Source organism: Lepisosteus platostomus, chromosome 1, assembly GCF_059453375.1.
Source record: "Lepisosteus platostomus isolate fLepPlt1 chromosome 1, fLepPlt1.hap1, whole genome shotgun sequence".
Lineage (NCBI taxonomy): Eukaryota > Metazoa > Chordata > Actinopteri > Semionotiformes > Lepisosteidae > Lepisosteus > Lepisosteus platostomus.
The window spans coordinates 21361148-21505326 of record NC_142611.1 but is presented as its reverse complement, the minus strand read 5'-3'; the positions used below and the strand labels follow the sequence as shown (position 1 = coordinate 21505326).

General features: G+C 35.2%; 1 protein-coding gene and 1 non-coding gene across 5 annotated transcripts; both read left to right on the top strand.

Annotated features, from left to right (window-relative positions):
• The first annotated feature begins 43234 nt into the window (after positions 1-43234).
• On the top strand, positions 43235-141784 carry pitx2 (paired-like homeodomain 2). 4 transcript variants are annotated; one of them, XM_088627242.1, is made up of 5 exons: positions 43235-43301; positions 131561-131622; positions 131800-131931; positions 138878-139077; positions 140617-141784. In XM_088627242.1, exons 2-5 carry the CDS (start codon positions 131577-131579, stop codon positions 141178-141180), a joined length of 942 nt encoding a protein of 313 aa, XP_088483368.1. In that variant the 5' UTR covers positions 43235-43301; positions 131561-131576; the 3' UTR covers positions 141181-141784. The 4 variants fall into 4 exon arrangements, with proteins under 4 accessions (XP_088483368.1, XP_088483367.1, XP_088483365.1 ...); XM_088627241.1 differs by lacking the exon at positions 43235-43301 and adding an exon at positions 126633-126747; XM_088627239.1 differs by lacking the exon at positions 43235-43301 and adding an exon at positions 128817-129124.
• On the top strand, positions 107036-107199 carry LOC148677847 (U1 spliceosomal RNA). The gene has a single exon (XR_015940207.1). It is a non-coding gene; the product is annotated as a U1 spliceosomal RNA (small nuclear RNA).
• Positions 141785-144179: the final 2395 nt, after the last annotated feature.

The window sequence follows — 144179 nt, the reverse complement described above, 5'->3', positions numbered from 1 at the left end:
TAAAAGAGAAACCATTTCTCCTCAATAGTCCAAGTGGGGAAAAAGAAACAACAACAGCAAAAAAAAAAACTTCCGAACAGTCTGATCTCTCCAGTCTCTGCAATTGCAGGGATGTAGAGAAAATTCTTCTACAGGCCCTACTTGTTCTGTTCCTGCTTTGTCTGTTCTCTCAGTACCAAGGCCTTTCCTTTTTTCCTTTCTGTCAGGAAATAAGAAGTCTGGCTGTCTTCAAAAGAGAAACCTATGAGAAACAGAGCAGACTGTATCTGCCCAGGCCAAGGTTTTTATGTCTTTTTCAGCCAATTACACTCTGTGGGGGCTTGCTATTGTCTCAGCCAGAGACAGGTGTGTCCATTTCTGGCAGAAGCTTGGCGAAAAAGATATGGGTTGTTTGAGAACGATCAATATGCAGATTTCCAGCTGTCATGGAGCCCTATCCCTCTTTTGTTACTTTTCCCAAGCCCAAAGTCTGGCTCTCCACTGTCACACACCTATTGGTATTTGTGTTATGTCTGAGCAAACAGTTTGTTCTTCAATCCTTATTAGCGGTCTCTTTCCCCACTGTCTGCATTTGAAGACTTTGATTAGAGGGAGGATGCAGGCACATAGGAGAAAGATAAACACACCTATACTGACAAAATCACTGATCACTATATGCAAACTCAATTAATCAAAGCCCATAAACCTTTTACCTTCTTCAACTGTTGTCACTCTGGGACACTTATTCTTTCATTCTGTTTCTCCAATCTGCCTAAATATTTTGAATTCTCTTTGGAGGGTTGCTTCTGGCACTAATGTGTGCATTATTATTTCCACTCCTTTCCTCAGAATATTCTTGTTTGACTTAATTTTCTAAGGTTTTATGGACATATTACAATTGCTGCAGTTGAAGGTATTTCTCTTTTAAATCATTCATCTCAGTAAGGTCATCTTGTGGTGGTCTGCTTAAGACACTTTTCTTTATTCCCCCAGTGAATGACAGATTTTTAAGACAGTGATAAATATCATTTTCCTTCCACCTATCCTCAAGATCCTCTATGGATATAGTTTTCAAGAGGAAATCTCCATTATCTTTAAATACTGACAGAGATGAACCTTCTTTAGCTGCAGTCATCCATTTCATCTTGCAGTAGCTCCATTTTCAAATTTGCTCAAAGTTGGATCTTTTAAAACAGGTTTCATATTGATTTCTAAATTAATCTGTATAAAAACAAGTGATTTGCTCAGTTTATTTTAATTTATTTTTCCTGGCTGGCTCATCAGAATATATTGTATTTATAAAATCAAAAGGTGTATTCATTCTCGGACACCCCAGTGTCCTGGCCAAATTTCCAATTGGTCCTTACCAATCATGGCCTCCTAATAATCCCCCTCTATGAATTGGCTACATTATTCTGCTCTCCTCCCCATTGATAGCTGACGTGTGGTGAGCGTTCTGGCGCACTATGGCTGCCGTCGCATCATCCAGGTGGATGCTGCACATTGGTGGTGGTGGAGGGGAGTCCCCATTACCTGTAAAGCGCTTTGAGTGGAGTGTCCAGAAAAGCGCTATATAAGTGAAAGCAATTATTATTATTATTATTATTATTATTATTATTATTATTATTATTATTATTATTATTATTATTCCGGTGCACCACATTTATTCAGGTTTCTATAAACACAAAAAACTGACTTAATATTGGAGTAGTATTCTTCATCATAAGATGGCAATTTGTTAGTGTCTCTGACACTCTAATGCTAGAATGAAATGCAGAGTTGCTTGATTCCCCTACAAGCAGAAATCTAAAGTGGTGGTTGATACTGAAAGGTGTAACATTCAAGGGCTATGTTTTGAAGGTGTGTTGTTTAATTACGTTACTTTACATTCCTTTTGGCAGTTACATTATGAAGATTTTGAGTTTCTGTCCTCTCGTTCTGCCTGGCAATTCATCATTTGATTATTACAAGCGCCATTGTATCTGACAGGAGACCTACTGTATAGGAGGAATAGTGCATTTTTTCTCACAAATGTCTCTTTAAGCCTGTACACACCTGGAAGGTCAGAGGAGTTTTTATTTACCAAAACAAGGAGATCTGTTTTATTAATCCCAATCTACCCCAGTATTGTTCTACCAGTTATGTACCACTGTTTAGGGAATCCTAGTCAAAGTTGGGAAAGATATGACTCAGACTTGATGTCTGGATTATAGAGCTCAAACTGCATTCTGAGTGAGCACCTTTGCTGGCTGAACCACTTGGGAGATTCTTTGATTTTTGCTAGAGTCTGTGATTTTAACAGAGCATTTTCAAGTCTTAATGTAAGCTTTTATTGAAATTCTGTCTTAAAGTCGAACTTATCAATCCAAACTTAAATCCTACAATGAACAAAAACACAGTATTGCAACAGTTATGATATTGTATTTTAGACCTACAAACACCACTGTTAGTTACAATATAAAGATAAAATATTTTACTCATTCATTTCATAATTTCATAATTTGATACTTATTCGGGTCTATATTCCAATCCAGTCTCACTTTAGTAGGGTAGGCACTGACATTTTCTTTTATCTCACTTGAACTATCCTCTTGTTCCAGTGCGCACTAACACTTTTGTTTATAATTTTCTCCCTTTCTGACTCCTCCACTCCTTTCTAGAGACGGTCAAGAGGATGTACAGTATATCGCAGACTTCTCAGTGGTAACATAGGGTGTGCTGCTTAATTCTGTGGTAACTCTAGTAGGACCACCTGTGACAGATCCTCCTCTTTCCCCTCCCCCTAGCCTACAACAAGATCAGTATTAAGGTCAGTATATTTGTTTATTCCTTTCAGGCTTTTTAAGACTTGGTACCTAGTGGAGGACAAAGATGTCAATATTTCAGACCCTTTTGCAGGAATGTCCCCTCTATTCTGTAAGTTGTCACAAGCACTATACACAGTACAGTATGTGACAATCCAGTACAAAAATCTTGAGAATAATCTTCCTGCAAGTATAGGACTTTAAGTTTATTCAAGAACAATAAGATACAGTACACAAAAATGGATACTAATGAAATGAAGACATTCGGCCAGTCTACAGTAGCTCATTTTGTAGTAGCTAATCTTTTTGATGATCTCCATTTTTAGAAAGAAACCAGGCTTCATATTCAATAAAATGCCTTTGTCGCTTCTCCTATACTTCTACAACCGTTTTTGTAAATGAGTGCCTTCTGGTCTCAGATTTACTGTAAATGCAATTTCACATAGTTTCCACTTGTGACCTTAGGTTCATATTTCACTTTTGATACAGAAGATGCCTATGGGCTTGATATTGTTGATGACTTTGAAGGTTTAAATACTTGGAATAAATCCCATCATGGTCTTCTGTGTTTAAGACTAAAAAGGTTAAACTCTTTTAGCCTGTCACTGTACAACACTTACTTAAACCCAGGAATGTAACTGATTGATCTTCTCTGGATTGAATCCAGAGCAGCAATGTTTTATGTAGCACTGTACTGAAAATTGTATTGTGAATACATTCTTACTAGTGTGTTCTAAAATGTTATTATATATCCTAACATTTGAGTTTTTATTGTTTCCTTATATTGTCTAGAAGATGTAAATGATGTGTCAATATAAATACCTACTGTATGGCTTTTTCATTAAAATAGCCTCTTCAAGCTCAACACTTAGTATTTTGTATCTATACTTAACATTTTTTGCTTCCTGCATGTAACATTCTGCACTTGTCTATATTAAACATCAACTCCCAGGTGTTAACCCAGTCTTGAATTTTATTTAGATGTTTTTAATTTTCATTTGCTGCTAATATAGTGTTTGCTGTTCTTGATATTTTGGTGTCATCTGAAAGCTTGACTACTTTACTTACTACGCAAACCATCCAGGGTTATGGACAGTGTTCTGTAAGTCAAATCTTGATGAAATCATATGTCAATTTTGACTCAGAATGGAATGTCATCCAAGAAGGAAGTGACAGCATTGATGAACATACATGTGTGGTCACTTCCTACATCAGCTTTTTTGAGGACACTTGCATTTTAACAAAATCTTTTGTCAGATGAAGTAACTATAAGCCATTATTTACTAAAGAACTAAGAATTCTGTGTGCAATAAAAAAAAGAGATTTACAGTATAGGAATGGAGACAGTGAGAACAACAGAAGATCTAAACATCAACTCAACAAAGCAAATAAACATGTAAAAGTCTGATATAGGAATATTTAAAAATGACTGGAGGATCCATCAGATAATCACAAATTATAAAAAGCAACCTCCCAATGTTAATGCCAACTCATCTCTGCCAGAGATTGAATGAGTTTAATTGTAGGTTTGAAAAACAGAGGCTCCTTAATGAAGATACCTTCTTTTGACCTCTTCAAATTGAGCTGCCTTATTGCCCCCATTGCTTTTCTCTTCCCTTCAGCCACAACTAGAACTAGAAAATGAGTTATCAATTTACTCCTCTCTTCTTCAGCCTCCTCTAATTATCAAAGATAGGGAGGTTCAGAAGTTCTTTGCAAGGGTGCTTTGCAACCCTGGACTTGACTTGGTCTCCCCTGTTACATTGAAGTACTGTGCAGAACAGTTAGCCCTAGTGTTCCCTACTATATTTACATCTTGATCCTCTACATTTTGCATATAGATCAGTGGATGATGCTGTAAACATGAGACCACATTTCGCAACTTCTAGAATACTCACGTGTACAGTATATGCGAGAATTACTTTTGTGGATTTGAGTTCTGCATTTAATACTACATCATAGATCTCCATTACAATAAAGTGGAATTTTCCATGTTCCATCTTCCAGTGGATTTTCAACTTTCTCACATATAGAAGGCAAAGAGTACAGCCAGGTACGTATCTGTTGTCCATTTGTGAATATTGGTATACCTAAAGGATGTGTGCTTTCCTCATTACTGTATTCCTTGTACATTAACAACTGCACCTCCAATGACTTTTACGTGAAATTAATTAAGTTTGCGGCTGACATTAGCCTCGTACGTCTCATCTCTCTCTAATGATGATGAGACCATGTACATGAGAGGAGTGAGTCAGTTGGTATCATGGTGTGCTAACAACCTCCTTTAGCTTAATACCATTAAAACAGTGGAAATGGTTGTTGATTTCCAGAAACATTGCTTTGAGTGTGGTATATTTTTGGGAATTATGATCTCTGTTACCCTTAAATGTGAATATTACCAGTATGATAAAAAAAAGCACGGCACAAAATGTACTTTTTTCTTCTGCTGAAAAACTTGGTGTCTCTCAACCAATTCTAAAACAGTTTTATAGAACCATTATCAAGAGCAATTTAACTACCTCTATAATTGTTTGGTTTGACAATGTGTCTGCCTGTTCCAAAGGCAAACTACAGTGTGCCACATACTCTGTGGAGAAGATCATTGGTAGTCATCTGCCCTCCATTGATGATTTGTACAATGACAGAGCAAAGAAGCAGGCAAGAAACCCTCCCACCCAGGTCACTAACTGTTTCATAAACTTCCCACAGGAAGACGCTGCCTCTTAAAACCAGAATCACCTGGTATTCGAACAGCTTGTTTCCAAGTGCTATCTTTTTGCTTATTCAGAAATCTTAGTTATTTGTACACTATCTAGCTATTTTCACTAATTAGCCTACCAATATGTCTTTGGAGTATGGGAGTTGGAGGAAACCAGAGCATCGAGAGGAAACCCATGTGAACTCGGGGAGAACATGCATATGCCATGAGGCAGCAATCCTAACCAATGTACTGTAACCAATGCCACTCAGCACATATATCAGGAATATCTTCTTTAAAATCTGCTTTTTTAAATAGGTTATGATTATTTTAGATTACATAATTTCATGTATGTGAAAATGTGTAGCTTGGGGAAGGTCCAGACATGAATGTAGATTATACATTGAAATTAGATCGTGCACTTGTCCTACTACAGAGGCATGTTGTACGTCACTGATTAAACCATCCCTTTTTGATCAGTCTCCCTTGTTTCTACTCTGTTTTCTCTCCATTAACCAAAGCTTAACTACTGTAATACGCTAGTACATGTGAGAGAGAGGTACTCTCACACTTATTAGTACACGTAAGAGAAAATGGAGATTCTTGTCTGAAACACATTTCCAGAATAATGTGGAAAATAAGTTTCTGTCTTCAATCATCTGATCAGCTGGGAGGCAAATGGTCAAGTGAGAGTTTAAAACCCAAAAATCAGAGGTTTTCGGGGTCTATTTGCCATCTGAAGACTGAAGGGGTGCACCGGAGGGTATTAGGATAAGGGTCCACAGATTGACTGAATGAGTGAGCAAATAGATATAAATGAGTTATTTGAAAGAGTTTTAGTGAAGTGTCTCAGAGTGAAATAGTAGTTTTGTGAAGAATTTCAGGGAGACAGTGTACTTCAAGAGTTGTTTGTTTTGAGGCTGGTAAGCAGTTTAGCTGCACAGTGCAATAGAGAGGGACTGGATTGGATTTGAAGAACCTAAGAGACAATGTGAGCAGTATTGAAGTCTGCTTTTCAAAAGTGAAGCAACACTGATGAATCTTCAGGAAACTGCAACAAGAGCTGCTAGTGTAGAGAGTCAAGTTGGCTGACTTTCAAAACCTACTACATTAACAAGCAAGGAGCCCAGAAACAGAATGAGGAGCTGGCTTTGTTACAACAGCAGCTGAGCATAGCACAAGAACATAGCACAAGAGAAGCAACTGAGACTTGAATAGAGCTGTAATTCAGTCAATCACTGTCTCAACAGACATGAAGGCCACCTGAGAAAAGCAGACCCAGGAGAGAGAAATTGTCAAGAAAATGAAAGAGGAAAGATTAAAACTGACTATTTTTGAAGAGATGCCAGTTCAAAAGGGTGAGTGTTGGCCAGTGAACAAAGCAGATGTTGCCTACAAGTCAAGAAACCCGGATTTGAAACAGTTCCTGTTTGTCAGGGCCAGTGAAGGATGAGGATGTCCCTTGGCCTGACCTGCCAGGAGATGAGAGTAATGTGCTTGGCCTTGAGAAGGACTGTGAGAAAGAAGAAGTCTGGCTGCTGCTGCCTTGGCCACAACTTGAAGAAAGGCGTCCAAGGAGAGGAGAAGCGGAGCTGCCAGAACTTCCCACAAATCATGCACCTGGGGAAGAGGGGGGAAAGCTTCCTGATAGGACTCTGATGGTGATAAAAGCAGAGGAGAAGCCCTGTTCCCTATCTGAGATGGGGAAAGAGTGAGTTCTGTATTGGGAAAAGGAGGCATTGTTGAAGACTCCCCAATGACCAGAAGGGGAACCACCAGCAGAGCAGCGGAGTGGAAGATGGTGTTCTAAGTGCACAAGAAGGACAAATGAATGCCACAGAGTACGAAACCAAGAAATATGCTGAGTGCATTATCCAAGTAGAAGGGATTTGACAGTTTTGGTACCACCCTCCCCAGTTTTGCTGTTTTTTCCCTCTTGGGAGAGGTGGCCTTGGTAGAGCACGCATTCAGTCAACGTTGACCTCCTTCATTGAGAGGGCAGTAAGTCCAGACAAAGTGAAGATTGTTGTCTGGAACACATTCCTCAGGACATTGAGAAGAATGGGCTGCGGTCCTTAGACATCTGACCAGTTGCTGGAAGATGTCATGTTCTGTATGAAAATTTTAAAAAATAACCAATAAAACCTCCAGAAATACATTAGTTTTTAAATACTTTGAATATGGTCAAATGAATTAGAAGTGCCTGAACAAAGAAAGCTTTCTGTAAAAAAAAATGTTCTATATAAATTTGTAATAAAATATATACTGTATACTGTATATTTATAACAAATATAAATTAACATAAGAACCAATAATATTGATAATACTAGCAATAAAAACAAATATGTTGGAATTAGGGAAAAAATTAATTTCAACAGCTTGTCTTCAATCTGTGCAGTGAAAATAAGACACCACAGAATATACCTGCTGTTAATTCTGAATTTGCTCGCTATGTCTCAGAATTCATTTTGTTGTGGTGTGTCTTCCTACTGTATGACTTTCTGTGTAATATAGGAATTGTTCAAGCTCAAGCTATAGAGTAGAAAGCCCATACAGCTTTTCTGTTTTGGCTTGTTGGTAGATTTATACAACAATTAATGGTCATATTTAATAAATGTAATTTTAACTTTCTACAAAAGAAATGCTATATTTCAATGTGCTGTACAATTTACACAAACCTTCAAAAAAGTCCAGGCTCACTAACTTACACAGCTGCAAGCCTTACTTGTCTACTGGGAAAACACTCCTTGAGATACGAGCAATTATTTTTTTCTATTTTTTTCACCCCTTCTTCTTCGCTACAACCACCAGCACTAGAGTCACTTTGTGATTATGAGGGTCTTAATGTAGAAAGAAAGAGTGTGTGAGTGAAATCTACACCAAGGTGACCTCTAGGGATGTGTCTGCTTTCAAACATAATGAAATTGTATCATTCTGCAGTGAGCAAGGTTGGACAAAGTTATCCTTACTTACCAAGGCTAAGAAAATATAAACAAGCAAAACTGAAGACTCTTTCTGGTGTTAACTCTTTAGCGGTTAAAGTCAATATAATGAAAACTTTTTATTGTTACATTTTGTAACTTCCAGTGGAAGTCCTGTGCAACAGATAATTGATTTCTTATGATAATAAAAATAAAGAAATTTCCTTTAACTAAAATCCAGCAATTAAAAAAAAATCCAAACCTTTCATGAGAATTGTGAATTGGATTTAGTTATTTAATTATTATAACAGATTGGAAAATAAATATTACATTTATAAACTGTAAAAGAGCACACATAATTAACAAATTATTCTAAGGCAAAATTTTAAGATTGGATTAGGAAGATGGTGAAGACAGGAATTGTCACATAAGACAAATGTGGAATGCTACGGAAGAAAACATTTTAACACAGAAGTAATGCTGAAGTATCAAAACTCTTTGGTACTGTATATCAAGCAACATTGCACATTAAGTAACAAAAAATATGAAACACTACTCAAACACATACAGCATGCCAATCTTATGATAAAAAAAATAAAAATTAAGAAAAATATTTTACTATTGTCAATATATGACTAACTCTGTTCTTTTAGAGCTAGTCATATATTTTATTTCAGACCTGTTTTAGACCTGTGTGATGATTAAAGGAAATCTTGTACAACAGTGATTAAACAATATCAAAGATTAAAAGTACAACTGGCAGAATGATTTGTCTTTACACTGCCATAACTCACTGTGATAACACAACATTTAAGAATGCATTTTTTAAATGAATATTGTGGTTTTTACTCTTGTTTTTAAGATGAGATTTGACACTATGCAGCTCATACCCTGTAACAATAGCATGTTTGAAGATCACTCCAAAAATGGCCTGGTAAGCCATTGTCTTTGAAAACAATATGTTATTTGACTAGCATACTATAAAACATTGAAGGATCAAACAAAAAATAGATTTCTTTAGATCATAAATGACAGATGTTTTCTTCAGGTCATATTTACAGTAGTTGCTACTGAAATAAATGTCAGTACGATTTGAAACTTCACAAAGGCTTTTCCTGCAAGGTTGTATGCTTGTTTCCAGGGTGCTCTTAGAGTGGATTATGTCATGTGGCTAGAAAATTAGATAACTTTAGATAGTTTGAGATTTATTCTATGATTAATTATTATTCATAAGTTTGTTGCATAGCCAGTCAATAGAGTGTATCTTGTTTTTATTACTAGTAATTGTGCCAGGGCTGAGAGAACTCAAACACACTGAGAGTTTGCCTTGCTCAAGTTGTCAAGGTAAGAATAAAATAGTAAAATGGTTCCCTTATCAGCTGTCATGTCACTTTTGTTTAATATACTAAATTAAATTAAATTGGCTTTAAGTTCCAAGAATATTTTGAAAGCAGGAACTTCAGTATTCAAGCAGATATTATGGCATCATATTGGTAAATATGTTTTGGGTATCATTCCTTTATGAAATCTTACAGTAGAAAAATGTACAAAAAACATGAGGTTACCAGAGATAAACTTGAATGAAAAAACAATACACATTCAGCAAAAACAAACTGTGGATTCATTTAGCTATAACAAAACCATCTACCTAATGAGAAGCATTATTTTTTTAGAAATTTTGTTTCTAACAAAAAGAAAAAAAATGGTTTTGTCTCCCCCATTACAAAGAGGATATGACCCATTTCTACCTAAGAATAAAATACAGCATATCTAGGAACTGCAATGACAAATAAGAAAGAGACAGCAGAGAACCAAGCTTTGTGCTGCACTGGAGACTGAACTGCAGGAGAAATGGCACAATATTCCTTAGGTCAATCTACACAAAGGAAGTAAAAAGGCCCTCCTAACACTGCAACAGTTGCAAAAGATTGGTTTACACCATATTAAGAACATTGTGAACAGCTGTATTTTGATATTGTGTCTCTTTTCCCAATGCTATTGGTAATAGAGTTACATGGGCCAGAAATGCAAAACATTCTGAAAAAAAGGACTGGATAGCACTTTCCAATAATGGACACACATTCCTGTTAATTTTCTGACAGAATAAACCATAATGATGCAATTCAATGTGAAATCAGAATGTATGGTGCTGGAAAGTGATACAAATCAAAATGTTATAAGCATATTTTGGGTGATATTTGAAAATGGATATATTGTACTTTTCCTAACATATTTATTTCTTTAAATTAATTAAGGCTTTAAACTATCAATATCTTTACAAACATAATAAATCTCTTTCAATGTATTGTTTTCTGATGAAAGGAAGTAATTTGTCTTAATCTAAAATTACATTTCATGATTAGTCTTAAAACTTTGTTGTTACATTATGATATCATCTGATGTACAGTAAGAACAAAACCTATAATTTATCATAATTTTAGACTTAGAATAGAAGAATAATAGAATAATCATATCAAAGCAGTTTCTCTTTACCAGTGCCAACTATCTGGGTGTACTAAGGTGCAGTATTCACCAACCTCAGTAATTATGGTTATTGGTTGCGACCAAAATTATCCAGAGGAAAGAATATTTTACAAATAATTTCTGAGAGTAGGAGGAAAGTGATCTAGAACACACTTTAGCCTGCAGAGCTTTTATATTTTAATTTTCCAAAGCTGTTTTTGAATGAATATACTATAATATCAATTAAATTTCTGTTCCTCCACATCTGTGTTGCATTTCTGACTTTTCATATTTTCCTATACAGTACGTCAGTACATCAATCAGTATACAGCATGTTCTGTACAGTAAATTCAACAGAAAATCTCACCATCCCCATCTAAGCATGTGTTTTTTAATGAGGTCAAATCAATCAAATTGAAAATTATCCTCACCTCTGGACTGGAACTGATTGTAATTTGTACTGATTTAGTATTGTCCTTGCTCGTCCACAACTTAAATATCAAAGGCCACCAGAATTGGCCTATTAGATATCCTAACTCATTTCAGACAACAAAGTCTAGGTTAAAAGAAAGCAAATCTAAGACTTTTACACTCTATCAATAAATGTTGTTACATTTTTAAATATTTTATAAGCGATATTAATAATAGCGCTGTTTTAAATATTTAGATGATTTTGTTTATAAAATATGTTAAGGACTTAAGGAAAAAAATAATATGTCAAATGGCACTGAAGAACAAAACTACTAAATTGAATCTAATTTAATTTCAGATTTATAGTTTTGAGGCTATATGTAAAGGATATACTGTATGTAAACCAGAATCATATTTAATTCTATATTGTCACACTGTACCAATTAGGCAAAAGCAGTCCTTGATTTCAAAATGTGGTACTGAATCCCTGCAAATGTATTCAGCATAGAGAATTTTAATAACATACAGTACAAAGTTTTCAAATGAGAGGAGACATTTTAGGCCCTCTAGGTTCTTTGGCTTTTATCAGCTAAGTGATCTGAGGACCTCGTACTGCGATTTCATGAAAGAAATAGGTATTGGTTTTGATAATGTGACCGGTAACTTGTTCCTGACTCCCATGGCTGTTAAACATGATCTGAAACTCTTTTGAACTTTATCTGATTTTTTTCATTCCATGCACAATAATAAAGGTTTCATAATGTATTTTATTTGCATTAAAAAAAACTGCTTTCCAATCATATAATAATAATATAATTAAGAATAATATATTGATACTTTAGGATGGATCTTTATTCTATATAGTTCTACTGGAGACTTGTTGGCTATTGCCATAGGTAAGAAAATGTATAGCAAAAATAAATCAGTTATATCATATATAAAATATAAACATTGAAGAATTGTTTCTTCTTCCTTGATAAACTGTATCTTATTAAATTAAATTAAATTAGGATTTTTTTTCCATTTTTGATGTTTCTTTTTGTTAGACAATTTTTGTACTTGTAAAGAATTAATATCTATTTATTTTTCAAATTTGATTTGTTTGCTGATTTAAACATTAATAAAAATAATTTCATTTGCAAATAAGAAGGTGCAAACACAAATTTAAAAAAATGTAAAAATAAACATGCTTTAGAACTTGAAATTCCTTACTTTGAGTTTGTTAGTGGAGACATCCTGGTTATTAATTCTATCTTCCAGTCCTCAAGTCCTCAGGGTAGTTCCACAATAGGACACTTTCTGTCTCAAGTTTGCATGTTCTTCCTGTGTCAGGTGCACTGGTTTACCCCCACCTTACCACAGTTATGCTGGCTGGATTAATTGGTGTCTATACATTGTTTGTGTGTGTTTGCCCTGATATGGGCTCGCTCCCTTTCCACACTTCTGGGATTGGTTTTGCATTGCTGTGACCCCTACAAGGAACAAGAAGCATTCTGATCATGGATGTGCATTCTTAATAACAGCAGATGAGTATATTAGCATGACAGAGAAAATGCATTTACATTAGAGTTGGCTTTTCTTTAAATGATAACATTATTGTTGTTTTTATCTCTTTTTCCAAAAAGAGCAATATTTACAGTTAGTATTATACATATTAACAATTCTTAAAAAAAGTTGTGATGTACTCAGTTTTTTACTACAATAATTAGACTTCTAATAAAGTGTATATCAAGTATATACATTAAATATATCTGTAGATCTTTAAACTGTCACTATACTGTAGCTCTTGTTTGGATTGATTGGACTAAAGCTTTATAAGTATATAAAGTAATTTTATACATTTTTAGCATTTTCTCTATAGTTCCATACCCTGCAACAGAAGGCAAAACAGAAATTAGCAGAGTAACTAAATCAATTAAACAATTCCTTTTTATCACTTCAGATGCTTTTAAAATGTTATTTATATAAGCCACACATATACTGCTACAAATCTTAGAATTAGACAATGTAGACACAATGAAGACCATTTTTAGTAGTCATCTGTAAACTCGCAAAGTTTAAATGAAAACGTCTTTAAAAATACAATTTTGTTGCAGTTTCATTATCTCTATATGAAATAATTTGAAGAAAACATTTTGAACTTTCATATATATTGATCTTAATTATATTAGCCCTAGAGGTTAAACTAATTCTAAAGTGGAAACAGAAGTGTATGTTTCTTTTGCTTTACTGGGATTTTACTCCATTGGTATGGAGGTATTCAAGAAAATGGAGGGAAAAAATAGCCCCAGGCAACTTGCAGAGGATTTGACCTGTTCCAGGCAACCTAAGTGATATAAAAAATTTTCCCACACTGTTGTACCATTTCATTAGTATCACGGCATGAAAAAACTCCTGTAGGTGCTAGATCTTTTGACAGAAAGTACTTGAGATGCTAAGAAAAAAGTCTAGTATTTTCACATACGTTTTTTTCTTTGTTTCCTTTGTTCCTGCACAAAACAATTCATTTTATGTTCATTTTACTGCACCTAAATAAAACAGACAATGTGGGCATATTTTTGTTGCTGAATTTTGATTTTGATTAGGAAAATTGAGCTCTGTATTGTAAAACCTAGAGAATCAGTGTATTAATTTAAACAAAAGAAAAATGTTAGCATAACTAATAGTTATTTATTTACAGTAAATTTAGAAATGTATTCTAAATCCAGGAATATGCTTTACTACAGGCATATAAAATAATTTCAATTTTTTAAACTCAAAATAGATCCATACAGTATGTTAATACTTTGCTTGCAAAATTGTATTGAAATGTTCACTATGCAATGACCAGCAGAAGGCAGTGTTACAGTATAGTATAAAACACTATAAAAACAATATTTATTTTCCTTTACAGAAATTAGGTAATTCTATAAAAATAATACTAAAAGAAATATTGAAGAATCGACAGCAATTGCCATTATTTGCAGTAGCTGCTTGTGCTAATGATTTCTGCCTCTGCTAACACGAGATAGGAGCTCTCCTGGTGCAAAAGATCTCTCTTGAGATCTTTTCATTATCAAACATTCCATCAGACATGCATTCCCTCAATATTCATAAATAGTTATTTTGGTTAAACCCTCTGTATATGCTATAGTACTTTTTTTCTATTTTTCTAGCAATTCACAATTATCTTCTGTTACATTGCCTGCCAAATAATTTTGACCACATTCATTTCATAAATCTAGTGCCTGAGGCGGCTTTCTTGTTCTTTATGAACTTTTAAAAAGGGCAGCAACATTTTTAATTTGCTTAGGGATAGCTCTACCCTACCACCCCCTCCCTCAGTCTCACCCTTGTTTGTTTTCCCTTCCAAAGACTACATGAAAATTGAAAAAGCAAGCAACTACTCACAAATATGTAGCATGCATGTAAAGGTCCTTGATAATAAGGAGCAGCCTAGCACAAAAAGGTAGATGCACCATTTTTGGACTTTACAATAGAAATATGCTGACGGTTTTAGCTGTGCTGCAGTTTTAGAGAAGGGTTATGCATGATGGTTATGATAATTTGATCTGTAAAGACATTGAGATTTGAACTTAGAGACAGGAAGACACAAATCCCTTTGAAAATCCCTTTTCTATACTGCCTCCAGCTGCTATTGCAGTTTAATATCTAAGAGAATGATTAAAATGAAAAGGTGAAACTCCCACTGTAATAACGATAAATAAGATTTTTTGAAAATCCAGAATATTTTCTTAACATAAGATCAACCATTAATGCATTTCTTTATACTATAAATGTTAATACATATGATTAACCTTTTCTAATATGTCATGGGTATTTTAGATTAGCAAGCAGGAATCCTTTTACAAACTTCTCACACATCCTTGGTTTCAAAAGGGAGTATTCCCCTTGTGTTATGCATCTGTCACTGAGCTTTGTGAGTGAAACCACTAAAATGAAAAGGATACAAATAAAAAAAGTGTGATTCTTTACTTAATTGCAGGGAATGGAAATTATTACACTTTGTGTTTCCTGAGTATAAATAAATAAATTAGGCCCTATGGCATAAATGCCAGAAATATGACCAGATGCTGCAATATGATCATGCAGGAGTTAATAACCAGCAGAGTACAGTCACAAATCCTATGATTCTGTAATTTTCCATCCTGTGGCTTTTATGAAACACAACCTTTCACTTTTTTAACTTGTCAATAATTTGTTATGAAATCAAAGGGATATGCCTTCACAATTGTGATGCACTGTGTCATCTAAGCAACAAATACTATATATGATAGTGTGATTTGCTGCAAGGAATTTGATTTTTTCCCATATATACAGTACAGTATATTACCTTAATTGTCTATAACATTATATGTGTCCATTACAAATATGCAATACAAATATGTTTTCCCCTTTCTCCTTTTGGGGTGATCATTTCTGTCTTATCTGAATATTAAATACTGGTCCAGGAATACAACACTGACTATCAAGGGCTAAAAAATAAAATATCTCAACTTTAAATGACCCACCCTATGCCAAACATTAAAATCTAAATAGTTTGAGACATTGCTATACTACTGTTTTTTTTCCGGTTTAGTTTTAAACTGTAGACTGAAAGCAGATGAATGTTCTCAGATCTTACCACCAAATCAAGCCCTCTTTTCACCCAGTGAACCTAATCCAATAATGAGCTACATAAGCCTGTAGAACAAGGGATTTGCCAGTCTTATTCTGGCCTCACTGGGCACCTGCTCACTGAAGGAACTAAAGGACACTGATGCAGATCAACTGCAGACATGTTTTGCTCTTAAATTAGCTATATATAGCTAAAATATATTTTTTCCCTCTTGTTTTTTTCACATATTCTTTTGTCTGTGTTGAGTCTTTACTTTTTCTTTCATTTTGAAAACAATTATAATAAACAGATATGTTTGGGTTTTTTTCAGTTTACCAATTTGGCTTAACAGTTGTTTATCAACTATGAGAAACCTTACATAAGCACAAAAGTGACGGTAACAGCATATGTGTTTGGAATGTCAGTCCATTCAGTCCTTTTGGAATTGAAGACACTGTACACTTCAAGTTCATCCAGTATGTGCCTACCAAGCCTGATATTGTAGCACAATGCTACAATAAGGGGATGCTACTGAGCAAAAAACCTTAGAAACATGATACTGAACCCAACCCACTCTATACAGTATATAGCCAATTGTGTGCTACACCCTTGATAATCATAGTTAGAATCTAATAATGAAGTTGTACAATTTCAAACGTGCAATCTCAATCCTATGGGGTACATACAGGACTCCAATCTCAAGTCTTTAATAGTCTCAAGGACAGTTTTGTCTATGAAGATCACTAACTAAATACACACAGGTCCAGCTGGAAACATAAGGTTGTACAGTATGATAGAAATCCAAAAGCTTAAAAATCTGCAATCTATTTCTCTTTTTTAATAGTAAAAATATAACATCTCTGGCATCCCAAAGTGATCAGACCACCTATGTTAAAGAATTAAAAATTAACTGGCAGTATGGGATTGGATCTAAGAGTAGTAACCTGTAGATAGATAGTTACTTTATTGAGGGAAATTGCAGTGCAATAGCAGCCTGGCACAGTCAACACAGCACAGTGTAACAAAATGATACAGTCAGTGAGAAGTGCAGTAAAAAAGTAAATAATGGAGTATACAGAATTGCACACAGTACAGAAGATACAAAACAAACCAGTACAGTACACAAGATGGGGTGTTGCACATTATAAATTAATTGTATCGCACAGATTCCCAGCATATATTGCACATCAGTTGTAAACAGGAAAGCCAGCTGTAAATAGAGAATTCATGTTTAGTCCAAAAACAGGTCAACGTTGCCCCTGCCCAGACACACAGTTGTAAAGTCTTATGGCAGAAGACAAGAATGACCTTCTTAAGTACTCCCTGTTGCACCGTGGTTGGATCAGCCTGTTGTTGAATGTGCGCTTCATTCTCACATCCATGTCATGAGCTACACAGTTTATTGAGCCTAACTGAGTGAAGCTAACATATTCAGGTTGAATGTAGAAAAAATAGTTCAATTATGATATTGAAAGATATGACAGATATCTGCTCATAAATCCACTCAATGTTAGTGGAAAAAACACTTTTGTTTAGTTTGTACAACTTGCTATCCTGCAAAATTAAAACAGCTTTCTGCATGGAAAAAGAAAATCCTGGCATCCTGTCATGAAGAGAATGACAGAGACAGCTTGAACAACAGCTTCCACCAGCAGCAATCCACATCATCTGTGTTTGCACTTTATGCCAGCAAACTTATTAGAAATACAATCTTCTGAGTTTCAGTAAAGCAGAATTCCTACAGTTGTAAAGCAGCAAGTCTCAATGTTGTGCAATAAGTGGTCTATAGTCAATAAATACTATTGAGTATCTCTATCAAAAAAGCACCTATTTTATTGGCATAACAATAATATAATTTCATAATATTAATTATTTTTATTATTCAACATTTCATGTTAATAAAGATATTTGAGTAGAGGAATAAAACAAATATTGGGGTCTTATGGCATGTAAAACATCATTCAGGTCTGGAAGTAGTTTCAGTAAACAGTCCTAATTTTCTTTTATTGGGTTTTTGTTGCTTTTTTCTTTTATTGGTATGTGTTAAGCTGTGATTGTCATTTGAAATGGAATGGCATTTTACCTCAGACAAAATAAAAAGATAAATTGAATTTTTAATGTCAAAATGCTTGTGCTTTAGGCAATGGCAGTGGTTTTAACTGCTGAAATGGAAAAGGACAAAGAAATGTTTAAGTACAAAGTTTCTATTTTGTTCAAGTTGGTTGGTTTTTTTAAAGCAAGGTGTTAATATGTATTGTCATTTCCTCACAATTACATTTTTTTTACAAGTTTGTAAAAAGTTTGAATCTGTCAATAATATTTTATGAAAGAAAGACATACATCTGGAATATTTTATCATTGAGGTAAAATATAAAAAATACGTTTTACTGAATTGTAATTACTGTACCTCACAAATGTATTCGGACCCTTGCACAGTTTTCACATTTTGTTGCTTTGAAGCATGACATCATGACACTTTGAAGTGGTAATTATTTTTTATTAAATATACACCCTACTCCACACATTCAAAACAAAATTACAAAAGAAGGAAGTAAATACATAATATGAAAGAAATATTTTAAGAAACATAATAATTTGCTTTATTATACAGTACAATCCCTTTTGGGGAACATAATTACCTTAGCAAGATACACAATTAGTTGAGAGGCCTCTATTAGTGTGCAGTAATAGGGTTGCACAAGATTTTAAAAATATATCCAAAGTATCTCTGTAAGTTCTTTAAATCATTGTTAATTTCAAACAAAGATTCAACCATGAAGATCAAGGAGAATTTAACAATAACTCAGGAATAACATTGTATCACAGGACAGATCAGAAGAGGAGTTTAAAAACATAGAAAAAAAATCTTTATATCTCTTTGAGTATGATGAAGTTTATCGAAGAGGAAGGTACCCAGACACTGCCTAGATTGTGCTGTCTATCAAACTGAGCAGCAGGGCAAAGAGGAAACAAGTTAAGAATGCCATAATGAAGGCAATGGTGACATTGAAAGGTTACAGAGTTTGGTGGCTAACATGGAAGAATTAGTCAATAGGTCAATAATATCCCAGTCACTCCCCTAAGCTGGCCTGTACAGCAGAGTGGATACCCCTCTCTAATCCCTGATGGAATGGCAACAAAGCATACTGCAAATATGTGGCAAAAGGTTTTGTGGACAGACGAAAAAAATTGAGATTTTTGGTTAATGCAGTGTTAGATCCGATACCAACTCAACATACTGCATCAGTCAGTCAACACCAACTCCCTATTGTAAAACATAGTGGTGGTGTCAGCATTATATTATAGTTCTGCTTGAGAAAAAAATAGATGGAGCAAAGCATTAGAAAATCTAAGAGGGAAACATGCTTTGCACTGTGAGAGCAACTGCCCTTTCTATAGGACAGTGATGCAAAATATGGGTCCAGACTTCTTACTACTGAGAATTTGTAGAAGATCTGATGCTTACAATCTCCATTAGCAATCCCTTAGCAAAATGAGAAAGCTTGAGCAATACAGCCAAGAAAAACTGGCAAAAATTGTAACAAAATAGTGTGCTACACTGGTAAAGACTTTGACCCCATAAATGTTCTGGCTCTAATTGCTTCCAAAAGTCCTTTTTTATCAAATATTGAGGTCAGGGGTCCGAATATTTATGCATTCACTATTTATTTATTTTTTTTGGTTTTGGCTGACATTTGCCGCAACATATTTTATCCTTAGAAGTCATCAGTTTAATCACAGAGTTTCTGAAATTAAATATTTAGTTAAAAAAATTGTTCAAGCATCATTTTGTAATTTCACAAAATCAAGCACCATAGGAAAGGTCTGAACCAATCATAATTTTAGTGGAAAATACCACTCATTTCCCTATCCAAAACATATTTAGAAACAGGAAAGCATTATTATTTCAAAATTAAATACATTCTTTGGTATCCTCTTAAAAAGTAGACATTAATTTATATACAGCAAAATGCAAGATATTGTAGATAGTAAACTTGAAAAAAACAGTTAATGAATCACATTGCAATATTATAAATCTTAATAGTAATCATGTTTAGTAAGATTTAATGCTTTGAAAGTAATACAAGGAGATTAAGATTAAGAACCCACTGCAGAATATATCTATGCAGATTCTCTAGGGTTTAAGTATATATGGTTTATGCAGAACCCATAAAAATGCATAACGACTTGAGTTAAGTGTGTTGTTATGCATTAAACTAGAAGTGGCTCATTAACCATCACAGGTAAGAGGATTCTGGTGTAGTCAAGAAAAAAATAAAGAAACCATGGAAATTATTAAGTACACTTATTTTACCAAACCCTTTCTTGAACTTAACAGACAAACTAACCCCAGCTAAAGATCTGACATATAACTGCAGCAGTGATACATAAGGTCAATAGAGAATTCCAGAAGTGTCGGCCTGTTACCACGGGAAAGTGAATTGGATAGGTCAGTACATTGAAGACAAGAGAAAAACAGAGAGTGATGGCAATTGTAAAAGGTCAGAGGGCAAAGCATTTTACAATCTGAGCCTTTGGAATTAGATTTTAAATGAGAGTCTATCAGTCACCCGCCAGATTTGGCCTGAATAGAAATTAGTTTGTATTTCACATTAGAAGTCTTTCTCAGGTACACAATGAAAAATCAGATCAGAGAAGCAAACATTATTTTTATCCCATTGACTTAGTAAATCTGGTTATAATACATTCCAGTTAGACCAGAATTCAAAAACATACTTTTCACATATATTTCAGAGCTCTCTCGTGGACTCGGAGAGACAATGGTTATATACCAAATATAAACCAAATCCATATGAAGTATATATTTTTTAAGAATTGCAAGTGTAAGTGTTTTGACTCACAGTGTATGATTCTATGTTTTTTTGTTAAATATAATAATATAATTTATTTTTCTGTGCGTTGGGTAGTATATTTGCCATGGTTGATGTTAAAGGACAAATTATGTTTTTTGAGCTTTGTTTTAAGGAATTTTGAATGTAAAATTGTTTGGCTCTATTATTAAATATATTTTATAATTCAAATTGATAAATTTAGCTATTTTTTACATTTATGCTTTACAGTTGAATGACAGGCCATTTTTTTTCTTTCCAGTCCAATATAAAAGACCCAGTGTCCTACTGTATGTACTGTAGGGAAGGGAAAAAAACACAGATGTATGTTAGTTTGAAAAATCTGCTGAATGAAGACTTTTTGGAAATTCCTCTTGAATGAAATACTGTTAATTAAATTGTGAAAATGTATTTATCTAAAGAAAAACAAAATTATACATTCAGTGAGAAGTGAATTTGAATAGTATGCTGTATTGTCCTTCCAGTACTTTCACTTTACACCATGCATACTTTGCACATGTTATTGTTTTCCCCATTACAATGTTCTTAGGATGTATTTCCTGTACCACTCATATTATCCTGATTACAGTAGCAAACATACACATACTAAATAAGTGCCATGTACCAAGTCTGAGGATGAGAAGATTTGTGGCTTCCCAGTTCAGTCTGTGAGATGATGAATCTCATATGTCACATGTCAGGTTCCAGAATGTGTTTGAACGTTTCAATAATTAATGCTCCAGTGGTGAAATTCAAATGAAGATGTGATAACTCTAAACTTTAAGCACTTGCAGTGATCAGTGAAAGCTTATCCTGAATTTTAATCAAAAGAAAAAAAATCAAGCGAGGTTTCAAGCCACAAGGTGCTATGATAAGCAGACACCATTTCCAGGTTTTCCAGTATGGCACATGGGAGGGGGAATGCAAGCAGTCAATGCAAAACAAGAGACTCTATTTTTATGTATTTTTTGCCTGTCATAACTACACGATGTTGCTTCTCCCTTTAACAACAGGGTGGTTTGTCAAAGAGGCTATGTTTAGCTTAGCTGCGGATGACTATCATTCCATGCCTTAACAACACGAGCTGAAAACAAAACAAATATGAAACTAGAGTTTCAAAGTGGCATGCTTACATAATTCATCCAGTTCATCACTGAGCAGTTTAGTACTCAGCACTGAAGGAAAAAAAACTTTATTGCTGAATTAGTGAGGATAACCTTAAAGCATGATTAAGGTGAGTGCTTTATATTGGGTTTTTTTTTCCTAGTCTGATAATTTGCACCTTGATGTTAGTAAAAACTGTTTAGACACAGTATATTGTATATAAAGTGAGGGGAGGGCTATAACTGATTTAAAGTGAGTTTTTAGCTGACAATATTGGAACATATTGGAAAATACATCCAAAGTAAGAAAAGCCTACTTTTGGGGTAATACAATAAGAAAGCTTTAGCTAAATATACAGAGCAACCAGAGGAAAGAAAACAAGATTGTTTCAATACTACATAAAGGAAAAAAACATGATTCTAATTTTGATTAGCACAGTGAATAAAGGAAAGGGCTCATTTGGTTTCAATTTAGATTTTGTCCAGTCAAGGTCTTGTCACAAGCTGACTGTAACAGGGATTTTCCAAGATCCTGCAAACTTTTGGCAGAGTGCAGCAAAGGGTAGGGTTGGGACTAGTCAATCAAGCTTCTCTAAGCTATTGGTGAACAAGTGACTTTTATAACTTACGGTCAGATCTGCAGTTGCACAAAAGTGACAACAGTGTGGCATGAAGCTGTCCTCTAATTGTCAGTCACTCTCCTGTTAGTCGCTGGAGAGCTTGTTGCATTTCAAAAGATAAATGGCATGATGGGTGTGTTGGCTGAAATAGGTTGTTGCTGTTTCTCATTCACAGGGGTGTTAGGTGATAGCTGAGACAGAAAAAAACATTTGACAGTTACAAACTGGGTATTCATATCATAATTGATAATTCTGATAAAAACAATATTTAGAAAAAAGGGATTACTAATTCTTTATCTACTAGTAAAGTTTAAAACTGCCCCTTGGGACGACTGCATGACAGAGTGCTTTGCATTGATATAAGCTTTCTGGTTTAGGATCCTTTCATCAAAGTTAACTATTCCTCTTTAGAAATAACTCTCATGAGCAGTTTTATCTGATTTTTAACTAAAATATAGGTAATCATAACTTATGAAATGCATTTAGCATTGTCTTACAAAACTACATCACTGACATTAATGATCCCTTATCATCAGAAGTGAGAGGCAGGGGTAAACAACCGTGCTTGTCATGAATTGTTAATTTTAACTAGATGTCAGGTATTGAAAAAATGCATTGTTTTCACAGGCTTTGAAATTAAAACATGACCAATGTGAAGTTTGTTTTAGCACCAATCTCATTATATCCTGTCAAGATGGCACTAGTGTCAAGGAATGACAGGGCAACAACTGTTTTTTTATTTGATTCAAGTCCTAGAGTTTTAACTAATCAGAAGACAGTGGATTGGCAGTCCAGATAGAATATTTAGACTTCTGTATCTTATATACAGTATATATATAAGACATGGGGCTTGGGCTCTCTCTCCTCCTCTGTCCATTTGTATTGCATATGCCCAGGGTAGGGGAGGCATAGAAGCAAAGAAAATTCTTAAAAGACAACTGTTTTTCTTCTTCTTGGTACTGTAGTAGGAAGTATGCAATGATAACTGGACTGAGCAAAGTAAGTACTTTTTGGAATATGGCAAGGAATGGAAAAAAAAATAATAATCCCTTACACTTATACATTATAGTGCTTTTCTGGACACTCAAACCAATTTTTAGGTACTGTAATGGGGACTCCCCTCCACCACCACCAATGTACTGTACAGCCCCCACCAGGATGATGTGATGGCAGCCATACTGCACCAGTACACTCACCAGGCATCAGCTGTAAGTGGGGAGCAGAACAGAGTGATGAAGCCAATTCATAGATGGGGATTATTAGGAGGCCAATGGGAATTTGGCCAGGACATAAGATAAGGTTTTTGAGAAACATCCTGGTACTTTTAATGACAAGCCAGGACTTTGGTTTCATGTATTGTCTGAAGGACAGTGTCTTTTTACAGAATAGTGTCCCTGTCACTTTAGTAGTGCGTTAGGATGCATAGAGACTGCAGGGTGAGAACCCCCTATTGGCCCTCCTAATACCTCTTCCAGCAGCAACCTTAGTTTTTCCCAGGAGGTCCCCCATCCAGGTACTGACCAGGCTCACACCCGCTAACTTCATTGGACTTCCAGTGGGGGTTGAATGGTGATATAGCTGCCAGCTAAAAGATGGATAGGACAGGAAATTGTTATTTCATGGAACTGGTGCAAATGCCTATACCAGTATTAAAACTGCATTTTTATTCTCATGTTTTTATTTAACACAACAGATGTCTACAGTGTACAATCCCTTCTGGAGTATGGTACAAAAGGCATTAATATAAACTACATTGTTATAATGTTGTTTTAGGCCCAAAGCTATGAATATGTGAAAATTATTTTATTTCAATTCCAATGGCAGGTGAAAATATGGTGTGGATTAGGATCACTGTACTTTGTGTAATTAGTAGTCAACTCCCACAGCTGTGAACTTTCATCATATGGGAAACTTTGTGAAAATAATGAAATGATTAAAAAGGACAAAATTTACTCTCCTCATACTGCCAATCAGGTGGTTAATCCGTATATTTAGTGCCTTATGAATGCCCTTGGCAAAGAAAATTGGATCACTGTTTCTACTACTTTCATGATGTTATCTAGTAGTAAAGTTAGAAATATATGACCATATGTTCCGTTCCTTTTTATTTGAGAAAAAATGCATGTATGGTTTATTACCTTCTTCACAAAGTAACAAGGTCACCAACTAAATACTTTTTCTCTTTCTTGCTCCTTCTACAAACACAGATACTACAAGTCTCCAGTGGCTAAACTGTTTAATAAAAATGGGTTAAGGGAATATGATACCTGAAATCACAACCATTCACCATTACAAATGTCCTATCGTGTTTTTCGAGAGTATATATTGCTGAGTGATACAAATAAAAACACAATATCAGTCTGTCTGGCTCTACTTCTACTACAGCCTGACAAGAAATAAAAAAATTGCTTAACCCAACTACATGTATGTGATTAAAGCTTGGAATTTATTGTACCTAAATCTTCATACCATATAGTCAAAAACTTGCTCCAAAATTGTCAATCTATATTAACAATTATATTATGACTTATTCAAGATACTTAATACAGGCATTACATTTTCATTTCCCTGAGTTACCACATATGCATCCACCCATTCTCTAAACACTTTATCCAATATAGGGTTATGGGGGAGCTAGAGCCTATCTTGGCAAGCAACAGGCACAGGGCAGGATACACCCCGGACAGGACGCCAGTCCATCACAAGACACACACAGACACAAACAAAGTCAGACCAGAGCAATTGTTCCCAAAAGCCAATTAGCTAGCATGTTTTTGACTGGGAGATGAAAGCAGCACACCCAGAGGAAATTTACACAAAAAAGCAGAAAACAAACTCCAAGCAGATAGGCCCCAGCACTGCAGGGCAGCACTCCTAAACACTTTGCTGCCCCTTTTTACCACATATCTAAATGGTAAACGCTGGGATCCCTTTTATTCTGCATACTACATTACTATTCATTTTTAATGTTCATATTTTTTACTCCAAATCACATAAGCCTCATGTTGAAAAATTATACTGGGTAAAATGTCCTTATTGCTGATAATCCAAGAGGTGACTTGGTTATGAATTAAAATTTTATTGTCAAACTATTTCATAATTTATATATATATATTAAAAAAATATATAATACATCCTCTACCTTGGTTATGTAATGCTTATGTGTAAATGTACTAGGCTAGGCGAGTTTAAATTATTTTGTAAAGAGCAAGTAATGCTTCCACTAATGAATAATGAATGAATCAGGGCTCTGTTTTACAATTTATTGTCACATTGTCTTTGAGCACATGTGTTAAGTTCTGCATATTATCTTGTGCTTTTCATTTTAAATTGTGAGTAACCTGTATTGCAATCATGTCAGGATTTTATTATTTACCATGCATTTTATTTTGTGTTTAATTACTTAGTCATTTAGTACTGTACAGTGCAAGTTAATGAAACGTACAGTTTTTAATTAATTCTTTAACAGGTCATTCTATTTTAACTGCTGCACTGTATATTTTTCAGTCTGCTCTATATTTGGTGTTTAATTACTCTATAGTTTCTCTATATTCTCTTTTATTCACTGTTATTTCATTTCTCTCCATTCTGTATAAACAGGGAAGTTTCTTTTCTCTGCTTTAATAGACTACTAGATACTTCTACATTCTCTCTCTTGCTGCCTTTTCCTTCCAATTCTGCTTTCCTGTCCCTCCTTCCTCACTTGCAGACACAGCTAGGGCGAAGTGAGGAGAATCATTGCAATATCATGAATGGTAATTCTCTATGTGTATTGACACAAAAGCTAAGAAAGAGTTGCTTCTGACGTACGTAAAAACTTGGGCAGTAGGCAACCCTGGAAGTGGGTGTGATATACTGTACAATATAATATATAATATATAAAATAAAGTATAATTTATTTTATATTGTTACAAATAGGAGAATATGTAAATGGAGAAAAGCAGTGGATACATTTATAAGTAAAATAAATAATCAAAACCAACAATTTGTAAAGACTTTTCCAAGAATATTACAAGAAGATACCCATTTAGGTGGTATAGTTAGAGACACAAAAAATTAGGGCACACCTGGTTAAACAAATATTTATTATCAATGACAATACACATACTATACTACACAACACATAGACATACAACACTCAAGTTTCTCTGTGTACAGTACACGTTTACAGACAATGCGTTCCAGAGGGATGTTAGAATGTGTCTGCCGTTGGGTGAGATACTGTAGAGTTAAGTATAAAGCCAGAAAAAAAGATAAGAAGCCTTCTTATCTAAATAGAATACAACCTGTGGTTAAATCTCTCTGTCTGCAAAGCTTAATAACACAAAAAAAATGGGAGCCTACAGTATCTCCCTATTCCAAAATACACGCATGAACCAGGAAAGGCCATTTCTAAATGAGGAATACTTCCCTTGGGAAATCAGAGTTCCCTAAAAACTACAGAATAGCAAGCTGTCTTAGCAAGGTTCAAATACGTAGCTCAAATCTTGTCTTTTTAGACTGCAGCCAACTGTCTCAACAAGGACCTTTCACCTGCCACACCTTTTACTGTGTGTCTCCTAGTCCCTCCATGGATCCTTACATACAGTATGTATGTCAAAGTTTAGAGGCTTCATAGCAACTCCTGAGGTTTTTGTGTTGTGTCTGCTATAGGGTGAGACACTGTAGAGTTTATGCTGATTGTGCTGTAAGTTGAACACATTAAATTTGTTATAAGCTTGGTAGGTATCAATCATCCAAAGGCATTTAAACGTGGTGACTGGAATTCTCCTCATGAATGGTGGACATTGCATTAATTCAGAAATGGCCAGAGCAGTGTTCGGCACTGAAGCTTTTGGCAACTGGGAATATGAGCGGAATGATGAATCAAAACCTTGGAAGGGTGTCTCAGTAGGTGTAATATACTGTATGTATGTAAAGAGTATTCTTTATTTACAAAGTGTACTGCTGAAGTATTATCTGAGTGGATAATTATGTTCCTTTAGACTTTAGGCTTTGTATTTTTGGAAGGGGAATGAACAGGAGGCAACTGACAAGAAAAAACTAAGGAATTAGAGAAATTGCATTGCAGAGTGGTGTGGGAATGGAGTTAAAGACAAAGCACAAGGTGATGGTGCACAAGCCAACAAAGCAATGGCAATTGAACATCATGTCTAGTGCTTCCCCCAGGTAGATGCAAAGATCATTTTGCTGCAGCCAGGTGTCGACTCAAGTTGAAAAATAAATCAATTATAATTATTTTTTTTCTCGTAAAGACCAGATAAACTGACTTATTTTACAATACGAAAATTACCACCTATACAATAGTTTGTGACAAGAAGATCCCTTTGCGCCTAAAATCCAAAGTGGTCAGACCAGTGGTCCTATACGGAACTGAATGCTGGCCAATGACAAAGAAACATGAACAGGCACTCCATACGATGGAAATGAAGATGCTGTGATGGACCCTCGGCTTGACAAGACTAGACCATGTCATGAATGAAGAGTTGTGAAAAACACTCAAAGTCGCCCCAGTCACTGAGAAAATGAGGGAATCGAGCCTGTGATTGTATGGACACGTGCTCTGCATGAATGACACATCAATGGCAAAGACCGCCCTCAAATTTAATGTGGAAGGCCCCCGGCCCCATGGACGACCATTTACGCGCTGACTGGATCGCCTGAAAGGTGACATGAGCCGACAAAAGTCACCTGTCGAGATGCCGGAGACTGTAAGAAGTGGAAAAATCGGTGCAAACAAGCAGACCCCACATAAGTGGGAAAATGCGAAGAAGAAGAAGACAGTAGTTTGCAAAAGATGGAACAATAATTCTATAGAAGGTTTTTCATTTTATTGCCATTCCTGTACATAAAACAATTTACATGGCACATCAACATCCCACAATTAAGATTCTACATACAGACAACTTTTAAAATAACACTCTCTCTATGAAAATATTTCATAATATCTCTCTAGCTGGTCTTGTGTTTCTCTAAATCATATTCATGGGTTAGATTACCTATACTTATTGACATTTCCTTTTAGATATAGTTACCTTACTGACTTTAGCCTCACCTACTCTCAGCATCTCTGGATTCCTTTGCTTTTTTTTCCTTCACATTTACCACAGCACTCATCACAAATTAAGCAAAGTGATGGTTCAGCAAGGGACTCACTTTAATCCATCACAATCAGTCATATTGACACCATATTAAACTTTTCCTTACTACATGCATTATTACAGGATACACATTCAATACTTAATAAAAATATCATCCAGTGAATGACAGCAGGGGGATTTTAGAAGTTTACTCTTGCTACGTATCTGAATTTTCTTCCATCTCTGGCCACCACCAGATTCTTTAGCTTCATCTGACAGGAAGAGTGACAGCAGGCTGCTTCTTATGAAAAGGATTTGCTGCTGATCAGGTGAGTGAGGCATTGACATTGACAAATTGTTTGTCTAGTAGGGGTTCTTTGCAAGGCTAGCACATTGAATCACAGGTGGGATACAGTGTTCATTGAACCAAACAAACAAGATGAGATGAAGAACCCTCTCTTGTTTGTAACTTATCTTATGTTCTAATATTGATCTATTGTCTGTATTCTCTAATAAATCTAAATAATATATAATTGTACAAACTTTCCTGACAGAACAATTAAACCCAGTTCCTCCTTGATGTTAGCATCATGGCACCATGGCACGTGCAGCTTATCAGAATCTGATCACACATTTATCAGAATATTCCCAGCCTAGAGAATTTACCTTCCCCAAACAACAATAAATTCTGCTATGCCAAAAAACTGATTACTTGTTATGGAAGAATTGAATGCTATTGGATATTACTGGGGTTATATCACCATTATAGGCTTACAGCATATTACCAAAATATATCACTAACACTTTTAATGTTAAACTATACATTTATGCACTAAATGATTGATACACAGGATGCCTTTATTATTGTTTATTGTTATTTCTCTTTTTGGAAACCAGTTTAAGTTTTAAGTTTAAGTTTATTCAATTGTCAAGTACGACGGTCCAAGTGAAGAAAACCATTTCTGCACACGCCACTCAAAGCATTTTACAGGTAATGGGGACTCCCTCCATCACCACCAGTGTGCAGTACCCACCTGGATGATGCAACGGCGGCCATAGTGTGCCAGTACGCTCACCACACATCAGCTATCAGTGGGGAGGAGTACAGAGTGACAGAGTCGAGCTGTGCCTTTTTACGGCTTAGGTCCCCGTCACTATACTGGGGCATTTGGATCCACAAAGACCACAGGGTGAGCGGCCTCTACTGGCCCCACTAACATTTCTTCCAACAGCAACCTTAGCTTTCCCATGAGGTCTCCCATCAAGGTACACCTGCTTAGCTTAAGTGGGTTGGCAGTTGTGAGTCTCAAGGTGACATGGCTGCTGGCCATTTTTTTTAGGCAGGCCTATAGGCATAACTGGATTGAAGCTGTCCAGGTTTGAAGAACCCTACAGAGTATACTGTATACTGTATGTGTTTACTTTGAAACTTCTGAAGTGCTAATGAAATGTGACACAGCCTAATTAATATGATGCTTTGGGACAATGGGTGTTGACTAACAACTCCCCAAGAGACTGATTTTTGAACTGGTGTTATTCTTGCAATTACAGGCTTCTGAGATTACAGCCTTCTATAGGCAATTGTAAACTTCAAAGCAAAACTTTGCTGGGCAAAATGCCACCTGCATTAGCGCTTTTGTAAACGACACTTGGTAGAGTTAAGAAAAAAAACAAATGTATGTCCTTGGAAAGATTCTGAATTATTTTGTGTATAATTCAGTGAGCCAATATATAAATATTTCAATTCCATTTCCATAAATAAATATTAAAAAAGAAAGATATTTCCAGTAAATTACATTCCTTATATCCAATGCTGCCAAATAACAGAGTAGTATATCAGAAGGGTGCTGGACACATAGTCCAGAGGTTAATGGATCAAAACCATTCTCAAGGGTTGTGGGACTATGGAACATGTTGCCTAACTGTTCTTGAAGATGATGCCTAGGTGTCTTTCAAGAAATGGATGAATAAGATCCTTGAATCAATTTGTTACTAAGTACCACACCCACTATATGGGTCCAAACGAACATCCCCCTCTCATTTGTAATCTTTTTTTCTATTCAACTGAATTCCTTCTCTCTAATTGAATTCCTTTAAATTTAATTTTTTTGAAAAAAAATCCAGATGTTTTGTCTCAAGACTATGATATCAAGAATGGATTTATAATCTTGCAAACAACTACAATATATTAAACATTGAGAACCGCAGTAAACCAAACTGTCGAATATGCATTCACAAAACCTGACTGCACTGAAGACTTTCCTTCTAAACTACTTTGGCTCTTTCTCTATGTACAATAAGGCATCACAATCAAACATCAAACAGCATATAAAAATGATAAAAAATAATCACTACTTGATAACAGGACTCTGATAGATAAGGAAAAGATTATTAGATCCTCTAACCAATAGAATGGGCAATACACTAACCTCAGAGCAAAGGGAGTGATCGACAAAGCCAGCTCAGGATTTTTTTCTTATTCTGTTCATTTCTCAATCATGTAAAAAACACACACACACACAAAATAAATTTATATCGCTGCCACATAAAGAAAATCCAGTGCAAGAGGAAATTATTGTGTTTGGAGCTTAATCCAGCCACCGAGTACTGCGCATGGTTGTCTCTCCGCAGGCTTTTCCCATCTGGGAGGATCCAAATTACCTGCTGTGCAGTAAGCGCCTGCTCAGGGCTCAGGAGCTTTCTCATCAGGCCTCTTCCAGGGGGTCCATCTAAACAAGACTGCAGGGTGTTTGTTTAAAAGTAACAAGCTGCCCGTGGAGAGAAAACACTGGGGCAATCTATACCAGAGTAAATCTACTGAACTGTACTTTTAATGCTTTATTAGTAACCAATATAAATAGAGAAAGACTATGTTAGTCTATTACAGTGAAGGAGGGTGTTAAAACAAATAATTCAATAAAGAACACTCTCCACTTAAAAAAGACATTACAATTTTTGCAGTGCTAATGCAAACTACTGTAGATGAGTAGATGAGTAGTTCCAAACTAATTTGAAATTACCATCTGTTTTAGTTACTGGATTCAAATATGCCAAAAAAAATAGGTAAAAAAATAATATAAAGGTTTCAGTACAAACAATGAAATGTAAACAGTTCCTCAGTGATATTAACATTTCACAATATTTTCAGTTTTCACTTTCAACAGCTGAAATACAAGTCTAAAGTACTTGGGTCCCCTGTCACATGGCATAAATGTGATTCATACCATCATACACTTGTAGGACCATCTGTCCTTGATTCTTTGCCTAGTGACATCTACTTTATATTTGGAAATGTCTTGTGTCATTCTACAGTAAATGTGTTGTCTCAAGAATATATTTAAAATAAGCAACAAAAGTGATTGCCTCCTACATGGACCCCTACATTTTTATAGGAAGTAAGTAGGATGGCTGTCTTATTTAAATGTTTTTTTCTCAGTTATCACTGATTGTGTGTTGTAAAACATGACAACACCATGACTAGATGTTTCACAAAACACAATACTCAAATATCGGGCTGTTAAAATCAAAGTCTGTTTTATTAGTATCACATAGTTGCCCTTAACTCTGCCAAATAAAAATTGGCCCATTTCCTTTGTATATAAGTTTGGCCCCCTCAAATGTTTGTTTCACTTCTTATCAGCACGTTTCCATATTAAATGGGATATAGTGAACTGTTTCTTAGAAAGATGTTTTATCAAAGAAGACCTGTTTGTATTGAATTCATATTGTCGCAATAATAGAACATAGTGTATGTGCTTTTCAAAAATATATGACATCAGTGAGAATTGATGCGAAACCTGTGTGATTTATGATTTATGACAAATTATCCAAGATCATAAGAGTGGGAGTTTAATCTTATGTACAGAATGTACAACAGAGTAGACCTAACATATGTGTAAATGGTTACAATTAAGGAAACATGAAATGGTTTTCATTACTTTTACTTAAAAAGAAACACAAGAACTCCCCAGGAGGCAATTACTTTTCAGCATGCAATTTCAGAATCAAGAAACAGACTTAAACACTTTTTGACAAGACAACAAGGTAAAAAAACATGATACAATACATATTATGTTTATGCACAGATTAAATGTCATGCTGTACTGTTGCTACTGAACACATTCTCACTGAGAATTCAAAGAGTACACCACAACCAGTATGCATTCAGAAATTTCAAAAATTACAAATAAGTAAAAAATGAAAAGCACAAGAAAGCCGTCTTTTACTCCAAGATGTGAGGCATAGAGTACTTAACCAAACTAAGAAGTTTCTAACGCCTCAAAAATGTGCTTTCAACATGCCTCTTTTTTTTAATGCAATTAAATTAGTAAAATGCCTCAGTTAAAAAGTATATGGGTGCCTATGGTTAGTAATCAACAAGAAAAATGCATGCATCAGAAAGTTCCAAAGATTAATAATTGCTGTGGATGAGCCACATGTACTCATGTTGGCTCTCTGTACCCTCAGTGTAATGCTGTGGATTGTCTGGGTCTGACATCAGTAACAAATTAAAGAGAAGTTTATTTTCAGTCCCTCGGAAAGACATATTATCACAGCCCTTTTATTCTTTTATTAATTTATAACAACTGGATGTTTATGATGGTTGAAAATCCTTTGTTAAAAATATTATGCTGTGTTTATTTAATTTATTTCCTTTTTCTAAAAACATGGATCTTGTGTATATAGTAAAGAATTCATAATAGAATGGTTGTTGGGATGTTTTCAAAAGTGTTTTGATCTGTAGCGTGAAATGTGCTGTTGGACAACAAGCTCTCTCACTTCATGAGTGCTGCAGCATAGATCATGAGATCAAATATTTATCTCCCAGATATTTAACCTCAGTGTGAACTGATTCTGAAAATATAACCTTTAAAGCATCATTTGTCTGGGGTCTTAGATAAACTTTTTATTTAAAAAGATAATATAAAAATACATTTCTCATCTAAGATACATTAAGAATTACAAAAAGAAAAGGTTTTCCTTTCTAATCATTGTAAGTGCCTGATCCATGTCTACAATGTGGATTAATCTTTCAGACAACTGCAAAATGTAAATGCATTTGCCCAAGTATTCGAGTTAAGCAAATCAAGGCCAAGAGAAATACACATTACATTGCATAGGCTGCACTATACCTTAATAGGTAAGTTCAGCAAATGCAACTAAATTAGACAAATTATCACATGCAATAATACATGAAGAACTTTCAGTTTATACTCATAACAAAAACATTATTTTTAACAGTATTAAAGCTATTGCACTGGTCTGAGTAGTGATCCATTAGCTCATCATCTTGTTCTCTGCAGCATTGTTTCTGACAGGTGTCAGTCAAAGTACATCTCAGCTGGCCTACCATGTCACCCATCAATCGCACCACACTTTCCCAGAGACCTCTTAGCATGGCATCTTTGTTCTGTGTTCAGATAAACAGATCCAGTTTCTTCACAAACAGACTGCTACAGCCCTTTTGATAACAATGTAATAATTCAAAACAAATGATTCAGGGCTTTGATGATAGCACTTTTATGGGTCATGAAGAAACCCTCCCACCAACATCTGTTTGATTTTATCTACTTGAACTTTATCCTCCAGTTGAAGATTTATAAGCTGAAATCATCCCAGCCTATTAAAGTCAGACTAATGTAGGGGCAATAGCAGCTAAGAATGGGGAGTTCTCTTTAATGGTGTTTTACTTTTAAAAATAGAGTCTGAAGCCAGAAGCTTTTTAAAAAAAAAAGTTTTAAAAAGAGAACTGAAGTTGTAACGAGTATTGAAAAACAATTTATGCTTAAAACAAAAAATATTAATTTTAGAAATGTTATTTAAAATATCTATTTGCACTGTTTTTTGTTATCTTTGTGTAACCCTGCCTTTCAAAAGAAACAAAAACGTTTTTTCTGTTCTCTATGACTGTGCTGTCTTAAAGAAATAAAAAGGCAAAGCACATAGTGTGCAAGGAAATTCACTCCAGATCTGCATATTTTCCCAGTGCCAAATAAACTGTGACAACAGACTTATCGGAATCACTTGCGACAGATTGTCACCTATAAGAGAGTTTTGTTAGAATGTTTTAATTACAGATGTTCTCCATCTGGAAAAGGTTTGCAGTATATCCCCATGAACATAAACACAAAGAGTCAATGATCACACATCAGCAAGAAAAATAAACAAAACATGAAGTAAATGTTAGGTTATTTATTCCTCCAGTGAATGTTTATGATTGGCTCCACATTTTACTATAATTTTGCACAGCGTAAAAAAATACTTTATGACAAGTTTTACTTAATGTGTTGTTGATGGTTATGTGGGTCTCTTAGAATGCTATTGCCTTCACATTGTCTCTTGTTGTCTAGCTTCCATGTTGAGTATGGATTAAAGGAAAAATAAGCCAACAAGATTAATTCTTATTAATATACACAATATTATTAAGTGTCATCTTCTTTGTTAGCAGGGTCAGTGTGAGATTAGGGGATATGGGGGCAGCAATATGTCAATGGGGACTCCCTAGCACACCTGTGGGATTTCCGGTTGTTGGGTTTCAAACTGGTGATCGGGGCTCCCTCACACATTTTCAGCATCTTTTTGAGTGAGGGACCATAGTGGGGCTGGTGTTGATATCAGCACTCTGTTACCTACCTTTAATCTTTAACTACCAAACAGGCTATTGCACCTTCATCTTTGGTATTAATCAAATATTGGAAACCAAATTACCTGGGCTTAAAACAATCAACTTAACTTCCTTTTTCTCAAACAAGGCTGTGTATTAGATACTTTTTCTTCGTAAAACTGTTCTTGTTGAACACCTGATGGATTTTAATGCAGGATTTTCACAAGAATGCCATTTGGATGGGAAAGTAAAAGAAAAGAAGGTCATTATTTTGGTTCTTTACTGTTTTATCATCAGGACAGAAGACTCACATGTTTCTCTCATATTCCTTGCGGTTAAGGGATATCACTGAGCCCTCAGCAGGCCTCTGAGATTCCCAGACTGTTAGATGCCTATAACTCATTACCAGTCCTGTCTGTGAGAGGAGATTTGCCTCCTCTATCCCACCACTAAAATATCCTTTCAAATGATGTGGCTCAGAGACAGATAGGTGTTTGAGATAAGGTTAGAAATGAATTAAGGGATTTTTTTTCTCTTTTTTTTCCAAGGCTTGAGACTCAAAAACATTTTAAAATTAATACTGGTACCAGTCTAACTTTCACTCTGTCGATTATTAAGAGATTTAATAAAGGCACTAACATTATTACCAATAGTCATGCTATTAAAAGTAGCTCAACACGCATTCTGACAATGACGTTGTACTGAACAATGTGCTTATCTGTGGAGAAATAATTTAGGTTTTTTGAGGGCCAACAATCAAAAGGAAAAAAAATGCTCAACAGTACTCACATTAAATAAGGAAAAAATAATTAATTTTTTTATTGAAATGATTTTATTTAAAATTTAAAATTAAATCAATCTAAAAAAGAAAATAGAAAAGGTAGACAACCCTGGAGAACAAAATGTAAAATTGTTCAATTGTAAACATTTACATATCTGCAAGAAAGGTGGAGTATTCAGTAAAACATCTAACTAGTCTACTGGAGCTTATAAAAAGCTGAATGTTATGTGATACATAGCAGGTGAAAATGAATGTCATTTTAAAACCGAGATATTATCCGAGGACAGTTAATGTCTGTTAATGTGTTAGTGTGCTGGTTTCTATCATTTTGTGTCTGCTGATTTTACATATTTTATAAATCAGATAATTTTCATTTCAGAGTGTAACAATTGTACTTTAAAACATATTAATTAATAATACAGACCCCAACTTAGCAGTTTGTCTCAGAATGTTTTCTGTAACATTTGAGCAGTGAAGGTACTTCTGTTCCACTCTGCTTCTTTCTGTAATATTACATCTTCCAAATAGCTTTAACACTATTTGTTTCTTTAAGAAATTATGTTTTTTTTTTTATTTTGCAATGAGTTTCATTTCTATTTCTAAATTGTCTCAGGAAGCAGTAACTAAGACTGCATTGTTGCCTCACAGCGCTGGTGCCCTGGGTATAATTGCAGATCTGGGGTGCTCTCTGCATGGAGTTTGTAAGTTCTCCCTGTGTTCATGTGGGTTTCCTCCCACAGTCCAAAAACATGCTGGTAGGTTAATTGGCTGTTGAGAAAACTGGTCCTAGGTGTAAGACTGTGTTTGAGTCTGTGTGTCTGCCCTATAATGGACTGGGTGCCCAAATAGGTTGTACCCTACCTCCCACCCATTGTTTGGTTCACCCATGACTTTGAACTAGGAGAAGAGGTTGGAAATGGATGGATGTTTATTGTTTCAATTTTATCAATGGTATGAATACATTTGGAAGGCATTATACGTCTATATGTGTATGTGAGACACCTAAATTTGAAATACCTAAAGGAATTTCAGTAGCATGCAATAACAAATGGATGTATTTGTGGTATCTGTTGCAGACGTACAGTACCTGAGGAGATACTAACATCACACAAATGAAGAATGAATGTATGAATGGTCTATACAGTATATAGAATAAGACTCATTCTTTTTTTGTGCTTATGGCAACTGAGAATTTAGACTTCAATCACAGCTGTGAATGTATTAATTAATTTCCAGTTTACAAGCCCATGACCATGTTTTTGATGAACAAGCCAATATATAAGTTGACAGTAATCATATCATTTTATCATCATCTGTATTGTATGTTTATTCTTACATTAAAAATCAAGTGATGTTATTCTCGTTCTTAACTTTCTCCAAAAGCACTTCAAAATAAGTTGACATGTTTTTTAGGAAGATGGACATTGTAATGTTTACAAACCACATTGTATTCAGGAACGTTGCAGATAATGTAACCAACACCATCAGCTGTGCTACTGCAAATCTTCAAGAGAACAGGTTGATACTTCTTTACTGTCACGAACAGTTCTTTTCGGGCCCTATGAGGACGACACGATCCAGAATAGTGAAGGTACACTAGGGAAAAAGTCATGCGGGAGAGGGTCTGGAGACAGGAGGGCGTGTCCATGCAGTGCTGGTGTCCAGGGGGAGTGAATCCAGGCGAACAATCCATGTAGGAAATCCAAACGGGAAATCAGAAACGAGGACTGAAGTCCATAGCCAGGCGATCCATCCGGTGGGGGGGACAGGAACCGGGTCGGAACCAGCGAGGGGAACTAGGAACTAGGAACTAGGAACTAGGAACTTAAAAGCATAACGGAGCCAGACACAGCAAGACCCCTGGCTCTCATGATGTGGAAATCAATGAGGAACCAGGAGTAAGGTCCGGGTCTGGCTTTTAAGGGGGAGCGGGATTAAGGACCAGGTGCAGACAATGGGGCAGAACAAGGAAGGGCTGGAGCGCCCTTAAGAGGAGGGGTTAGCAATCGTGACATTTACTAAAATATGTATCATATGCTTATCTCTTACAGAAGATGAGTATATTAAATGGTGCCCTTTCTCACTATACAGTATATATAATAAACTTATAAATACCTGTGTGAAATTGTACTTGTGAAATAATTCTGAGAAAGGTTTACAAGCAGAAACATTTTGTAGAAACCGAAAGAGAGAAACCTCAATGTTAAATTCTGTTATACATAAAAATGGAAATGTTGGTTTATTTTTATTACTCTAGTAATATTCTAAGTATTAAATATAAAGTAATAAAGTAATGTTCTAAAAATTAAATAGTGTGTGTAATTATGAAATCATATACCCAAGAACAAACAAAATATATATATATATATTTTGAAGGTCATACACAAAGTAATTAAAGTGCATTCTGACATATTTATCTTGAGCACAAATTACAGTTTGTACAGCTACTAAACTGAGTATTCATCAACTGATGAAGAATGTAGTACTATCCAAAGTACTATATGTTAAATGCTAACCATGTGGAGTGTATAATAATCATATTTGTCTATGAAACACTACAAAAATTAATCACAAGTTACAAGTGCATAAATTCATCATATCATATTCAACTGAAATTAAATTACTGTGTAAGATTACAGTTTTAGTTGCTCTGATGAAGTATCATACCTCAATAAATCTACTAAACTGTTATTTCTCTTTAAATAAAAAAGTGAAAAAAATAAAATTGTAGTTTTAAGCACAATTAGTAATCCAAAATCAAACAATTGTAGAGGTCTTTCATATTACCTGTATCAAAAAGAAGCAATTGCTAAAAGTACCTTCATAATAAGAATACAGAAATATTTTGAATGAAACACAATAATTAAAGAATATTTTGTAACTGTTCTTTACACGTTGAATACAATTAATAAAGATCTACCCACTGTTTTACAAACATGGCTTAGAATCAAGCCATAGCACAGTTTTTCGAACAAGACCTTTTAAACTGGGCAACAGCTGTGTTAGGTATACTGTAACTGCTGTAATGCAATATACTGTAACCATCTACTTTTACCATTCAAAACCTATAAAACACTGACTTAAACATAATGACTAAAGGTGTTATTTTTAAATGACAAAATAAAAACACCTCTTGTTGATTTTCTATGTTTCTATGTTTTCTTTTTTCTATGTTTTTTGCTTGATTCTTGTATGTACTGTATTTATAGAAAGCTCTTGATTTCTAAGATGGAGGATTAAAGATCAGCATGATTACTGGTAACTTAGTAATTTAGCACATAGTGCTGTGTATTTTGAGTATAATGCTTCATTTTCAGTCTTCAGGCTTTTGGTTTTCATAAAAAACAAAGCAGATCCTAGCATTGTATGAGAAATGCCTAAATGTGCTAAGAACTACTTAAACAATCTATTTAGAGACTTGGTTTATATTTACAATAAGCATATTACTATTTCTTACTTACTATTCCAGTGCTAAGAAGTGCAAAGGGAAAAAATACATTAAATAAGAATGGCGCCAAATGTAATTGTAAATGTAATGTATGGGGTGAAAATATTTAAGACTTTTCCACAGAAAAGTAATAAGTATAATCATATCAAATTGTCCTGTAAGCAGTAAACAGGCATGAAAAACACGTAAACAGGACTGAACTTTATATGGTATTGATTTTATTAATTCTTCTTTCTTGTTATTTTAATTTAAAAAGCAGTACAGACAGCAAATGTACTGTCCCAACTGTCTTCTGAATACATTGAACATATTAAAACTCTTCTCTTCACACCACTGTTAAAATCTGACACACCAGAATTTTAGATACTGTATATTAAAAGAAAGAGAATGAAAGTCCCTTTAACATATAGGGTTGTTTCCAGTATAGGTAGACATTTGTTGTGTTATATATTCTCCTTTCTACTTTATTGACAGAAAATCCTCACACCCCCAGTTATCATATAAATAAACAAATAAATATCTGTGGCTTTAATTTTAAATCCTGAAGGAGTCAAGAAGAGTAGTCCAAACAGGAAAGAATAGAGGTCTTTAATAATCTTTAGACATTTGTTACAATGCATTCAAAATGCTAACTATTTAGCCTTTGATAACAAAAAAATTTCCCTCAAAAGTGGACAACAAAGACATGCCTCTAGTATTAAAACTTAATGAATGGTTTCATATCCCCTGAAAAATGGATAAATACCGATCAGTCAATATGTTTCTGTGTTCTTATGATGAAAAAGATGGTAATAATTATGCTTATGTGTATGCCACACATCATTCACACATTCACAGCATGCAATACATACATATTATTTACTTCTTAAGGTTTTAGTTCTCTTTTTTTTACCTTGGTTCACCAGAACATTATTATGTAACTGTATCATGCTTAACACTGGAAACTGTCCTTCTTACCTCAGAAGGTGAGAGAGAATTATCAAAGTGAAGGAAATTAAATGCGGTTTCAATGTGGAAGTCATTCTAATTGGAAACAGGTGTAGTAGGTACTGGAAGAGATTTACCACCTTCTAGTTTAATAAAGATTTCGGAAGCTACACCGGGCCAATAAAGAGAGGAGACCTCCAAATAGGAGTTTCTTTCTTCTCTACAGAATTTCCACTCCAATGGCCCAGTGGTCCTTATGACGTTCTCGCTAAAGATACCTTGGCCAATTAACCTACCAGTATATCTTTGGATGGTGGAAGGAAACCCAGAGGATACTGAGGAAACCCATGTGAACATGGGGAGAAGATACAAACTTCATACAGATAGTAGCATACGTCCAGAATTAAACCTAGGGCCCCAGTACTGTAAGACAGAAATGGTAACCACTTTGCCACCATGCTGCCTGTGTTCTTAAATTTGTCCTTTTAATTCGATTGCTGAAGCATTTTCTCACTCTACTACATGACTTGCATTGGTTCCACTTCACCCAAGGGTGTGTTGTACTTTAGTGTTGCCTCTACAGTACAGTATGTATGTGCTCATTTCAAAATGTTCCAGTGTTCTCAGATCAGTATTGGCTGTAGATATGCCCAGTCTAAATAGACTGGCTCCAAAAACAAAATTTCAGAAAAAAAGTTAATAGGAAAAATATGTACTCCCAAAGCTGTTTTAAGAATATTATGGAAATATTCATACTTTTTCCAGTATGAACTGGGGGAAAAGGAGGCAAAAACAGGCCATTTCTGGTGGCATTAGAAAATCCCTGGCAAATGCCAAAATCAAAAGAAATAAGTTATCAATTCTTAAATGTTTATGCCTGAATGGGAGAAGCATAAGAAATAAAAAGTTAAAACTTCAAACTACGTCGCTAGGGGAAGATCTTTTACATTTAGGTGAGGATGAAGAGGATGAATATAAAATGAATAGGTACATACTTTTTTAAAACAGAAGACAGAAAGCAAAACAGGCAGGACAGAAGAGGTGATGGTGTGGGGCAATATATCAAAATTAACCTGTGTGCTGGAGAATTGAAATTGAAAAAGGGTACAGGAACTTTAGAATGTATATACAGTACATTCAACTGGTTAATATAAAGGTGCATCCTATAGACCACTTAATATAGAAATGGATGCAAGCAGCTTATTGTATGATGGGATCAAGAAGGCCTGTAACAAAGGAGACATTATATTGCTGGGAGATTTCAACTTTCCATACATAAATTGGGATGATGTGATGAGGAATACAAGAGCCTGAAATGAAGACAGTTGAGATTAACCATGTTCTTATTAATTTCATCTTTTCAAACAACCAGAAAATAATTAAGGGAAAAGATGTGATAACTGGGAAATTGTACCCATAATCTGATATTTTTTTATGTACTGTATAGTTTAAAATTCAGAAATGTACATTTAAAATTAGAGTTTATAATTTTAGACAGACTATGAAAGAATGAGACAGAGATTACAAGCAGTGAACAGGGAACAGATGTTCACAGAATAAATAAAAGAATGGTTATAATCCAAAAAAAATGTAAAGGCCCAAAAGAAATAAATTCCTAAAACAGTGAAGTGTCAATCCTATAAGGAAAATATAGCTTAAATGATTTAATGAAGATATTAAGAACAATTTATGGGTAAGAGTGCACTTCACAGACTGTGTAAAAGAGTCATTGAGTTAGAGAGAAAAAAAGAGTACAGTGCAAAGAGCTACACATGTAGCTAAGAAAGATGTTAGAATTGCCAAGACAGCAACAGAAACGAATCTTGCGATAGGGACAAGTATAAAAGTGGGAGGAAATAGTTTGTTAGATAATAGGGGATTAATAATTGAAAACATTAAAGTTAATATACTAAATTAATATTTTGCGCAGGTGTTTACAACAGAAGACCTCAATAACATGTCCCATGTTATAAAACACACTCTGGAAGCGGTGGGTAATTTTTCCACAACTGATACTGAGGAACTAGAGGAGATGTGATTCAACAGGGCCTTATGATATTTTCCCAGTTCAGACAAGGAATGTTCGATCCAGGGGCCTGAGTCCTACTCTTCTGGGATCACAAGCAGAAACTGAAGGGGAATTCATTAATGACTGAGAATAGGAAAGTATTCAAATAATAGTGGGCATCTGGAACAAGCTTCCCAGCCACAAGGGTAAGCTCCAAACTTCAAGAAATGGCTGGACTAAATTTAAGATTCACTTAGCTACTAAAGCACCAAACAAGCAAGATGGGCCAAATGGCCCCCTCTCGTTTGTAGCTCTTCTTATGTATAGATGTTCTAAGTAACTAGTGGCAGCTCCAATACATTTTGGAACAAAAGTTTGCTAAAAGCAAATTTCTAACACAGAACTTTGTAATTTGTATCGTATATGCTTTGAAATAAGAGTGATATAATGACTTTCATAAACAAAATATGACTTTGTATTTTTTTAAAGATCATTTTCGGGTGGTTACAGGGAGATAAAAAGGGAGCTCGAGCTATAATAACAATGTGTACATAAAAAAACATAATATGTAAAACATGTCCACATTGCTTTTTCATTTACTGTTCCCTGTTTGCAGTTTAATCATTTAGAGAAAATTACAGGCAAGTGCTGATTTTTTGGAACAGTACAGTAAGCTGCTCGCACTCAAAAGTTTGCAGAATACAGTACATAAATACATATATTTTTGTTAAAAAAAGTTTATTGGAACAGTTGGCATTTAGTTAAATTGTTAGACCTCAACGGAAAAAGAAAGATGTTTTACACTGTTGGGGTGGTAATGTAGGATGAATTGTGATTGGATAGGAGAAGTTACAAAGCTACATGACATGGAGGAGAGGCTTTTAACGTTAGGCTGTGAATATAGGCTATCAATTAAAAAAAAGTCTGTTGATGGCCCAGTAAATCTCCAGCATAGCCTGTTCTTCTTTTGCATACATACAGACTACTCAGATTGACAGTCCTAAAAGGTAAGTGATTTTGATTCAATATGTAATCATACACGTTCTACTTTTTTTCTGAAGCGGTTTGCCATTTCCTGGGGTACGTTTTGTAAATCAGTGAGTTGCCTAGCCAGAGATTAAGGCAAATTCTGCTAAGGACTATAAGTTGACTTAGAGCATTAAGAGGGATTAATGTTTAGCTGCGGTGAAGCAGGCGAGCTAGGTTAGTGTGTTTACGCAGTGTTGCAGCTCACAATTAATCCAAAATTAGTATAAAAGATCAGCAGTGACTGCTCTGGCGTGCTTACTTGGCTTAGTCTTGTGATCAAAACTCACTTTGGGACAAACTGTGTAGATGGTCAATAGTAATGGTGGAAGAGGGGGGATAACTGAATTCTCACCACACTGTCTGCAAATGTTTGGCTTTCAAGATCTTAATTTAAAATATAAATTTACAAAGCTTCCTATCAATAGTTTTCCTGCTTTTTATCTATGTCACAGGTCCATTAAGATGAACTGAGTCTCTTTAACTAGCAGTAAAGTTAGCAATAAAATCCCCAGCCCTTCAGAAGGATGTTGCTTGCCTGTGTTTAAAGATTCCTTACATTTAGTTCTGCCATGGAAATAAAATATGGACAAATTTACTGTTTCTTTTAAAAAAATAAGTCCTTTGTAAGTGTATGAGAATTAAATATGTTTCTAAATATTAACATGAAAGGAACTAATGATGATTCAACTCTTTATACAGCTCTTTATATTATGAAGGTCAATCTTTAAATCATTTCAGGTTGCCCACCATTTTACAATAAAATAAAACAGCAAAATATAAAATATAAAAAGGCACTAGATATTCCTCTACAAACTTGTACTGCTCTAGAGATACAGACATCTTAACCAGTATTTGTTTGAAAAGCATGAAATCTTTTGACCTTTACTTTTCTGTTAGTTGAAAACAGTTCCACCATTTAAGGAATTTCATCTTCTTCTGTCATGTTTCTTTGAGTTTTATTTTAAAGTTTGTCATGATTAGATTAATAATGCAATGTTTTTTTTTATTTGCTTTGCGTGGTTGAGTGTTTTCATTAAATTGAGGAGTATTGTCAACTCTGGAAAAAATACAAAACAAAGTACATACAGAATCTCCTTTTTCTGCTTATATTTTAAGAAAATTGTCAATCTTCTAACAAACGTCTTTCTAAAATGTGCTGCTGTGTTTCCTCAGGTGTATTCTAATGTACTGTATACATTGAAAGAAAGGTTAACGCTTCCAGGTCAAAATCTATATATTTTTTAACTTTTTTTCCAGGCATAATACAATATTAAATTTTGATCTTTTCTTAGGTCTTTCTATTTGAATTACAGAGTGAGGTGGTAGGTAATGAACATCAAAGATCAGTCCAAACTGCAGAATAAAGAGCACTGTGCTAGTCCAGTTTTCAGAATATCTTGGCTTTAATTACAGGCAGTATAAGATGCTTTTGAAACTTGCTTTATTTAGCACAGTTGGTAAATTATACCTGTTACTCATCACTTAGCTTTATTTCTTATATTATTATAATCACTGAAATTAACACAATTCCTTGAATTAAAAAAAAGTTTATCTTGAGCTTCCGTATTAATATAAATAATCATGCACAATCAAATTTTAAGCTCACAGAATCTAAATGTTCTGCAACACTAATGTAAATGGCACTAGACTAGGAACCTGCTCATTCCTAAAAAAATCTTTAGGAAGAGGTTGTTGAATTCATCCATATAGATAGTATACTTAGAGCTACAGAACAAAAGAAAATTATAGGTTCTCCTAAAAAAGAAAAGAAAAAATGCGAAACTTCTCATTTGAAGTATGCTCATGTTAAACCTTTTAATTACTCGACTTATGTAGTCATTTTGAGAGGAACTTTGCATCTAGACATTATGTGACCAATAGAGAAAATACAAATGAAATATGTATACACATAAAACACATAGCAGGCTATGTCTCTCTTTCATAGTATACCACCAAATTCTGATTTTCAAGCATTACAAAGACATGGATAGAACAAAAAAGTTTAACTTCAGCAGGGGTAGCAAAATTTTGTTAACCAACCACCCACTGCTCAAGCTAAGATTAGACAAATTAAACGCCATTATTCACGTCACTCCCCAAGATGCCTTTTAAAGTGGCTTTATGTTAACTATCATGATGGTTTACAGTGAAAGCCACAGTCTTTTCCTTTACTTATATTATAAAAAAAATTTTTTTGGCCCACTGGGTAGGAATTTATTTCGCATGCAATGGAAAAACAGTAGGTGCAGTGTGAAATGCTAAACATATATTTATATACTCTCTTGCAGAAGTATTAAGTACCCTTTCCCTTATTTTTGAATAAAACTGAAGGGTAATAATCAATTAAAATATAAACATTGATTTGGTAAGGCTAATTATCAATAAAAAAATTATAAGCATTTGAAATAATGGGAATATTCCACTTTTATAGGATTCTTATCTATTCTAACTACACAACACAATGTTCACAGGATTACCTGTGCTTGCATCTCCATTTTTCCTGTCCCTACAGTTAGACAGATTAATGTTGTTTTGTCTTGTAAGAAAAGATTTTGTTTGGTTTTACTTTTCCTTAAAATTTCTTATATGATTTAAATGTGGAGATACCAGTTAGGCAATGTAGCATTGTGTTTGATTTATTTTTTTGTAAACCACTGTGTCATGGAATAAAATCCCCTACAAATATAGCCTTCAAAGGAATTCATACATATTAAATGTCTTATCAACGTTAATTTCTTCAAAACCATAGGACCTCGAGACCTGCTGCACCTTCTAAAAATTAAGACAGAACTATTGGGAAGAATTCCTTTATCAATTTAATTGATAAATAGATCATTTCTGCAGACCAAACATTATTGAAAGCATTGAAATTTAGATATCTTTTAAGATTTATGAAAGAAGTCCACCATATATAGTATTTGTTTAAAAATTGCACAGTTGTTTTTGTTGGATCAACACATCTTTACCCAGGTCTCAGTGGTCAAGGTTTTGTGCTCTGTTTGTACATCCCAATTGCTTTATACGTTTCATTTCCGATAACTAAAGCCATTCATTTAATTTTGCATCCTAATGACAACTTACACTCAGTATTTCTCCAAAGGCCTATTCACAATATAGTTTTCTGTGAGGACAGTACAATTTCAGCGTATTTGGGAAGCTGTATGAACAATAATATTCTATTGGGAAATAAACTGGACTGAGACCAACAGAAGAGGTGGTCACAGTCTGTTTGCTAAATAAACTTGGGTTTTGCTTTTAAAACTTCAGTTTGAACAAAAAAGGAACCCATCTGAGAGTCACATTCAGAAGTATGAAAACATGATCAACCGGCAAAAATAACATAGAACTTAATGTCTTTAATTTAGGCAGAAGTGTGGAGTAGTGGTTAGGGCTCTGAACCAAAGAGTTGTAGGTTCAAATACCAGATGAGAAGTTGCTGTTGTACCTTTGAACAAGGTACTTTTCTTGAATTGTTCCAGTAAACTCCCTACCATAAAGACTGGTCTCCAGGTCATTAATGAATTCAGAATTTGTTCTTGATTTACAAGCCTCTTAAAATAAAGCATTTTGTGTTTTTGTAGTCTTCCACTCTTTTCACACTTAGTTTTATATGTGTACCTAGAACTACCAAAGCAGCCTATGTGAGAGCTAGATTAAAAGCAATCTTTAAATATTATCATAAAACAACAAACAATTGGGACAAATTGGGTTGGCAATGCTGACAAAGAATTGTCCCACTACAGCTGGCAATGTGGGTTTGGCATAATGCATGGCTAGCACAACAACATGGTCACCAGTTTTAACATTGGGTACTGATAAACATTTGGCACCTTCCTTGTCCAAAATTTTTCTGGTAAACCTTTTTTAGTAACTGAAATATTTTGTCCTAGTAATTTTCTTGGCCATGTATTCTTTATAAAGAATACAAGACAAGCTGGAAAATGTAATATATACAAGCAAGTCTCACTTTCTTTCTTTTTTCTTTTGAGCTGTAAATTGTGTTAAGTCTCTATGATTTTATCAACCTCTTCATGTCATCTCAATATAAGCAACAGAATGTTTTTGGAAATGGTAGGTACTTTTATTATATATTATATAAAAAACCCTAAACTCTGTGAATAAAGCAGTTCAAAATGGTATTTTCCATACAGCCAGAGCAACTTCAAATGGTGTTCTAAATGTGCTAAATGCAGATCGGATAACAAAATGCAGACTATACCACTTGTGTTAGAAAATGATGACAGTTCAGTACTTTAGTACAGTTTAGTACTGTAGTATCTTTAATAGTAGAAAGATGGATTACATTGTAATTATTCTTGCTTGAAAGTCAGATGAAGCATGTTGCATGAAATTGCAAGTACTGTAATAACTTAGAAAACTTATCAGAGAAATCTAATTTGAACTGCTGTGTGCAGTCAATAAAAGTGCATCCATACTGGACAATGTGGAAACAGTACAGTATATGCAATGTGTCAAAGGTACCTGTTAGCAATCGACAACAGATGCTTTTTTAAAAAAAGCAATCTAAAGCATATTATAGCTACCTGTATATCACCATTATGTAGAAGCATTTTTTATATTTTGGGGGAAAATACATCATAATGTGTGACAAGTGACTATATTCAATTAGATTACCTTCATACATAACTTTCTGTGTGTACTTAATTATATTATTTGTATGTTCAGTCATTTAAAGAAGCACAACTGAAAGATGAGTCTATTACATGTATTTTTTATTTCAACATAATTGTACAATATACTATAATGTAATGACATACAGTCATTTTTTATTAAGCACAAATATCCCCACCATGTGAGTGCATATTTGTTAAGGCATGTGAAGATGTTTAATAACAATTATCCTGTTTTTTGCATGACAAAAAGGACAGGTCAATATATTCAAAGTAAATACTTTTCAAACCAATTTCATTTTGGATACTCACTCCCAAGTTTTAGTCGGTGTCCCAGGAAATTAGTAAGGGTATTTTCAGTCCTTTTTCTGCTATGTCTGGGTGTGAATGTGTAAAATGAATGATGTCAAATGGGTAGACATCCCATTAAAAACGTATTTCACACCAATAGAGTAGTTCGCCAATCTCAGCTTCGAATAGGACTTTATGTACACACCATATCAGTTTGAAAAATTCCAGGTTGTACATAGCTTTATAAAAACAAACATCTACTTTGAATTTTGAAAAATATAAGCCCTCTAGGAAGATTCTGGTCTAAAAAATAACAACCTTATCTCTCAAGTACCTAACTTGCCTTACCTTGGCTACCTTCAACCAGTACAGATAGCACTCCTCTTCCTTAACACTCTGCCTTAATAATGTACGTTGCCAAAAAAATCCAGGGAGTACAAGCTGAAACTATTAAATTTAAGTTCTATATACCCTTTATAGATCATTCAATGCCAATAACTTCAGGTATTCAAATTATTAACACTAACAACCTCCTTCTATAAGACATTTGAGAGAGCAACAACTTCCACCGCAGCAATCTTGCCTTCCTCTTTTCTACAATCTCCTCTTAATCTCCTGCTATGTGCCATCATTCTTTAGAAATAGCCCCAAACCTCTTTTGTGCCACCTGGTTAGTTTCTGAAAACATTCATTCATTGGCAAGAGGTTGCATTCATTGCCAGAGAATAAAACATTACTGTTGTATCCCTCTTCATTGGAAAGGTATGCTTAATACAACATTATTTTTTTAAAAAACAACTACTGTACATCACAATAAAGCAGCTGTATTTTCTCAAGAAAACATGAATGAAACCAAACTGCTTGAAGAACATTTCTTAATGACCTGTAATGAACTTTTGCAAAAGTTTCTCCTGGTCTAGGCTACAGTAAACCTAATAAAAAATATGTTATCAAATATTGAACCGTTACAAATGCAATATACTGTAATTGATCTTGATGCACCAACAGCCCTATCCTTAAGACAATGAACATGGAGAAAATCGTATAATCTGCACAGAGAAAAGATATCGGTCACGATTTTATTATATTGCAGAGGTCCCTTTCGGAAGCTGGATAATTACTGCCCTCCTACAGCTGAAAAGCAGTTCTGTCCTTTGCACACACTTTTTAAATTAATGTTATTTTGATTTAACGTGGGACAAAAAGCCTTGTAAAATCTTACTGACAATCTATTAATATTAGGACTTTTGCTAGTGCTCAGTCTCTGAAGGGCATCACAGGGCATCACTCACAGACATTATCTCACCTTCTCTTCAGAGTCCTGCAGAAGGTCCTCACAGAGGCTGGTGAGACTAACCAGTCTCTTCCACTATGTCTGTCAATTCTCTATAAAAGAACACAGCCTATCTGCTGATCTCCATAGACCCTCTCAGATCTTTGCTTATCGATTTCGTCAAATAATGTAATTCTTTTCTGTGTCCCAGAGAAATAATTCAGATAAATGCATTTACCTCAATACAACTCTAGAAGGATGAACTCAATAGAAATTAAATTAAATTAAATTTAAATACTGATATTTGGATACTTGTGGAATTGTTCACATGTGTGGAATACATTTTTTCTTTGCTCTGTTTCTTCTTCATTGGGTTTTTCTCTCCCAATCTGGATTTTACACATCATAATGTGTAAAATGGGTCCTTTCAATTCTAAAAATGCTAAAACAAGTATGTAGCTGTTTGTTCTCAGTAACAAAATATCCATCTTGAGTGTTTGGTGGTTTTTAATAGTTCTGACTCCACACTTACACACCTATTCTAACTCCACCTTTGTCAGATCTAAACACTCCATCATAAAAACTGTAATCCCTAAAGTTCTGTGCATCTAGTGCCTCCAACACAAGAAAAGTAAAACTATTACTCCTTATTCGCTATTACAGAGTGAGATTCAGCAGCCTAGCAGGCCGCAATCTAAACCAAAACAAATATCTCCACTGCTCTCTAGATCTTATGATTTCTTAGCAGCTCTAAAAAGAATTAAAACAAAAGGTAAGAAAGGGTTTCTTGAAATTTGCAGTTTACTTGCATGGTTTAAGTTAACACTCAGTTCACCATCTAACCTAAAACTTTCATGCTGATGTTCATTTGATTAGAAAAATAAGCATTGAGTAAGGCAGTGTGTAATTTTCAACTTATGCCCATTTATCCATTTTCTAATAATTTTATCAAAATTCAGGATCAGAGGGGAGTCAGATCCTATCCCAGTGAGCAAGGGACACAAGGCAGAATGTACCCTCAAGGGGATGCCAATTCATACACACACAACACATACACACTCACCACAGGACCAATTTTCCCAGAAGAGACTGTAATTTACCTACCAGTATGTCTTTGGACACAGAGAGGAAACCAAGCACCTACTGAAACACATTTGAATTCAGGGAGAACACACAGACTCCATACAGTAGCTCCCCAGGTCTAGGATTGAACCCAGGGTCCCATGCTCTGCAAGTTAGTAATGCTAGCTACTGTGGCACCATGCCGCCCTCAACTGCTTTCTCCTCCTAGCTTCCACCTGTGAAAGTATTTGACATTTCTTCATTTGGGAGTTGTGCTTGAAATAGAAATATATCCTCATCCATCTCGTTCTATCAAACTTCAGCAAGCAGTAGCTCTTTCCACATCCCTTCCTACGTGTTAGGCTTGCAGATGGAGCCATTCAAAATGTGTAGTTGCAGTCTTTCCCGCGGCAGGCTTACCACAGCTTAACACAATATTATTCAGGACACCAATCATAACTTTTCAGTGGCCAAAGAAGATTGATTGGTGGCACTTGTGATGTGTTGGATGTTACCAGGTAGATTTTTTTTTGGACATTTTAATCTTTAAATATTTTACTTGGTTTCTCAAATTTTTGCTGACCAGAAAGATCATTTATTAGAATTAGAATCCCAATCACCTTTATTCACCAAGTACGTTTCATGTACAAGGAATTTACTCTGGTGTATTTGGTACAGCAAAACATTCTATATACAACAAGACAATAGACATCTTTAAGACAGTGCACATGTAACTAAGCATTGTTTAAGCAAACAGACAACCCTATAAACGAATCTGTTAAAATACCAGGTGGTTCTTGTTTTAATAGACAAGTAACATCTTCCTTAGGGCAGTTTATGAAACAGGTGGTAATTTGGGTGGGAGGGGTCATCAGCAATTTTCTGTCCGCTTGTTTGCTCTGGAATTGCACAAATCATCAATTGAGGGAAGACGGCAGCCAATGACCCTCTCCACAAAATGAATAGCACACTGTAGTTTGACTTTAAAGTGGGCAGATGTGTTGCCAAACCAAACAGTTATAGAAGCAGTCAGAATGCTCTCATAATGGCTCTAACACTGCATTAGAATTCATAGAGAGATACCAAAGTGTTTCAGTTGGTACAAAAGGTACTCCATTTAGGGGTAATAGAGGTCATAATTCCCAAAAACTTTACAACCATTTACACTTTTTTAAGAGGTTTAAGCTCCAGGTGGCTGCTAGCACATCATAATACCAACCTGACTCACCTATCTCCTGTACATTTTCTCATCATTATTAGAGATGAGACCTAGAGTATGAAGCTAATGTCATCCACAAGATTAATTAGTTTAACAGCAGAGTTGCTGTAGGTGCAGTTGTTAATGTACAAAGAATAGAGTAATGTGGAAAACACATATCCTTGAGGTACACCAGTATTCACAAACTGTCTGACAAATATGGTCCTAGCCACAAAGGTTGCTTTCTTTCTGTGAGAAAGTTGAACATCAACTAGCAGATGGAAAGTGGAACATTCAGCTGTCACAGTTCATTGTAAAGGAGTTCTGGAATGCTAGCATTAAAACTAAAATCCACTTAAAGTATTTTTGCATACACACCTGAGAATTCTACATGTTTCATAATGTAATAAAGGCCCATGTTAACAACATCACCCACTGATCTGTTGGCCCTATATACAAACAGTAGAAAATGGAGATGTGAATCTGTAACAGTTTGTACTTAACAAAGTATAATCTATTTGCATATCTTCATTATGACAGAAGTAAGAACAACTTGTCTATAGCCATTAAGACAAGCTTAACACAGACAACACAGCCACAGTGTAATGAATGATACAATAATAATAATAATAATAATACAATCAGTACAGTGAGAAGTGCACTAAGAAGAGCTACTCACAGTCCAGAACAAACCAGAACAGAACAGTACACAAAAAAGTCATATTGCACAATATGACTATAAATATAAATGTATTGCACAGGTCCCTGGCATATATGGTACAAAAATGGTTGTAAACTGGAAAAGAAAAAGAACAGATGTATCAGTTTACTGTTCAGTCCAGAAACAGGTCACTGTCAATGCTGCCTCTGCCCAGATGCAAGGTGGATGCGTTGTACAGTCTTATGGCAGAAGGCAAGAATGACCTCCTGTAGCCCTCCCTGTCGCACCGTGGATGAATCAGTCTATTGCTGAACGTGCTCTTTACTTCTACAAGCATGTCATAGAGGGGATGGGAGACGTTGTCCATGATGGCCTCTAGTTTGGACACCATTCTCCTCTTAGCCACTACCTTCAGGGGGTCCAGGCCACAACTAACGACAGAGCTTGCTCTCCTGATGAGCTTGTTCAGCCAGTTAGAATCCACTGCACTTCCATATTGGAAGACACTCCAGTCTGTTGAGTCAAAACAGTTTTGCAGTCTCTCAATGGCTCCAGTGGTCCAGCTCTGAGCTTAATTTGCTGGGCTATAGCAGTGATCAAGTGTTTCTTTCTCCTTTCTTAGGATAACAATCAATCAGCTGTTTGTAATTAGATATGTTACGGCTAAGATTACTATGGTTTAAGTTCCCTATAATAATAATCCAAGAATTTTAATGTTTTATTCTCTAGTTCTGTAATTCGATCAGCCAGGAATTGTTGTGCTGACTCCGCATTAGCCTGAGGGGAAATATATATACTGTATATATTCCAGCCATAATAAGAGATGCAAATTCTCTGTGAGAATAGAGGGTTTGCAGTTTATATACAGTACGTCCAACAAAGGAGAACAGTTTTTGAAAAGAACAGTGAAAGACTTAAACCAGTTTCTGATCACATAAAAACAAAAACCCCCACCTGTAGATTAATCGCTGAGGTTAGCATCACAATCTGCCCTGAACAGCTGGTGGCCAGGTACCTCCACTGCTGAATCAGGAGTAGAGGTTCCAAGACATGTTTCAGTAAAACAAAGTGCTGACATTAGAGAATCATCCCGGTTTGTCTGGAGAAGTAGTTGTAGCTCTTCCATGTTGTCACTAAGGGACCGCACACTGGTGTGAAACAGGGCAGGCAGCACCGTTCACAAACCACATCTCCTAAACCACACAAGAGACCTGGTGCCTTCTCCATCTTCTATGACACACTTTTGTTTTATCAGGGTCAGCAGGTTTTCCATTTGATGAGGTTTCACATAATATCTGTTGAAATGAAAAATTAAAATGAGTCCCGAATATTAAGGAGTGTGTCCCACTAAAACGTTATATGAACATTAAAACATGAAATGAAGTTAAACAACAAAAACAGCAAACACACAAGCAGTTGCCAAAAGACTGTGGATCAACTGACACCATCTTATGATCTTTGTGAGAGACAGACAAATACATCTTTTCTACTACTCTCCCATTAGTATCACATTACCATAAATACAAATGAGACTTTTGTCCAATGTGACCACTGCTCAGCAACACTCCTCTAGTCATAATTTACCACTATTGCAGACATCCCTTCTCTAACTTAAATGGTTGTGTCACGAAACAGTTCTTTCCGGGCCCTATGCAGACGACATGATCTGGTTGGTGAGGACACAGTAGGGAGAAAATCATGCAGGAGAAGGGTATGGAGACAGGGGGGTGTGTCCAGGTGAGCAGGTGTCCGGGGGAAGTGAGTCCGGGGTGAACAATCAAAGACTAAATCCAAAACGGGGAATCCAAAACAGAAGAGTAGTCCAATGCCAGACGATCCATCCGAAGGACTTAAAGACCAGGAGCCAAGGACCGGCGGGGGGAATCAGGAACGAAGGGTTAAAACCATAATGGAGCCAGACGCAGCAGGACCTCTGGCTCTCACGAAACGGGATTCAATGAGGAACCTCGGGTGACGTCTGTGTCTGTCTTTTAAGGGGAAAGGGAAATCAGAAACAGGTGCAGGTAATGGGGCCGAACAAGGAAGGGCTGGAGTGCCCTTAAGAGAAGGAGTAGCGATCGTGACAGGTTGGGCCAGACACCAAATTCATGTAGCCAGGTACTACACCTTTGGCCAAGCAGAATAAATTCAATCCTTTTAATTGCTTTACATTGCTTACACATGAGAATGACTATTGTTATTAACTCAGCATACATCAGTGCCACATTGTGGTGTGTTTGAAAAAGACAAAACTTACATAAACTATAAAATTGCATACATTTTGAATTAAATTATTTTTTTATTTTAAGTTTATTTTAACATTTGTAGAATTTGTAAATGTCATGGTATTAAAGTACTTGGCTGATTTGCTCTTGGGTTTTTAAGTTCTATCAAAGCCTTTATATTAATAGAAGTATTAAGCCTTTACATTCATACATAACTGCTGTCAGTTTTCCCAGGTATAGTAATTCACACTATGCCAGTTTGGATTCAAATATAACATGGTCAAACTGAAATTTTCTGTATTATATTGAGATGGAATAAAGTAGTCTAAGCCAAGTGTAATTTAAAAAGAATCTGGATTTCTGAAAAAAATCAATTAACCCAAGGCAAACCAGGTCACTCTCATATGTTTGGGGTCAGATTTCAAGGTGGGGTGTTTAAAATGTATATTGTAAAAGCTGCATTTGACCTTGGGTCTCATTAGAACTGCAGGCAGATGGTCTCCAAGAATGGACTGAAATATTTGAAATTCAGTTTAAGATTAAGCTTTGTATCAGAAAAGCAATTTTTCTCATTCCTATGTAATCTAAAAATGTAGCCTTAAAAACACACTGGTGGTACATAATTAAAAATTCTTCATTGACCTGTCACATTAAGTGGTTACCCTGGGTCAGGCTTTGTTAAAACAAGTCATACAAAGAGGATGGACAGCTCATGCATAGTTACAGGTACAGTATGTAGTAATATCTATAAAACACATAAAACACTAATTCATAATGTTGAAACATGGAGCTCAATGTCAAATATAATTATGTCAGATAAGATCACTTTATTGGCCATATACAATTTCTTGTATTAGGATTTTGTCTTTTCATATACACGAACTTGCTCTCCATGAGACACACAGCCAGGTAGAGAAACTGGGGTCAGAGTGCAGGGTCAGCCATTTACAGTATATATAGGATTAGGATTCCTCTCTTGGCCGGGGGATTACGAACCTGGAACCTTCTAGCCACAGGTACAGATCCTTAGCCACAGAGAAAACACACCACCCCAGTGTGTGTGTGTGTGTGTGTGTGTGTGTGTGTGTGTGTGTGTGTGTGTGTGTGTGTGTGTGTGTCTGATATTGTGCAAATATTGACTCCATGCATATGAAAACAAGTTTGAAAAACAAAATTCAGCTTGAGTATTGATGATGTTGTGATGTATGCAACAGTGATTATGGCTGTATACAATGTTAGAGCTAGAGCCACTTCTGTTGAATCCTCATAGGTTCACAAGTGCTAAGCAATGTGGCAAAACATTCATAGCAAGAAGTATGTGCATGTTAGCATATGGACATAAAAGTGAACACATACAGTAAAAGCTACACAGCTTCACCAGTTTGAATTATACTGCATCAATATTATGGCTCAGTGAAAGATAGAGGGAGCACACAGTGGGACTGTCACTGACAGGAACATTACAGTAATTCGCTATATGCATATCTGCCATCTTCAGGATTCAGTAGCACAAGCAGGTGACAGGAATTCCCTGTCAGTAATGTATAAAGGCCTAAGAGCATGATAGATTTAGAGGCACCACATTAAGGTTTTCTTCTGCACAGTAGCATACTATAGTTGAAAGCACATTTGGTCATACAAAAGCCTAAACCTATATCACCACCCACCTCTATCATGCTAACATACACAATTTATAGATGAGCCTTTGGGTCTGGAAAAGGGTAGTGTTTTTTGGTTTTTGTCTCATTTGACTATCAAATGGTAGGGCATATGTATACAGTAGAAACCACAAAACATTTGCTGAGGTCATGTAAGGAAACAACATTATTTTGGCAGCAGTAGTGTAATAGAGTAGGGAATTAGCTCCATTAATTCCAGGTTTAGGAGTCAATTTATAATGGCAATCATACTGAAAACCACATATTGAGACCATTTTTCAAACCAGTATAGCATCACCAAATGGCGTTTGCACATTTACGCATTGAATGGAGGAACATGCTTTTGGTCCATGCCATTGTTCAAATGCCTGTCTTTGAGCTAATTGAGACGCACAAGATTTTGAACACGTGTAAGTCACTTAGGTACTTAACATGTAACACAAATAATAATATCCAAAAGAATGTACTGTGCAATTTAGCATTTTCTGTTCTCCACCTTCGGCTTCCTTGAGAAAACTGTAAAAAGAAGATTGAGATCTTATCATTGATTTTAAGTAGCATAACCAATAATTCTGCTCATTGGTAATATACAATGTTTTTTTTTCTAATTATATCAAACAATCATAACTCACAGTTGCCAGAAAACTAGTAATACTGAACTATTGTTTGCCCAGCATTGTCATGCTATTAAGGTTGAAATATGTAATAGTTATTTGACCAGCAATGCACAGTAGACTGTGAAGCAATGATGATACCATCCTAAAACCTAAAACTATGAAAAACTTAGGAACAGGAATAAACATTACATATAAAAAATAAATATATATATATATATTCATGTTAGTGTGTGGCATGGTTGTGCAGTGGTTAAGTTTTCTGCTTTGTGGCGCTAAGGTCCTGGTTTCACCTTGGGTGCTATTGAGTTGTAGTTTGTATGTTCTTCCTGTGTTCATGCAGGTTTCTTCCAAATGCTGAAGTTCCTTCCTACAGTCTAAAGACATTCTGGTAAGTTAACTGGCATCCAGGAAAACTGGCTATGGTGTGAATATGTGCAGGTTTGTGTGATCTAATTTGATCAGTAATAGGAAAACCAATTAATAAAATGACAACAACAAACCACCAAAATAATACAAGTATAACGTTTTGAACTTTATACATGGATAACATTACATTCTTAGTGAAAATACACCCCTGTAAACATGTACACATTGTTTAAAGTGAAAAAGTTTGATTCAGAAATATAAGAATAAAAAAAAATCCCATCAGTACAATCCAATGGAAGAGTTAATGAACGATGTGGTCGAGAGCTGAGACATCACAGGTGCTGTTTAAGCAAATGAGTCATAAACACTGGAAGGTGATCAGAGACTGAGCAGTTCTGAATCCCGTGGTGGTTCATTCCACTATTGTGGAGCAAATGCGGAGAATAAATGGGCTCTGTATGTGGGAGTATAGAGGGTGGGCATGGAAAGTCTGCTGCAGAAAAGAAAGGCCAGGAAGTAGTGAGGAGGAACGAATAAGATACTTAAGGTAGGCTGGTGATGAGCAGTTGACACAGCAGTTGATCCTAGAGGTCTAGGGTTTTGAATAAGATGCATGCAGTGATAAGGTATAATGGAGTAACATAACTGATAGCAAAGGCAAGCTGAAGACCTCTGGATGATCAAAAGTAGAGATGATAGCATTAATATAAGATCAGTAAACAGTGGGTCACAGTAATCTAGGTGGGAGAATACCAGGGATTGGACTAGGAGTTGTTTGTAGAAGGCCATAGTGGGTAGGTAAGGGTTTTGCTAATGAGGCTCAAAAAGAAGCAGGAACATGCCAGGGAATTAACATTCTGGGAGTTACAGAAGAAGGGCTCAAGAGTGATACTGGTGTTTTTTTCCAGAGTAGGGGGGTAGAGGGATTAGGAGTGTAGGTTGTTTTATTTACAGGGGGAATTGTTTATCTTCTCTTTTTAGCACAACCTGCTTTAAAACATGGTTACTTTGCAGCTTGAGTCAAGAAAAACTAAAAATGTTTATATTGTTACATTATCAGGTCATTTTGCATTTTTGATATCCCTATTAAACCGAACAAATGCCTTCTAATTTACCACAAAACTCTGCAGGCCCTACTACTGATCTTGGCTTGGCTCAGACCCACTAATGTGTAACTACAGCATATAATATTGTGAAGTCAAAATGTCTGTGGTGTATTGTTACTTTAATTTCTGTAGAATACTTGTCAACATTTTAAGATGTTGCAGCATGTCCCATAAAAAGCCAACATTAACAACTTTTTTAAATTAAATTACAAAGGATGTTTTAAAACAGGTTTATTAGACATATACAGCAGTTCTTAACAATGTTTTCCTATGAATTGATCATGGTTTGACACTTTAGAATCTCCCACCACTGAAAACAAGCCACAGCAAGGAAAGAAAAATGGCAAAAGAAGCAGAAGTCAAAAGGAACTCTATCTCAGATTAACCAGAAATGCTCAAGGATGTAAATCACACGTTGGTCAACATTCTTCTTTTGTCATTTTGTTCATTACTGTTATGGTCAAATCAAATGACAGCACCGATTTTTTTTTTTCCTTTGGTTGGACAAAGATATGTGGTGCTTGTTCACCCTGCTGCTATTCTGTGTGTACTCTGACTCATCTTGGAAACTAACAACAAAGTTGTCACCTGACTCATTTTTAAGGTTAGAATAAGGAATTCCACCCATTTCTAGTATTTAAGGATTATTGTAGAACTGGGGTAGGTACAAATAATATATTATTTCTCCCACTCAAAAACAGATAAAGTAGTTGTTGGAAAACTGGAAAAGTCCAGTATATCATATAATACAGAAGGGAAGCTAAAAAAATGAATGGGAAGCTCTCACCAATAAAACAATAAAAGTTACTATGTAATGTTTTTTTCATTTACACAAAAAGTGCTACCCAACCAACTGTAATTGAATACAGATGATGAGAATTTATCTAATGCCTCTTTTACAGTAAGTCAGAGATGAGGCCTGTAGAAGAAAAATTTGTAAAAATAAAGTCACCTTGACAGTAAAACAATTGGGTCAAAAAACCAAAGTGAAGTCAAACCCTCTCAGCTTTAATCAAAACAGTATGATCTGTCATCAGCATAGCATTTTTACACCCTAGGACAATGCACGCTGGGGTCTCCTGCTGGGTTTCATTTGATCATGGCTAAATCCAGCCAAGAAAGTTACACAGACAGTAATTAAATATGACAGAAAAGAAAATCAGTAAATTATTCCTTTTAAATAATGTACAGTACATACAGTATATGCTCTCCCTGCCTGCTGGAGGTACCTGTACAACAATGCACAGTATGATTTGGAAAAGAAGAATGAATTGTTCTTCATTGAAAGCAGAGGCTTGCTAAAATATTGAAATCCACAAACAGATTTTTCTTTTTTTTTTCATTTTCATTTTCATTTTTAAATAGACAATACTAAACGTGAAAAGTCATCTCACAGCGTAATAGTGCCTCAACATGTTTGCCTTTTTAAAAAGCACTAAATACTTAGTATGTGGCTTTCCAAATGTAATTTTGTGACTCTAATTTCAATATTTCGATTTCTTATAATGTTTAAGAAGGATATAAATATGGGTCTCCATAAACTTCTAAGCTAAATTCATTGTCCTTTCCTTTTAGACTAGCCTGATGTAGTCTGATGTGATCTTAGTTTACTAATCCTGCATCTGGAGGTAGTTTTGATGCTTCAATACAGAGTTTGGGAATTTCACAAAGATCTCCTCCTCTCTTCAGGAAAAGATCTCATGCCTGTTAATCCATTTAATATGTGAGTGTATTGTACTTAAATAAGTAAGTTTAAGAAATGTTGTTAGTTCAAGGAAAACCAAGGATGTTAGCTCTGTATGAGTTTTGCAAATGTCAGTTCAAGAGCTTTATTTATATATATACATAAATGTGCTCAAGCATCTATATGAGGAAAAATAAAATATAATGTATGTGAGGAAAATGTGTATCAGTTTCTTGCTTTATTTTGCTGGCTGTGCTTAAGTGTCTGGTATATCAAAGAGATAAAATAAACATTGACACATAAAGGAATATGCTTGTCTGTATTAATAATATCTGTACCATTTTCACATTTTAATGCAAAGATTACAATTATTATTTTAAACTGCTCTTAAATCTCTGTACTAACTCCATTCTTATTCTCTAAAATACTGTCAACTGAGAAACCAGCTTGCACTCTCTCAGCTGTCAGAACAAAGCAGTAAAGCCATTCATAAGGCATTTTTATTAGCACTCAGAGCACAAAATGAAAAGTGGTTCCAGAAGGTGACCTTTTGCTTTTCTGAATATGAGAAAAAACTATAATTGTATACTTTTACATACACACATGCACACATACTGTATGTATGATCACAATATTTAGTTCCTAAGGTTATTTCAAAGGAAGAAGTTTCTTGTAAAGTATACTAAATCACTTTCAGAAGCAGATAGTAAAAAAATAACATTTTTATTGTGTCGCTTCTCTAGGAAATGGGGTAAGTAACAGGTCCTGCTGTTCATTGAACTGTGAATTAGGCTTCCAGAAGAGTAGCTTGTAAAGTGCACTTTCACATGTTTTACTCTTTTGACCTGTCTCTGGCCTGAAAACTATGTCGCTTACAGGACATTGAGCTTAGGAAAGTCTGGGTTTGATTAGAAGTGGAGCTACTTGCCCTCCTGGAGAAGTCTGCTGATGGTTTAAAACAAATGTTATTGTTTGTCACAGGAACCAATGTGATCACTGTTTTCTCTTCCTCACAATGGACACCCTATATTTATGCAAGTGTCTTTCATTCTAAAACCTTTGAGAAAACGGATTTATTTTTAACTTTCATAAACCCTAAACCTATAAAAGGATATACTACAACATGAAACTCATGAAATTCACGAAACTCTAATTAAAAAATATTCTCAAAGATATGCAGCATTTCTGACGTAGTGGTTGAGAAACTTCTATTTTATGTTGAAATGCTGAGATGGAAAATAAAAGCTCTTATTTATTTTGTAATATAAATTAATTGATCTTATATGGGGTGACATTGCTACCTAGCAGCGCATGAGTCATGTGTTCAATTCCTGGAGTGCTATCTGTGTGGAGTTTGTATGTTCTCCCAGTGTTCCCGCAAGATTTTGTTTGGATGCTCCAGTTTCCTCCCACACCTCAAAGATGTACAAATAGGTTAATTGGCTTCTGGGTCTAGGTGTACCCTGTGTCCAGGGTGTATCCTGCCTGGTGCCTGCTGCTCGCCAAGGTAGACTCTGGCTCCCCTGTGATGGGTTAGAAAATAGATGGAGGGATGATTTAATGTACAAACACAACAGAATGTTATGATGACAAGAGACTTGTCACTTGTTACTTTCAAATTGAAAGTGTCGCCGGGGTCCACATTGATGCTGCAGTTGAGTTAGACACAACAGCATCATGACTTTGCTAGGACACTTGGAAGTTCTATTCAAATTCCGTATGACAGATTGAAAATGTAAATTGTGATACAGTAGGTCTCTCAAAACTATTATCATAGTGTGCGTACATTACATCAACTAAAAAAATATTGATTGAAATGCAGTATTACAGTGTGTTCTATTTTTGTCCACTCTACTCTGGATGGAATTCTTGCAGGTAAAGGTTCACTGAAAATAAAATACTCTACCATAATTTGATTTGGATTTGGTTTTGCTAAAAGGGTTCCAGAAATCTAGGAGATATTCTTTCTTCCAGCTTCAGTTCTATCAGTTTAGAGTAGCATCCAGCTTTTTATTGGCAAGTATGTACCTATTTAACCACTGCATAAGTGTGTCCTTCTCTCCACTTTGTCATGCAATGGCACAAGTTTTTTATTTTTTTCCCTGCTTCATCTTACATTAATACTTAACCCTTGTTGAAGCTGGGTAGCAGTAATGACTATAGAGGTCCCTTTATCCTGTAACATTTAATAAAAAGCACACTACATAACTAACAGTTATGAAGAACACATCTGTAGGAAAACCTTTCTACTGTGTCTCTGCTTGACTGTAACTCATCAGGATTATTTTGCATGTACCTAATGCAACATAAATGTTTTCATGAAAACCAGTGGAATTAATGGTATGTTTGAAATAAAAGATTTGTATTATTTGGTTTAATTCAGTTTTGCATAAAATTATGATACGGTAATGTTAGACTTAATAAATTGGGTTGCATAAATAATTGCTGATTGCAGTTTGAAATATTAAAGAATTTAAGTTCACTCATGGGTACAGCCAATTTTCCAATCTGCTTAGGGCAACAGAAACTCTCAGTCCAGCACAGTAGTGGGAGTGAGCCTTAAGACAAATGTACAGTGTAAGGAGCCAAAGAAACTCTTTTCTCTTTACTAGCCATGTATGTCTACCACAGCTTCACAAATACATCCAAAGAAACAATGCTCTTGGAACAATGTCAGAAATAAATTGAAAAATAGTCAAAAGAAAAGCTGTTCTCGGAAGGGAAATTGCTCTGATTCCTCCACCATCAATAAATTCTCCCTTAAAGATTTGACAACAGCAATGACAAAATCAGCATTTGTACATAAGTATTTTTTATTTTGTTGTGATCTGCAAAGATGAATAAATCCTGATTTACTGCTTATACTATTCAATCCAAATTCAGATAAATAATAAGAACTCACTAGGTGGTACATGCAAAATAAGTCAACACAAATGAGAAAAACATATACATTATGTAAGGCTGTTGAAATAGGAAAAAAAAAATAAAAGAAACATTAATAATGCCCACGAATACTTTACTGTTATATGGTTTCTTAGAATTTTTTTCTTCTTGTCTCTACACATTTTCAGCAACACTGGTATGAAGCAAAAAGGAACAGCTTTTCCCACACAGACTTTATTTTGCTTTTACTACACCTCTGCACAAAACCAACAGCAATTACACAGTATCCCTTAAATGAAAGGCAATATGTAAATGTTGTGAAAGGATCAAATTAAAAACTAATCTTATTTGAAAGTCTCATAATATTTTAATTCCAAAAACATGTTGTTGCTTCTCAATAATGCATCTCATGTGACTTGTGGCTTGAAATTGAGGAATTAAACGTGCTTGGTGGCAAACATTTGTTTATATTTTTCTAAAGATTGGCACATTATTTCAAACAGAAACATGTGTATCACATAATAAGCTTTATACCTCTTTAAAATGGAAAACACATTTAAATATATATTAGCTCTAAAAGTAAAACCAGTCTTCATTCTGCGTTCCGATAAACATTTTTTACACATATATACAACCAGGAAAAAAAGCACAGAGATATTAACACTTGCAATGCATTTAAGCTACTAAATTATTATTTGAAACTCTTAAAAATAATGATTTGACTTTTTTTTACAAAGTTGCAGACATCGACATTAGCAAAAATGCCTGAAAAAAATCCAGACTCTTCATATGTGTGTTTTATCAAAGCAATAAAAGTGGCGCCATTTCCTTTACAGACCATAGAAGCTCTTAAACAGTTACATTTTCAAAGCTGAAAACTCAAGAGGTAGAGATAATTCTTTATTTGAAAAGACCTTTAAGTGAGTGATGGTAAAATAGAGCAAGTGGAAAACTGTCACAGCTGTTTCTCCCCCAAACATATTTACCACAGGAATGCAAATTTCAGATTTTTTTACATTTTCCCAATTTCTTTTTTGAACATTTGCCAAACTCTTTTGAGCTCAATGCAATTAATTAATGGATTTTAACTTTCACATCTGCTTAGAGAATGTTAAAATTGGAATTTTAAGAAGTGAGTTTATATTTTCCCATACACACAAAGAAACAAATGCAAAGTATTGTATGACGAATTCCCAATTCTGAGCTCTTGGACATGTTTAGCCATATTTAATCTCTAAATGTAACTAGCGTTTATTGATTAGTTTACCTATACTTTACTGAACTACACCAAAGTCATTCTTAATTGAGCAAATATAAAATTAAATTAATTGATCGTTACATAACCTAAGAAAACAAAGAAATGCTGGCATATCTATTTTTAATGTGACATTAAGGCAAAGTGGTTAAACTGAAGTGTTTTTACTTTCTGTGCTTACGTTACTGAATTCATGCTCTAGTCATCTTCAGGTAATATTTTAAAGCATATGCATTTTGAAGAAAAAATATTTCAAAGAATTCTCTAGTTTTTTTTAAGTTTAAAAAATTTTAAGGAAGCTAAGTTAACCATGACTAATGCCATGTGAAAGCCTTTACATGACAATCACAAAGGAGAGTGACTTACAGTTTGCTTTCCCTACTACAGATTTAGAAAGTGTATTTATTGTTTAATTACTGTGTTTTCAGTTTCCGCTGCTCTAAGCAGCACTACAAAGTTAACAAGGCATAGTGCTTTAATTGCTTTCATCGCACAGTGCTGTTACACTTCTAGGGTGATGACAAGCAGTGTCACCAACAGCCCAACAAGCTTAATGTTGGTTTCACAAGGCTTTGAAATGGACATTCTCTTGTTAAATGATCCATGTATCCTCAGCGATTTTAATGTCCCAGTGGTCAAGACAAGAACACAGTCAATCTTGCAGAATATGACATTTGCTGTATTTGACCTAGACTAAAGCTAAGGATCATTTTTGTCTTTCGGAAATATTATTAAACACTGCTAAATATGCCCTCTCTTTAGTTTAATCATCAGTTTACAATGCACAGTTGTTTTGATTGGCTTTTTCTTTCCTTGTGAACCTATGAAGCAATTTTGTTTCCATTGCACAGATTTATTTAAAATAGTTTTTCTTACAAAAGTTGTGTTATTAAATGTTATTAAAAGTCTTAAATGAAATTATCTTTCACACCTTGATATTGCTGGTACAACTGTATACAGGGCATGTTTTTTCAATTACAGCATGGAATACATGATTAGGAAGTGATTGAATAATTTTCTTCTTTGACCTCAGACCAGAAGCATATATTCCTTAATGTCATTAGGTTTGCTCTGGTAACCTTTAAGTGAAGGAAACGGGTAAGGCTTGGGACCCGGTTATTGGCTAGGAACCAGTGTTGCACAGGACTAGATTGAGCAGCCTCATAGCAAGTTTAATTTTACTCACAAGAAGAGCTGACAAAAGATCAGCGACACTAAGCCCTGGAATTACCCTAGATATTGCCCCCTATGCTCTGCAAATGAAATCTTACAGAAGACCTTTAGGAAAGGAAGAACATCATGGTTAACACTCAGAAATCCGTTTCACACAGACCAGTGCTGGTACAGAGATAGTGAGAGAGAGAAAACTGTGTGTGTGTATGTTGAGTAGAGGAGCGTATCTTGATTGACAGATGAAGCTCCTACTTCCTGGCTGACACAGAAGAGCATTTTTTTCCTTCTCTCTCTTTCTTTCATGCCCTTGATTGACTACCAGGTCAGATAAGAAATTAAGACCAGTGAAATCAGAACCAGATCACACCTGTCCTCACCGCAGCTAGCAGAGAGCTGAAATAAAGCACTTATGAAACTGCTGTGATCATAACCTTCAAAACCCTGAACTCTCACAGCTGTCCACTTTCCCAAACTGAGTCTCCCACATCACTGGCACCCAAACCCATTGGCCTATCACTCGCAGAAAGCTCTTATTTTAGCTGATGAGCAGGAGCTAAAATGTACATCTCTCTTTATAACCACTGGCCTCCAGAAATAGATGGTGCACATCCACTTATTTCGTTAAGGGGATTTAGATTTTTGAAACAAAAATAAGTATGTTTATTCATTGCCATATCTGCTTTTGTACTCTTTTCCAAGGAAGACTGTGCTAATCTTCAATCACACTGTAGAATTTTGGATTGTTTAGAATAGAAGCCCTAAATAGAAATTCAGAATTCCAAATTCCCTTTGCTGATCTTCCAGTTAACTGTATGTTTGTCTTCTTATCAAACAGCATCTTCCATTGCCATTTCTGCATTTTCAAAAGTGTTATGGTGCTAATCATTCTTTTTATTTATGTTCTATGTTCATGTACAGTACGTATTTTTATTTATGTAATATATAAGTTGTGTTGTGCACAAGATTTAAGGTGAAAGTGATGGGCCATAATGTTATGTGGGATTTTTTATAAGTATGTGTTAATGATACCTTTTTCCATTTTTAAGTGTAACTTACATCAAATTATTTCTTATGATTATTTACTTATTATTTATTCTGGTTACTTTGACATCTTAAGCCATTTAGTATTTTGATTCACTGACCATGACTTAAAACTCAGCTGTGTAGTTGTATATAGATTTTCAGGTATTCAATCAGGGATTGTTGGAGTCCCAACATAATTTGGCCCTCTCTGTCTATTTCCATGATATGTTCTAGAAAAGAAAAGCAATGTTACAATGGAGAGCAAACATCAACGTATGTTCTACAACACATAATAGGAATGTTGTGACAATTTAAAGTACAGATTGTAAGCATCTGTTACTCGTTCCTTACAGCATCTATCTGTAAATATAAGCAAAAGAACAACTACATTGATTTTCTCAGTTGATAAAATTATGACTGCTTAAAAAATTAAATGAAACCTTAAATAAACAAAATCTAATGGCTACCAAGTTCTATTTTTAGTTGCAGTGTACATGAAACTTGTTTATAGGTCCCTTTCTTTCTTCCCAAAAGTATTTAAAAGACGCTCTAAATTAATTTAGCAGCTCAGTGTTTTTTATTTGCAAATTGTTACATCTGTTTCAAACAATAAAGTTTTATGTCAGCTACTGCTATATTCATTAAAACCTTCTACTGAAGCTAAAATTAAACAGTGTGATCTAAAAACAGTTCAGAAAGATGAGGGTTCCAATTGATGTCTTTAGAGAACTGTCTGCATTCACAACTGGAAATGCAAAAGTGATAGAGTTTCCAGGAAAGGTTATGACTATAACTATATAGCGTACCTTCTGGAGGCACAAAATCTAGAGAGGTCATCTAAACTTTGCACAAGGAATAACACAGTTAATCAGACAAAACTTCTACTGTCCTAATATTTTACTTTTCTCCTCACTTGGTTTAATAACTGCAGTCTCCCATGTTATTAAGAAATAAAAAATGACTACTTAGGACAGTTGCTTTGTCCTGTCTTATTTAATTTCAAAGGAGGCTACAAACTTCAGACTGCAGTATATGGCGGCAAACCTTTTGAAAAGAAAGATTCTTTTCATTCCTGGAATATTGATCAATGTTTTATGTTACTGATGGCGACACAATTATTTTTGGCTTCCATCATCTCTGGTAACTGCGATATCTGCTTCTCTTCACTTTCGCTGTAATAACTCACCTCACCCTGCCATTCCCTAACATGCAAGTCCGGTTTATTGCCTTGGTTTCTTTAAATACAGAATAGCTGTCTGTTACTGTAAACCTTTAGGGATTATTTTACTTGGCACTCGGTCACTGTCTCCATTTTCTTTAGATTGGTACTTGATCTGGGTATCATGTTTGTGTCATTTAGGATTAAAATCAGGTAAGGGTTACGCTTGAATCCCTCCCTCCTCTCTCTTTTTATATATGTACATCCATCTGTCCATTATCAGAAAGTGTTATTCCTCCTAAGGGTTATGGCATCCAAGAGCCTATCCTAGAAGAACATGGGGCAAAGCAAGTGTACACCCTGGATGGGAATTCAGTACCTCGCATATTTATATTTATGGTCATTCAGTAGGTAAATCAGAAAATGTTCACAAAATATTCTAACTGACAAAAGAAATCAGTTTCTTCTCAAATGTCAACCAGTGATTGACAGAATCTAACATTTGGAGGGGAGGGGGATGGAATACAAAGTGACATGAGATATCAACTTGGAGGTATATTAATAGCTTCAAATGGAACTTTGATGCATACAGTTTATGTATTGGGCCATGTTTGTGTGACTGGGAGGACTTTAAAATTTAAGCTGTGGTACCTAAATGCTGTTAACATTAAGAAAGCTTTCTGTAACATCCATTAGAGGCAGCTCTTCATAATATGTAGTATACGTGTATCTTTATGGGCTACAGTATAACATGCACAGCAATGTTGTTATAATCTGTTAAAATGTTATTATCTACAGTATAAGGAATCGATTCTGAGCTCAGCTCTAGTAGTTTTGAGACTAATTGCCAGTCAGTGTCTCTGCTTCAAAAGCTGTGAGCCGGGCAGCTGGTAGAGGAAAAACAATATCACTAATTTTAGGTTTCCCATAGCCACTGTAGACTTCCATTCAAAAATCTGGTGTGTAAACTGACACTCTTTCTTTAGCTGTTCAAGCCTGGACCAGCATTTCCAGCATTGCTCAGGAAGCCCAGGTTCAAAGCTCACTGGTAGTGATCTAGACGAGATTCGGAAAGATTCCTTTTACATGGTGCCGCTCCTGGGAGTCACAATTCTCTTTACCTTCTTGGACAAAGATTAGCAAAAATTTGGGAAAAAGAGGAAATAGAGGAAATTAGAAAATTCTGTCATTTAAGAACTAAAAAAAATGAGTAAACCTGCCACAATAAAAGGTAGAAATACACAATTATCTTATAGCACACATGTGATAAATATTCTAGCCTAAATTATCTACATCAATCTTTTGCATGTTGCCAAGTGACTAGACACCAATGTTTTTTTCTGTCCACTTGGATTATATATGTTGTTTATTGATCAGTTTAATATAAGAACTAATTCTCTCGATTCTCTAGGTCACTCTTTCCAGATTTAGAAAACCAAAACATTGCTGTGATGAATGGATTCTGATGTTGGTGGAATGGAATTAGTGCTACAAGAACTTGATGACGTAAATTGAGTGGGCTTACAGAGTCAAGGATTGAGTGCTCTCAGAGGGAGTGTGCACACACTTTAATATCAAATTCCCCTGTTTTACATCTTGGACCAATATTTTTTTTCCCGTAATTTAGAGAAAACAACTGAAATCAATCCTTGTTTTTAGCCAGTGTTTTTTTCATCACCACGGTAATATGCCCCTTGTTCAATATGTTCTGATCTTTAAATAATTGAATATTAATTTAAAAATGCTAGAGAGATTCCGAGCCACTTGATATACTAAGAATGACCTCTGCTTTTGCAGTCCCTTTTCTTTGAGATGTTGTCTGAATTTGCATTTTTCATTCAATGGTCAGTGTTTAAAGCCAGTAATAACCAGGAACAAAAATTAAGCATTTAACATATAACCATCTAACATATTTAGCATTATTGCTTTCATTAATGATCTGGCACTCTCCAGGGTGTTTTATGACTTCAATGAAATTTTACTTCTGAGATAAACAAAATGCAGAGTAAGGCAGCATGGTGGGGCAGTGGTTAGCATTAATTCATGGAGTTTGTACTGTATGTTCTCCCCATATTTGCGTGGGTTTTGTCCGGGTGCTCTGGTTTCCTCCCACAGTTCAAAGGCATACTGCTAAGTTAATTGGCTTCTTGGAAAACTGGTCTTGGTGTGAGTTTGTGTGTCTTCCCTCCAACAGACTGGTGACTTATACAGGGTATACCCTGCTTTGTGCCTATTGCTTGCAGAGAGCTCTGTCTTTCCGAGTTGGAAGATGTGGGAGTAATAAATTTGCATGCTTTAAAGTGTTATGCCTCTGTGAAAGGTATTGCTTTTAATGCTACTCAGCACCAGTTACTTGTATTATCTCATCCATCTTAAGTCAATTGTACTTTTTCGATATGTATAAAATATGATCTCCAACTGAACCTAACCTTAACCATGCAATTTTCAGATATCTAAAAATGAAAACACAAATTATAAATACACATAGAACAACTTTTTAGTTTTCAGCAAATGAATTTGCACTTACAGTTGGCATTCATGATGTACAGTTTGGAGTCTCGCATTGCATTCCAGAAACATTATAAAGGGAAGCCGTGGAGCCATCATATAAAATCTCCACCTGTTGTTCTACTGGACTGCTCTAGCCACTTGACTTCCACCTGTGATTTGCTCAGTTGGAGGTAATATGGAAACTCCATCAGCTTTTGTACAGTTATGTAAAAGCTCTCATCTATGAACAGATGGAGTAGAATTGCATAGCTTAAAACAGCTATTGAATTTCAGCCTTTGATAACTGATTACAAAGTTGTTGAATTTGTGACTGCACATGATATTATTAATCAACAAATTCAAACTTTAAGCAGTTTCTGAAGGTTTCCAAATGAGTCTCCTCCTACATACAATTTCAACAGTGAAGTATTCAAAGTATTTAAAAGGGATTTTATAAACATGGATGAGTTTGCAATTAGGACCTTAGTTTTTGCCACAAAAGGCAATAGCTTCTGTGTACCAATAAGCAAGCTTTGTGTTAACATGCACTTTGAAAAGTGAGAGAGAAAAAATTCAATAGAAATTGCAAACAACTTTGTGGTTTGCAGGTCTTACAGTGTAAATTCCACATATGAGAGAAACTTCAATCTAATGCATGTAACTCTTCCTCCATTTTTGTGCTAAAAAATAATATTTATTCATTTTGCAATGCTTTTATCCATTGCAACTTCCATTGGTACCCATTTATACAGTTAGAACTTTACAAAAGCACTCTAAGTGAAGCATCTTGCTCAGGGGCACAACCACAATATTCCACCAACGATTTTAGCCAGCAACATCCCAGTGTCACACTCAGAGCCCTAACTACTATTACAGTGGTCCTCTATTATGAGCCTGGGGAAACTCCAATTTATTCCAGTTTTTTCTCCAGGTTAGTTTCTAATAATTGACTTATTGATTTAAATGTTTGTTTCATGCCTTTTTTACTTTCACCTTTTAATAAGTAGAACCTGATTTGTATATGGCATGAACCCACCATAGAGCAGCCTCATACAGATGTGCTATCTCAAATGTGACAAATATACATGAGCAGAAAGAAAACCACTCACTATCTGTGCGCATTTCCATTTCCACTCTATGTTTTCATCTTAAACAACTCATATATTGAGCTTTTTAGTCAGAAATAAGTTCTTAAAATGCTGATGAGAGACTACATAAAGTTCTATATGTAGAAACTGGTAGAAAAAGGGTAGTTTAGGATTTTTATTTTAAAGGTCTTGGTGCAGAAAAAGTCTCAACAATTAACCAGATACAAGCACCATTTAGCACTAGTGATTAAAGGTCCCAATTGGACCAAAAACCTGCAGACACAGCAGTCCCTCAATACCAGGATTAAGATGCACTGCAGAACTCCTGCATAGGAAATGTTCAACTAAACCAGCTGCTTGTTTAGTTTAACAGCATAATTATTTTTAAGGAATCCAAAAATATTTTTTAGTCACCACTTCATTATGTGTCACAACCATTTCAGTTTCTTGGCTGAACATCTGCAACGTGACAATGGTCAGAAATCCAAAACTTCAGTTTAATCAATCCAATAGTTGCAGAGAAAATGATACCATATAACCAATCACTTTCACTCATCAATCATTTTGTTATTCTTAAATATTGCTTTTTTAATTAAATATGTTAGTACTGCAAGGAAAATAAATGCTTACATCAAAAATAACCCATTATGTCCCAGCAGCCCAGCTACATAGCACATTACAAGAGGTGAAAAAAAAATCAGCTGAATAGAAAAATATAAAAAACATTTTACTAACAGTCTGAAAAAGCTAAAGCTTTTTAGATTGGAACAGAGATTATGAAGCGATCCAAAGTATCCGAAAAGACTGACAAATTAAATGGAGCTCTTCAGAGTAATCAGTTAAACAGGGCAAAAAATGTGCATAGAAGATATTTTTTGCATTTGTTTATAATAAGCATTGGAAAACACTTCAATTGATCTATTACCATGTATATTATTCTCTTTTAATTTTGTTGTAAATTATTACGAGCGACTAATTATCGAGAACTTTGTTATATTATACAGATGGTACGACGTATATAACTTGTATTCACATATAACCTGCTGTAAGAGTAGCTTGTGGAGGCTCTGCTATTTAACTTTGTTATAGATGTTTAATTGTTTCTGGGAACAGGGCATGTAATTCAGTAATGATACTTGGTTACTCACAGTTCCAACAAGCTCTGTTGGTAGAGAATGACACTCATAATCTCAGGGTACTGGGTTTGTGTCCCACATCGGGTGCAAGGTTCTCTAATAACCCATACTGGGCAGCAACAGTATGGAGGGGGGGTGTTGATGGTATCTGTGTGAAAGAAAGGCCTGGCAAGCTACTTCTGTATCTTGCCATGAAAACTCTATGGATGGTGATGGTGGAACTGCCCATAGGGTTGCCATGAGGTGATACTGACTTGATGGCACACAACCACTTGGTTACTCAATTAACCTAGCTTTTGATTAAACAAAAAGCAAAGAGTAAAAAATAATTGAAGAATAAGATTAAAGTGTGGTCCCAGCATACAATCTTTTGAAGAAGGTCAAACTCTTGCTGGTAAAAGGCAGCATAGAGTACAGCAAGTATTTGCTAAGTCAGTGATCCTTATGTGAAAGCAGTAAGGCATAGCTTCTGTCATCAGTAGCAATAAATTCCTATTTAGATCTCACAGCTTGTAGTGGGCTTTTCACCAATGTTTCCTGCCAGGGAAGGTTACTCTGTTAATTACCCAGTAACCAAATTCACACTGTAACTTATTAAACAAGGCAAAACCTCTTTTTCATTTTTCTGCTCTTTACTGTGTGAGTCATGTTACATGAATAACATGTTACATGAGCTGTCAACCTTGGTATTTACAGTTAAAGTAGTATCTAATCAAGAAAACAGTCATGCTAGCTACAACATATCCCAGAATGTGAAAATTATAAGTTCAAATTAAAAGTTTTGAATTGCAAATAGCAAATTCAATCAAAATTTATTTTTATTTAAAAGTTTTATTCTTATTCATGTTAATCTAGCATACCTCACCTCACACATGTTTCCCCCAACAAAGCCATCTTAAGTAAAAACAGAAAGACATACTTTTACAGCGATGATGTCACATGTCAGAAAAAAATTGTTCACCTCTCAGTAAGTGTTGTCATTTCTTTACATTATATATTGGTCAGCCGCATATGTAATATCCATTCATCCAACTGCTTTATGCAATACAGGGTCACAGTGGAGCCGAAACCTATTACAGCAAACAATGAGTGCAAGACTGGATATACCCTGGATGGGATGGTAGTCCATCACAGCACACACACACACACACACACATGAATTCACACCAGGGCCAGTTTTCCAGGATACCAATTAACCTACCATTATGTCTTCAGACTGTGGGAGGAAACTGTAGCACCCAGAGCATGCAAACACAGGGAGCACAAACAAACTCCAGGCCCCAGGGCTGTGATGCTAACCACAGCTCTCTCATGCAAACCTATAAATTATAGTTTTAAAATTATATGAGTTAATGAGACTTTCTTCTGCATTGCATTTAATGTAGTTTTGAAGAGAAATAGTTTATCTTTATTAGAATTAGGAAGAACAAGAAAGAATATAATCATCTTTACTTGTTGTTCCTTCTAACTCAAGTTTCTAAAGCTTTGTGTGTTCCTGTATATGTCATTAATAAAAATGATCAAAAAATACTCTGATTTATGGAATGTCTTTCAAAGCATATTGTATACTGCAAAATCTGTTTTCAGATTCTTTAGGACTGCAAACAAGCCTAATAAGTAGTTTTCACAATGAAATGAAATCATGATGACAATATGCATTGCTTCTTTTAGTTGCCATCACCTTTACAGTTTTGTGGTTGTTTTAACTAAATGAATATCTACTTTTATTCTAAACCAGAAATTGTGAGGATCACCACATTTATGTAAATAAGAAAAAATACATTTATGTTAGTTGTAAACATGTACCTCACTAGTTCATACACATACATAATTTAAATGTACATAAATACAGAGGGCTCTGCTCAGGAATTCATTCAACAACCTTAGGTCATTGTTTACTAGTCCTTCTCAGATAATTAAATTCTAGCAGAGATTTTTATAACCCCTTTCAAGGTCTCCTTGCTCTCCCTGCAAGAACAACACATTGTCGTAGACTAGAAAACCATGTAGAATGCTCAATGGTACTAGCTGAAATGATCTTTGGTGCTGGTTCATTTATCCTGGCTACCCAATTACACACTGCAGAAAAGTCATAAGGTTCCATTAAAATTCAAGCACTAACTATTTCAGGTACGCTTTGCATCTTTTATACTTTGAAAAATCACATCTTTAAATCTGTGACACTAGAGTTTAGAAAAAATCTAGCTTTGTACTCTCAAGTTTCTGCTAGAGTATGTAAATAAAGAAGTAAATTGTTGCTTTCCACAGTCAGCATACTGACAATGTAATTAACAGTAAGTAGTGTAGTTCCTTTGTTTTCCATGATGCTCATACATTCATGCAAGGTTTTGGATTTTTATCACATATTTTGTTAATTTCTTTTTCTTCTAATTTACTGGACAATATCAAAGAGTCCAAAATATCCAAAAGAGTGGATTTATCCATTTGTAGAGGAAAAATCAAAAATGCAAAACGCAGAATATCTCAAAAAGAGTGAGATAGACATTAATCATCTCCTGTGGAAAGCAGTTATTAGGATATATAACTGTGGCGTGAAAACGTTTTGTTTGCTTACACAGATGTAGCAATATTTGACAAAGAATTATGACATATTTTTTTGGACTCTCGCTACTTGGTCATTAAATCATTTTAAATTGTCTTAAATCATTGGTGTTATAAAAGAGAGTTATAGGGTGATTTTCAAAGATTATTGTTCCAGGTCAAAATGTTCTCAACATTTCCTGAAAGGTTTGGGAAAAGTTTAAAATTATGAATCCAGAAAGTTTGAAAACAGATCTTATTTAGTTAATGTGATTTTAGTTTTAGGAAAGAAGATTTTTTTTTTCAATGGAGAGAAAAAAGCTTTGAAAGTCTTGCCATTATTGGTCTTCACATGATTCTTTGGTAATCAATGCATTCTTTCAGTGAAACCCTTATATTGTGGAAATTAGATCTGCTCCTCTTTTCTGGCTTTTCTGGCCTTCCTAACATGTACATATAAATGCTTTTAGTTTCTATTTCTTGTGTTAGATGCTGATCCTCAGTCTATCCATCAATCTATCTCGCTAACAAAGACTTTGAGAGTCCCTTGATATTATACAATATAATATTACAGACATAGAATTGTGCTATTTTATTTTTTTATGATATGTTGCTAAATTATATCCTCCACAAGCTTATGTACCCCACTGTCCACATTCAATTATTTTTAAGTGTAATGTATGTAGAAATTAGAGATTAGATGAAGCTTAATTGAAATACACTGTTTTAATGATTTTACATGTTTATGAAAAGAAGTTTTACTATAGGTAAAATGTGTATAAGGGATATATTATTTGTTTTATACATCTTATTCCATTAAATACATATACATATACATACATCTTATTATCTTCTTTGTGTCATGTGTAAAGTTTGTATGACCTTAGTATCCTGGTTTCATAGCTGTCAGTTGTTGCAATTGTTTCCTGTTAAGTTTAATACTGCCTTTTAAATCATACTTTTGAATTTGACTTGAATGTCTTTTTCTCTGTTAAAATACTGATTTTTTGTCTAATTATACTTAAACCTTTATCCATTATTGCTGGATTTATAAGTGCCAACTTAACAAGGCACCAACTATAAGCTATGGGCAACAAGGAATTTTGTTCTTATGCTGATAGGCTATGAAATATGCTTCCTATAGAAACTTGCGGTTATGTTTCTTGGATAATTTTAAAACTCATGTACTTAAATTGCATTTTTTGTAAACATTAGGTTTAAAATTCCTTTTTTACACTTTTTATCTGTTTATACACACAGCAGTTTGCAATTATGTTTTAGAAGTGCTTTGTAATGCAAAGTCTACAGTGACAAGTATCTTACTCAACACATTTTCTGTACTGGCTTCTAACTTGAAAATTTTCAAATTAGCAGCCAGGTAGTCATGACAACCAATAAAAAAGGAATAAATATATATCAATATTTTTATCCTAAAGATTTTTTTTATTGTTTTAATGAAAACAATTACATTGTTTCTGTAATTTTATCATGTAGAACTTGACAAAACCTTTATTCCAGAAATGTGCACAATCTTAATAATAAATTACACAGAATGCAATTTAATGTTTTACAATAGTCCAATAAAGAGGTATTACTGGCAAGAACAAAAAGTCTCGGCTACATGTCAACTAGACAAAGGTCATGATCATCAACCACAACTTGAATCAAACTTTTTACCTTTTTTTACTTTTTACCAAGTTTACCTTTTATAATATCTTCAAATAAATCAATTGGATTCTATTGGGAACTATTTAACAGGAGGAAAATACAATCTATTTTAGGATTGTTTTTTAGAATTCTGACAATTGTTTAGCCATAGTTGCTGGAAAGATTCAGTTCTTTGATATTGATTGTCTGTAGAAAGATGAAACCCTTTATCAATGTGTCGTGAGTGAAACAAGTGTCACGATTATAGTCCCCCCTTCTTAAGGGTGCTCCAGCCCTTTCACTTTAGACTTAATTCTGTGCACCTGACTCCTTTTCCCAGCCCACCTTAAAAGCCAGGCGCTGACGTTCATCCTGGCTCTTCATCTGGTTTTTCGCACCGTGCGAGTCCGGGACCTGGAAGCGCCTGGTCCCGTTAAGGTTTTAACCTCTGTTCCTGTTCCTTGTCCACCAGTTCCGACCTGGTTCATGTTTTTAATTCCTTGTTTGGATGGATCACCTGGCTATGGACTTTCTTGTGTTTTTGGATTCCCTCTATGGATTACTTTTGGAATGTTTGCCATGGCCACACCTCCCCCGTGCACCAGCGCACTTTGGACACGCCCCCCCCTGTTTTCAGCCCAGTATTCCTGCATGACTTTTTCCTAGTGTTTCCCCACTTCTTCGGATTGTGTCGTCCGCATAGGATCCGGAAAGAACTGTTCGTTACAACAAGTGTGTAAGCAATATCAGAAATACAGTATGAAGATAAGATTCAAGCTCAGTCTTTCTACTTCCATGGGAAATGGAGTGGAAATTGCTCTCACACCATGTTTTACTTGGCTTTTCTTAGAATAACAAAACCTGTCACTGCTGTATGATTGTTTTAGAATGATAGCATTTTTCATTTAATTAGATTCTACAGGTTGTGAAAAGGAATGATCATCTGCATAAACACTGAATGGCCAAATTAACTTAGGATATTTTACCATTTGTTGAGAAATATCCAACAAATAACAATTGTTTCTTTAAAAAAACAAAAGGAGTTTATTTGTCAGTCGAGCCATATGCAAGTATTCAGAGGAGCGAGATATCGTTCTCCAGGTCTACGGTGCGAATACAGACAGACACTGACAAGACAATGCTATAAAACAATGTAGACATAGACATTTCTAACAGGGTACAGGGTACATAAAGTGCAATGTGCATAGTACAATTTACTTTACAGGATTGTACAAAGAATTGTGCAAAGAATACATCAGACAGTATGCCTGACATTAAGCAAAAAAGAACTAGGTTTCCAGATTTGGAGTAGGTGCAGTAGGTACCAGGGTGTTGAGGAGCCTGACACTTGCGGCCAATTTCTGGGGGATGATTGTTTTGAATGCTGAACTGAAATCAATGAACAGCATTCTTACATAAGTGTCCCTCTTATCCAGATGGGACAGGGCAAGGTGAAGGGCAAGGAATACAGCATCATCAGTTGACCAGCTGGGACGATACACAAACTGGAATGGGTTCAGAGAGGTGGGGAGTTTGGACTTAATGTGGCCCATGACTAGCCTTTAGAAGCACTTCATCACAATTGGTGTGAGTGCCACAGGGCAAAAGTCATTGAGACAGGACACAGTAGACTTCTTCGGCACTGGTATAATCATGGTGGTCTTGAAACATACACCTGGCACAGGGAGATATTAAAAATGTCTCTAAAAACATTAGCTAACTGTGCTGCAACCAGGTATATTGTGAGGTCCAGCAGCCTTACGTGGGTTAGCTTTTGCTAGCGTCTTCCTCACATCAGCTGTGGACAGGCAAGCACCTGATAATCGGGAGGAGGTATGGTCTTTCTCGCAGGTACTGTATTTAGTGCTTCAAATCCCGCATAAAAGTCATTCAGCATATCCGGAAGGGAGGCATCCCTGTCACTGCCACGTGGAGTACTCCTATAGTCAGTAATGGCCTGGATACCCTGCCACATGTGCCGTGTGTCTCTGGTGTCTATGAAGTGACTGTGAATCTTTCGTGAGTAGTTGCGCTTTGCCTCCCTGATGGCACGAGACAAGATGGCCCTCCCAGTCCTAAGGGCTTCCTTGTCACCTGATCTAAATGCTGCATTTCGAGTTCTTAGCAGTGCACGGACCTCTGCAGTCAGCCATGGCTTCTGGTTGGCCCGCGTGATAATAGATATAGATTTAGAGACAGTGACATGATCTATGCATTTGCTGATGTAGCTAGAAACAGTTGCTGCATACTCCTCTAGACTGAAATTGATTTCATAGGTAGCAGTTTGCAAACTATATCAAATTATATCTATATCTATATCAAATTATAGAACTATATCAAATTAAAAGACCCATTGGTGTTATTGTTAAACATAATGCATAATGGAGCTTGTTTCTGTCAAATAGATTTCTTCAATACACGCTTAGACCAGAGTCTGTGACCATAAAGGTCACAGTCCAAGGACATTGGTACCATTCCATTCATTATGCTAGTTAATGCTTAGACTTGTTTAAATGCAGATGCTTCCATTTTTATGTTTGCAAAGTGAAACGTGTATTTGGACATTTTTTTACGCACACACAAACATCTTAAATGTTTATGCAAAACACATCCATTTTCAGGATATTAATAAAATCTGAAAATGTTTGAAATGTCCCATCTCAGAGTTGTTGATCTTGAAATTGAGAGTTGTTGAAATTGAAATTATATGGCTACATACGTATGCCACATACGGTATATTTACAGTATGCCAGATATGCAATACACGTTTTTCAAAAAGGCATTAAATGGAGCATGTTGTGTGCTACTGATAGTTTTTAAATCTTCTGTGATATTCCATGTTATATTATTTGAGTTTAGGCAAAAGGGTAGCTTTTTTACTTATTTATTTCAGCAGGACAGGAGTGAAATTATGTAATGTATAGCATTGCTTATTTTGTAATCAGTTAATCTCACACATACCATTTTTTTTAAACTACTCTGTTAGAGTACACATGACTAAACACCTGCAATGGTCAAGACAGCATGAAATAAAACTTAAAACAGCAAAGCTGAACTGAACTAATACCACTAGAGTATAATATTTCAATGCTAAATTCTCCCAATAAGAGTCATGAGCTTCTTACTGCAAATAGCATGTTTTTATTTTAAAAATTATCATGTTTTAGAATTAATAATCCAGAAAGCTGTTAACTTTTAGAGTTACATTTATATGTAAAAATATCCTAGAATGCTAAAGTGTAGTTTTGGCTATGGTAAAGCTGCAATTGCTGAAAATAAGGAGGTGGACTTGTAATATTCTGCAAGGCTAGCAAGCTTTTATTCACCAGATCCCTGATCCCTGATATGAAACAAACCAACCAGACAATATGCCACCAGGTACTACAAAAACATACATTGACTAAACCAACTTCTTTATTTTCAAAGACAAAATAAAAACAAAACATACCCCAACTGTGTTACCTGTGTTACTGTTTACAAAGATTTTTGGAAAATTGAAAATTGAACCACAAGATTCTGTTTGGGGATTAAAGAGGTTGAGAGATTGATTTCTGAGAACCATATAATCACTTATTTTATCAAATTATTGCTTACATGACCATAAGATAGAAGTCCAAAGTCTATTACAAATAATATTTGCATGATCATCTTTACTGATGCAATTGTAATGTAAAAAGTGTTTCGCGCAAAAGCATGTGAAGGATAGGCTCTGGCTCCCCCCTGACCCTGTATAAGACAAAGTAGATAGAAAATGGATGGATGGATTTATTTAACCACCTAATTGCTTAAATCTCATAATGCAGAAGGTATCTATTACAAATAATTTGTACTCTAAATTCACAAATATAAAAAATATATCCCTGACAGCCAAGGTAATCAGGTAGCAAAAAACTCTATAATGATGTTCTATTTCAAGAGAATGCACTGTTCCACTAGGCAATATATACATATATAAAAAGACTAATTCTTCTTTCAACAAGCAATTAGTTCTTGAGCTGGCATACATACAAGGAAAGAGCAGGAATTAACGATACTTCGTTTAATCGAAAATCATATTGATTTTTATTTTTTTCAGTCCTGTCCCATTGCAAGGTTTTTTTTCTGAGCTATAATTTAAGTGAGTTAAAGATGTCAAGCAAGTCTACAGTGCATTCTGAAAAGGAATATTCCGTCAAAATCCATATTGAATCTACTTATAGGAATAAAGCAATATGTGGGTGTTGAGGTATACAGTCAAACTGGTTTGAAAAATTACACTAAGCTATGTAGTATCAGTTACAGTGGCTCAAACAGAAACATCTGGATGGGACACTTCCCAAACAAAACAAATCCAGCTGCGAACAAAAGGCTTTATAAGATGGAGAAGAAAACTTTAAAAACAAACTGCCGTTTCTGCTAGCTTCCAATTTAAATGGCATGCTATTTACACTTTTTAATTAAAGACAACACAGCTTATCTTTAAATAATATATAGAAAAGAAACATCTGGAAAACAACTCTCTATATACAAGCTGTGTCTATGTTGTTGTATTTATTAAATAAATACTGAATGCCTTAAAAACCCTAGCAGTTTAGCTGTAGCTGAAGGCTCATATTTTTAAAGAATGTATTGTTCCTAATTGTATTAGGCAGCTTTAAGCTCTGTGTTCTGTGTTGTTTGTGATCAAATCTTTCATACACGGTACATCACAAAGAAAAAACAAAAAGCTGCATATTAGCATTTCACAGTATAAAATCTAATTACTTCACAGCAGGAATGAGATAGAAAAGTATACTCAATTAAAATCCAAATTTATGCATTAAAAAAAATGACAGGCACAGTACAATTGCATGTCTCTATAATCCTTTTGTATACAATGGTTGGTAAAGACAGACACTGCCTGACATTTTATGACTCGATTTTTTTAATGGAAAATGAAAAATGCATTGTGTGGAAGACTTCAGAACTCTGCAATTTAATTTTGGGTTATATGCAGGTAAATGTACTGTATAGTGCAGCATGGAGGCCTCATTGCTCAAAGTTCCTTGGCTCAGTCGTAGTCTGGGTCACCTCACATATTTTCCCTGCTTTCATCAGGCTTTCCCAGGTATTTTAGTTTCTTCCAGCATCTGGAAGACATGGTGATAGGTTAATTTGCCGCTCCTTTCAATGAGAAATAGGATTGGGCAATATGGCTCTGTTGCCTTTCTCCACATCTTTCTGATTTAGAGTAAGGGCTTTATATACTGTATGCATGTACTTTGAATTTTCATTAAAAGCCTAATTTCTATAATTAAAAAATAACTTTTCTTTTAGGAAAAGGAACATAACATACATGGACTTCCTAATTTTAAATCAGAGAATTGTTTTACACTTGCTTTAAGCCAATGGGTTTCCCCATAAGTTCTTGCAGTTTCATTACGTGATAAAGATAACAATGTTTGCAGTATACTGTATCTATATCTAGTGTGTGTCTGAGCATTTCTATTTTTTATCCTGAAGAATTTAAAGCACATTGTTTTGCTTTTAACTAATCTATCAACCAGGGTGGCAAATAGTATTCTATATTTATTCTCTATGCATTTAGAGACAGTAGTGTTCATGTAGTTCATGTAGTACTAGCAGCTGAAACTACAACCGCTTCTGTCAATCAATACAAGCTGGCAAAGAACCATATTTCTTCTCACCAAGAGGCTTAAAACAAAGGATCTTTTACTAATTATCATAAAACCTTACAGGTCAAAAGGTTTTTAAATTATTTTTGACACAATTTATTTGCATTGTAAACAAGGCCAGCAGTTTATAGCTTGATAGACTGAATGAGATGCCCTCTGTGAGCACTTGCTACTTTTGGAGATTTCCTAGAAAGCTAAGCTCATACTACAAAAACAGAGTGCAGTTACAATAGCATAGAATATAAAACAGCAATTTCCCCTTTTGCATACCCAACCTCCAAAATTACTTAACACCTGGAAACTAAAATTGTACTCCTCAATATATCCCCCCGATTCTGATCATGGAACATATGCTACAGTACGTGTCAAATAAAATTATATATTGTAACGCTTTGGGGTTCACGTGGGCGCCCTCGCCGCTGCCACCTCAGGTCAGCCCCCCACCGTCGGGGACTCAAACCCGGGCCTCCGGCATCATTCAACAGGGACCCAGCCTCTTGAGCCAAAGAGAAGTCTCCCGTCAGCCCAGCGGTTGCGGTCCCTGCTATTCACAGGGAAGGGCGGTGACGTCACCGCTCTGGTAAGCCGGCTCTCACAAGCAATGGAGGCTGTATGCGTTACAATATTACATAATATAGAATATAGAATAATTATATATAAGGAAATTATTTTTATCAACAGTGTTACACTGATGGAAAAAAATGCACTTTTTAAAAGTGTAAGGATTGTGAAATGCTTCCTAATTTGCATTACCTCAAGTTACATTAAAACCACAACCATTTGGTTAGGAACTCCTATCAGGGTTCTATTATTATTATTATTATTTTGTCTGTATTCATGTAACATTTCAGGCATCAGCGTTTTCACTTCAAGTGACATCTGAAGGCTATCCTTCTCCATTTGGGTACTAATAAAGAATAACTAGAGCCTTGATCAAAGCCCCCTTCCTCTATCCTTTCAGTATAATGAAAGTAAATCTTCAATTGAAGTCATTTAAAATTCCTTCATTGTGAAGCACTTTTACCAGCACAATCAAAAACTGCTTTATATGTGCAATTAAATCTTTGGAAGGGAGAAAGAGCAAAAATCCATATGGGATAAAAAAACAATCCCCTAAGAAATCAGCTGTTTGCATTCCATCTGTGTGGTTATCGTTACCACACTAGAAGCCTCCTAATTAATTGCATTCTACTTTACTGTGTTTCAACAGATGTAAATAAATGCAATATACAGCTTTTTAGCTTTTATTATATCCTTTGCTGTGAGCTGGGTCAAAAGTAGAAAGAAAAATGATTGCTTCAGGGTGCGTAAGATAAGTGTTTGATCTCTGCATAAATCACCTTTTTCATGTACACAAACTGTATCACTGCATAAGTGGTATTCCTACCTGTAATAGAAAAAGATCTCACAGTTCAGCTTTTAATTGTGGTAAAGCATCTGTTAAACTCTGAGACAGGTAGACCGGCAAAGCAAAAAATATCTATTTAACATGTATTGATTATTCTAATACAAATTTGATTATTCTAATACTAATTATTATTTTTATTTTTACATCCAACCATTCTCTAATTGCTTTATCCAGTAGAGAGTAGCTGGGACGCCGGAGCCTATCCTGGCAAACAAAGGGGGCAAGGCAGGATACACCTTGGAAGGGATGCACACACACAAACACCCACCCAGACACCAGGGTCAGTTTTACCTAAGCCTTAACTTACCAGATGTCTTTGGACTGTGGGAGGAAACCAGAGCACACAGCCAAAACCCATGCAAACACATGAGGAGAAAATAAAAATTCCACGCAGATAACATTCCAGGAATTGAACCCAGGTCCCCAGTGCTGGGAGACATCAATGCTAACCGCTACATAACCATGCTGTCCTATTCTTGTTATATCTTCATAAAATATAGAATACATGACAGTCAAAATTATGAAGTTATGAAGTCAAAATAACTGTCAGTAGAAATGTAGTTAAATTCTTTCAAAGGTGGTAATTACAAACCTTTAACCTTTTCATAATTAAAAAAAACTGGTAGTACTTTTGTTTAGGGTCTGCTAATGACACTTTTTACATGCTGAGCAAATTTAATTGAATTATACATTAACAATAGTAATCACAATAAATATGTGAGAACATTCTTTCCTTTTAAAGAAGAAATTAGTCACTAGAGGCCAGTTATTGAAATACAACTCAATACGTATCCTCTGCTGGAAGTTTTTCAGGGTGAGAAATATTGTAAATTAATGTAGAAACTGCAATTGTCAGTCTCTGATAAAGTGTTAAGCAAATATTAATATCCAGTTTCACAAAGAAAATGTAAAAGTTTATTTCAATTTTACTTCATTAATGCCCTTGGTGCTCTGCCTGTTTGCAAATTCTTGTTCTATTATGAAGTGATGATTCTATAGGTCAAGGCTTTCCTAACTCTGTCCTCATGAGATTTTGGTTTTCACTCCAGCTGTGTTTTCACTTATTTTTATTGAACTAATAACTTGCTTAAATTCACATCTTTAATGGTTTCAAGCTCTGAAACAGATGTAACATTTCAAATTAACTTCAAGTTAGTTCAAAATCTGAATCTTTTTATAAGCTGAAAAAAAACATCTAATTGGCCTAATGAAGTAAATTATTAGCCTAGTAAAAGGTTTGATTAAGTGATTCAGAGCTGAGCGGACATGAGTGTAATAAAGACCGGGGTTGGGAGCTGTGTGTTCCTGTGTGTTCTTGTCAAGTGAAAGGGCAGGACAGCCTTAGAGAAACCAGCCTTGTTCCTGGAGAGCAACTGTCCTGCAGGCTTCACAAATAGCTTTGAATGTTCAGAGCCGAAAGCTTAATTCTGTAAAAGTTTATTTCTTTCATTAACTAACTTCACTCAGTATTCAGCTTGAATGAAAAGCAGAAGGTATACAGACTCAAAGAGCAGCACTGCAGACTTCTTCAGTTACACATAGTGACTCAACATGTTGCCCTTGCAAACCAGTCCACTGCAGAACTTCCATCCAATCAGCACTTAACTGTTTTCCAATTATCCAGGTAACTGTCACCTTCTTAGATTCTAAGAAGGGGTGAACTATAAGGGCTAAAGACTGAGTAGATTAGTCTTGGGTTTTTAATGGCCTCATAAGGTCTCATGGACTTATTTTTAGATGTAGGAAGTGTGCTGGTTTGACATATTCATGTGTAGTTCAGGTGGGTAGCTGCGTCAGCATGCGTAGGCTGCAAAGGAACAAGTAATAGGTTTATTCCATGCTGAAAAAAGAAGAAAGAGAACACAACGTTTCGGCCGTGGAGCCTTCTTCAGGTGTTCTCTTTCTTCTTTTTTCAGCATGGAATAAACCTATTACTTGTTCCTTTATATTCATGTGTACTTTATGTTTCATTAATGTGTATTGCTAATGTTCAGTCTATAAAAACAGTGTTTCTACCACTTTGATGTAAATGCAGCCAGGATTGTGCAGTTGCACAAAATAATTTTAGAGAATTATACCATGGTCTTCAGTGAGTCAATTTTGAAAATAATAAGTTTTTACATAAAACCATATTGCTTTGACAATTGATTCTAAATATGTCACACCTAATATAATGACAAATATTTCAAGAATTAGTATTAATGCTTTTGTATGTAAATGTAACGAACAGTTCTTTCCGGACCCTATGTGGACGACACAGTCCGACGGAGTGGGGGAACACTGGGGAAACGTCATGCAGGAAAACAGGGCTGAAGACAGGGGGGCGTGTCCAAGGTGCGCTGGTGCACGGGGGAGGTGTGGCCGAGGCGAACAATCCCAAAGAATAATCCATAGAGTATCCAAAACACGAAGGTAAGTCCAAAACCAGGAGATCCATCAGAACTCGGAATTAAAACCACGAAGGCCGGGTCGGAACCGGCGGATGGGGAACAGGAACGGGAACGGAGGTTAAAACCTTAACGGGACCAGGCGCTTCCTGGTCCCGGACTCGCACGATATGGAAATCAGATGCAGAGCCCGGAAGAGCGTCAGCGCCTGGCTTTTAAGGTGGGAAGGGAATGGGAAACAGGTGCAGAGAATGAAGTCTTTAGTGAAAGGGCTGGAGCACCCTTAAGGAGGGGGGACTATTATCGTGACAGTAAATAAAGTCATTTGTCCAACTGTCTAATAAACAACATAGTACAGTGTTTTGTACAATACTTTGTACTATTGCATTTCCACATTTTAGGATTTAATATAATAGTTAAGATCTATTTTACATAGTGCATGCAGGAAGCTGGACACATGTCTTTGGTTATATTTATAAGTACACTTCTCCCCTGAAAGAAAAAAAAACAACAGTTTGTAATTTAAACAAGAGAACATGTAAACTTCTAACTCCCTAATTATTATTGAATTGGCATTACCACAGGCTGACTTAAACAATAAACCTTGACTTAGAAAAAACAACATGTCATGAAGTGGAATTATCCCTAAGCCTTTTTAAACAGATTTGATTTTATGACCTATAAATCACTTTATACTATTTAAGTGGAGGAGAAAAAAAACTCAGCATCCTGCACTGAACAAGTGAGGTGAGACTAAAAGTGATCTAAAAGTGTAAAACAAAATATATAAATTAAATTATTTGTTACTTTATTATGCTATAGACCTGTGTTTTGGCATTGCTGAAAGTGGGTAGTAGCTTTTAAAAGGGAATCCTCCTATGTTTTCAAGGAATTTGCAAAAATCTCACAAGCTGGGATGCTTTCAATACCAGGGCCCAGTAAGCTTCCCTCAAGTGCCTGGCCCTCAAGGTATCCTTCTTTCAAGTGGGTATGGGAGAGAGCCAATCCATGATTATTCATTTCTGCTTTGTCTTTCAGCCTACAGTCAGCAGAGTTTTAATGTGGGGTATTGTACAGTAATGAGCTTTCTATTTGAAGAAAGCACACAAATAACTGCAAAGAAGAGAAATAAAAATGGTTGTTGGCCTTTTAAATTCCGAAAAAATAATGCGTTTCATTCAGCAAATTCATTCGTATGAGAAGAGCATGAAGAACTTGATTCCCAAGACTGACTTCAAACAAATAAAGAAAAGCTCATGGTTTGTAAAGCATACAGGCCAGGCTGAAATTACAGAGATGTCTGATTTAAAACATGCCGCAGTTCTTTATTTTAAATGAAAAAAATGGTCTGTCATTGTGCTTTTAACATTAACTGGTTTTGAATGCTTTTGATTGCATCTCAAATACCAGTCACAGTTCATTTCCATTCTGCCATTCTCTTTGTCAAAAACTGCTATCTTTCAAGTAGTGAAATACAGTAGGCAATTTTCTGCTCTTTGATATTTTATGTGCTAGTGCTTGACCAATTTATTTTGGCAGTATTTGGTTGTGGAAAACATAATTACACGTAACACTGCACAATAAAAATGACTTCTCCAATATTTAGTTCTGGAACAAGCTCATGTGTATGGTTTTCCAGTCATATATTGTATATTTTTGCTAAACCCACACCAAATGTAAAATACTGAAGGAAAAATAATTGTTATTGCAGGGTCTTCATACAACCACTTACATTATCTTATAATGTCTTTTATCACAGGAGCACCACATTTTAATTTTCCGTAATTGTGCAAACAATAGTCAAACATCAGTTTAGATATCTTTCACTCCACATGATTGAGGTTCTTAATCAAACTTTTTTAAAGAAAGTCTGTGATAAGGTTTTTCGGCAAGTAATTATTCAATAATGTTCTGTTTTTCTCTCAAGCATTCTTCACACAATCTTCCACAACTACTGTAATGTTCATAAGTTTAAAACACTAAAAATGAATGTTATTTTGCACACTAATGTATTTGGAAACAAAACTACATTATCTTTATCAAATAGCCTTAGATACCATATTATCTTTTCAGTGAGCTAACAAGTACAGGTTAATTGTCAGTATTTTGTTTTCTGTGCAACAGAATTGGACTTCCGTTTATGCGAAAGTAACTGTAACGTTTTCAGAACTGCATTCTCATTTTTTGTCAATTGTGACTTTTCCACTGTGCTTTCTTTGGAGACTGTGGGCCACAAAAAAAGTAAAAAGGAGCCACTGCAAACAAGTTTGACACATTAAGAAAAAAATACATGACCTTTCAATTATTGAAACAGATAAAACAGTGCAGGACCTAATACAATTTGTAACTCAATGTATAATTCTTTGTTGTTTGGCAGACTTATACTAGATATCCCGTGTATGATTTACGTAAGGGGCAGAACAATGGTTAACATTACTGTATCTCAGTACTTGCAAGGCCTGAGGTTAAATTCTGAACCTGTGGTGCATTCTGCGAGGTGTTTGTATGTTTTCCTCGTGTTCATGTGGGTTTCCTCCATGTGCTCCAGTTCCTCCCACAGTCCAAAGACATACTGGTAAGTTAATTGGCTTCTGGGAAAGTTGGCCCTGATGTGAGTGTGTGCACATGCCCTATGATGGACTGGTGGCCCATCAGGGTCTATCCTTTCTAGCCCCAGTTGCTTGCTGAGACTCTGGCTCCCATGTATTGAATAAAGTGGTTAGAAAATGGGTGGATGGATTTATTTAAGATGGTGAAGAGCAATGTAGCTACAAATTGTGGATGAGGGCCTTTTTTGTAGTACAGGTTGTATTTTTACTTTGGTAATCTCTATCACACATTAACATATTTAGAAAAAAATTAAGTTTTGCATGTTTTGCAAAGCCTTGCAAAACTTTTTTCAATACATCCTGAATTAAAAACCTAAAGCAAAACAGAAGTTCACGTGTCAGAACAATTGCAGATAACAACATGCAGATATTAAACACCAGTTATTAGAACAGAATAGATATTCTTTAATGTATGAATAGAGCTAGTGCATTTCATAGTTAAACTAGTGCAGTTCTTATAAAATTATTTCTATAAGTGCTTTTAATGGCTTTTAACCACGTTTACAAACTGCAGCAAATTGGAAATTATACTGACAACATAATTACCAAACTGTAGATGGGGTGTCAAGATATTACAAATGTTAAAACTTTTGAGTGAAAAAAAAGAAATATATCTTATATTTAGCAATAAAGTTATTTGAATGATTTTGCAAAATTCAATATTTTTGTCCTGTGTCAAATTGTTCTTTCCCTGCTACAAAAGAAAGAAGGTTTAGAATTTAATCAATCAACAAATGTTAATTGAAGTAAATAAAGAAATTGAGCCATCAGAAACTGTAGAATGATATTTCCTTATGCATAAGTTTTCTCTAAGTAATTCAGCAGCTTTAGAATGTCACGTTGACTTTCCAAACATACTGAGCACATTCTGATCTGGAACAGAGTAAGTGTTTGTGAGGTTCTGTACTATCAGTGCATTAATTATGTTTTAAAAGCTGTAGCACATAAATCACTCAAAACACCCAGACATACTGTAGGTTTTGTAGTTTATAATAACTCCTTCTCTTTTGGTATTATTTTGGAGGTTTGAGTCATTGTTAATTTGAATCACTTACAACACCCTTTTGACCTTTGCTTAATTTATTAATGCAGAGTAAATACTTTGAAGAAAAGCTGCATATGTGAAAAAGTGGTTATGAATCATTGTGTCTTGTGAATCATTTTGTTTCTGTATTAGCTGAGGTAACCCAAATAGTAAGAGTTTTTTTTTCCATTTTCATAAATGCTGAGAGCAGAAGTATTATTTCCTGTAGTATTATTTCCTATCACAGCAATGTTTTCTCACCATTTATGTACTTTAGACATCAGACTTTGATCAATACCAAATCGTGTTCTCACTTCCTAACATTCCACCACTGTACATGAAATCTAGTGTGCACACATGTGTCATGCATGGTTATATTTCCACATTTTGAAACCTACCAATGGGAAAGAAAATGTGGATCTGCAATGTTCTTATGTTCATTATGTAAGAAAATGAATAACCAAAAGCATTTAACTGGAAATAATTTCTCAGTAAAAGCTCAAATACAATTGCAAATGTCTATAATTTAAGCAGACAACCATATGCATTATAAGTAAATAAAAAAACACCATAAGAATCATATAATTGATAGAATATTTGCTACCATACATGGAGACAATGTATAATTTATTAACTATTTATTTAATTCATTTTGTAAGGGGAATACAATATTTGTTTTATTGGGAGTGTGATAGAAACATTTAAATGTTTTGTTTCTTTCTAATCTACCACATACCATAGTGAATGAACGTAGCTAATTCAAATGTCAACAGGTATACGCTGCCTAATCAATAATGGGTGAGTTTCCCGAAAACAATAAATCTTAGAGATTAATGAGCAACCTTACGTTGTACGTACATAACGCACGTACTACTTTTTTGAGTGTTTTCCAAAAAGGTCCTGAAGTCACTTAGCAAAAAGCATCACAAGTCGATTGATAATACTTTCATTATATGGTGTCGTTTCTGGTCCTTCAGTGCAATGAAAAAAAGTTGTGAAAAGGAATATGAAGTAAATATGACATCATAATTTAATAACCAATTAAGCGAAACCAAGATTGACTGCATGGACGGTGTATGGGCCCTGCACAGCGTCTTTGATTTAAAGCAGGCATTTTTTGGCACACTGCAATTGTTAAGAATCACAGTGTTTCACGAGAAAATACTGTTGTTATTTATAGTTATTGGGTGTATTGGAACTCCATTTTAATTGGTCTTATTAACATGACATCTGGAAAAATAACTACTAAGCTTGGCATGTATCATTCAACAAATACAGGACCTATAATCAAATTTAAAAACAAGTAGGTCTAAGCATTACCATCAACAATCACGACAGAACATAAAACGGTATTTGAACTTTAAATATAAATAAATATTAGACCCAATGTTTTAAATTAAATAATGCATTACTGCATGAAAATCATATCATTATTACGCTAGCAGCTGGTCACAACTGGTGACCCACTGAAGCTAAGCAGGTGTGAGCCTGGTCAGTACCAGGATGGGAGACCTCCTGGTTGCTGCTGGAAGAGGCTTTAGTGGGGCCAGCAGGGGGTGCTCACCCTGCGGCTCATGTGGGTCCTAATGCCCCAGTGTAGTGACGGGGACACTATACTGTAAACAGGCGCCGTCGTAAAACCACTCTCTGTGGTCATTAAAAATCCCAGGGTGTTTCTCGAAAAGAGTAGGGGTGTAACCCGGGCATCCTGGCCAGATTTCCCCATCGGCCTTTATCAATCATGGCCTCCTAACTCTGGCTTCATTACTCTGCTCTCCTCCCCACTGATAACTGATGTGTGGTGAGCGTTCTGGCGCACTATGGCTGTCGTCGAATCATCCAGGTGGATGCTGCACATTGGTGGTGGTGGAGGGGAGTCCCCATTACCTGTAAAGCGCTTTGAATGGAGTGTCCAGAAAAAGCGCTATATAAGTGTAAGCTATTATTATTATCTAGTCAAGTATAAATCTTAGCATTTTGTATTCTTTGTAATTTTTTAATTAAATGTATTGTAACACTCCCACCCCACTTCGTCCTGCCGCCGCATGCCATCGAACCAGGATCTCCAGCATCACGCAACAGGGAAAGCTAAAGGAGACCACCATCAGCCCGGGCGGCCAAGCTCCCTGTTATGCGCAGGGGCGTATTTGTTACAATATAACAAATTTACAAATACAAACTGAGGAGAAAATACAGGTTACAAAAAGAAAACAGAAAAAAAAACAATTAACTGCCAGCGGTAATAATAATAATAATAATTGCTTACATTTATATAGCGCTTTTCTGGACACTCCACTCAAAGTGCTTTACAGGTAATGGGGACTCCCCTCCACCACCACCAATGGGTAGCATCCACCTGGATGATGCGACGGCAGCCATAGTGCGCCAGAACTCTCAGAGGAGAGCAGCGTAATGAAACTAATTCACAGATGGGGATTATTAGGAGGCCATGATTGGTAAGGGCCAATGGGAAATTTGGCTATACCCCTACTCTTTACGAGAAACGCCCTGGGATTTTTTAATGACCACAGAGAGTCAGAACCTCGGTTTTATGTCTCATCCGAAAGACGGCGCCTGTTTACAGTATAGTGTCCCCGTCACTATACTGGGGCATTAGGACCCACATGGACCGCAGGATGAGCGCCCCCTGCTGGACCCACTAACACCTCTTCCAGCAGCAACCTTAGTTTTTCCCAGGAGGTCTCCCATCCAGATACTGACCAGGCTCACGAGGTAAATATTTATTGTACGTAACCACATTATATTTTTGCATATATCAAATGTTTTCTTGCTTTAACATTTTTCACGCTCTTTATAGAATTTAAATAAAATTTCAACTCCACCTCAAAAGTGCTAAAAGAGGGAGTATTATTGGACCATTTGACTTATAAATATGAAATTTACCCAGGATTAATAATAAATTAATTACTGTATAAATAAATAATGTTTTTCCAAATTTCCTCATACATAGTACAACAAAATATAAAAATTCTTAATATAAAATATTAATATTAAAAATTTCCTGGGAATTGTCATAACGTGAATTTAATGTGCTCTGTCTGGTGATCTCTGTCGCTAAAGTTGGCTCAAGAGGTAGCCAGTTTAAGAAGCACTTAGTGATTAACGAGTGTGTCAGGGAGCACGTAGATTACAAAGGATTTAACGTGCTACTTTAGTTACGATGGTTTTTGGGAAACACTCATAAATTAGCGATCAATCTTAAGATCAAGTTTACGATGTTCTTAGCACTACGATGCTTTCAGGAAACTCACCCATTATCTGTAGGTTTTAAGGTTCAGATAGTAACAGTCCAGTTCCTATTTCTCCATTACGCATTTCTACAGTTTGATATTTTGAATCATTCATTTTCTTCATTAAATTATGCTTACATATCTACCTAATTTCAGGATTACCATTACCTTTTAAGCAATCTTAAATGAAAACTAAATCCACCTACTCTCCTTTAATGTCATGCCACGAATTCTCTTGACTAATTGTCTGTCACATTACTTGGTAGCGTCACAATTGTCTGGTTCCATGCAACTCTCCTCTATTTCCTGTCAGTGTTGTCAGTGACATAAATTTAGCAGGATCCAGATTACTACTGTGGATTTAGTGTTATAATTAATTAAATAAACTTAACCCATGTACTCTGACTTTATGTATTATAAAATTATAAAATTGATTTCAAACAACGTGTGCAGTATTATTTTTTACAATTTCTGTAAAATGTTTATACAGTCATGAATCTTGAGATGTTCCAGTAATCTAAGACATAACCACCTACTCAAACCATACAACTCAATCCATATGAGGAAAAAATTATAGCCATGAACACAGAAATGATATATATTCCACAGTTATGTGTACTATGTGTATAATTATCTTCATGTTTGCTATGTTGGAATTGAGAGTAATGGGGGGGGGGGGGTTATCAGTAAACAACTTATAACTTAGAATCCACATTTAATGGTTGGCTTGGAAGCTTTTCTGGTACTGTCATTATCCATGTAATTTACATTAAATACCATATATAAGGTTTATGGTGGTTTTAACTTCAGAACAATGTGTTCTAAACCCTTTTGTCTTAAACTTAAAAAGAATACTTTTCTGGCATTGAATTGGTTAATAACAGCATGCTCTCAATTGTCTTTTTATACTCAAAATATATTTCTCTCATGCTTTTAACTTCCCTGGCTATTTTTAAAAGTGTCTGGATTGATCAAAATGCCGCAACAGACTGTTCTGTTTTTTTACGCCCAACCCTCAGCCAAGCCTGATTGCTATACACTGCAAAGGACTACTGGATTTGATTCAGTGTCTTGAAAGCATCCATCAGACCAATATCAATATCATAAGAATAATAAATGCAGAGCCTTCTTAATCACTGGCACAGGTGGTGAAGAACACATACAGCAATTCACAATTAAGTGTGTTAAAACTTTCCTCATATATTTTTTAACAATTTTTAAATTACTACAACCCAATAGAGAATAAAACCATGTTTACTGACTTCAGGCCAAAAGTTTCTGAAGTCGGTAAGGGTTTTTTATCCACAACACATTCATCCAACTTACTTTATATGCACTACCAGAGTTTGATGCTCAGTATAAATTAGAAATGGGGAAACACCGAAAATGAGAAATGGCAATTGAATTGAAATGCAGTAAATTGATTTCCAAATTTAACAAGGAAGAAAGCTCAAAAATAAATGCTCCAGGGGTGCCGTATAAATGGCTGACCCTGCGCTCTGACCTCAAGCTTCTAGGGGCGGTGCGGTGGCTCTGTGGCTAAGGATCTATGCTTGTGGCCAGAAGATTGCCGGTTTGTATCCCGCTGCCGGCAGAGGAATCCTATTTTGTTGGTCCCCTGAGCAAGGCCCTTAACCCCAACTGCTCCAGGGGTGCTGTCTAAATGGCTGACCCTGTGGTCTGACCCCAAGCTTCTTGCCCTGTCTGTGTGTCTCATGGAGAGCAAGTTGGGGTATGCAAAATGACAAATTTCTAATACAAGAAATTGTATATGGCCAATAAAGTGATCTTAAATAAGTTTGCCACTTGACACAATTCTTTCCAAGATAAGTGGCTTCCTGATATTGGTTGGATCAACCTTTTCCATTCTGATCAGACTGTGAGTATTTTGATGAATTCCTTCAATAATAATAATAATAATAATAATAATAATAATAATAATAATAATCTTTATTGTGTAAAACAATTAGTGGTTAATTAGACCAGAGAAAATCCATGACTAATGTACTACAGTACTGTAAACTTTTATCTATCAATAAATTCCATGTCTCTTTGGAGAAGGTTTTTTGCCAATGGTTCATATAAAAGCAACCTCAAGCAAAGTGCAAAACAGAAAAACAATTATTTGAACGCCAGTTAATTCCTGTTATCTTTCAAGGGATATGCTGTTTGGTCTGTTGAAAAAATGCCTTCATCACTGTCCCTCTACTATCTACTGTATAACAAAGTCATGAAACCGATCATCAGTCATCAGATCCCAGGAGATCCTAGCTACTCCTACCCTTTCTTTACCACAAGACTGGATCATGGTAGCTCCTTGGCATTTTTTGTCTCATTGATGTCCTGTCACCATGTCTCATATTTCACTTCAAGTCTTTTCAGAATCTTGCTAGACTCCCACATTCCTCTTTCAGAGATCTAGCTTATCATTTTCCGAGGTTGCTTCCCATTATTTTTATTCTTCTTTATTGTTCTCTTTCTTTTTTTTCAGGTTGGGGGCACTAATGATTTTGGATTAATAAATAAGGGGTCTCCCTGGGAATTTTAGTTTCCTCCAGATCTCCATATGGCCTTGCTGCAGCCTATGTTGTGCTCTCCAGTTTCTTAGAAAGATCTTAAACATCTTGCAGATCCCCAGCCTCCTTGTCTTAACAGGTCTGGGTCTTGACAGATCTTGAACCTTAATATTATTTCATTTCCATGAGGTTTTTTGATGGTCTTGAGCCCGGTGGTTCAATTCTCACCAAGGTCTTGAACTTTGATGCTGTCAGCTGTTCCCCGTGAGCTTGATGATTCTGGGCATTTGAGGATATATCTTAAGATCTGTATGAGTCATTGAGCCTTGATTTCAATCCCTATTACCCGCAGTCTTTACAAGATCTCGGCTTCAATATGAGCATCCTCTCCTCAAGGTCTCAACAGAACTTTGTGTCTTGATGGGGGACATGCCCCCTTTAGAGCTGAATGAAGTTTTGAGACATTTGAGGCAAATGATTTTACCCCATGATCTCAACATGTTTCAAGCCTTGCCTCAGACTTCAAATTCTCAAAGTCTTGACAGAACTGTGGGTCTCACCACAGCATCAGCATCAAGCCTAGACACCATACCTTAACATGAGATTGGCCCTTCAAGGTCTCAGTCAGGACTTAGGACTATTTGGGTGATACCATTGAGATCTTTCAATCTTGCCAGGAGTACATGTTTGGCAAGCTATGAAAGTTGACTGGTTTGCCGCTTTGTGTCTTTGTATCATAGAGTCTCTGGATGCTAAACATCAGAGATGCCCCCTAGAACAATCCACATGACCCTAATTTCCAGTGTCATCCATTCTGCAATCTTGGACCTTAGCATACTTGCAGTGCCACACTACCTATTGAACATGCATAGCTGTTTTGAACTACACACAAAAAAAGAAAGTATTTACTGTATGCTAGAAATCAATGGCCAATTCCAGATTTACATTGCAGAAACCTAAATCATGCTGTTCTTCATCAAGAAAGGGGAGTACAAGGGAAGTTTCTTTGTCCCCAGCCTTACTCCTGATTCCACTTCTATAGATCAGTTTGCCCTCCACTATGGTCAACACTGACTACCTTGCTACAGGGGAACCAGAATTGCAAAAAGGACACTACACTACACTTTTCTCTATCATTGTGATGTAAGATACCCTTTTGTTGGTACCCACACTTCAGGCATGTCTCCTGGCTTCACCACCTAAGAGTAAATTCCATAATAGCGCTTCCCCCTCAGTAAACGACTCCAGAGCAGCAGGGCCACTCCTACTTTGTATGTGGACTTGTGCAACCTGTGTTCACCTGCTCCTTTTGCACAGTCTGAAGATCTGATGCCCTCATCCCAAAATTGGGGAACGTGGAGAAAGCTCACCAGATATGAGGATTAACGGCTATGTGCACATTCTGAGAGGAGATGTACCTTCAACCTAATACACTCAGTGGACCTAACAGCCTTGCTTTTTGACTATCTACCTTAATACTTAATTCACTTAAATACTTTAATAATACTTAAATCACTATGGAAAAATCAAAGACTTCTGATTGTACCAAGACTGCAAATGAGGCAATCCAGATTCTTCTCCCCTATTTTTTTAGCAACAAGGATTGGACCTCAAGTGACTGAACTTGCCAGTCCAATCAGTCTTTTGTGAGCATTGGTTTTCTTCCATAGATTTCTTTCATGTTCCCATTGTAGAGTACCAGAAGGCACTACCTATGCTTATGAGTCCTGTGGATCCTAAACTAACTGGGCAACTGTGTGGTCTTTGACCATACCAGGAGACGGCAGGGTGCACAGGTGGTGCAAATGCTCCAACATCATAAGGCCTGGGTCAAACTTCAGCTGGAATCCTGTTACAAACAAAAGAGGTTTAGAGGCTTTTGGAGCAAGACCTATCAATCTGCTTTCCTGGAGTCATGGAATTTTCCTAGGATCTTTTTCCTCTCCAGACTGGACAATGCTATGTTCATCAATTACCTAAAATTGCCTGGTCTGTGGTAATAAAGACTCTCAATCTCACCTTTCGAGCGTAATGTTGTCATATCTCAAAAGCTAGACATCTGTGTCTGCTTATCATGAGGTGAATTGATAGGAAAAAGCAGGTTGTTGTAGTAAGTGATGTTGGTGGACCAGTAGGTGGCACCCTTCCCACTGGAGGCATTTATAGCTTTCTAGCTCTTATCATCTCTAAAACCAATGCTCCATCATGGTGACATGGGACAATGTACTATAGAAAATGCTGTTTTTTGGATAAAACATTAAATTGAGGCACTGAGGGCTTTGTCATTAAAGATCCCTAGGTACTGATTGCAACAGTTATGGTGTTAACCTCATTGCCCTGATTAAATTCTATAAGAAAAAAATTATTGTTGTTGGTGTTATTATTATTATTATTATTATTATTATTATTATTATTATTATTATTATTATTATTATTATTATTATTATTATTATTATTATTATAGCACCTGAGAGCATGTCCTGTAAGGACCGAGCAATATACCTACTCGCCTCCTCAGTGTGCAAAAAACAGTAAAATATCTCTAGTCCAGGACCTAGCTGGTTGGAACTGTGAGCTGTACTGAAGATGATCTTTATTTCACGATCAAAAGTATACCCTGCATTGAAAATGAAGTCTTACTAATGCATGGTATAATTTTAACATAACACGTCTTGATTTGAATTCTATGCTTTTAACTATGTACACTAACATTTTATTTTCCTTTTTTTTATTTATCTGTAAGACTGAACTTAAAATATTGCACATAGTTTTGGTCACCATGCTACAAATCAGATATTGGTGCTCTAGAATCAGTGAAAAGCAGTCAGATATATTTCCAGGCTTAAAGGCTTAAAATCCTACACTGACAGGCTAAAAGAACTGAATCTGTTTAGTTTCAAACGGAGAAAACCATGAGGGAACCTGACTTAAGAATTCAAAATCCTCAAAGGCATTGACAAAATCAACCCAATAGTCTTGTTCAGAATCTGCAGTGAAACACAAACCAGAAGACACATGTGGAAACTATGAGGAGGTGTATTTAAAATTGATAGGAGGAGGCACTTTTTACATGAAAGGTAATGGAAATGTTGAATAAGCTACCCAGCCATGTTTTTGAAACAAATAGCCTAGCTTTTTTCAAGAAATAGGCAGATGAGATTCTCGGGATAACTACTAATTACCAAATTAGGTAGACTGGCTGAATGGCCTCTTCTTATTTGTAACCTTTCTTATGTCTTTAGGTTATTTAGGACAGACTGTACATTATGTGGTTAAGGTTTGTCTGAGGAAAACATAATGAATACTGCTTGTAGGCTATGCCTAAAATTGCCCTAGCAATGCCAGAGCTAGGTGGCTCTGAGTCAAGGTTTTCTCAGCGTTATGCGTAAGAGTGACTTCTACAGCTGGCTGAGCACATGTGAACCCACAGTGCAATCAGGGAGTATATTACTCTTTGAATCAATACTAACTTCACACTGCAGTATGAAAAGTGACAGATGCTTTTAACCATACCATGCAGGAAAAGAGGACACTGTAGTGAAACAAAGTTGATGAACATTTGCTGATTCCAATTGGTACATTATAATGATAAAAAAAAATTGCCACTTAGGCCCCACTCAACACTTGTCACATGGTGGTTCTTCAGTGTTGACTTGCCAAGTGAAACCCACATAAAAGGACCCAGATGAGACTTGATGAGTTTATCTATCTGTCCGTCCATTTTCTAACTGCTTTATCCAAAGAAGATCGCGGGGGAGTTGGAGCCTATCACGGCATGCAGGGGCTGCAAGGACTGTATGTCACATCCATCGCATACACACTAACACCTGGTGTGAGGCAACAATGCCAACCACTGCATTTCTGTGCCACCCAGCTATCTGACGGCTAAATCAAAATACAGTTGTACATGCTTCTCAAGTACTGTTATCTTATACATATTATGGATTATAGTAGATCTGATTAATTCTGTGGTGAAAGGAGACTCACAGCTTCATACTACCGCCCCAGATTGATTTCTCAGGTAGCCACTGACTGGCTGCACCCCTCTTAACTATAACTTGAATGGTGTTGTAAAGCAATGCAAATAGACATCACATGAAGAAATGACACATATTTCTTATCAACTCCACTGAGATGCATTAGCTTACTTAGTAAGTGGAGAGTGTGACATCCTAAGGCTGAATCTTTGTTGCAATAAGGGCAACATTTGTAAACCTATACAGGAGTATGGGCAGAAAATAATCCATCCTCCAGAAACACAATTGCATTCTGCTACAGTAAGTACTTCCACTTCCAAATTAAATATTTTTGTGTTCTTTATTTTTGTTGTTGACTGTTTTTTATATTGTTTATTTGCTGAGAGAAAAAAAAGCATTGTGAAGTAACACTTCAAGAGATGTCCAAGATGTGCCCAAGTTAACTGATGAACCTTGATTTAACTAGCAGGTATTATTCAATATTGTAATAGAGGAGACCTACATAACTGACCATTATAATTAAATCAAAGGTTTAATCCACCCATCGCCTACCATTTCATAAGCCAATACTTGATTATGCCTTTCCACTAGGTTTGCACAAGAATCCTCTACTGAAGATCAGTTCAAACTTTATATTTAGCCCACAATAAGTGTGATCAAAGAGCTACTCACCAAAGCACATCTTGGAATACATTTGATAACGTGTTTGCTGCAATTTGTTTGCTGATAGTTATTTTGAATAGGCAAAACTGTATAAATAGTCCTGTTAAAGGGTGAAATATAATCAAGATGAACTGTGCAGACCTGTTTTACACATATTTTTATCATTTTAAATCTTACCCAGGATGATTACTCAGTCTTACTTAGCTGACACTTCCACAAGGTAGCAATATTTTTTGCAAGCATAGGATTTTCCTATTATATACTATATACTGTAATTAGATCCAACTAAGCAAGACAATCATCTGTCATGAATAATGTGTTTTAAATACAACAAATGTCAGATGTTTCAAACTCCCTACAAAAGTTTATTTGTACAATCTCAATAAAATGCTCACTCTGATGAAGTTTAAAATGTTTAAAAGTTTTAGATTTACACAGTTACAAGACCATCTTGAATAACAGCTGTTGCATTGTCTTCTGGGATGCCTAGCATAATATTGTATATACATTCACATGCCTTTTTTACCTTCTTAATTTCATGCATAGCACTGTTTTTTTATTGTCTGATGAAAAAATGTGCATAGTACAATATGTGAGCAAGGAAGGTTCAGTGTTATTTATAAACTGAATTTGATTTGATTTTCTTTCTTACTGGCATACACCTGTATATTCTATTATCTACTCTGACAGAAATTTGATACTCAGTACACTAATTGTTCATGTGAGACACTCTTTAAGTAATTATGTCTGAGAAATATATAATTTACCACACTGAATGCTTAATTCATGATTTCAAACACCGATACCAAATTTATCTAAATACAGTACATTTCATCTGACATGAAATTAAACTTACCAGTAAATGTACACCTTCCTAAAGTTATTGGTATTACTTGTCTTCAAATAAATTATAATAATAATTATTATTATTGAAAATACAGGTTTGGTACAATTCCTTTTCACCAGTATAAAAAAAAATATTACACTCAAAAGTCACACACGTACTTGATACATTTAATACCAATACAAAGCATGTAAAGCTTGCCTAATGCTAATTTGAAGAATGCATTTGCAGGATCTCATTTTATCAGAGTAATTTTACAGAGTACTGTGTAAAAGTTTCAAAATTAACCCTGACCAGACTGTATGCCATTTATGATATGGATATAAATTACCAAGGACTTATGGCCAGATGGAATTTTAAATAAAGTCTTTTTTGGCCTCCTCACTTGAGTGATTCGAGTAAAAACATCATTGAAAACCATAAATTACATTACAGCACTTTTTGCCACAAATCACAACATATTTATGAATGCCATTTCGGTAAATCTTGGGTGGATTCGTTTTTCATTACCTGTACCTAAGCAGCCATGGAAATGGTACTAAATAATAAATGCATGCAATATTTTGATGTACAACCATCTAGTATGAGATTCTTCAGAATTTCTGTGAAAATGTATTTTTTTTTCATAATTTAATGTGGTACGTTTTTTTAATGTAATCCGTACATAATAGATGTGTTTGCACAGTTTACCAGTGAACGTGTCTAGTTTCCTGTTCTTAAGCACAAAGATAAATATTTTGAGTGCAGACTCACAAACATATATATAGCAGTTTTGCTCTTGTTTTTTGGAGTGGTGGTTTCTTTGTCACTGCCTAAGAATATTTTAATCACAAAATGATTCTGAGGATAAACTTTGTTACATTTTTGATAAAGTAGGCATATACTGAGCCTAGGCACAAATGCAAATCTTTTAACAGCTCCAATCCCAGCTGCACAAGATTCAGACACTCTATTGCTACACTAAATAATCAATTTTTAGCACAGACAAGGAGGTGCTTAATTTTCAGTACCTCTACTGTATGTTATATTCCTTTTTTATTTACATGAGTAAATCTGTCTGTGCTTCTCAAACAGATTTATTATACTTGGGTAGGGGAGAGAATTAGTTTGAATTATAAATAACGTATGTCATCTCTCTTTCATTACAAAGTACAAAATTTACCCTTCCTCCTATCATAAAATCAATATATTCAGACAGGCCTTGATAGTACAAGATAGTACAGGGCTTGATATAACTACATCATGCTATAGTTTATGATAAAACCACTCAAAGCCTTAATTCTATTTGATACTCTAATGAGTTGATAGTAATGTTCTATTACACTGAAATCTTTTAATATTGGGGACAAACAATTTAAAGATTTAAGGTTTTTCAAAAGGATTTCAGCTTTAAATGGTCATATAAATATGATAAAGTACAATAGTATAAGTATATGTTCAACAAATGCGGAGTAATAATTACATGAAATGGAAGTTTATCGATGAACAATTAGAGCTGTTAACATTATTTTTAAATGACTAAACTAAATCCTGTTACAGTGTTAAAAATAATTGACAAGAATTCAGATACTATAAAAGAAAAAGGAGAAGTTTGCATTAATATCTGGGGATGATACACACTACAGTATCACACAAAAGGGTTCAATAGATTTGCAGAACAGGGCATCTTGATTTAGCAGAACCTATTTATGGCCTACTGAAGTGCAGCATTGCATTTCCTAAACACAAACTGTCAAAAGAGCGGGCAAGAATCCAGTCCAGAGAATGTACATGTCTGGATGAATGGCATTGGAAGCAATCCAGAGTGACTGCTGTAAGAATTCAAAGATTTAGGCTGCTGAAGACTAAAACTAACATCGTGATGATCTGTAAAATATTTACCAGCACCAGGAAAAGGAACAGCACATGCAAAGGCTCAAGACAGGGTGGCAGTAGGAAAGCCAGGTGGGCTCCAGCCCTGAAATATGTCTGCCTCCCCTAAAGTTTTCACTGGTACCTAAAAAGTGGAAATCCCTAAAGATTCAAGGGGGAGCTTAGAAAGCAAGATATCTGCAAGAGAGACACCCCATCATGACTAAACCAACATGATATCACCCTACCTCAAGCCTTCAGATTATTAGACATAGTGTAAATGTTAAAGATAGCTGTATTGGCTTATGCCTATGATGCTGTTAGAGTTTCAGAAACATATTTAACTCCTCTAGATAGTCTATTTATGGGTACACATTGTTGGGTAGTGACTGGCAAGTTAGATTTGGACAATTGTCCATTGTTAAAGCACAGAAGCAAATCAATTGAAAACTGAATTAACAATCCAATCTAAAATGGATACAATTTCAAGAGAGCTTGTATAATAGAGCTATTCTAAAGAATATATGTTATGCAATGATTAGAAACGTGTAAAAGAACAAGATCATATCTAAGGATTTTAGTTTTCCTCATAATGACTGTGAAACCCACAAAGGGAACTGTGCAGCCAAAAATGAAATGGCAGATCTTACAAATTTTTGATTGACTTTGTAAAGGATAATACAAGGCACATGCACAGATGTTATTTTAAGAAATAAACAAACACAGGACACTTTTGTTGACCGCAGGACATGATACATTTTACAAAAGCAAAAAGGTTGTATCTTAAGCATTGGTCTTCAACAAGTTAACTTTAATGGAAAGAAAGAAAGAAAGTCAATGAGATTTTAACTAAGGAAAGATACTGGAGAAGCCAGTTTGCAGTGGAAGAGTACAATTTTTTTTTACAATTTACAATTTTATGCTTATAATGTGTTGTTACTAGATATCCACAAAACTAGGCCAAAGAACCAAATGAAAGTTTAAATCCTCAGCTCACCATCAGACAGTACATGACTGTGATCTGAGGATCATTTAAGTTGTTTTAAGAGAAGGAATATCATCTTGTAATTAGGTTCTAAGTGGAGTTCCATAAATGTGTAAATGTAAAAAAATCAGAAGGAGAATCTAAAATTATATCACATATAGAAAACTATCAAAAAGTATTCAGACTGGATAAAAAAGACAAATGTGATAGTGAAATTTTACATTTTTTAAAACCAAAGAGTAAAACTAGAACAGTGTGATTAGCTTCCTATTATACTATTTCACTTCATTACTTGGCTATTGGATGAGTCTTGGATTACAGAAATGCACTTTCCATGGCTCATCGTAATAAGATGACTAAAATACCTCAGCTTTTTTGATTGCTAATATTACCCACGATTCTTGGACCACAAATGACAGTGATTGATTGAGGGGTGATTGATGTGTGCAGCTGATCCACAGTCTGTTTTCAATTGTTGTGGAATGGATAATTCTCACCTTGTAAATCGCTTCAAGGCAATTTTGTTAGACCCTGCACAGGGAAAGCTGCAATTCTGACAGGTGCCAAGTTCAGTTTCTGTGGAGTAGCTTCACAGAGCCGTGGAGCCACAAAAAGACTGAGCTCCACACTGGGTGAGCAGGGAAGATTTGGCTCTGTGGTATTTGGCAATGTATGTACTTCATGCTGGCATAACAAAAGAGCACATACATGACCTTCAGGGAATCACTGTATTATTGTCCAAAGGGGATGCTCTCCACAGCTAAAAACATTATCTTATATAATAGCACATAAAAACATATATATATAAACATTATTTTTCGCTGACAAACTAAAAGTTTTATATACACAATCAGAATAGCTGTTTTATCGCAATTATTTTCAGGGTTTTTTTTCTCTAATAAGCATACTTAAAGATTAAATGGAATCCCAGATGAAACTCTCTTCAGAAAAAAAATAGCTTTGGACACAGCTAGCTCTGCACATCACATAATTTACAAGAAAATGTACAAAGTGTAATGTGAGAACTCTGTATTGCATAATGACTTAACTGAAAGTCATACTTCCAGGCCTTTTCTTAACTTTTTTCTTTTTTTTTACTTTAAAAAAAACAACTTGAAAAATGTCACTTGACAAAAACCATTTCCTTACTATTAAAGGAGACAATAGAATATACTTAAAGCACGTTTAGTTGAACGATATTATTGTAAGAATTTGTATTAAATGTATACCTACCAATGTGTAATACTACTGTATTTAAACATGTCCAGTTTCAAAACTAAATATGTGTTTAAAAGGGAGATTATAAAGTTCTAATCTATATATATTCACAAATTAAGTTTGAGCTTGCTCAGTTTATGTCTATTTTTCAATATTTTTATACCTACACAATTTGACAATTGTTAAAAACCAAATGATGCATACAGTAAAGAATGAAAAAGTGTATACCCACTTCACTAACCCTCCCATCTTGAAGCCATTTGCCTTTTAACACATCACAGGCACTATAGCCAGTCAGGCAGTTTCAGCACTCATTGGAGAAGAGGCAACTCCCTCACCAACAGCACTGTATGTCTGAAAGCCCTGTGAGGTCAGAAGGGTTGCCAAGTCACCAGGAATTGAAAAAGGCTGAATAGTCCTACCCTACCCTCTGACAATCATAGAATTCAAACTGTGCTCAGACAAGAGCCTTTACTGTGTGTGGCCTCATTGCTACTGTTTTTGTAGGAAAATGTGAAATCTTGGACAAATCATTTAAACAGACAAAAAGACCCCCATAATTGAAGAATATTAAATATGTAAATAATTGAAAAATTGACCATATCTACTAAAAGCTTACTTTTCTAATGTAAAAAGCGAGGCTTTTGAAAAGATATTTTGTTTTATTTGAAAATGTAAATGATTGCTGCTCTGATCACTTATGATAAGAGTATTTTGTTTGTACTTAGCAAACTTTTGCTAAGCTAGCAAGCATTTTCTCCCTCCGAGGCCAGAGGTTTAACCATATTTTTCTGGCTAGCAAGCTTCCTCTTCAAAATATATTATTAATGTGTGTTGGCAATGACCTGTCGGGAGTGAAAGAGGTCAATTGATTTGTTTTCCTTTAAAAAGGATTATGTCTTGCAGCAAAGTCTTCTGCAGCAGCTTTAATAGCTCATATTCACCCCCCTAACCTGTTGGTGTTTGAACTGCTCCGGTTCGGGAGTTAGTAATAGAGCCATGATCTTGACATGAAGGCAGGGGTCCACTTGAAGCCTTAAACATGTTGAAGGATTTCATCCTCACGCAGGTGATGCCTCCCCAGGACCTTATGTACCACGTCTATGTGTATGAACCCGAGCACTATCGATTCCTCAGTTTTCATTGCTTTCTATGCTTTTCTTCAATGTGTAAAAGACAATAAAACCTCTAATAGTAGAAATATCTAGGGGTGAGAATGAGCCACTTCATGGCACAATGAGCCATGAACCCCTTTGTGTACAAGAAAATGGTTTCAAGAAAATATTTCAGATTTCTATGTACAGAAAACTATACATGTCAGAAGCAAGGTATTTATCGTGAGATTTGTTTTAACATTCGTGCATAAACATCTAGAAATAAACTATTGATCCGCCTGTACAGGGAAACTTAATGTGATATTTAAGATCTACAAACTTTCTACCTCGAAAAACACAGCAGTGCATATGTTCTAATAATTACCATTATGTTAATGTGCATAAAACTTTATTTGTAACTTTAGTTCACCTACTGCTTTGGTATTTCAAACAAGGTAGCACAAGTAGAAAATCTACATGTCTGCTAACCACTTTGGCCAAGGAACTATTCTTCTGTTTGTTTTCAAGACTAAGTTGACTAAAGTCATTTTCACTATAAATTACAAAATGGACAATGCTCAAGGTTTGTCTTCAAAATAAATAACTTGATAAAGTATATGATTTGTTTTCTATGTCACTAAATGGTCACCCTAACATTTCAACCCCTGATTTATTCAGGAAAGACAAAAGCTTTATACTTGGTGGTGGGGTGGTGGCAAGATATACCTTGGACTATCCATCACAGTGCACACACAGACACACACTCACACCTAGGGACCATTGTCCCCGAAGCCAATTAACCTACAACTATGTTTTTGGACTGTGGGAGAAAACTGGAGCCAACAAAGGACACCCATGCAAACAGAGTGATAACATACAAATTCCATGCACATAGCACCTCAGGTCCAGAATTGAAAACAGGGCCTCACAGCTGTGAGGCAGCAATGCAGCACTCCTGCGCTCCTTTTTACTATCCCTAAATAGCCAACATAAATTGAAAAGTGATAGGTAAAGAAATTTGACCTTTTTTTTTACTTTTTGGCATTTTTTAATAGACACAAATTATACTTACCTGGCAGGGGAGATACCTTGATCAAGAAGAAGGTTCACCCAGGGTGAGGCTCGGCCATTGCACTCCGGCTGTGCTGACCCCTGCGAATTCCCCAAATGTGGGAATCTCAACTGCATAATTTCTGGTAGTGGGGGACTGCGTTCGTGCTCTCCCCTGATGTTTTTTAGGGCGGAGCGGTGGCTCTGTGGCTAAGGATCTGTGCCTATGACTAGAAGGTTGCCTGTTCAAATCCCGCAGCCAGCAGAGGAAATCATACTCTGTTGGGCCCCTGAGCAAGGCCCTTAACCCCATCCGCTCCAGGGGTGCTGTACAATGGCTGATCCTGTGCTCTGACCCCAAGCTTCTCTCCCTGTATATGTCTCATGGAGAGCAAGCTTCTCTCCCTAAATGTGTCTCATGGAGAGCAAGCTGGGGTATATGAAAAGATGAATTCCTAATTCAAGAAATTGTATAGGGCTAATAAAGCAACATTGCATACAATGTTATCAATTGATATGATATGCTTTTTTTACCTTTTTGTATTCCAAATTGAAGGCCTGGACTACAGGTGTGCACTCTGCAGGTCAAGAAATGCAATGTTGTAGGGAAAATGTGACCATCAAGCCTCTTCTGGTCTAAAAAAGAACTTCCTTATCAATTATTTCCACAGAACATCCCTTGTGCTGTCCTGTAGGCTCGTTGTCATACCACTTGCTCAGCCTAAGTGTCTCTGTGTTCCACATACAGTACACTGGCATGGGTGCATGCCTGTTACAATATTTATAAATGACCATATCTGTTTTCTACAAAATATTAAGGATTTAGTTTTTAAAAGTTAAAGTACTATATGCATTATTTCCACTGGTAGATATCATTTCTCCCTTGGGCTGTTTATGTCAGTGAACAGAATTTTCTGCACAACTCAGACAACTATGTTTTCCACAGGGTCAGAGAAGCAGGTGAAATAGAGTCTTTGTTGTGATATCCTATATGTCGTGCTTTCCTACCATGCTTAAAATCTGCAACTCATAGCATGGAACAAGTTAATGAAAGTACAGGTTATTAAAAGGGTTATTAAAATTTTCAGGTTATTAAAATTCTCAGTGTCTAATATATATTTATGCAAAAGTTTTTGTATGTCTGACAATATACAGTAGATATTTGTCTTTAGGGGGTAGCTATGGCTATTAAAATGACTCCACGGCTAATTTGGCTTGTTCAAATCAATTAATTGCACATGTATTAAAAATGAGACATTATTTAAACCTGACAAAATTAATTGAAAACTAGTGTGCTAGATGCTTGTGCATTACATTTGTAATGTATTTCATCTGTGCAAATAGTTTTATTTATACAGTATTTTCATACTTGTACTAAATCTTGTGTGCATATTCTGCATTTCCTCAGCAGGGGTAAGCTCCCACAGTTACAGTAAGCATTTTTACAGAAATGCACAAAAACTACCTTTTTTTTTACTAGAAATTCTTAGCTGCCTGGCTACGGTACCTGACAAGACAGGCAGTTGCTAAATTTACAAAAAGTCTGGGCTTTTTGCCAACACCCTGGATCTTTCAACAACTTATTGGCTCAGACAAATAAATAAAATATACCTCAAAAAACTTTACTAAAATAATTCTTTCCGGATAATTATTGTTTCTTTTAACTTGAATTTGATTTACAACCTATTGTTCTACAATACACCATAGTCTAGTCCACTAACCTAACTTCTCTTTTGTGGTCATGTCACATTTAAAGCAGTATTTTTTTGGGTTGTCATTGGGTACATAAAAGTTCAAAAAGTTCCACAAAATAACACATTTACCATTTATTTTACTTCTACATATCTTTTAATTCAATGGTATTTTCTAACAAAATATAACATAAAAAGGCCAAAAATCTTTGTTTATCATCTGTAAGTAAACAGAGAATATTTTGTTTTTGATTTCCACACACAAGATCCACCAAACCTTTGCTAGATTTATGTCTTCAAAGATCTGCAGTTACTTCACAAGCATTTTTAAAATTGGTCTGTAAGGAGTAAGTAATTGTTATACAATACATTCTCGAAACAGGAGACATAAACATTTTGGATGTTTTCTTTGAAATTATTTTGAAATTTATGCTTTATATGTAATAATTACAAAACTGAGCAATGTCATGTAAAAAAACAGTTCAAATTAATAAAATCAAATCAAGAAGGAGTTTGAATTGCAAGGGTCCACACTTTATTTTCCTTTGGAGAAATATTCCGACCAAACTTTTCACCCATAGAACCACCAGACATACGTATGTCCCTTATTCATTAGTAGAAAATTCAGAAGAACAGTGGTAGCTCTTGCAACCCATGTGGTTTACAGAATTCTTTAGAACAGCACCTGGAAAAGAAAATTCTAAACTTTTCTTTAGGCGACTATACATTTTTGCACTCACTTCAGTATTAACTTTCTAAAGTTGTTGTTTGTAACCGCACCTACAATAAATGGCAGGGTTTATTAAAAGCTTCAAAATATATTGGTCCAATTCATAGTATCCACCAATTTTCTAACTGCAAATAAAACTTAGCCACTTTTCCACAGCTGACATAATGTTGTCACTTACAGCCCTCAAATACATATTGACTCCTAATGTTACAAACAATTTAGTTGACATGTTCCTAATTGTTTGAAATTTCATACATTACATAAAAATATGAGTTTGAATATATTTAAGAGCGGCAGAGTGAAACATTTGTCAGTATCAATGTCTCTGGGGTCCTGGGTTCAATTCCAGACCTGGGGTGCTAACTGTGAGGAGTTTGTATGTTCTCCCCACATTCATGTGGGTTTCCTCTGGGGTGCTCCAGTTTCTTTTTTCTTTTAAACTAGTGGAAGAATGAGTTTTGTCCAATAAAACCTATTATATTTTAATAATTTAAGCCTTGTGTAGAATATAATTACCATTTATATCAGTTTTAAACATGTATAGATTTCCACTGTTAAAAGTTAGATGCCTAATGCAATATATATTTCAGTAGAAGGATGCTAACCATCCTACTGTACATTGACATGTTTATATATCACTGCACATAGTGTGACTGTCTCCAGGTATATGACTTTAACTATCAAGTTTCTTCTAGTTAACTAGCAACGATGATGCTGAAGACATCAAAAAGGAATTGCATGTTTGTAAAGCAATTTTAAATTCAGTATAATAACTCTGCCAATGAAGCAAACTAGAAAATAAGGAGCTGTTTGATAATTACTCACATAAATCATTTATTTTTCAGAGTAGGATTTCTTGTTTTTCCATATAATTAAGATGGATATTTGTTATAATATTTCTTATAAAGAATCACAAATGATTATTTGTTTGGAAACAAAATATGTCAATATATTAAAATAAATATTTGCATGCACACAGAACATTTAAATTTCTCATAGATATCTGGTGTTTATAAATTAAACACTATATATTAATGAATTTTCCCAGATCTTTCTATTTTTTCTAGATTAGTGTATTAATTATTAATACTGCCTTAGGTGCCTGTTGTGCATTTAAATATTATTTTGATTTTCTCGGCTACCAAAAGGAAAAACAAAAATTAAGACGCAAAAATTGCCAAATGTCGCCGTTGGAGCTATTGTTGTCAAGTTTCACAAAAATATTAATAGAACTATATGTTATGTACGCTGTATGTTTGGCTTAAAATGTAACTCCCCTATAACCTCAGTTGTAGATCTATTGAACAAACAATGGATAGGTATCTTCTAAAACATGAGCACATTCCACATTCAATTTTCATAATTTGTACATTTTTGTCAATTCAGGCTGCTTATTTATAAAACAACATTAACCTGTCAAGATCTGATATTTATATAATTGCTTGGAAATGTATGAAACTTCAGACCTATCTTTGCAGACCTGTATTGGAATGAAATCGGTTTTATTATGTCACATATTATTCAAGTTCTCTACTGATTTGTTTGGACAAGTCACAATCAATAACATCTCACGTGTGGTGACCAAATTGGATTTTGTGTGAAGGGTTTAAAATAACTTTTTGTGAATCCCTCAGCCAATTATAATAATAACAATAATTGCTTACACTTATATAGCGCCTTTCTGGACACTCTGCTCAAAGCGCTTTAAGGGTAATGAGGAATCCCCTCCACCACCAATGTGCAGCATCCACCTGGATGATGTAACAGCAGCCATAGTGCGCCAGAACACTCACCACACATCAGCTTTTTTAGTAAGGAGGATAGCAGAGTAATGAAGCCAATTCATAGACAGGGATTATTAGGAGGCCATGATTGGTAAGGGCCAATGGTAAAATTTGGCCAGGATGCCAGACTTACACCCCTACTCTTTTTGAGAAACACCCTGGGATTTTTAATAACCACAGAGAGTCCAGACCTCGGTTTTATGTCTCATCTGAAGGACCATGCCTGTTTACAGTGTAGCGTCCCCATCACTATTCTGGAGCATTTGGACCCACATGGACCACAGGGTGTGCGACCCCTGCTGGCCCTACTAACACCTCTTCCAGGAGCAACCTTAGTTTTTCCCAGAAGGTCTCTCATCCAGGTACTGACCAGGCTCACACCTGCTTAGCTTCAGTAGGTTGCCAGTTGTGAGTTGCAGAGTGATATGGCTGCTGGCACTAGTCGATTTCACAATTGGTGTGAATCTAGGCATACATAAATACACAAGAAATGTCACAAATAAAAGGAGGCCATTCAGTGCATATAGGCCATTTGGAAGTTAGTAGCTAATTGATCCAGGGGTATCCAGCTGTTTCTTGAAAGAAGCCTGGGTATCATCTTTATTGCCAGGGATGTGTTGTTCTCCCACAACCCTTTTAATAAAGAAGTACATCCAGTTGTTTTGAATGCACTTTAAGTTGATTACTTTTTTAAAATCCATGTTGACTGTTTTCTTGAAAACTATTTTTACATACATAGGTGAGATTTGTTTTAATAATTGTTTCCATTACCTAACATGTAATAAAAATCAAACATGTTAGTCTATAATTACTAGGTTCAGTTTTATAATAATTTCTGTGGATGGTTACTACAGTACATTAGGAATTCTCCAGTCCATGGGTACAACTATGTCTTGGGGAGCTGCTGGAAGAGTTGGGTCTGAATTACATCTCTTTTTTACTTGAAAACAATTGGAAAATAACATCAGATCCTGGAGACTTTTTAATCTTGAGTAATTATATTGACTTGATATTAACTTTAACATTATTGTCTCTTCTACTTATAGTATATTATTGTGCAATAATTGCTACATGAAAAAAGTCTGTTGTTCTGTCCATATCTCTCTCATCCTAGCGTTAATCCCGCATCAACAGGGTCCGCTTGTCAGCATGCCCGTCTCCATTTGGTTAGCTTTGAGCTGACGTTGCCATTAAATGCGACCGAGAATACTCCAACCGGCACGTCGCTCTGCCTGACGTCAGAGGGGAGTTGGGGGGGGGGAGAACAAAGTAATGTATCCAATTCATAGAGGGGGATTATTAGGAGGCATGGGAAATTTGGCCAGGATGCCGGGGTTACACCCCTACTCTTTTCGAGAAACACCCTGGGATTTTTAATGAACACAGAGAGTCAGGACCTCGGTTTTATGTCTCATCTGAAAGACGGCGCTTATTTTACAGTATAGTGTTGTTATTCTATCCATATATTTCAAGATATTTGTGGCTTTTGGAATTTTGTACCTATGAAAACAAGGGTCACATGATTTCATAGTCATACTGTATGTACCCATGTCTCATTATATTTGATACTTTCTTATCCTTAACATAGTTATCTACTCTTATCACACAGTAACAAGCAGGCAATCATTCAGTAAATCGACATTTATAAAATAACAATTATATCTTTTAGAGTGTGTTCTGACTTAGAAGTGTTCAGTCATAATCCCACAGATAGTAACTTTTCACCATTGGCTCATCAGCCAAACACACACAACAAATGTCTGAATTTCTGACTCCTCTTGTACTGAGCAGGATTACTGTTGTAATAACACATCAGTGGGGTAAAACTAACCAGTCTTACAATGGTGTAATCCCATCTCTTTTTGCCTTTCTGTGGTTGTACAGTCCAACAGTGTAAATTCTATTTCACAATGATAAGAAGAGACAACATCAAAGGTTCTTCCATTAATCTAAAAGGGTGCGTGCTAATTAACAATATGTTCATATGATTTCCATATTCATTCAAGGTATGAAATCATGCCTTGTTGTGCTGTTAAACCTTTAAAGCTCCAAAGCACCAATATATCTCTAACTGTACAGTATATGTCTTCAGAAATTTAAAATTGTTATAATCATTTATAATAATTTCAGGTGTTCTATTTCCTAGGGAAAATTAGCATAAAAGGGGACAGCTTTTTCAAATTCTTTAAATATGCAGAAATAGTACCCTAAACAACAGCAGCCTTGAACAAAGAAGGAAGATAACTATTTACTGAACTTTAGTATGACATTTTTGTGTGATTAGACAAATTATTTTTGTAGCATTGAAACACTGGTGGTGTAGCATGATTGTAATGAAATGAGTAAAAGATTTAACAGTATTCAAAGGAGGTGTAATAACTTACTGCTGTTAAGAAAGGGTTATTAAACTGATTGTTCTGCATTCAGTGTTCTATCATTGATGACATCATGACAGGAAGGTGTCAGCCAAGTGAGGATTTGTGCCTTGCAACAAGAGCTTGAAAACTAAGAAAAAGTACCTAGAAAATTGGAAATGTTTAGTGCTGGGCAACCAACATCATGGTTTTTTTTTAAGTTTGCAACTAGAAATAAGGAATGGCTCAAGCAGACAGTAGAAGAAAGACTAAAAAAATCACTTGATTGCTTATATACATTTACTTACTAGAGAAAAATCCAAAGACTTAACATTTTTAATTTCTTACTGTTTAAATGTCGTCAGAAATTCTCATTTCTATTTATTAAAACGTATACTGTACTCTTTTACACATTTCTCCCTACGTAGATAGTTAAATAAAGATATATAAAAATAAAATCAAAGAAAGATGCTTTGCAGTGAGCTTTCGAAATGGCTGGCATATTGCAATATGAGTCAACAGCATTTGCAATGGCTTGAGCAAACAGGATTATAAATCAGCAGTTATAATTAGACAAAAACATGCTTAAAACAAGTGGCATCACAATGACAAGCTATGTCTTTTGTAGTGTATTGGCAGTGATGTGCCAAGAAAAACTTTGCTCTTTTTGGTATTTATAGAAGCTTTGAGGCAGACGCTTTTTGGGCCTGGATTACCTTATCTTTCTCACAGATGAGCTCCCAGAGAATTCATTGTATCATTAAAGCCCTAAAGCAACTTTTACAAAACAAAAAAAATACTTTTAAGGCAAGCAACTACCAATCCCAAAATGTATTACTGTATAAACTGAGCTGTTTTTCTTTAATATCGGGCTAGCATAAAAAAATATAAAAGAAACCCAGATGGTTCTTCTTTTTAATACTTGACTTTATGACATTTTTCTGTTCTATTCTCTGTGTAGATCTTCGCCTACTCTAAATATTCATGACTATAAACATATACTATGACCCCCGATGAGCATTGTTTCATAAACTGCATAGTATGTTGTTTTCTAGGAAAGGTGAGCAGGTATTTCTAGGGCAGGTGAGCACACTTACCTTTTCTTGAGGGTAAGTGTGTAGTCTGGCCAAGCAATGAAATTTTAATGTATTAAATATAGTTTAATGCAAAGTAAATGGATTAATGACTTTGATAAGACACACTTTTCTCTTTTAAATTGCTGTGAAAGTTTGCAACACGAAAGGATATGCTACATATGTGATACAGGCAAAATCAAAGGGCAAATGATTATAACAGAATATGCTCGGTTGGCTATTAGCCAGAAAAAAATGTATAGTTTCCCTGTTTCCTTCTTCACTTATGTGCCTGTTTTGCTATATTGATATATGAAATACTGAATGTCACATAGCAAAGATTGTTGCAATTTGGCACAGTGGTTAGCATTTCTGTCTTGCAGCACTGGAGGCCTGGGTTCACTTCCTGTTTTTGTTGTACTATTTGTGTGGTGTTTGTATGTTTGCCCTGTGTTTGTGTGGGTTTCCTCCAGGTGCTCTTGTGTCCTCCCACAAACCAAACGCATACTGGTAGTTTAATTGGCTTCTGTGAAAACTGGCCCTTATATAACTGTGTGTTTGTGTCTGTGTGTGCCCAGCAATAGATTGATGTTCTGAGGTCTATCCTGTCTTGCACCCGTTGCCTGCAAGGATAGGCTTCGGCCTATAGGCTTTGACACTGTATTGGATAAAGATGTTAGAAAATGGATGAAATTATGTAATTTGCAATCACATATCCCTCTATCACCTCTCTGTATTCCCACCCCATACTCTAGGAGGAGTAGTCATTTCAAAACTGACAAGAAATCATATTGACTAAATGAAATCATCCATCCAATAATCTTAATTTCAAATGAAATGCAGACTGCTACACAAGTATTTTAAAATGACAATAGATGTCATCTGAAGCTTCTTATTTGCTAATATGTATTATGTAGATTCAATTTAAATAGAACCCACCTTAAAAAAATAATGGAGAATTATCACCTGAAATATTTTCGGTGCAACATATAAGATACATATAATGTGCAAATGCATATCATATTTAAAATACATAGAAAATAAATGTATCCGAACAAAGCTAATAATGTATTCTGAAAAATAATACATTTCCCAAATACGTTAGTGTGCATTGCAAGAAAGATCAAATCTGCATTCTTATAACAAAATAACATTAAGAAATATAATCCCTAATATTTCTCTAACACAATACCTTGAATTAAAATTTAGGGAAATTTAGTGATCATCAATATCAAAAAGCATGCTCAAATTTAAAAATGGTATGGTACCATTACCATTACAATACATGGTACTGTACGTATAACTGATCAAATCTGCCAGGATGCTACCTACAACTGGGAGAAAAATACATATAAAAGCATAAAAAGATATTGCTTAAGAAATCTGTAAAAACTTTTATCCAATAAAAACCTTATCAGATACTTGTCATTTTAGATAATCTTATTGATTTCTTATTTGTTAATTATTGGATTTATTCACCATTAATCAAGCTACATAATAAAACAGCAGGCTGCACCAAAAATGTCCTGTAGTGCATCAGAAAAGGTTGGAAAGTGCAGGTTTATGTTGCTGTCTGTGAGGAACATTCCTCTACTCCCTCTATTTGGACTTCAGTATGGGGCTGTGGTGCCTATGACTTTTTAAAAGATAATTGGCTCTAAGGGTAGTAGGTCAGAGGAGTTTACCTGCGATTCTCTATTCTCCCTTTTGTGAGGTTGTGTGTTTAGTAGCCTTGAGACATGAAAGAACACACAGATACGAATTCCGAAATCCCGTGGGTATATGAAAAACATATTTTAAAAAGGATTTTAAAAGGATTTTTTTAAAAGGACATTTTTTATTACCTTAGATATAAACAGATGGCAAGGTACGTAACTACAGAATGATTTAATATATTAACAAGCTGAATATGAATGTCCTGAGATTGAGGTTCAAGTCTCATCTCATAAATATATAAGCACAATAAGTTCTTTGATGATATCCTACGTTTGGGTGAAACATTGAATTCATTGTAAAGCAGAGACCAGAGATATTATTGAAATAAAACAGAGGCCTGCAATGAAAAGTTATCCTTGCCCACTATCAAGGATGGTTGTGGTTCCATCATGGTGTGATGAATGTTTTATGTAAAAACTTGTCTTAGACATCATGTGAGCTCAACTTTCACAATTGGCTTAGACTCAAATACATTGAGCTCTATCCTGCTGGCGGCACTGTGTAAGTGATGTTAGCTACTGACTGTTGGCAAACTGCAAGTTGACATGTCAGATTTTATAGATGAAGGGAGATAACAGACAGACCCTGTTTTCAAGTAGTCACAACTCAGAATTTCTATTCTAAATTCTCTAAGTCACCAGAGTAATATAACCAGCCAATTCACATGCACCTTAATCTGTTTGAAACACTAGGTCACTACAGTGTCTTGCAAAAGTATTCAGACCTTTCAGATTTGGGTAATTTACAATACAATGCATATACATTTTTAACTTAATATTTTAATCACAACCTTAATGCTCAAACTGCAGACTCCTACAGGTAATATAAATTACAATAAATGTCAGCAAATCCCATAAAGAAAATAAATAATATTTATACATAAGTATTTAGATGCATGTATCCATACATTTCTACTTGTTTTATCCAATTCAGGGTTGTGGCAGAGCATGAACCTATGCCAGCAAGCAACAGGCAAAAAGCAGGTTATACAACGGATGGAACGCCAGTCCATCACAAAATAGACAAATTCACACACTCACACCTAGGGCCAATTTTCCTAGGAGCTAAGTAACCTACAAGTAGGATTTTGGAATGTGGGAGTAGACTGGGGCAGCCAAAGGAAACCCACATGAACACAGGGAGAACATACAAACTCCCCACATGTTGCACCCCAATCCAGAATTGAACGCAGAGGCCCAGGACTGTGAGGAAGCAAGGCTAACCACTACACCACCATGGTATTCAGTCCCATGAGCTCAATATTCAGTAGAAGCACCATTATATAGCACAAGTCTCTGTTGTTTGAGACTCTACCGACTTTGGACACTGGCTTGATGCAATGTTTTCCCATTCCTCTTGGTAGATTTGTTCAGACTCTCTCGGGACACTTCGGTATTGCTTATGGATAGCAATTTTCAAGTCATTCCACAGATTCTTTCACTGGGCCATTCTGGGACAATCTCATTGTTATTCTTAAGCCACTCCATAGTATCTTTGAGTCAAATACCTGTTGAAAGTTTTGGGTCTTCCCATCAGTCTCTGCAAACTTACCATTCCATGCTGATAAGAAGCAGAACTTTAACATAATGCTACTACTATCAAGCTTTAGACTAGGAATGGTGGTGATTGAGTGATGCACTATACTGAGTTTGCGTTAGATCTAATAAAACCTTTTGTCACATGTGAGCAGTATTACTTATATGCTTTTTTGTAAACCCTATGTAGCATCTGAGATGTTTGTTTTATTTCTGTACAAGCCACCTTGAAGAGTAACCAGAATATTTGTAACACATGGACTTTTTTAATTACATTTAATTCTGTAATTATTTTACTGTTAGCTTCACAGTGGCTTTCTTAACCAGTTACTTTATTGTCCAGTTGTTCTCTTTGGAGGGTCAGTCTGATCTTGTATTGTCTGGGTACCTACCACTTCTTAATGATCAACTTGCTTAAGCCAGCAGCCATATCACCCTGCAACTCACAACTGGCAACCCACTGAAGCTAAGCAGGTGTGAGCCTGGTCAGTACCTAGATGGGAGACCTCCTGGGAAAAACTAAGGTTGCTGCTGGAAGAGGTGTTAGTGGGGCCAGCAGGGGGCGCTCACCCTGTGGTCCACGTGGGTCCTAATGCCCCAGTATAGTGATGGGGACACTATACTGTAAACAGGTGCCGTCCTTCGGATGAGACGTAAAACCGAGGTCCTGACTCTCTGTGGTCATTAAAAATCCCAGGGCGTTTCTCGAAAAGAGTAGGGGTATAACCCCGACGTCCTGGCCAAATTTCCCATTGGCCCTAACCAATCATGGCCTCCTAATCATCCCCATCTATGAATTGGCTTCATTACTCTGCTCTCCTCCCCACTGATAGCTGATGTGTGGTGAGCGTTCTGGCGCACTATGGCTGCCGTCGCATCATCCAGGTGGATGCTGCACATTGGTGGTGGTGGAGGGGAGACCCCATTACCTGTAAAGCGCTTTGAGTGGAGTGTCCAGAAAAGCGCTATATAAGTGTAAGCAATTATTAATTATTATTATTAACTTCACCATTCTTAAAGAGATATTAAGGGTCTCTGAATTTTTATACCCTTTCCTTATTTGTTCCTTCATACAACTTTACACCTGAGCTGTTTTGAAAGCTCCATGGTCTTGAAGGTTGAATATTTGCTTGGAATTTACTACCTGACCATGAAATCACACAGAGAAAATTGTTTTTATTCAAAGTCATGAGAACCACTATTATTCCACACAGACAGGTGTCAATTGTGTGGCATGTTAAGACATTTTGTGCACTTAAATTAATTTAGGTTTTACACAGCAAAGAGTCTCAATACTTATGCAATCATGACATTTCCACTTTTCTTCCATGTAAATTCTCTATTTACTGTATTAACTTTTGTTTATTTGTTTGCTTTGAATGTTTAGAGCAGGCTGTGTATATACCAAGTATAAATTGCTACCTAAACGTTTCATGACTGCAAACATTAAAGCAACAAAATATAAAAAAACTGTTCAATAGTCTGAATATTTTTGCATGTCACTGTATCTATGTTGTGAATTAATAATTATTGGTTGTAATATTCTCTATCTAAACCATTTGCCTTGTCTCACAATGACGCATGCGTGACAAAAGATTAAGGTAATAGACCTTTTCCCTCTGTAAACCTAAAAGTAAAAAAAAACACTGATACTGAAGATAATATAGGGAAAACACAAGAAACAACTTTTGTTTCAAAGATTATTACAGGAAACAAAGTTTCATTAGGGGAAAAATTGTAATACACTGGGTCTAATTAACCAGTGCTAACTCAATGTGTTTACTTTTGTCCAAACTTGACAGATTTTTCCAGTTTAGTTTTGTTAAATAAATAATGTATGTTTGTGCAGTTTTATTGGCATATATTTTCAGATTTTTTACACAGAACTGTGCAAAAACAATAGGTTTCTCTTTTCACCATATATCAAAATTACACCTTCCTTTTTTGCTAGTCTGCATTTGGGTGAATGTATCTTGCTTCTTTAAAGAAAAGAAGCTTGGGTGAAGCACACCAGATCTTATAACAGGAGTATGGTTAAATCTTTAGATGGCCGTTCCTCAGGGAAAAGGTTTAAGAAAAGATCAAAGCTTGTTCTTTTTTTCTTGAATTATTCCATTACAGCTGAATGTGACATAATTACAAAAGATGTTAGATGTGGAATCTCATCAGGATTATCTGACTCTCATCTTTGTTAGCAAAAAAAAAAAGAAACTCTCCCCAGCTGTTGCATTGCTTAGCCCAAACGTGACGGGAGAGACACAAAAACACTTGTAAGTGACTACTGCACAGGGAACCATCTTGATGCTTCAGGCCACTTTGCAACTTGTGTAGATGAGAACGCACAAGGAAAAGCAAATTAAATAAAATCATACCCCCCGCCCTGGTGTCCTTGCTGCCTATGAATTCTGCTTTGAGAAAGAATGTGGAAGTTTAATTTTGTTGTACTGTACATGAAAACAAAGCAGGTAAAAAAAGAAAATGCGAATCATTAAATGGAATATATAATCTTCTTACGTTCAGAATATTTGAACATTCAATTAACACCTAGCTATTGGATCCAGCAGTTTACTATGCTCATGATAATCTACATTAACTTAAACTAATTAAACTGAACTATTCACTATTTTAGAGCTATGAGTAAACAGAATCAATGGATCCCAACATAAAATGAACATATGGATCCACCATTTTATATTTCGTAAAGAAAATATACAAAAGTGCAATTCTTGAATTCAGCATTAATTAATTCCTAATGAAGTATTTGCAGGGTCTGGATGCACAAAAGCTGAAATTGAAAAAGCTAGCAAATAGAAACTATAATTATTATCTGTGCTGAGGCGTTTATTTTAGAAAAGTGTTGTTTTCTCTCTTGCTCATGGATTACATGTTCTTCATACATTATTAATGAAGTTAAACTACTAGTAGCATGCCAAATGTGCTGCATAGGAGATTTGTGCCTAATCCAGCACAAAACAGGCGCAGTCACATCATGATGAAAAAAAAAGAACAAATGTCAACAGTTTCACACTGGGACTGGATTAGGTAGACCATACTACTGATTTCTTACACAGGGATTAGCTCCCTTTTAGTGCAACGAAGACGGGCCACATGTCTTTGGAGTCCCTTTTATTTCTTATAAATTACCAATACTGTACCTGACAATTTGTAATTGACCCTCACATCAGTGTCTTTTTTGCAAAACCAAAAGTAACAGGTTCCTTCAGGCATGGAAATTCTCCTTAACTAACCAAGACTGCAAATTAGACATGGTTTTAAAATAATGTTCATTCACTCGTTCGTTGTATAAGCGAGAAAAATGGGCCAATGCAGTAATCAATAGTAATTCATTTTCACAGTACAAGTAATGTTCCTCAAGATAATATGTAATGCTTTGACAATCAAATAATACATATTTAACGATACAATCTTTGCTTTTGTAAACAAGCATTTGCACATACAGTAAGTGTTAAGCTAAATTATTATGCTCCCTAAGAAGTAAAATTAAAGTTAAAGCTACATTTAAGTAATTATTTTAAAGCATTTTTAAGTTACACTTTGCCTACTACAGATTTTAACCATTTTTACATAAAATATTAACATCATATATGTATTGCACAGAATGTAAGAAACAGAACTAAACAGACAAATTGTACATAACAGAACATATGTTTTCAGTGACAGGATTTTTCATGCATGTTCTTTAAGCTATAAATAATACAAGTTATTTGCATATGATAGTTTTTACAGGAACCTTCAGGCTTTAGTTACTTTGATATGTGCAAAATATAAAATAAAAAACATTTTTAGAAGTGCCATACAAACATAATAGACTAATATGACATTACATAAACAGAATTATTCAGCTTCAATGATGTATCTCTAAATAATATTTGGAGAACCAATGCCCAAACATTAATTAATGTGTCACATGGAGTTTTTCAAAGATCTGTCTGATGTTTTATAGATTTTTAGGAAAAAGAATGTATATTTTATCTTGAAGTAGAAAACATAAGCCCAGAGCCTTACCATATTGAATACTAATTATGTTACAATAGTTAGCAGAACCTATTACACTATTCAATGTTGCACGATTTCAAAGGAATCAGACCTCTTGCTGGCACTTATTCAAGGTCTTTCCCTTTATGACTTACACTGCTGTGTAACAATTAAATGGAAGCAGATTTAAATTTAACGCAATAGAGCATCTGACTACTGCAGTCTGGGAGTTGAAATGTAGCTTATCTGTTTTACATGATATTGATGAAGGATACATCATGGTCATTTTATTACACCAATTTCATTCTTGGATGATTTCCCCTTCGGCATGTTAGTGGCAGTGTTTTATTGATTGTTCATGCCATTGATTAACAACTGCTGGAGCAATTTATTAGTCCCTTTGCATCTGTGATTAAGATCAAGGTGTTATGTTCACACACAATCAGACACACAGTTATACAGGTTTCCCAGTTATCATGTACCAATGGAAATTCAGATAAATTACACAATTTTGAATAACTCCATTCAGTAAAATGAATTGCTTATGCAGATATAGTTTCAGGAGGCACTTATATTTTGATTTTGTCTGTCCAGATATTATCACTTTTAGGTTATAAAATATGCCATTAATAATACTGACTACAAAGAAGCTAGTTCACTGTTTTTGTACTTCTGTTGTACAGTAATTGTACTTCAGCTGAATGGATAACCCTTTTCCTTCTATATGCAGCAAGAATTACATGAACAGCTCCGTGTATATTTTTTTTAATTGCAATTCAGTCAGTTTGGCTATTTTCATCAACACACTCAAGCAGTTCTCAATAGTAGCACAATGCAACAGACTTGTAATGTTGATATCGTCTGTTTTTGGTTGGAATTGATATAGATTAGGAGCTTGCACATTAGTAGGATTCATTAGTTTTGTGATATTTTATAAATAACTAGACTTGCAGCGGCTCAGGAAAGGGAATTTTCCCTTGATTAAACAGCTTGTAGACTCTTGTTTTGCTTTAATTAGTGTTTGTGAGGTTACTAAAACTGCTTGCTAAACGATTTAGTATATGAATATGCCACAGGAGAGCTGTGTATTGTATGTTTAACTTTGAAACTGCTCTTGGGTTTTCTTTCTTGGGGCAGTATAAATTTATTTTAGGATTCTTCATTGTCCGTATCTGGATTACAACAAAGTTTTTGTTGGGGGGTGGGTATGTTTTTAGTCTAATGCTTCACAATCTCGGTAGCTTAAAGACCAGACATAGTGAAGCTTTTTTAAGAGAACACCTGTATTTCATCATCCTAATAGGTATGTGAAATAAACAATGTAGTCTTAAATACAAGAACAAGTAAAGGTTTATTTCAATTCCATGGCACTCGAAGAAGGCTCCACAGCCGAAACATTCTGTTTCTTTTCTTCTCTTTTCAGCTTGGAATAATAAAACTACTAGCAGAACCAATAAAACTACTAGCAGATAGGTAGACTTCAATAATAAGATTAATTGACTTAAAAACTAAATGTTTCTATTAGAAAGGTGCAAATAACATCTAGTTATTTAACCCTAAGAATAAAGGCTTTATAGTAAGTGTTTTTTTTCTCTTTCTGCATACAGTGCCATAGTATCATTTGCACGTCATTACATACAAGCCACTGAGTGTGTGAACTAAGACAGTAATGTCTTTCTTATGTCATGTTACAGAAAACAAATATTATAATGCAGCTGAGAAATGCCCCATCAGCTTAATGGCTGTTGTTATGTCATATTTACATCAGAACATTTATTCACTTGCAGGGATTTTCTCATTAACACTGTTTATGATTATGCTTGGCAAACAGAAAGACACTGTAAGTCCCGTAGGCAAAGTAATTACAGGCAGGTTTGTATGGCAGCCAATACAGAGATAATGGGCAGTCTCTCAATGCATTAAACTGTAGTGCCAAGGGTTAGACAGCTACACCCACAATAAAGTCCAATTTCCAAGTCATTACTTTCTGTCAAACATATTAACAGTACATAAACTGATTTGCTTAAAGATTTGTGGTTCTTAAACATATTGTAAAATCCAAATTTCATTTTTACAGTCATGCAGTAGAGGTCAATCTTTCTAGGTGAAAATTGCAGACGGTTTGGATTTGTTCAGCCAGCAAGTGTGGTGATCTGATGACAGGCTCTTTGGTAAACATTAAATTGTGAACACAATACAAGACTTGGACTCCCGAAGATAAATTCTGTAAAAGTGGCTATGATCCAGAGAGGGAAAGAGAATAAATGTATGGAGTCACAATGTATATATGCATTTAAGTCTTTGATACTTGGGTGTGGCAATAGCAATGAAAGAATGCACAAATTCATGTCTGACTGGAAAAAATCCAGTTTTTTATTTAAAACAGAGCCTTGAAGAACAAGAACTTATGAAAATGTTACACAGTTTCTATTTTCACCCATTAGTTTTTTTTCGTCAGATCTAACTATCATTTAATTGATTCCTTATGCTCAAAGCTGGATTCAACTTTAATCACTTGAAACTGGAGCATGAAAAATAATTTGTTATGCCAAGCTATTTATCCCACATGTCAGTGAAAATAAACTATTCTGAAAATAGATCTATGCTGCCTTTTGCGATGGCACAGCATTAATAACGTTACCGTTAGATGGAAGTTAAAAATGCTGTACATAGCCAAGAAACGATTTTGTAATGACCCCCACTTTACTCTCATGCTTAATATAGTTATTAAATCATTTACTACCATTTTAATTGATTTTAGGTGAAAGATCCTTTTATTGGGGAACAATATATTTCCCACAGACCATTGTATTTAAAGCAACTAATGTAAACACCCATTAGACAAGTAATTCATACGAAAATAAGTCACCCGCAAAATAAACAACGTCTACAATAATGCACCTCGTTGTATAATACAGAAAGCCATCGAGAAGGTTAGATGCACCTGGGAGATTACTTGAAGTTAGATGTAATACACTTTCATTAAAAATAATATAGACTAGAATAAATTATGTCACTAAATTAAAGCTTGCATATCGTGGTAGTCTTCCAGCTTGCTACTATTATATATATACTATATATATATACTATTTCTGCAATTTCCCTCACGGGATCAATAAAGTATCTATCTTATGCTGCTCATTACACTAAACGTTTGCGTTTAAACTGACCCAATTTTATATAAAATCGTAATAAATAATTGCATAACTTAATTTCAAAACACAAAAACATATTATCCATTCCCCCAGGCTTTATTTCCTTTTTATCGAGCAAAAAAAAACTTCAGGGCAAAATACGCTAGACCTGAAGTTTCTGAAAGTGAAGAATTTAGTTGACCTAATGCCCAAGAAAAAAGAACAGCAGCTCGAAAAGTAAGCCTGATTTTTTATCTTTTAAACCTGCTGTTTTCAGCCGTCTCACTAATACTCTCAAATGCACGATGATCTTATTCTCTATTATGCAATGTAATGTTTCAAACCGTCGATATTTCGACTAATAACTTAAAATGCTTTAAAATGTCGTTAGGATTCTGAAAACGGTTTTGAGCTATCAGATTATCATATTATCATATTTATCATACTATTATATGATAGTAGATTAGCAGCAGCAATAGTAGCAGAACCAGATGATGATGATGATGTTGATGATGATAAATAAGAAGAAAAATAAGGTTTTTGTCTAGAAAAGGAATGGCATCAGCGCTAGCAACGGAATGGAAAGAGGGGGCGGTAGAAACGTAGAAACGTGGAATCTAACCTGGAGAAACGTAAAGGCAGTGCTTGTCATGGACTATTGCTCTGTCTTTCGAGGCATTATGAAGATTAATTCATGAAGTGCCTCTTACAGTTCATTTCATTCACAAAAACAACAATAAGCAACAGATGCGAAGTGCAAACACAAAAGAAAAAAGACGAATATTAACGATACTGAACAATCTATCCATGATGTCTTTACCTCTTGTGCAGGCAGGTAAATGGTTAAGCGTCTATGAAACACGAGAAATACTCCTAGATTACATGAACAATAATTAGAGATGGAAGGGCTTAAGATCTGGCAAAGTGCTTCCATAAAGTGCATCATTTGGCCCTGAGGAAAAGAAAAATCAAGAAAAACGAGCATAAAAATAAAGCATGCGTACTTCACTTGAACACAGAAATGATAGCAAACAATGTTTTTAAAAGAACCTGATTTTAACGAGGGACCGTGAATTGACCTTTATTTTATATTGTACACAAGCATGGTATCAGATACACAGAACTATATATATACAAACTATTTTTTATTACTAATACCAAAGTTATATTTAAATAAAGTCATCGCTTAGCGAAGAAAGTGAAAATATAGGCCCAAAGATGTGTTATGATTGCGTCAACTTCTTAATCACTCTGAAACTCAACACTGAGGTCATTGACGGCCTTTTTTCATAAGTAGGAAATAACAATATTAATATATAGACTTGTTAAAATATATATATTAAGAAATAAAGAAAAATCTGGAAGAGATTTCATGACTAACACAATGGAGATAAAGTTTAAAACCTGGCAAACTTTGCTACTGTCAGCAGTTGAATTTGTGCAAAGTGGTTGATGTGGTAATTAAGAATTTGGTGAGAGCTTGGTCAGGTCACCTCCTTTCTCAGATCAGAGCACCATCAGAAATTCTTTCAAGTGTCCTTCTGCGTCGCCAAAGATGACAACAGCAAATCGATAAGTGCCTGAAATGAAAGAAGCTGCTGGCTAGCCCCCGAGGCAAAAGATTTCATAGCTCCAGCCTTTTCTGAACTTCTAACATTCCTTTGCACCTTCTTTGTGAGAAAAGAAGCCTTTCATTCTATTCTCCTGATGAAGGTAAGTGTGCCGTTAGTGTAACAACATGCTTCCAAGATGCTCTCGTTTCTTTTAGATATGACTAGACAAGTCTTTGAGGCTAAGCACAGTGTGCAGTGATTCACAATACGCTTATGTGCAGAGAAGCGGTGCTCTTTTTAATATTTTTATATATTTTAGCAAATGTACAAGGGTTGTTTTAGGTATGATGTAAGTGATCTAGAGTGTGTGTATATACAACTCTGTTAAACATAAAATAGACAACGGTAGCGTGAGCAGTACTTGTTTATGCCGCTTCAGTTCGTCTGTGTAAACAGAGGGCGTATGTAGAACAAAAATTTAACCTGTTTATCAATCATCCGCTTTTCAGATTTGCTAATGAGTCCAGCTGTGATCGAGCATATATGGCTGTTGCGCGGATGAAAATAGGAAACCTTCCGAAATTATTATTCATACATGTAGAGGCAATCTTATTAAGATAAAAAGTTAATCACCTAGAAGCTGAGATTAACATTAACTAGGGTGTTTGTAGGGGTAGGCTAGTTATAATACCAGAAGATAAAATACCGTCGGTAGATAAATTTACATCTTTACGCTTATAAAGGTATGCTGTAAACAATCGAATCTATTTCTAACCTGCTTCTGTCTGCGCAGATTCTGATAATATAACAATAAATCAATTATCCACGAAATGCCGATAGATATTATTACATTTATTAAAATATTTTCAAGATTAGAAGTTAATTGTTTTGAAACGCGAATGCCACCCTGTTCTATGTTGTTGAACATCAAATTTTAAATATATATGTCTAAAATGTAAATATAAATATCTACAATAAAGACATTATGCCTATATGTAATTATGTCTAGAAAAAATATATGTGTGTGTATGTGCGAGCGTTCAATGATTCCCATCTCCCTGCCTGGTGTAAAAAGTCCCCTGTGATTGTGTGCATTAATTAGTTGTTTAATGGGAGTATGACTGAAAATGTAAAAGAAGGATTAAGAGCGTGAAACGTACGTCCAGCTCATTTGGCTCACTCGAGATGCGAATGAAAATCACTCTGTATCTTATGTTTCTTTACAGCACATTTGCATTTCCTACCAGCTGCTCACTTCAGCTGCACAAACTATCTAATTTAATACATTTTCCAGAGAAGACAAAGAGTTCCCTTATAATTTAATATGTTATATCTTGAAATAAATCAAGATATTATTTTAGTCATAGTAGAACAAATGCCAAATTGCAATAAATATAAAGTAATAAAATATAATTTAACTAGTGATGCAACTTTTCATTTTTGTTCGTTTTTTTAAACCATATTTTAACACATAAACTAAAATGACTTTAAAACACGATCAAGTGTTTTATGAAGTAAGTTGATTAAAATCTGTTCTGAGATAGGTATAATTATATAATAATAATATGTTCACCAGTCCTGTAGGAAATGTACATTTGAGGCCAGTAATTTTGAGGCCAGCATTTCTACACACTTGTGAAGAAATTTACAAAAAGGTATTGTCTTTATTTCGAATAACGCTCGAAGTGTAAATTTTGTAAAGGAAAACTTGTTATAAAGTAATGGAGAGAAACACGGTCCTAAAATCCCCCCCAACATATTAAAACACTGCTATGGATCAAATCTAAGACAAATGATCAGTGCAATAATCTAAAAACCTCTATTGTGGTTTCTGCTGTTAAAAAAGTATGGTAGACTAATCTTGAATGAAAATTCTTGTTGAAATTCACACTTCAAAGATTATGGAAAGCGTTAATAGCACGTTACTCTCATTAATTTAAACATGGAAACTGGTGCTATATCTATATTAAGCCTATGAATTTAATTTGTAAATGGGCAGACAAAAATGAATGAAATATCAAAAATGTTATATATTATTTATATTGCTATATTGTATAACGACCTATATAGATGAACATTTTTTATGATTCAGTGTAGCCAGGCTATAATAATACTATATCTCACATCCCCCACACACCCATACGCACATACTTTGAGGGGGAAGAAAAAAACGTGCGTCGCTAGAGTGTGCTCTGGTGAAAAAAAGTTGTAGCTGAAGACATTCTTAAAGGGATGAGAATGACCTGATGATGTGACTTCGGCTCTGCCAGGTTCACTTTAATTCCGTTGTAACTAGAGGGCTGTTAGAATCTCACTTGACGTCACGACTTTTCTCAGAGTCGAGTAAGACTGAGAGCTACGAGGAGCGCACCACAACATTTAATCTGGGACCCGAACGAAAAGTTTATTCCGGTAATTGCGGATGTATGACTTTGATTCAGTTTTATCTCCGGGGCAATTAAAGGGTGTCGTTTTGGATTTTTAAGCAGTCAACCCGAATAAAACTCGCCAAAAAAGAAGCTGCATAGCTATTCCTGGTAAGTGAAGAGGCCATCCTTCCTGCTATGTGAGACAATGCAAGTCAAGGAATTCGTTCCACTTTTAAAAAGCTTCTCCATGTATGATTTGTAATTGTGATCTCCGTTTTCGTCACTGTTTAAGTTTCAAAAAGAAAATGATACGTGATTTATTGAAATGTTTCACCTTACAAGTTTTTGATGATAATGATGTATTTTATGTATTAGAGTAAAAAGAGGATGCGACTTTATGATGCCATTCCCGAGTAATTCCCAGTTCTCCTGCAAACTGCAAACCTTCAATGTTAATAATAATAATAATAATAATAATAATAATAATAATAATAATAATAATAATAATAATAATAATAATAATAATAATAATAAATAATAATAATAATAATAATATGCATTTCGAAACTGTTACTAACATTATCCTTGCACACCTGTGCAGCTGAACAGCGAAAAGACAATTCCTAATACAAGGAATTGTACATGGCCAATAAAGTGATCTTAAAATAGTTTTTATTATTACTATTTCATGAAAATCTAATAATGCGACTTAAAGGCCTTTGTAATATAAATGTTACGCATCGTCGTTTTTTTAAAAAAAACGATATGACAAGTAAACAAAGTTTTTTATCTGCATTTTATATTTAAATTATTTTTGTTTTAATTAAACTTATATTTACTGCAATATTCTGTATACAATTATTAATTGATATCACTCTTTGTATTATGACTGTGAACCTCTTAATTGACTTTAGGAATTCCTCCACGATTGGTCCAAATTGTTATGCATACAGTAACTAAAAAATGGTTAACCAGCTATCATTTGTTTAGTTCTACCACGGAATTCCCTGTTTTCTTAAAGAAAATCATGAAATTGATTAAATCTATTTGAGCATTTCCTCATTCTTATTTTTCTTATTAAAATCATACATATGTAGATACGAATGTTTTGTCAGGTTATTATTATAAGTTGCTAATATAACTAATTTCCATCGTTATAAAACATACTACATGACTTGGTGCCATGACATACTCCATTATTTACTTGGACGTCCTAAATCAAATTATGTAAATATTAAATGTTTTTAAAAGTTGAACAACCTAAACCGTATGGGGTCATAACTTTAAACAATATAAAAAGGAACAAAAATATCAGACTTGCAGCAAATGTAAACTGCCTGTTCTTTAATGTTACACTGTGTTCTGAAGGCCTATCAGGCTGTTAAATATAATCATAAGACGTATCTGAACATCATCATTAAGTGCGTTTATTTAAATCTGTTACTACTGTTTTTGTTAGGTTTTATAGTTATATGGTAAATGTGTTGTATGTAAGAAGAAAAAAAAACGAAAATGAAAAGTTCTTCCAAAGGGAGTGTCAAGTAATATGAATGCACAAAATCGTTTGAAATGATTTGGAATGATCCTTCTTTTTCCATTACAGTACTTGGAGCAATGGACCTTTAGGTTAATCTTCAGGAGATATGATACACAATATTGGTGATGGGATAACATGACGCTCTAAAAATCGTATGTAACCTAATAGTAAACACAGAAGGATCTACCGGAATAAAGAAGATAGCAGATTCGTACAATGCAGGCACATTAAAAAGAAAAGGAGAGAAAAAAACGATTAACAGCATGATAACATGCAAATTTCTATTTTAAATTATCATAAGTAAACAGTGGAAGCCTGGACTAATAAAATCCCATCTGTGTTACTTCATATCGAGTTAGTATAGAGCTGTGATAATGAATTTTGTAATATCCCACCGACAGACATCTCAATCAGACACTAATCCTGTGATTTTACTGCAGAATCACTAAACTCGTATCAGCCAAAATGCTGATCTTTGGCATAAACACTGGTCCAAGCCACTGCGCCGTATTAAGCTACCATACTGCACAGCACATATATCACTGACATGAAATGTTGACAATGGTAAACTGACTACCATTTAAGGGATTTAAGAAGAATCACAAAATTAAAAAAGGACATCCACAGAACACGGTCATTTTAGTTGGACTACTACTAGATGCAATGTAAAACGTTTTATATCTTTTTTATATTTATTTAATTTCACTAAAATTCACTAAAAGAGCTCAGAAAAGTGTTTCTGATACACAGTCTTACTGTGCATAACAGATGTAATGTATTTTATCAGCAAATATCTGCTGTTGAGTTTAAAATCTGTGGGAGAGTTTTTTTTTTCGTATGCACAAACTGTTTCGAAATACATTTCCAGAGATCATCATTATATATTCATTAAAATGTTTTGTTTGCATTTAAACAAAATAACTTTCTTGACCAAAATTGATCGTTCTGGTTTTCAATAAACAATAAATGTTTTTATAAGTCTTCTATAATAATATTACAAATGCAAAACATTAATAAATACAGTTCACTTATGCCACACTCAACGCTTTTAACACACTCTTTTTCAGAAGCCATAACGAAAAAATGGATTCGCATTGCAGGAAGCTCGTCCCCACTTGTGCCCAGCTAGGTAAGTATAGGCCCAGTTAAAAGCATTCTTGATTTCGTATTAGAATTTTTTTGTGGTATTGAGATTACGTATATAAAAGGTATTATTTGTACAAAAAAGTGTATTATTTTTGTTAAAAGGTGCACTGCTCTTCTTATTATTTACTGTCATTGATATTTCTGTCCTCCAACTCCACAGGAGTGCAGTCTGCAGTGCAAAATTTATTTGCAAAAGACACTGATATGAAGAAACCAGAAATACTATCCACTGAAGCATCAAACAGCAAAAAAGACAGCAAATTGTTTACTAGACAGCACCAAGTTTTAAACGGTAGGAAAACTGAATCTTAGCAGTTGCTGCTCAGTCTAAGAGAAATGTCTATGTATGTGTAAATAAAATGTTCGTATTATGAAGCTACTACAAACTGCAAACTTTTCATCTGAAGTTAGGGGGTATACTTAATACGTTTAAAATTGTATTACAATGACCCCTACTGGTAGGAAACAGAGATGCATGCTTACCCCCTGATAGTATCTTTGTAGCAGAACTTCTCCTGTATACTGATTATTTTTCATTTTCTAAGTGCATTTAAATGCATTCAAAAAGATGGGTGCTTTTGTAATCATTTTCTAGATGCAGAGATACATCTATTTGATTATATCAGTTAATTGTTACTTTGGAATACTTTTGATTCAATCTTTATCGAGATTTTGGATCCTTCAACCACATTCAGTTTGCTTGCAATTTATTTGATGGATTTTATTATTTAATAAGACAATTTAGGAACGTAGCCTTATGTCGAATGCAAAGCGCCTAAACATACAAAGATGTAAATAAACGAATAAGTAAAATAAGTCTTATTTTCAGAGCGCGGCAATTCATTAAAAACAAGAAAATTATATGCAACGTTTGAAACTATATATGTAATCATATTTCAGACTACGTTTTAACCTAAACTATACCTGGAAACAAAATGAGAAAGAAATAAAAGGATATGTATAAAAGGGGCAATTTAAATTTAAATTTGAAGAATACTACTGGCAATTCATAGACACGAAAATCAAATGAAAACGCTTCTGAATATATTTATCCTTTAGGAGTCACGGAGCGTAGATGCGTACTTTCTGCAAAGGAAATCAAATCTGTAATAATAATACGGAAAAGAAGACGTCTAATGTTTTTTTTAGGTCTTTGGTGTAATCGGACTTCCTGTCCCACTTAACATGTTTTGTTTTCTAATACTGTACATTACGTTTCTGCAAAACTTTTCAAAAGACCTATCTGATGTCTTCTTTCCGAAAACTAAACAGAATACTGGTCAGAATACTAGAAGAAACACTCTCTAGAGTCATGACGTTCGTTCAGCAGGCACTCGCAACACATGGATATGTTTTATTATGTCAAATTGAATTTGATTTTAGAAGTCATACAATTTTGCAAATGTAGATTTCTTAAAGTTTATTGATGCTTTCACGCAAATATTCATCAGCCTTTAATCTTTGGTTTGCTGAAGATCATGGAGCTGTGTGAACACCAGAAGATGGAAACTTTCGGGGTTTTTTTTCTGTTTAAGCAGAATTCTCCTGTAATCTTAACAGAACGAAATGTTTACCTTCAAGATTGTTTCGAAATGTTCGAAAATCTTTAATGGAAGATAGGCAGATTAAATAATGTCCTCCTATGAACCAGGAACAAAACAAACATCCGAGTATAGAAAAACCTAAGTGAGTTGCTTGCTTATTGTCGATCTATTTTCCACCGCGTGTATAATATATGCAGCAGTTGTTAGATTGACTCCAGGGAAAACTAAATGTATAATGAAAGCTTATTCGTGAGGAGGCATATACTAATGGAACAATTTGATGTCTTCTTAATCCTATGTAAAAAGCTTTGTCGTCTTCCTAATATTGACTGAATGGGTAATTAATGGCTCTTCATCGTGGAGAATACCCAGTAATCCAGAATAGAGAAAGAAATCAAACTAAAGGCAAAATAAAAAGGGTAAGGTCCAGGATTGCTCGGATGTATTGCGATTTCCCGAATCAGCACGTTTCCTCTGATTCGTCATTCAGTCGCTTGTCACCTTTACATACCTGACTTTTTATTGTTCGGCTATATATATAACACTGTGTCATTTTCATAGTTAAAAAAGTGTTTTTATCCTTTCGCAACATACATTTCTCTTAGACATTCAGAAGTTGAAGCAAATTCAGTATTGATGTTGTCAGCTGACTGTCTTTTAAAGAAAAATTCACAAGGGAAATAAAAGCTCCATCTTAGATTATAGGTGGGTATTTTTGGATTTATGCGATTTACACGATTTACAGTAACCATGACAACTAATGCTGTGTTAGCTGTCCCAGTGCTAGAGAAACAACTGGTAGAGTTTTAATCCAACTAAACGGGTGGCTGTTTCCCTTAGATGATACACTCAGTAAATAGTTTTTGAAAAAGAGATTTATAATTTCTTATAGAACTTGACAGATGTACAGCTGCGACAAGAACTAACCAAGTAACTAAAATTACGGTCTCGAGATGTCAGAAATGCGTCTTCAAAAATGTGAATATTTAATGATTTGTCATTTTCAAGTTTTTTTGTGTGTGAAATGTATACCTACGAATTTACAGTACAGTACAGTAAATTAAGGAATTTTAATTTAGCTGTTTTTAAACAAGTACTAATATATTCAATAATTTATTCTATCAATTTACACCCACCCTCTAAAAATGAAAGATTCAGCAAAACGAGTTTCCTTTCTTTTCCTTTAATGTGTAAAATTAGATTAAAGAAAAAATCATTTCCTTCCAATATTCCTCTATAATATAGTACACCTGTACCTGTACTCACATAGCACAATTTGTGACATAACTATTGCATTAAAATCGACGGCATATAACAAAACAAAAAATATTATTTTACTTATATTTATATTATTAAAATATTTATTTAAATACATAGTGCTGTTTTTTTTTGTTCACATAGATTTTATTCATTTAGGTCATCAGTTCTCTGAGCTACAACAATTAAAAATGACAAATTATGAAGAGTTACCATAGTGTGAGTTTCGGATTGACTTGAACAGAAGAAAAAAATGATTGGAGTAGTAATGGAAAAACATAGATAAATAAATGTGTAGTGATACCAGGCGGGATTTTATGATCTCTCTCTCCCCCGTATCTCTATCCCAGAAGACTGCAAATGAGGTGTATATCAAGGGTTTCTGCGGGATTAGCTCAATGGCGTATTAGTTACCATATGTTTGAGGACATGCGTATAAAATTGCGCAGCAGTTTACAACGCTAAAATAAAGGCAGCGGAGGTATGGGGACTGGTTCTATTACAAAGACCTAAAGGGAGAAATTGGGAAAATCTTAATGAAGTGATGCAGATGTCAGATTTAGCATTTCAAAAAAGTATTAGATCACCTATACAGTATGTGGAAAGGCTATGCAGCCTAAGTTAAAAAATAAACTTAACATTGAAGGTATATGTAAAATCTAAATACAAAATTAAAAATGCGAAATTCAAAGCTATGCGGGCTTTGCTGCATGATTCTGAATTCCTATGTGGTCCTTAACACATAAGTGAAAAGCTCAGCAGGAATATACTATTTTCACTTTTTAATTGTTTGATTTTTTTTATTTATCCATACTTTTCTACAAACTCGGAGCTAAAACAATAAATATAGCCTATTTATTTAAACATTTTAATTGACTGTTCAACATCCTATGCTGTTTAGTAATATCATAACAATTGCTAAGGGCATATTCTAAACAAATTCTTCTTTGCTATCAATAAGAATAAGAATAAGAATAAGAATAATTTGACAATGCCCTATAAGAATTTTTTTTTTGTTTGGTTGTAAAGCTTATCTTAATATACATTGTTACATTCTTGTGCTATTTTTGAATTTCGGGCTTAAGTTGTGTAGTAGACCTATATGAATCTACAGCAAATAGTGATTTTTAAAGGCCGTAAATTATGGTCATGAGGTGAAAAAAGGTGCCACTCTTAACCAGTCTATAAAAAGTACACCAGTCTATAAAAAAGTAGGTAGTAGCAATTCAAGTAGTGGTGATAGTATTGTAAAATATAATCACTTAAAGCCAGCTCAGTGCGCTGGATTCTCTTGACTTATAGGTCAACTCCTAAAATGTTAGAAAGGAAATATTTACTTTGCGTTTATGCTTTATGATCTTGAGGGAATTACAGCAAATTCAATGAGAAAAAATGCTAAAACTCCTTTAAACCCCCTGTTTAAAAGACTTAAGCAAATGAGAGTCTTATCAGATTAGAAAGCACTACAAATATAAGAGCATTGTCTCCATCGAAACGCTGTGGGGTCTGAGGGGGAGATTCTCTGCCAAATCTCAGGGATAAAATACGTAATTTAAACACCAGATAATGAGTAGGATCTGAATTAATTAAAGTTGTTAAGTTTTGAATTTCTAAATTTTGGACAATCACAGTTCAAAACCAAGGTAAGTCATGTTAGATATATCTGTCAAATCACAGAACAGAACACAGATACGTGACGGACTTTTTACGTTTAAAATAAACTTTATTATTCATTTCTGTTAATCCATCAAATACAATTTTGCTAAGCAAGACGAAAATACACCTTCACGGTCAATTCAATGTAACAGATACGTTAGATGAAAGATTAATGCAAAGCAATCAAGCAGGAAAATAAGAATTCTCAAGTATAAAAACGTCTAACCACGAAAAAGTGAAAAAGACCACAGAAAGACACACGAACTGTGCATTTGTATTCTTGTAAATATTTACAACTCAAGATGCGACGCCATTAGAACGAAGAGCACTAAGAAAGGACAGTGACAAATACAGCACATTGGAAATGAGCAACATTTTGTTCTCCACAAATTACCTTGAAAAAGCTTCTATCAGAAAGATCTATTAAGGGTATTAGCATCTTTATCATTACAATACTATGAGTTTTAGTATTATTGAATGGCTAAGCATTTTAAAATAAGTAGATCCTTTTATATTTTGATATCTGTGTTGTTGTTAAATGTAATTAGATGTACGCCTATATCGCCCTGTTGTTTAAAAAATAACACAATGACGTATAATATGTATAAAATCCAAAGGCTGCAGGTATCTCAGTTAATCTGTCCTTCTGTCCCAGACTGTACTGGTTCTGTCATCTTAATAAACCTTAAGATTAACTTTTTCAGACCCTAAAAATAGTTATTTTAGGTAAGTCTGCATCACCCACTGTAACATCTTGACTGAAATAAAACCTCTAATAGACACGATTTCAATTTTACATTCAGATACAAACTGCTGAGCTTTGTATATAGATTAGTTTGAAGAACATCCCTTTTCAGTTTTTTGAAAAACAAATAGCAATCATATGTGATTGCTATGAATATTTGCATTGCATATTGACAGCGGTTTAAGAGCATATATTTCCTATGCTAAATGACAGTAGAGAATAAAGTTACATTTCTCCGTTTTATATAGGTCTGTTTTTCGTTTTGTTACCATGAGATAATACATAATAAGCTACAATTCCAACAGTTATATGATTGATGCTTACTACTTCTATAATTTCTGAAGTTTTTCAACATGAAACAAAAATTGAAGATTCTCCAAAGGGGCTTTCAGTTGCATTGTGGGAAGTGTATATTCTCTGCCTACACATGTCTATTAGGCTTGTATTAGAGACAAAATAAGCTCAGCCCTATTGAAAGTCATTGGCAACTGGCTGTCGTTATCCCCCGAGTTCCCGCTCACCGGTTGGCTGGAAGATGAGTCTTTTCTGAATTTGACAGTCTGTCAAAGAGTGGGAGGCCTTTAGTGACGTCAAAGCCTAGAAAAGTGGCTCCGATCAACTGAAGGGGAACTGGGAACAGCTGAAATGAACAGCGCATTAGTGTGTGCCTGTGGATTTTATATCATCTACCTGTCCCTGTCACTCTGACACTACTGCCACTAACAGTGTCAGCCAGGATATTTTTATTTGCCTCAGCTCCCTCCAAAAATCTTTATTTCCTTCTGATACTGATAATACTGGTAGGGCTTTATTTTAAGACATCTTAAGCCGTTTAAGTAGAGCTGTTCAAGTTATTTATTGGAGGGGCTGCACCGCGTAAATCTTGATACCACAGATTTTCTCCTTTTCTTCCCGTCGGACGCTTTGGTGGCGCTAAGGAACTTAATCTGTTTGAAACACCGAATCTTTCTCTCGCCTATCGATGAACTCTATGAAGGATCCATTGAATTTGGACCATCTATCCGGGAATAAACTCATTTCTCCACACCAAACAACATTAACTATGGCTTCTAGTCTGCAACCTTTGCAGCGCTCTGTAGAATCCAAACACCGACTGGAGGTACACACTGTGTCAGACACCTCCAGTCCGGAATCTGTAGGTAAGATTTTGCGTTAGACTGTTTTCTGTTGTTGTTTTCCAAATGGAAGTTGAGTGCTGCATCTTTCTGCTGGTTTAAAATAGACGCCTCCTAGCGCCTTAACCTTTTCTGATTGAAGACTGAGGAAGTAGTTTGTCTTTTGTGCTTCAGTTCAGAAGTGGGTCAGGCGCTTTAAATGTTTGTTAGTCTCGGTTGTATCTATTTTAATAAAATAAGTATATGCATTTTATAAAGATCACTTTTCATTTGATGATAATGGTTGTGTAAAAAAACCTTGATTCTATTAGAAAACTATTTGTTTTTCATCACTATTTTGTTAAATACTATTGAACAGTTTACTTTAAACATTTCACATCTTAGATATTTTGTCGCACACAAACGCGTAATGCATTTGCGTTCTTTTCTATGTCCATGATGCAGTGAGTAATTGTTTAACTTTAAGACATTTGTTTCAATGACAGTGACCGTTCTGAACATTATTTTAAACAAGCCCAAGAAAAATGGTAATGATTGACAGGAACAATAATATCACAAAAAGTGTGCATATAATGAATACACGTATCGCTTCCGTTTTCGTGTACAAATCAAGAAAATTCCATTAAAATCATTAGGTGAAAAAAAAACACTGTGGTCCTATTTCATTTAATTTTGTCTTGATAACTTTTCTTCTCACGATTAAAGACTGCCTTCTCCTTTCTTTTCTCCTTACAGTCAATTTACATTTTGTTAGTTTGTAGTAAGGTTTTATGAATGAATGAAAAATGGTAGTTAATTCACCACTTACAAATTCGATTTCAGTCGTGGTTGTTATTATTATTATTATTATTATTATTATTATTATTATTATTATTATTATTATTATTATTATTATTACAGATAAAGAAAAAAGCCAGAGTAAAAACGATGACGCTTCGGATGATCCTTCAAAAAAGAAAAGACAGAGACGGCAGAGGACTCATTTTACTAGTCAGCAGCTACAAGAACTGGAGGCCACGTTTCAGCGAAATCGGTATCCAGATATGTCAACCAGAGAGGAAATCGCTGTCTGGACCAATCTCACAGAAGCACGAGTCAGGGTACGTGAAACAAAAGGATATTAAACATTCTAATCTGGTTTCATTTAAAAGCATCTCATTTGCTGTGAGGTTCTGGTTCTTGGAAACAGCGAATTTAATTTTTCAGTGTATGACTTAACTAGTAAATGTATGTTAATTTATGTTTTTTTGCATCTTGAATTAAAACGTAAGGAATAAACAGATCTAATAAACAGATTCGAATGTTTATTTGTCCTTTTATTTACAAAAGTTGTAGAATCTATAGTTAGGAAACAGTTACAATGTTATGTTCCGCTTCATTTTTTTTCAATTATACGTATCATATATATTGTATGCTTAAAATACCAATTCTCTATTTATCGATATGACATCGATTAATTAAATTTATAAGTTTTATTTACGACTTGTATTGTTCAGCTGTGTACTATAAATTTTAGGGCATACTTCTGAATGGAATTGTCACGAAGCTTATACAATTTATTGTAAGAATTTACAGTTGATTTTTAGAGTAATTGCTTGACATGAAAGACATATGTATATACTTGTACACACACAGAATTGCGGAATACATGTAATTAAAAACAAACTGTCTAATAAAAAATGAAAATGAAAAGTCAAAATTTTACACAGCAACGTATAGTCATGGTTTTATCGAAATGCACAATAGATTAAATTTACTAAATTACTTTGAGGATTAATCATGCAATTCATGCAGAATTATATACTATGTATAATATGCTATATATATGATGATCAAGGGCCAGACTTAATTTGAAATACCGTTTATGACTCGGTGACTGATTTGAATTTTGTTATCAGTTAACAGTGACGCAGGTACAATGGTTTTATTTTGTGACTATCGGCGTTTAAAGTAGCCTATCTTTCAAGCTAACATGAATGTCTCGGGCAACAAAGGAATACACATCCTGAGAACCCGCAGGACGATATCCAAGTGACAGTTCAGACAGAAGGATGTGTATTCGCATTCCTGTAGAACGAAATGAGATTGTTTCTTGGACGGGATAAGACGCGTAATTAGAACCCCATAAACGCCTTGGAAACTAACAAAACTAGCTGCGAAGAACACCATAGGGTTTGTTTTAGAATGGTACTAATAAATAAAATTAAAACAAGGTGAAAATGACTGTCCTGGCTTTTTGTTATGGGGATAAACCTTATAATGGACGTCTTCAATATATAATATTACAATAAACGTTTTCTCTCTGTATATAGTATATGCATGTCTAAATTGAAATTTGTTTTGTGGTTTATTTAGGAGGTACAATTTCATTAATACAAAGCATATACATATAATGGTGCACTGCTTTTCACTAAACATGTTTGCATGCTCTAATTAATTAATTAAGCTCTCAATGAAAATGATTATTCGTTAAACCTTGTTTAGAAAAAAAACATATTTCATGTGATTGAGGCCAACTGAAAAGCGAATACGTTTTTAAGCTCATATTTATTAATGCGTTTGGATTTAACAATCATTTAATTAAATCAACGAAGTTGTAAGATTTGTTATTAATTGATAACTTAATTTAATTTATTCAGGTATGGTTCAAGAACCGACGGGCAAAGTGGAGAAAAAGGGAAAGAAACCAACAAGCGGAACTTTGCAAGAACGGCTTTGGTCCTCAGTTCAACGGACTGATGCAGCCCTATGATGACATGTACCCCAGCTACACATATAATAACTGGGCCGCCAAGGGTCTCACGTCGGCTTCCCTCTCTACCAAAAGTTTTCCTTTCTTCAATTCCATGAATGTCAATCCGCTTTCTTCTCAGACTATGTTCTCTCCACCGAACTCCATCTCTTCCATGAGCATGTCCTCCAGCATGGTGCCCTCCGCTGTTACTGGCGTGCCTGGCTCCGGTCTCAACAGTCTCAATAACTTGAACAACCTCAGCAACCCCTCTCTGAATTCTGGAGTTCCAACCCCGGCTTGCCCTTACGCCCCTCCAACCCCTCCTTATGTGTACAGGGACACTTGTAACTCCAGTTTGGCCAGCCTGAGACTTAAAGCTAAGCAGCATTCAAGTTTCGGATACGCCAGTGTTCAGAATCCAGCTTCTAATCTGAGTGCTTGCCAATACGCTGTGGATAGACCAGTGTAAAACTAGAAGAATTCCCAGACCGAATGATGAGAACGAAAGACTCTACAAAATGACTTTTTTTTCTTTTAAAATGGCACTACAGACTAAACCACTCAGATGGGCTAAAGCCGCAATGGAGTTTCTAATTTAATTGGAACTAATTAGGCATTCTCCATTAAGTATGTTTGTTCCTCGAGTGTGAGTACAGAATTCGACTGGATACTTTATTTTATAAACTTGTTATTTTAAAGATTAGAGTTTTGGACAGTAAGTGATTGAAAGGATGTACATATATCGAAATGTCAAAATAATTTTATAAAAGCTAATGCTATCTTAACAATGTTTTCAAAGTTCAGTTAAACAGAGCATGTGGACAACGTAAAGGAATAATGTTTTGCTTGCAAATAAGGGAATGTATATACTAAATGCACCAGTTGTATGTTTCTAACATATTATAATAATATTAAATGTCTGTGTGACTATCGGTTTTAGAGTAGCAACCCTGGTTATAAAACGCAACCCAATGTTCCTGCGAAATAGAATTTTGCCTTGTGTATAATATTTGGTACCGATTTTTGTTTCGTTTTTGAACACCAAAAATAATAAAATATTGTGTTTTATTTAATGGGAGTAAATCTATTGTAAAGTTATTATTCTTTACGCTGTTGTTTGAATTATTTTAACATTTACAGCAGTACGCTAATGCTCTGTAACTGGAATCTCAGCCTTAACAGGTAACAAGTGAAACTACGCCGAAACGTGCTTTAATTCCGAACTCCAGCTCCGAACTAAAAAAGCTGGGCTTTTTAAAAATAGGCTGTGAGGGCGAAGAATGTCATTGCTTTTAATTATAAGAGTAATACTATATCTTACTTCAAGATATACTGCTTATAGTCTCAGCTTGAATTATAACAGAAAAATACTAATGGAAACGTCTTTTATTATTATTATTGCGATGTGTGTAAAAGGTATTGCAAATAAACTTCAATAATATATTTTGCTGCGCAGAAGGGTTCAAAGGTTAGGCTTGGGAATTCCGCACCAACGTGTTCATTTGAGCGAGGTCAAGCACTCATGTTAACATATTAATTATTCTGATCTATAGTTATCCAAGGTAAAACTTGTTTGCACACGAAAACATTGGAGATGGCAAATTCTAAACGAGACACAGTGCTGTCGCTGCCCTCCTTTACTTCTTCATCATTATCATGAAACAGATAATTCTGCACATAAATGTAGTGAGCAATTTCACTAAACCGTATTATATTTCCTATTAAATACTTTAAAGATAAGACACTTTGCAAAGAATGCTGAAATGCATTAGGCTAAATGTATTATTAAAGGGAAATGCTTAGATAAAGCAGAAAATAACTACTTCAAATTGTTCTACGGCAGCTAAGATATCTCTGACATCTTGTAATCACGGAGTGATTCGGAAAAACTTAAAAGCGTTCAATTGGCTTGTCAGTTTGATCCGCAACTAATTTTTAGACAGTTTTTTAGATAAAACGTCATCTTTATAGTGCCAGTTAACATTTCAAAGATCATTTTTAAAATCTTAATAACTCATGGAAATTACCCACAGCTATGGTTATTAACACTAAGAATAGTTTCTCTTTTGGCATTGGCTTTCGACTGACATGTTTGTGTCTGTCCAGTGTGTGATTTTTTTAGTCATTAGATACAGACAGGGAGATTATATGAAAACGAAAACAACGCAAAGGAAAAGAAAATATCATTCAAAAGTTTGTCCAAACAAACATTCAAAGGTATTTGGTAGAGTAACCGCGGAGGCGGGTTCATTCATCTCATCTCGTGACTTAGAAAAGTTGAATTCGGGGTTAGAACACAGATGAAACGGGAAGTCAGGAACCGTGTTGTCTAGCATTGACTCACAATGCCAATAATTAGAATAATTTAATAGTCTATATGTGATGGTGTATTTCGCGTATGAAACGATGAAATCCACTTATTTGACTATCAAAAGGAATTAGGACCTGCGCTTTATGTTATTTTAATTGCTAATGTTACAGGTGACCTTTGTTTTTTTTATATCATAGTTCTGACTGGTTTCCTACGTTTCACTTTTTCGGTAAGTTGGAACGTCGTAACAATTTTCATGGAAATTGCAAGTTATTTTTTATCAGTATCAAAATATACCTTGAATTACCTTGGGTTATTTTAGATCTTTGACACCCATAAATTTATTGTGCTCTCTTAGGACATCATTGTTTAACTCATATTTAAATATATACCATTAAATATTAATATTGGAAATCGTCGATTACCGAATGTGCATCCTGTTTTAGTCCCAAAACAATAGACCTCGAAGATCTCGATGCGACTCGCATAGACGGTGAAAGCGACACAAAAATAACAATTTGGCAAAAATAAAAGATCTTTAGTTTTACGTGTTTCGATTCATAAACAACAAAAAAAAATACTTTTTGCAGTCTTCTGCAAACTTTCAGTGGTTCAAAATGTTTTGCTGTAAATCACTCCTGTGCGATATGTAGCATACGGCACTGATCGTAGTTTAAACACTACCATTAAAAGGGAAGAATTTATGTGTTCTAAAATTTCTTCTCGAAAATCGCCCATCTTTAAAGCTTAGACCATAAATTACGATATTTTACCAGTGTCTGCTCTTACTGGTGCCTGTTGAAATGCGGAGAAATAATGACTGACAAAGGAAACTCCTCTTAATGCGAACAAACAACGCCGTCTGGGTCTCAATACACATCCCAATAAACATTTTTGCGGAGAAGCCCCCAAGGAAACGAATTTGGAACGAAGGGGACATTAATCGCAAAACACACTGACCAGAAGTTGCGTTCACCTATTCCTAGCACAGATCCAAAATGTAAACCAAAGGTAAGAACTACAATTTTAATGCAGCTATTTCAATAAAACTTACAGCTAATAGGGCGTTTTTGCTTTACTTATACAGGCCCTACAAATATAAATTAAATACATATATTTTGTGTGTATAACATCGTATGTATATACACGTGTAGTCG

Bases quoted from the DNA above. Each gene is read 5' to 3' on its own strand.
- pitx2 (XM_088627242.1), top strand. From the start codon at position 131,577: ATGGATTCGCATTGCAGGAAGCTCGTCCCCACTTGTGCCCAGCTAG. The intron at 131,932-138,877 runs GTAGGAAAACTG...TTATTATTACAG, and splicing joins ACAGCACCAAGTTTTAAACG to ATAAAGAAAAAAGCCAGAGT. The intron at 139,078-140,616 runs GTACGTGAAACA...TAATTTATTCAG, and splicing joins TCACAGAAGCACGAGTCAGG to GTATGGTTCAAGAACCGACG.